The 134964-nt window shown below is 61.6% G+C and overlaps 5 protein-coding genes and 1 long non-coding RNA gene across 9 annotated transcripts; 4 read left to right on the top strand and 2 right to left on the bottom strand.

Moving 5' to 3' along the window:
* Positions 1-5129: 5129 nt before the first annotated feature.
* On the top strand, positions 5130-12763 carry SRMS (src-related kinase lacking C-terminal regulatory tyrosine and N-terminal myristylation sites). Its single transcript, XM_088026842.1, has 7 exons — positions 5130-5491; positions 9228-9349; positions 9781-9944; positions 10560-10743; positions 10852-11010; positions 11500-11928; positions 12156-12763. The coding sequence occupies exons 1-7, from the start codon at positions 5130-5132 to the stop codon at positions 12347-12349; spliced, it is 1614 nt and encodes a 537-aa protein (XP_087882968.1). The 3' UTR covers positions 12350-12763.
* A 2326-nt stretch (positions 12764-15089) lies between these two features.
* Positions 15090-23875, top strand: PTK6 (protein tyrosine kinase 6). Its single transcript, XM_028091156.2, is given in 13 exon segments — positions 15090-15495; positions 15498-15570; positions 17100-17217; positions 17520-17666; positions 18234-18381; positions 18932-18963; positions 18965-19049; positions 20110-20151; positions 20154-20261; positions 20264-20280; positions 21534-21614; positions 21616-21688; positions 21950-23875. Coding segments are annotated over 13 exon segments (1239 nt in total). The 5' UTR covers positions 15090-15344; the 3' UTR covers positions 22114-23875.
* On the bottom strand, positions 23666-25263 carry PPDPF (pancreatic progenitor cell differentiation and proliferation factor). The gene is made up of 5 exons (XM_028091154.2): positions 25095-25263; positions 24607-24687; positions 24361-24438; positions 24168-24264; positions 23666-24089 (listed from the first exon to the last, which is right to left on the bottom strand). Exons 2-5 carry the CDS (start codon positions 24659-24661, stop codon positions 23975-23977), a joined length of 345 nt encoding a protein of 114 aa, XP_027946955.1. The 5' UTR covers positions 24662-24687; positions 25095-25263; the 3' UTR covers positions 23666-23974.
* A 90-nt stretch (positions 25264-25353) lies between these two features.
* Positions 25354-38171, bottom strand: LOC114199314 (uncharacterized). Of its 2 annotated transcripts, XR_003607263.2 has the most exons (5): positions 38082-38171; positions 35363-35589; positions 32808-32997; positions 32461-32594; positions 25354-26761 (listed from the first exon to the last, which is right to left on the bottom strand). It is a non-coding gene; the product is annotated as an uncharacterized LOC114199314 (long non-coding RNA). The 2 variants fall into 2 exon arrangements; XR_003607264.2 differs by lacking the exons at positions 32808-32997; positions 35363-35589.
* A 6524-nt stretch (positions 38172-44695) lies between these two features.
* EEF1A2 (eukaryotic translation elongation factor 1 alpha 2) lies at positions 44696-53537 on the top strand. Its single transcript, XM_028091173.2, has 8 exons — positions 44696-44772; positions 46114-46334; positions 48043-48222; positions 48551-48847; positions 50211-50361; positions 51661-51917; positions 52566-52800; positions 53410-53537. The coding sequence occupies exons 2-8, from the start codon at positions 46191-46193 to the stop codon at positions 53535-53537; spliced, it is 1392 nt and encodes a 463-aa protein (XP_027946974.1). The 5' UTR covers positions 44696-44772; positions 46114-46190.
* Positions 53538-65722: 12185 nt separating this feature from the next.
* Positions 65723-120047, top strand: KCNQ2 (potassium voltage-gated channel subfamily Q member 2). 3 transcript variants are annotated; one of them, XM_028091192.1, is made up of 17 exons: positions 65723-66029; positions 81375-81465; positions 83536-83662; positions 84019-84194; positions 84914-85039; positions 88257-88367; positions 89087-89182; positions 92609-92703; positions 97132-97200; positions 99428-99457; positions 103199-103396; positions 106819-107042; positions 107644-107752; positions 108123-108254; positions 113697-113820; positions 114203-114946; positions 118160-120047. In XM_028091192.1, the coding sequence occupies exons 1-16, from the start codon at positions 65734-65736 to the stop codon at positions 114905-114907; spliced, it is 2709 nt and encodes a 902-aa protein (XP_027946993.1). In that variant the 5' UTR covers positions 65723-65733; the 3' UTR covers positions 114908-114946; positions 118160-120047. The 3 variants fall into 3 exon arrangements, with proteins under 3 accessions (XP_027946993.1, XP_027946995.1, XP_027946994.1); XM_028091194.1 differs by lacking the exons at positions 103199-103396; positions 118160-120047 and having other exon boundaries at positions 107647-107752; positions 114203-114995; XM_028091193.1 differs by lacking the exons at positions 103199-103396; positions 118160-120047 and having other exon boundaries at positions 114203-114995.
* The last annotated feature ends 14917 nt before the right edge of the window (positions 120048-134964 follow it).

Genomic DNA, 134964 nt, shown 5'->3' with positions numbered 1-134964 from the left:
GCCCGCGCCCAGCCTCCAGGAGCGCCCACTTGCCCTGCCTCCCGGAGCGGAGAGAGCCAACCGGCTGACTGTGCGCCCAGCGCGCGCCGCCGCGTCCAGCGGGTTGCCATGGGGACCGCGGGCCTCTGTGACGCCCCGCCCGGCCCGGGGCTGGGGGCAGGGTGGGGAGGTAGCCCAGGACCCCGGGGTGCGGGGAGACCCCGCCCGGTCGGGCCCCTTCCCTTGAAGAGCTCCGGGAAGACCGCGCGGGGCGGGGCGGGGCGCTGTCTGATCCCAAGACCCGGACTCGGACTTGGACTCGAGCCACTCGTCCGGCCCCCGGCCCCGCCCTCCACCCGGGTCTCGGGAGGACAGAGTGGTCCCGAGGCTTCGCTCCCTCCCTGGGGAACCTGGTTCCTCCCCTATTTGGGAACCACCACGAGGGGCTATTCCGAAAGCCACGCCCAAAGGAGGATTGCGCAGAGAGGAGTAAACCGAAGCCTGTGGCGCCTGTGCCAGGGCCCCCTGTCCCGGGCTCCTGTCGAGGCTTGGAGGGGTGCGTACAGGAAAGAGGGCTCTGCTCGCAGTCCCAGCCTGTGCCCCCCTCCCAGGAACCTGTGGGAAGACCTGCGGGGAGCAGCAGTGACCTCATGGGTGGACTGGCAGGTGGGTGACACTTGTCACCACCCCAGGGAACAGAGCATGGATTGGAGCAGCTGCTTCTGCCGTCACTACGCCTGCCTGCGCTGCTACTCTTGACCTGCGTCCGGACCAATGGGTCTCCACGGTTCCCCGGAGCCCGTCAGCCCCTCCCTTGAACCCCATCGTAGCCACCAGCTAGGCTCAGCACCTCTGGGATGTCTCAGCAAGCCTGGGGCCTCCCCCGGGCAGCGGTCATCCTTGGGGAGGATGGAGGAGGGGGAGGGAGGCCGGATGCCCTGCCTATGGGTGTCCCTGCCCCAGGGGGAGGGCAGTGGTGGGCCCCCTCCAGGGTAGGGCATCTGTCCCTCAACCCCCCTCCAGGGTAGGGCATCTGTCCCTCAGCCCCCCTCCAGGGTAGGCATCTGTCCCTCAGCCCCCCTCCAGGGTAGGGCATCTGTCCCTCAGCCCCCCTCCAGGGTAGGCATCTGTCCCTCAGCCCCCCTCCAGGGTAGGGCATCTGTCCCTCAGCCCCCTGCCAGTCTGTTCTATGTCCAGAGCCTCCCCTGCCCCACAAGTGCACCCCTCCCCTCTGGGTGACCCCATTCTTGGGAAGAGGCTTCCCTGGCTAGGGGCCCATCAGCTCATCCTCAGGCCCAGGCCTGGGTGGGCATGGAGGCCCCAGGTCAGACCTGGGGAGGGGGCGGTGGATGCCATTTCCGCCCTCCTCTTCCTGTTTTGGGCTCCCAGCAAATGCTAGCTGTTGTTATTTGGAAAGGGAGTTGTGGAGGGTTGAGGGGGAAGCTGACACTGGAAAGGGGGAGAGGAAGAAGACACCCCCACCCTACAGCCCACCCACAGAGAGGGACAGAGAGACCCCTCCCCACCCCGAACTTCTGGGCCAGGCATGTCTTGGACCTCTGCCATCTCCTTGGCCCCATCCCCTTTTTTCTATTTAACTTTTAAAAATTAAATTCTTAATTTTGAGAGAATTGTAGATTCACACACAGTTGTAAAAAATACCACAAAGATCCCATGATTCTTGCCCTGTTCCCCCAGTGGAATCATCATCTTTCAGAACATCTGGTCATGCAAGGTCACCCAGGATAGTGAGAGTGACACCACGAGACGTGGGACTGGTCTACCCCACAGGGACCCCACATTGCCCTGTGCAGCCACCCCAGCCCCTCCTTTCCCCCAGCAACCACTACTGTCCTCTCCATCCCTGAACCCGCTGTAGAAAGGAGCCACATAGCACGCAGCCTTTGGGGTCTCCTTTGCTGGGTGTATTTCCTTCCATCGCTGAGCGGCAGCCCCTGGAATGATGGACAGTACCAGGCTGCGCTGCCCCTGAGCCTTAGGAGCCATGAGAAGGGTACCCTGGTGGTGGCAGGATCACAAGGGGGAGGGTGCACCTCCACCACAGACCCCCATAGTGTGTCCTCCAGAAAATGAACCCATGGTGTGCTGCTCTGGGCTGTCAGCCTCGGCTAAATGCCCAGGAAGCCCCCTCCTCCTCCCAGCAGAGCTGGTCTGGACCCTCACTTGGCCCCTGCAGGCTCCATGCTCTTAGAGACAGGGAAATGGAGGCAGAGAGGTCTAGCACCTTACCCGAGGTCATACAGCTGGTGAGTCTGACAGCAGGATTAGAACCCTGTCCTCTGACCCCATCCCAAGTTGGGGGGTCCTCCCCCTTACGCACGCACCTCCCCACCCCCACCAACCCCGTGGTTGGGGCCAATGGAGGAGGTGAGGCTAACAGGAGAGTGGCGGAGTCAGGGCAGGGCCGTCCTGGGCCAGGAGGGTGAGGGGAGGAAGGGAACGGTGTGTCCCGGAACCTGGAGCTTGGGGACAGGCAGCTGGGCCAGCAGGAGCGAGGCAAGTCTGAGAACTGCCAGCGACAAGTTGGACAAAAGTGGCTCTTGCTGAGCAAGGGCAACAGGCTGCTTGGAGGGGCGAGGTGGGTGAAGACAGGTGGTCTGGGGGCTTGGGGGTGAGGGGATGGAGGAGGGCTCCAGCAGAGAGGTGGCCGTGCGTGGGGTGCTCCCCGCAGAGCCCACTGCCCAGAGCAGTCGAGGAGGAGCCTCTCTCCCTCTGGGGGACGGGGCCTTCTTCAGCCCCTCTGTCCCAGTCACCTGGAGATGGCTCCCACCACCACATGTTCCTGCTGGAAAATGTCCCCGTTCTGACCTCGAGGAGGGGTGAACAGAACCTTGTTTCCGCATCTGTAGGATGCCGTGGGGGTTGGAGCCCACTGCACTCTGTCCCCTGATTCGCTCTCTGGCCTTTGCTTGGGCCGACAGGAGGCCTGGGCACCAGACATGGAGGCCAGAGGACTGAGGAGGGTCCCTCCCCGCCTGCCCTGACCACCAGGTGGAATGTGCTGAGTCCTAGCGGCTGGAATGCTGTAGCTCGGAGGGACTGGGAGTGTCCAGGAGGAATCTGTGTCCAGTGCTCAGAGCACTTGACCCCAAGCACAGTCAGCACAAGCAGGACCCTCCCACAACCTGAGAGGGCCTCCTTGTGGTCGAGAGGACCAGAGGCTCGAAGCATGGTTTCCCAGGGGAGAAGCAGCATAAGTATAAAGGATTTAAGGAAATTGGTGTGCAAAACCCAGACTTGCACGAGCACGGGAGGAGTGCGTGATGGGGTGGGGTGGGCAGATTCCCCGCGAGGCTGGTGGAGCAGAAGCTTCAGGGCCCTTCCAGGCCCTTCCCTAAGTTTGTATTTGTGGGTAGCCTACATTCTTCTCAATTACCGCCTTCCCCCAGGATGAGAGTCAGCTCCACAGAGGCTACCCCTCAGGCCCCCTGCCCCCTCCAGGCTTTGTGAGCTCCGGAGAGCTGCTCAGACTCCAGGGAGGGGCAGCTCATGGCACCACATTACAGTTTGCACATTGAACGAGCTGTGCCCCAGGAAGCCCCCAGGGTGTGTTTCAGAGAGAAGTGGTCTGCTGCAGCTCTGGGGGCAGGTAGGGGGTGCCGGGCTTCTCCTTGGTCAAACAATCATCGCACCTGTTTGTTGGCCGTGTGCAAACCCAGAACACGCACATCCAGGCGTTGATCAGTGTGGAGTTTGGAAGGAGGGTCTCACAAAAAGGGTATGGGCTCAATCATGACCACCGGGTGCTAAAGGGGCTGAGCTGGGGGGAGGCCAGCAAGGGGAGGAGCATGCAGGCTGCCTGGGGCTGGGACCCCACCCACCACAGACCCTGCCTCAGGGCCCCCAGAGTTTGCTCTCTCCATCCTGCCCAGAAACAGAGGCTGACCTGGCAGTGGGCAGAGCATGCCTCAGTGCGCAGGGGTCCTGGCCCGGTCCAGGGAGCTGAGGAAGAGGGGTGGCGCAGGCCCTCTCAGGCTCACCTGCCACCCTTCTGTGCCACGGCACCCCCATTCCCATCCCTGAGGTGGGGGTCCGGTGTCAGAGCCTCCCCCACCCCCGTGGTGGCTGTGGGAGATCTCCTGGCCTGCAGTGGCCCAGAAGCATTGGCCTGTCACCAGGGCAGCACCTATAGAGCCCTTCCAGGGCTCACCGAGCACCCCAATGTCCCACGTTACCGTGTAACACCCAGAGTGGAGGGAGCTTACCTCACTTGTCCAGAGTCCCAGGCTGCCCCCAGTCCAGCTCCGAGCCTTTGCTGCAGAGCCTCGTGGTGGGCATGTAAGGCCCTGTCCTGCATAGGATTTTTATGTTGAGGGATTTGGCCAACATTTAAAGAACAGGCAGTTCTCTTTTAAGATTTTATTTATTTGACAGAGAGAGAGAGCACAAGCAAGGGGAGGGAGCGGCAGGCAGAGGGAGAGGGAGAAGCAGGCTCGCAGGGAGCCTGCCGCGGGGCTCCTTCCAAAGACTCCAGGATCAAGACCTGAGCGGAAGGCAGACGCTTCACCGACTGAGCCCCCCAGGCACCCCGAGAACAGGTTTCCTACACAAATCCAGCTCTCTTCTGTTCCATTAATGGAACCCCATTTCTCTGAGGGCAAAGCTCAGGTCAAGGGCGGGCGCGCGGTTCACCTGCGCTGATCGCTTGCCCCACCGCGTCCCACTTGCGGCCCCACAGCCCCGCCCCGAGGCCCCGCCCCCGAAGCCCGAGGCCCCGCCCCGGAGGCGCGTCCTGGGGCCGCACCTGGCCCAGCCCCCAAAGAGCGGCTCTGAGCCGTTGGGGCGACGCTCTAGAGGTCCCACACAGGAGCCACCGTCGTGTGGCGGGGGTGGGGGGTGGGGGGGTGGGACTGGAGGGCCACCTTGAGCCCCACCCTGGTCTGAACCCCAGCCCGGGAGGCGGGAGGGGGCGGGGGCAGTTGTGCGCGCCTTGCTGGAGGCTTCTCTGGAGCGACCTGAGCCCCACACTCTGCGCCACCAGGGACGCCAGCAGTAAGGCTCAGACCCTCGCCGTCCCACCGGCCCGTCCAGTTTCTGTTGGTCGGAGTCCTCAGTCCTGCCGCTGCGGCACCTCCGCCGCGGCCCCTCCCCTGCGGGACCCTGGGTCCGGCGCCCTGACGACCGGGAGCATGGAGCCCTTCCTCAGGAAGCGGCTGACCTTCCTGTCCTTCTTCTGGGACAAGATCTGGCCGGTGGCCGCGCCGGACGACGGCGTCCCGGGGTTCCCCGACCCTGCGGCCAGCGCTGAGCCAGAGCCCCCCGCCACAGAGCCCTGCAGCCCCCCTGTGCCCATGCAGCTCTTCCAGGCACTCTACGACTTCAGGGCGCGGTGCTCAGCCGAGCTGAGCGTCAGCCGCGGGGACAGGCTCTACGCCCTCAAGGAGGAGGGTGACTACATCTTTGCCCGCAGGCTCTCCGGCCCACCCAGTACTGGGCTGGTACCCATCACCCACCTGGCCAAGGCCACCCCGGAGACGCTCTCAGACCACCCGTGAGTACCACCTTGCCCCAGGCAGTCAGGAAAAAGGGCAGGATTGAGTCCCAGGATGGCATGTCCAGGAGCCATCTTGCTTTCCTTCCTTCCCTCCATTCCTCCCTCCCTTCTATGGCCAGGACCCTTCCCGGCCTGGCCCTTCCCTCCCTTCTATGGCCAGGACCCTTCCCTCCCTTCTATGGCCAGGACCCTTCCCGGCCTGACCCTTCCCTCCCTTCTATGGCCAGGACCCTTCCCTCCCTTCTATGGCCAGGACCCTTCCCGGCCTGTGAACAAGCACACAGGGGTGGGGGACAGACGCCAGTGACTGTGTCCCCGTGCGGCTAAGAACAATGACTCCAGCAGGAGTGGTCAGGGCCAGGGGTGAGGAAGCTGGACAGCATGTATGCATGCCCCTGGCCAGGTACCCAACATGGCAGCCACTTTGGGACATGGCCCAGCAAGCCAGGCCCTCCTGAATCCCTCTCACACAGGGATTCAACTCTGGCATTGAGCGCACTCTGGGGGTCTCTCATTCCACGTTGGCTGAATGGTCACTGCTTGGAGGGCAGGGGCGAGGGTCCTGGGTGCAGTTCCAACTGAGACAGACATGGCCCCTGTCCTCCTGGGGCTCCCGAGGAGGACATAAGTGAGCAGAGAGGCCATCCAGATGCTGTGAGGGATGAGGGGGTGACCAGAGGGTAGAGGGGCTGATATGCTGAGTCCGAGAAGTGCATTCACCTGCTCCCTCACCGGTCCACCTTCACCCAGAACTCTCCCTGCTGCACTGGCCAGGTATGGGACACAAATGGCCCTGGAATTGCTCCCAAAGAAGCTTGTTTTGAGAGGGGGCGCAGGTGGGGGAAGCTCACCCATTCTCCCCAGCATGCCCAAGGCCCCTAGGGCCGGGACAGTCCACCGGCAGGGACGGGCTGGCATGGACACCTGGCTGTTGGCTCGTCAGTCTGCAGTCACGGAGGGAGCAGAGAGCGGAGGCTCTCCCACAGGGCCTGGAGAGGAGCTGACCTCTCAGCCCAGGCTTAGGGTCTGTGGGACAGGGTGGCCTCCTAGCATAGCTATGTGCTGGCTCCACCTGGGCTCTGTCTATGGTGGTGGACATCATGCAGGGGCCTCAAGCATTGGATCCAAATTCTGGTTGTGCCCCCCCCCCCCCCGCCACCCCCGTCTTTCCCCTGGATGCATTGGATCAGTCTGGATGTGATGGCCTTTGCAATTCCTGGTGTCTAGACAGATGTGGTACAGCGATGTCAACCCCCGCCCCCTGCCCCAGCACGCATGAGGTGAAGTCTGGGTGAGAAAAGACCATAACGTGGTTGGTGAACAGCTCAGCTGCCCAGACCTCCCCCCGACAATGGCTTCTTGTCTTGTGCCCAGCTGGGTTGGGCCCGAGCCCCCGACGTGTCCTCTGCAGACCACCAGTGGGTCTCAACTCCACTAGGCCATCCCGTTTCCTGGGAGCCCCTCGGCACTCCCACAGCCTCCTGGCGGATTTGCACGTGGCTTGGGAAAGCCCGAGTCCCAGGAAGGCCCCTTCTGGGGGAACTCCAGCCCCCGCCCCAGGCCCAGCCCGCTGGGAGCCGTGGGAAGGACCAGGCAGCCATTCCGATAGGGAGGGGGCCCACAGTCACTCTGCGAGTGGAAGACAGATCCCATGAGCCACTCTTTGAGGCGGCAGCGGCAGGGCTGGGAGGGTCAGAGGCGGTGGTGCTGGGAGGAGGCTGTAATGACTGTTTGCCTGGGCCCAGGATGAAAGGCCTGGCCGCACGCACAGTGTCATTAGTCCCAGACACCTGGCCGTCTGTCCCCAGGGCCAAACTGGCTGGGCAGGGGGAGGACCCTCAACCTTGACAGTGAGGCTCCTCTCATCTTATCTCAGCCACTGCCCCACCCCAGGGCGAGGCTCCCCAGAACATCCTCGGCCCTCGGCCCTCGGCTCCGGCGGAGGGCTGGGAGGAGGACACTTGAGCTTCTCCGCTCACCCACAGCCCTGCTGTCCTGGGAGGGGGCTCTCCCAGCTGGTGGGCGTCAGAAGGCAGCGCCCGGCGGCAGGAGGCCCTCGGCAGATGGAGCCTGGCAGCCCCGTGGGGTTGTACCTCCTGCTCCTGAATCAGTGTGTCGAGAACTGAGTTCCTCAGCTTTCCCGAAGCCTGCTGCCCAGCCACGTCTGGTCTTGGGGACCCATGTCCCCGTGTCCTTGACCCTTCTCTGCCCTGCGTGCTGATCCTACCTCCTGGTGCTGCTGGGGCGTCTGTCTCTGTCTGCCGTCGCCCCAGGCTTCCTGTCTCCAGCCCTTTCCTCTTGGCCGCCCCTCAGCCCAGCCCCAGGGTTGGCTCTGGCCACGTTGGTGCTAGCTCCCTTCCTGTAGCTCTCCGTGGGGTGCGTGGGCCTCTGTGCCAGGCGCAGGCCTGTCTCTGTCTCCCTCCTGCCAGGCCCTGGCCTCACCCCAGGCTCCAGCAGCACCCACCTGCCCAGGCACCGCCCATCCACCCAGTGCCCCCTTTTCAGGGCACTCCCTCCTTGTGTCAACTCACTTTGAGTCATACTTTGGGTCCTCTAGGATAACTGCTGGTCCTGCACCCCCAGGTAGGGGTCAGAGCAAAACCCCCGGCCCCCAGGACCCCATGTTTCCCCTCATTAGAGTGGACGAGGGCCATGCTCACAGGGCTATCCCCCGAGTGACTGAGGCTCTCCCTTAGGCAGCAGGCCTCCTGCCCCTGGGTCCCCAGAATCTCCAGGAAGCAGGAGGCTCCAGGGTAGGAAGCTGACTCAGGTGTGGGGTTCCCCTCCCTGGGCCTTGGGAAGCAGACACAGGCGATGGGGTGGGACCAGGGGCTTTTCCGCTTTCCTTCCAAAAATGTGGAGCCAGGGAGGTGCATGTGGTGTGACTCAGGTGGACTGCAGCCCAGATGGGGTGTCAGGTGGGGGTCCTGCCCTGCTCCATGCTCAGGTGTGTGGGCTCCTGGAATCTGGGCATTCTACTCAGACTGAGGAGTGGGCACCTGGGAGCCCCTGCTGTCTGAATGCTCAGAGAGGGAGCATCTCTGTATGTGTAGAGGGCCAGGGGCTCAGGCTGGCCTGCACTAGGCAGGGCCCCCAGAGGCAGACATGTGATGCTTTGAGCCTGCTCCAGCCTTCCCAGACCCCCTACCTAGCCTGGCTCAGCTACATCCTCCAGGGCCTTCCTGGCCAAGCTTCTGTTGGCCTCACCTGTCCACTTCTCGGGGCAAGTGGGCCATGCCTGGCCAGGTGGAGCTGGTGGTCCTCCACGCACAGCTGCAGCCTGGGGGCTGCTCATCAGGGCCCCCTGGCTCCTTGTAGACCGCCCCCCCCAAGTAGGGGCTCAGCAGTCTTGAGTTTGGCAGGTTAACCCCTGGCCGGGGCTGGGTGGTTCTGTGAGCAGGGCTAATGGGGACTCTCTGGCTGGGGTGTGTGGACAGTCTCACCTGACTCAGGTCACTGCTAGTGGCAGTGTGCGCTCATGTCGGCCCAAATCGTCCTCCTGTCCCCTCCCTGATGATCCAGAGGCGGGGGCACTGAGGGCTCGGGGCAGGTGCAGACCCGGGGCCGGGACCCCTGCCCTGGGCTCTGGGGGCCCCTTGTCCCTGAGAGACGGTGGGAGTCTGGCTCGGGCCTGTTGCCTGAACGGCATGGGCGTCAGGGCCTCTGAGCAGCATGGGAGCAGGGGTCCCTCGGGCCTGGGCCTGGTGGTGACCGCCGCGCCCGCCCTTGGCAGCTGGTACTTCAGCGGCATCAGCCGCGCCGGGGCCCAGCAGCTGCTCCTGTCCCCAGCCAATGCACCGGGCGCCTTCCTCATTCGGCCCAGTGAGAGCAGCCACGGGGACTACTCGCTATCCGGTACCGGACGGCCGCTCGCGCCTCTGTCCCCGCACTGGCCTTGGGGTGGGGGCTCCCCAGGCTTTGCTGGCCCCACGTCAGGCCTGGTCACCTCACTCGTCTGCTCGCCTGCTGGTCCGTCCACCTGCAGGCTCACTACCCGCCCCCCACCGCTCGTTCCCTCGCCTGCCCATCACCCGCCACGGCTCGCCCCTCACTCACCCTCCCTTCCTTGGTCCACTCACTCTCGGACTCACCCACGTGCCAGGGGTCCACCGAGTGCCCGCCCTGGGCCCTCTCACTGCCCCTCTGGCTTGTAGCTGCCCACACCCCCTCCTTTCCCCTGAGACCCAGGGAAGGTTGTAGAGCTTCTCTGCTTCCCTGGCCCGGGTGCTGGGAGGGTCTGGGGCAGGCTGCAGCAAGACACGGCTCTCACCCGTGCCCACCCCCAGTCCGGGTGCAGGCCAGAGTTCGCCACTACCGCATCTCCACGGCAGCCGACGGTCTCTACCTGCAGAAGGGCCGGCTCTTCCCCAGCCTGGAGGAGCTCCTTGCCTACTACAAGGCCAACTGGAAGCTGATCCGGAACCCACTGCTGCAGCCCTGTGTGCCCCAGGTGGGCCAGTCCCCGGCCGTGCCTCCCGCCCAGCTGCCCAGCACATGTCCAGGGCTGTGAGCAAGGCAGCAGCCCAGGCCGGGCTCCCAGCATGGCTGGGGGGTCCGGAAAGGCCTGGGGGCCCTGGGGGCCCCGGCTACACCTCCACACTCTGGCCATGGCCCTGCCTGGGGTTGGGTTTGCTCTCACGGGCGGGGCATCTCTTTCTCTGGGGACTTCTGGGGCTGGGGGTGCGGTGAGACCTGTAAGGTCCCCCCAGTCCCAGACCCAGCTCTGCAGAGGGGCCATGAGGGCTGGGCGCAAGCTTGGGGAGGCGTCTGGGGAGGGGTCGCACCTGCTGCAGGCAGAAGCTGGAGGAGGGGACGCTCGCCTGGGCCGTGGGCACAAGCGGTCCTGCCAGAGGCAGCAATCCAGTTCCTCCGGTTGCTAATGACAGCCTGGCTGGAGCCGTGATGACTATTTGTGGGTGGGTGTCCACCTCCAGCAAAGGTGCCTCTTAGGCCCAGAAGCGAGTGGGGCCAGGCTTCTGGAGGTCTGCACCCAGCTCCCCTGGCCTCGGCCCTGCCGAGGGGCTGCAGGCCTGGTGCTCCCGGAGACACTGCCCCCCCCTTCCAGAAAGCAGCAAGCAGAGGTACGGAGTGCCCCCCGCCCCCTCAGAAGCTCCCCCAGCAGGACGAGTGGGAGCGGCCTCGCTCCGAGTTTGCCCTGCGGAGGAAACTGGGTGAAGGCTACTTCGGGGAGGTGTGGGAAGGCCTGTGGCTTGGCTCCACACCAGTGGCAGTCAAGATCATTAAGTCAGGTGGGTGAGGCCTGCTGGCCCCTGCCCGCCCTGCCCTCTGACCCCTGGAGCCCTGGGGCAGCGCCAGGGTGGTGTGGGCAGGTCCTGGAGCCGTGCCCTCTCCTGCAGCCTACATGAAGCTCGCAGACCTCAGCAAGGAGATCCAGACACTCAAGAGCCTGAAGCATGAGCGTCTCATCCGGCTGCACGCTGTGTGCTCCGAGGGCCAGCCCGTGTACATCGTCACAGAGCTCATGCGCAAGGGCAACCTGCAGGCCTTCCTGGGGAGTGAGTGGCTGCCCCCCCCACCAGCTGGTAGCTGTCCGGGTGACCCAGGCTTCCATGCACAGCCGTGACCTCCTGGCCCACTTCTCGGCACGGGCCTTTGATGTTGCACCAGGCTTGACCGTCTGAGGCCCAGAGGGTTGCTGTGGGCTCTGGCCAACAGTGGGTTCGGGCCCCGGGCCTGGACCAGTCCTGTGCCTTGTGGCGGGGGGCAGTCAGAGCCTCACGGTTCCAGGCTGAGCCGAGTGCAGTGGGGTTGGGCGCATCCGTGTCGCCAGCCCCTGTGCACCCAGCCCTGTGCACCTCCCCTGGCTCTGGTCTCTCCTGGGGGCTTAGGCCGGGTTGCCCAGGAGCAGCCTCCCTGAGTGGTCACTGCACAGCACGGTGCCCCCTGCAGCCTGGGCCACCCTGTCTTTGGGGCAGGGACACTGAGGCATGGAGGGAAGTGACGGTGTAGACCCCGCCCCCCTGAGTGTCCGCCTTGCCCCACAGGCCCCGAGGGGCGGGCCCTGGGCCTGCCTCTCCTGCTGAGCTTTGCCTGCCAGGTGGCTGAGGGCATGAGCTACCTGGAGGACCGGCGCATCGTGCACCGCGACCTCGCGGCCAGGAATGTGCTCGTGGGCGATGACCTGGCATGCAAGGTGGCTGACTTTGGCCTGGCCCGGCTGCTCAAGGTCAGTTCGGGGCTGGGACCCCTGACCCCGCCGTGGCTGGGAGGGGAGGATGCCACTTTGTCCACTCACCACTGGTCTCCCCTCACCCAGGATGACATCTACTCCCCAAGCAGTGGCTCCAAGATCCCTGTCAAGTGGACGGCGCCCGAGGCAGCCAACTACCGCATCTACTCTCAGAAGTCGGACGTCTGGTCCTTCGGAGTTCTGCTCTATGAGGTCTTCACCTATGGCCAGTGTCCCTATGAAGGTGGGCTGCAAGGGAGCCTGAGGGAGGAGGCAAGGCCTCCACCAGGCCTGTGTGGTCTGAGGGAGGAGGCACACCCTGCCTGGGGGTCCCCGACCCTAGAAGGGGTGCCACGCCTCCAGGACTCCTGCTGGGCAGGGTCTGGCCAGGAGCTGGGGGGAGGTGTCTACCGTGACCCCCACGCAGAAGCGAGGCAGCCCTGCCCAGCCCCTCTCATTGCCCCTCTGCAGGACTGAGCAACCACGAGACCCTGCAGCAGGTCACGCGAGGGTACCGGCTGCCATGCCCAGCCTCCTGCCCGGCGGAGGTCTACACGCTCATGTTGGAGTGCTGGAAGGGCAGCCCCGAGGAGCGGCCGGCCTTCGCGACGCTGCAGAAGAAGCTGAGTGCGGCCCATAGGCGCCTCACCCCTGCCCACACGTGACCTGGGGCGTTCGACACAGGGGCTGGGGCTACTCTTCCTTGCCTGGCGTGTCCCCCCAGGATGATGCTGGCTGTCGACCCATGGAGGGGCGCCGGTGGCCTGGAACAGCCTCTGGTTGTGGGCCTCGCACCCTGACACACGTGCTGACCAGCACACACGTGTGTGCGGAAGACAGACACACACAGACGCCCACTCAGGAGGTGCTGATGTCCCTGGCCAGGGAAGATCTCGGCATAGCAGTCAGGGTGGGACCTGTATGGGTTTTGGCCTCAGGGATTTGCTGGACAGAGAAGCCCTGAGCCTGGTCCACGGCCCCCTGCCCGCACCTGCGGCCCTGGGCAGCCCCGACTCCTCCCAGGTCCCAGAGGCAGAGACAGGGCTCCCTAGTTTTCTGCAAAGTCCCCCGTGGCCAATGCTGGGAAGGCAGACCCCGGGCACGGGGCCGATGCAGCATGGGCTGGGCACACCGGCTGCCTGTGTACAGACCCGTATGCTGAATAAATACGCGGTGACTGGTTCAGACACATGCACAGACATGCGTCGCACATGGGCCTTGGCCCCCAGACCCAGATCCGGAGCTGGAGCTGATGGAGTGGCCCATCAGCTGGCTCACTGAAGCAGAGCTGGCCCCTGTGGCCCGGACCCCCGCCCCAGGGGACCCTGTTCCTACAGGAAGCATGACCTCTGCAGGCTGCAGGGGTGAACAGCCCACTCCGTGTCCCTGGGGCAGCGACTGAAGTGAGGGACGGAAGGGCTGGGTGGGGCCATGGGCAGGTCAGGCTGCGTGGCCGTTCCTGGGGGTGGGAGACTCTCGGGGTCCTCCTCTGGGGCGGGGGCCATTGTCAGGGAGGCAGAGTCTGTCTCAGTGGTTCAGGGTCCTGGGTGCTGGCCCAGCTGTGCAGGGTCAGGCAGGGGTGGGGCTGGATGCCACGGTGTTCGGGCAACTGGATCACAACCAGCTCCCTGGGGAGAAGGAAGCAGCCTGCTCCCTCCAGGGCTGATTTCAAGCCGCTGTTGGCATCACTGAATGAGGAGCCGGGTGGGACAAGCTGGTTCTCCAGTCGCCACGAGATGGACCAGAGGGCCAAGGGACCAGGCGGGTGTGGTCTGTGTTCAGGGTCCTCATCCCCCACCCTCCAGAAGGCTTGTGGGATGGAAGGGCAGAGGCATGCAAAGCTGCCCTCTGTTCCTTGTCCCCTGGTGGCAACAGTCCACTATGCACAGTCTAGGGTCAGCTCCGCCCCTGCTGAGGCCCATTAGCTCCTCCCCATGGACCACAGGCCCTGCCCACGGGCTGGTGCAGGGGGTACCCGGGAGCCCACACTCGGCATAGAGGCTGTGCAGGGCTGGAGTGGTGGGGGGCTTCCTGGAGGAGAGGGTGCTGAGGTCACTGCAGGCGAGGGCAGCACAGAGGGAGGAGGTAGGCGTGAGCCACCCAGATCAGCCTGGGTGTGGGGCAGGGCTGAGCTGGGAGAGGGCAGGAGCCCCTGGGAGCCTTGGGTGCCAGGGTTGGGGGCTGGTGGGAGCGGGAGGGCTTGGCCTGCAGCCTGGATGCCTCTGTCCTGCCCTGGGAGGGCTGAGGGGCCTCCTGGTGAGAGACGGACCTGGACACTTTCTGACACAGCAGCAGGTGAGTGTGGTGCGGGGCTGGGCAGCCGGCGCTGAGGGGAGTGTGCTGGGCTTGGGACCAGAGACGGGTGCGCGTGGGGGTCACCGGTGCATTCCTAGCGTGTCTCATCAGCCACAAGCCGAACAGGTTTGCTGCTCCGGAGCCTCCAGGAGGGCGGGGGATTTTCCGTCTCAGTGCTGTTCTGCTTCCTGGTGTTGCCGGGCAGAACCCCGGATGTCTGCACGAGAGACACACCAAGGCCCCTGGGCGTGAGCTCATGGCTGGGCCCGAGGGCGGGGGCGCCAGGAGCATGCTGCCCCACAATGAGGGCTGGACACGCAGCAGGGGTGCCTTGGAGCCCCGGGCCCCCCGACCTAGCCCTGCCCTCGGCTCAGCTCCCTGGCCCCTTCCCCACCCTGGTCAGCACTGAACGGGGCTGCCAGAATGATTGTGAACTTACTGAGTAACACACGTGCCTCTTGATCTCAAAATGGGGTGAGTCGTACACGATCCCCCGCACCCCCACCGTCGTCGTCCTCCTGGAGCTCCCGTCACGGGGCAGAGTCCCCACACCCTCTCAGACGTGGTGGCTGAGGGCGGATGGCACTCACCCCGAGCCCTCGTCACGCCCTGGTCCTCCCCTCCCCTCAGGGCTCTTCTTTCTCTGCCTCCACCCCACGGCCTCCATGTGGGCTCCCTCTTCCTAGCACCTGCCCACCTCTTCCTGTCCCTTGGAGGCCAGCGTCTATGACGGCTGCAGCCACCGCGGCTCCCCTCAGCGGTTGGTGGTGGGGAGCGTGGCTGAGAGCCTCCAGGGTAGGGAGGGGAGGGCAGCGGCCGCCTGGGCCTCCAGCAGCAACTCTGTGAGAGCTCACTGTGCCCCTGGCCCGGCTCCGTCCCCGAGGCCCCGGCGGGGTGGGCAGGGGTGACCTACCCACAGGCCTCCGTTCCTCCCCTCCCCCTCCCACCCGGGTCCCACTCACACCTGAGCCCCCCCCGCTAAACTGGGCCCAGGAAGGCCCCATGTCTAACCAGCTACTCGGTCTTCCCCTTGTCCACGTGGTGGGCACACGTCCCGGAGCAGGCGGGCAAGAGCGGTACCCCGGCGGACCTGGCCTCAGTGGGTAAGAGGGCAGGTGGAGCTGCTGAGCCGTCAGGGTGGAGCCCCGGGTGTTTGGGCAGCTCAGGGAGAGGCCACCCTGGTGGGCGCATGTGTGGCTGGCCGGGCCGCCTCATCCCGGGGAAGCGGGCCGGCTCCTGGGGGGGGGGGGTGGAGATGGCCTGTCAGGGTTGGCCCCACCCACCCACTGCTCCCAGCCACGGGTGGTGCTGCAGCCTAGTGACAGGTGGTGAGGCCAGGAGGCCAGGCCTGCCGCTGCACTTGCCATGGTATCCCGGGGCCAGGCTCACCCGGGCCCCCAGTACGTGGGCATCCGGGACTTCGAGGCCTGGACGGTTGAGGAGCTGAGCTGCTGGGCAGGGGATCTGTTCCACGTGGCCGGGAAGGAGGAGGAGGGGTGGTGGGCCACGTTGCTGGATGTGGCAGGGCCCTGGTCGAGGGCTATGTGCCCCACAGCCACCTGGCCGAGAAGGAGACGGTAGAGTCTGAGCCGTGAGTGTCCCGATGGCCCTCATGGGTCACCCCAAGGTGCCCCCATTCCCTGCTCCCTGAGGCCCCTCAAGAGCTCAGGGCAGGGCAGTCCTCGGGACAGTTCTGTGGCTGGGCTCTGGGAAGGGGCGGGGTGCTGGGCCAGCCTCCTGGAGGCCAGTGAGGGTAGGGGCATGTCACTCCGCCTCTCGGTGCCCCCTAGTTGGGGCGGAACCCCACCATCCTGGTCCCGGGAGACCTGACTAGGCTTTCGCGGTGGGACATCTGTGGGTACGTGGATCCTCCCGTGGACTCCCCCATGGTCACTTTGTGGTGCCAGGACCCAGAGAGGACAGAAGGGTCCACAATGGGCTTCTGGGTGGCCAGCCAACAGGGACGGGGTCTGCGTAGGAGTCCAAGGCAGGGACTGGGCCTTTTGGGGAGCAAAGCTTCACTCACCTTCCAAACAGCCGAAACCAGATGCATGACCTAGTTAGAGGGAGCAGGAAGGTCATTGCGACATGCCTGTCTGGGCGTGGGCTGCAGGCTGCCCCGTCACTGGTAAGGAAGAACCTGGAGGTGGTGGTTGGTCCCAAGGGGCTGCCCAGGAAGCCTGGACCACAAGGGGCCGCCTGGCGTGGGCGTGTGCACAGCCACCTGAGCTCACTCCTCTGAGCTCTGGGCCGGGAGGGTCCCGCAGGGAGAGACTCCACTGCCCGCCTATGGTCCGGCGATCCTGAACGCTGGAGGAGTAGCACAGTGAACGCGTGCAGGGAGACACGCAGTACATTCATATGAGACAGCACAGTCCGAGGACAGGGAAGTGCAGAGCTGGGCACAGCGGGTGCAAAGGCCTTAAGGTCCTGAGAACCTAGTGCACTTGGAAAAGCAGGAAGGAGGCAGGGTGCTTGGAGTGGTGAGCAAATGAGATTCAAGATGTGCTAAATTGGTCAGGGTGGGGCCACCCTCATGGGGCTCTGTGTGGGGGGGGCTTCTGTTCCAGTGATGCCTGAAGGTATAGGGACTAAGGGCAGGGCAGCGGCAGCAGAAGTCACCTGGGGATTTGGCAGCCCCACCCTGCAGTCCGGGCTTGTCGGTGCCCTGGTCTGGTGTGCGTGAGCATGTGTGCGTGTGGGTCTGTGTGTGAGCGTGCACGTGCAGAGCCTGCCGAACCGCAGGTCCCATGGTCCCAGAGCAGAGCATCTGTGGCCCGGGTCGCAGAACAACGTGGCCCCACTCCTGGGACAGGTGGTGTGTCTCTGGGACAGGAGCGGCTCTGACTCTACAGACAGGGGACGCTCTGGGCAGGGTGGTGGCAGGTGCCTGTACCCCTTCTGGGTCACTAAGGCTTTTCCTGGTGTCCAGACTGGCTATTTGGGACATTTGGGGTCTCTGATGGGCAGCGAAGTGGTCTCCGGCCAGGGACAGTTTCGGAGAGCAGCTGTGGGTCAGGCGAGGGGGGCTGGGATTCAGGGTGGGCAGGTGGGAGGACGTGGGGTCAGAGGGCATGGGTTGAAGGTCGGCACAGGCTCAGGACCGCCCCCGCCTGTCAGGTGGTTCTTTGGGCGCACCTCGCGCTCGGAAGCTCTGCATCGGCTGCAGGCCGAGGGCGTCGAGCCAGGGGCCTTCCTGGTCAGGGTCAGTGAGAAGCCGGGCACTGCGTCCTCGCAGGTACGGCCTCCCACACCTTCTCCCCCGTCTGTGGCCCCACCTGCACTTGGCCTCAGGGCTCCTTGCCCCTGGCCTGTTCTCCTGGCCCGTCCCCCTCCGTCCATCTGCCACAACCCGGCCCAGCCTCCCCTCCAGTGGGTGGCTTGTCCCTGGGGTCCCGCCGGGTCTGGGTTTTCTTCGCCGGGAGACGGGCCACGGGGCGGGATGCCTGGCCCGCGAGGGCCCCTCTGAGGGGAGGGGCTGGGACTGCATGCCCACGTCCACTGGGCTCTCCCCCCACTCCTGAAGTGTGGGACGGGCAGGCCGTGAGGCATCACAGGATCTGGCGGCGCGATGGCCGGCTGCACCTCAGCGAGGCTGCATCCTTCCCCGGCCTGGCTGAGCTCCTGGAGCACCACAAAGCCCAGAGCCTGCCCCACGACCTGCGGCTGACCGTGCCCTGCTGGAAGGTAAGGCCGCCTGCACCCTGCTGCCCCTGCTCATCCTCCGCCCACCTGTGGCCCCCCTCTCCTCCACAGGGTGGGTGTGGGTGCTGACACGCTTGCTGGCTGGAGGGGGCTCGGGGACACCTGGCCCCAGGGACTCTCGCTGTCCCGGACGCCATGGTCCTACAGACCTGGGCATGGGAGCAGGCAGGTGGGGTGGGATGTGCCTTCCTTTGCCAGGTCGCTCTCGCCCCTGGGCCAGGGAGAGGTCAGCTATGCTCCTGCCATATCCTGCGTCCCTTGGGCCCAAAGTTTTGTCCGAGTGGCACTCAGCCAACATCACAGCATCCCAACGTCACTGAACCTCACGTAGCCAAAATCCTGCAGCAGGCAGTGAGGGTGTTTGCAGGATACTGCAGAGGACAGCCGTGGTGGGGGGCAGCTCCTGGGAAAGCCCGGCCGTGTGCTGGACCCTGGGACCTCACCAAGAAAAACATTGCTCTACATTTGAGGATAGAGTAGGGGCTCCCCGCCCTGGGGTCAGAGGGGACAGCACCCCTGCCCTGTGCCCCTGCCTGTCCCTCCCAACAGGAGCCCAAGCCCCTGCCCCACTGTGAAGACTGGGAGAGACCGCGGGAGTTCACGCTCTGCAGGAAGCTGGGGTCCGGGTACTTTGGGGAGGTCTTCGAAGGCCTCTGGAAAGACCGCGTCTGAGTGGCTATTAAGGTGATTGCTCAAGGTGAGTGGGCCCCAGGCCAGGGACCCAACAGGGACTCCTGGCCTCGCTTGCGGGGTGGGAGTCCCATTTGCTACATGCTGGCCCAGTATGCACCGCGTGCGGCGTCTGCAACAGCATCCAGAGGGCATTTTCCTTTCAATGTCTGTTTTCAGCTAAATGCATTTATTTAAAAAGGGAATTTTAAATTTTCAATGTAAATGGAAAGCCATTAAAATACATAGATCACTAGAAATTTTTAAAGATTCATCTAAAATTTCCTTTAAACCCACTAGGGGTTTGGACCCCCCACTCCAGGAATCGGGGGCTCACGGGAACACACTTGGGGAATGTTCTGCTTCGCTTGGGTGTGAGCAGGCGTTGGCAATCGTGGTGCTTGGTGTGCGGCAAGAGCAGGTGGTGGGCACAGTGTCCCCTTCCCGTGGCCCGTGGCCCTGGTACCGTGGCATCCCATGGGGGGGGGCGCCCACACAGCCTAAGCAGCTGCTGCGTGCAGGTGGGTGGGGGCAGCCAGGGCTGGGGCTGCACCCACCGAGGCCGCCTGCCCCCGCAGATGACCTCCTGCACCAGCACACGTTCCAGTCGGGAGATCCAGGCCATGAAGAAGCCGCACCTGGTGTACATCGTCACAGAACTTGTGCCCAGGGGGAGCCTGCGGGACCTGCTATGGGGTGAGCCGGCCACGGGCCGCACTCGGGGTTCCTTGCCCGGGGATCCAACTGACCCGTGCTTGCTGAGGGCGTGGGAAACTTGCACAAAGAAAAAGAAAACCCACGTCGCCCCCCTACCAGGCACAGGCCACCAGGGAGCTTTGACGTCTTTGTCGGCCGGGCCCTGCTTGAGAAAGGATTTAAAATATCTTGTGGTAAATGCACCATCTGCTCATTGTAGGAACTGGAGAAAACACAGAGAAGTACAAACAAGGCGAGAAAGGCTGTAATTCCTACATGCAGTTAACTGAGGCCATTTTATTCCAATGCCAGGCGAGGCCCGCCCACCCCCCAGCTTCCGGAACATGCAGGTCTGGCTCGACTCTTCTCTCTGGAAGGTGCTGGCTCTTCTTGCGGTATCTGGATGTGCATGAACACTTCCACCCGCGTGCACACCCCCTCAACACACACGATGGGTCTCACGGACTCACAGACCCCATCACCTGTCACAGCGCCTATTATTTCATTTAACACCCAAACCAAACACAATCGCTGCTAGCTAGCCGAGGTGCCACGGCGCACGGACACAGCCCCAAGTCACGGGGCTCAAGTGGCGCCGAGTGGGTGCTGCAGGAATGTGACATCCAGGGCGCATGTGCCCTGGCAGATTTTCATGTGGCGACGTTGATCACCGAACATAGCCTTTTTCACAAGTCTGATCACTGCGGCCAGGTCCCCTCATCAGAGGTTCTTCGGGATGGCACGCCAGAGCAGACCACGTCCACGAGCTGTGCCCATTCAGCCATTTACCTGGTGTTGAATCTCTCTGAGGTTTTCGACTGTGTAGACGTTCCTCTCGCTTTAGTGCAGATTCCCAGAAAGGATATTGGGGGCAAAGGGTGCAAGCGAGCTGTGCTTTGGCTCAAACCCATAACCGCCTCCCAGAAGGGCTGTGATGGTCCCCCTGGGCCAACGTGAGGCAGCTGCCCCATCCCGGCCCGGTCCCCGAGCCCGGCGGGACGCAGAGCCCCTCTGACTGCCGCTCTCGAGCCCCTCTGACTGACGCTCTCCAGCCCTGCAGACTCTGAGACATCCCTGCCCGTCTCGGAGCTGGTAGACTTTGCTCACAGGTGGCTGAGGGCATGTGCTACTTGCAGTCACAGAATTACATCCACTGGGACCTGGCTGCGAGGAACATCCTTGTGGGGGCCAACAACATCTGCGAAGTGGGGGACTAGCCAGGCTCATCAAGGTAGGGCCTGGGGCATGAGGGGGGTGCAGGGCATCCTCTGCGCCTGGAGCGGGGGTTCCCAGGGGGCTTGCGCACCCTCAGCCTTGCCCTCAGCCTTGGGGAGGCTGGTTGAGCAGGGACAGGAAGCTGGAAGGCAAGATGCAGGACTGTGGAGCCACACCCTGGTTGGGAATGGAGGCTTCCCAGAGGGCTCGGACGCTGGAGGGGGGGCGTCAGCACTTGCAATGGCTGCAGGAGGAAAGGGAGGCTGCGTGGGGGCTGGAGGGGGGAGGAGAGTGCACCTGTGCTCGCTCATTCATGGCGGCTTGCCTTGGGTGTGCAGTGAGGGCAGAGGCCGGGAGTGCTTTGTGAGCTCAGGGCAAACATCCCCCCCCCACAGGAGACAGAGTGGACGGAATGGTGTCCTGAGCCCCCTGCACCCATCGGCCCCTACCAGCCCCCCAGCCTCCTTCCACGCAGTTAGACCTGAGTCCCCACACGCCCACTTCAGGATCTCTACAAAGACCCCAAATAAAAACAGCCACAATCACACTTTTGATACTTAACGGGGACTCCTTACAATTATCACGTGCCCCCACGTACAGAGCTGTTTCCAAGTTCCTGAAAGCCACGACATCATTGGTCTGCTCCTGGAGCGGACCCCGGTCACAATGGCTTGACTGCTTCTTCCGGCTGTTCTCACCCTCTGGGGCTGGCGCCCTCCGCTCGGGCGCTGTGGGGCACTGAAGGCCGAGTCCAGGGCCCTTCGCCCCCGGGCGGCTGTCCTGATGCTGCAGTTCCTTCCTCACCATAAGCTGGATGCTTCTAGAGAGGCATTTTCCTCATCCACTCGGTGACCAGCTGCGGGGCAGGCCAGGCGGGAAGGCAGGCTAAGCATGACTCTTCCAGCCCTTCGGAGCGTGTCCAGGGGGAGCTGGGCAGCTGTGAGCCTGTGGTGTGAACACGCCTGCACAGGCTGCTCTGCGGCAGTCACACCGTGCACATGCTCACGCTGGCCCACTTGTGTGGTTTTGACACCGCCGGGCAACAGGCCTCGCTTACCCTGGCCCTGACCTGCCAGCTCAGCCCACCTGCGCCCCCCCCCCCCCCCCCCCCCCCCGGCCAATCGGAGGGAAAGCAGCACCTCCCTCTAGTGGCGGTCGTCAGTGCCCGGCTGCACTGGCCCATGAGAACCCCATCCCCCTGTCCGCGTGGCTGGGGTGGGAGGGGTGAGGGCAGCCGCTGAGGCCCAGCCCCCAAGTGTCCGCTTGCAGGAGGACATCTACCTTTCCCACGACCACAACATCCCCTACAAGTGGACCGCCTCCGAGGCCCTCTTCCGAGGGCTTTACTCCCATCAAACCTGACATCTGGTCCTTCGGGATTCTTCTCCATGAGATTTTCAGCAGGGGTCAGATGCTCTATCCAGGTACTGGGCCCCTGACAGCGTCCCCAGTGGCGGGCTGGGCAGGAGGGTGCCGTCACCTGGACTTGGCACTTGCACCAGCCAGCCTCCCAGGGGCAGCCCTCCAGGGGCGTCAGGAGTGTGTGTAGGGGTGAGCCAGGCAGGAGCTCGGCCCAGGGCTTCCTGGGAGAGTGGTAGATGGCAGTGTGGCTTCCCAAGGGCGAGGGGAGGCTAGGTGGGTGCCAGCCTTCAGCCCCTGCAGCTCCTCTGGCCGCCCCACCACAGGCATGTCTAACCACGAGGCCTTCCTGAGGGTGAACTCAGGCTACCGCATGCCCTACCCCCTGGAGTGCCCACCCGCCGCACACAGGCTCTGCTTCAAAGGCGTGCAGAAGCTCTCCAGTATCAGCAGGTACGAGAACCCCCCGAGTGCGACACCCTCTCTGTAGCGGCCATGGAGGCCACCAGGCCAGGTCCTGTGAAGATGGGTCTGGGTGCCGTCCTGGACCTCCCAACAGGACGGGCAGACTGAAGGTGCGGACGGCTCCCAGAACTGGGCCGGACAGCGCCTGTCCAGCCGTGGGCCAGCCCTGTCCTGGGGCAGGGGAGGCATGCCCTCTGCAGTCTGGGGGCGGGGGCTGCCCAACCTTCTGCCTGCTCCTTCTAAGACACCAGCTCCTGCAAAGTGTCAGGGCCCGCCACAGCCAACTCCAACTCTGGAACCCTCCAGGAGCCTGGCTACCCTCCCTTCTAAAGGGAGATCCCTGCTGCTGGTCCTGACCCAAAGCCCACCAGCTCAATCAGGACCAGGGCTCAGCTTCCCCAGGTGGTACACGGGAGGGACCCGGGCTTTGGCTGGGCTCACCCTATGCCACCTGGCCTGTGCCTGTCTCCTGACTTGGGGGGAACGTGGACTTCCCAGGACTCTGAAGACGGGGGTGGGGCACTGCCCTCTCCAGCCGGGGGCTAGGTACCATCCCGTCTTCCTGCCACGGCCGCCCGCAGCTGCCCACAGGAGCCCTGAGGGACTCATCTGGACAGTGGGTAGTGCACAGGCTGTCCTCTGGGGCACCTCCCCCCACTCTGGGTCCATCTGGAGGTGGGAAGGGCCTTCTGCCTGGACACAACCGAGGCGCACAGGATGGTGGCCGCAACCCTTGGGGGCCACAGGCTGGCGAGGCCTTGGATTGGACCTGTGCAGCTATTTACAGCACACCACAGGGGGAAGGGCAGGAGCCGAGACCGGGCTCCCCTAACCTCACACTGAGCCCCCATCCACCTCTCACTAAGCTGCCCTCCTGACCAGTGGACCTGACCCAACCCCTGCTGACCAGTAAGAGTGCGTGGGCACAACCAGCCCCCAGTCACGCCTGCCCCAGGAGGCCGGTAAAGGGTGGCAAAGCCACACCCTCCCCAGGTCCCTGGTTGGGTGTGTCCAAAGCCGGGTTACCTGGGGTGAGAAGGCCCCACTGGAATGCCCCCATACCCCTTACCTCTCAAGTATTAGTAATTAATTTTGGGTCCCCGTGCCCAGAATGTATCCTACAACGGGCTACAAGAGGAAACACCATTCTAGGAAGGCACCTGGAGGGAGCGTGGCCCAGAGAGCTGCTCCACACCAGCTGGGACAGCCTTCGCCTGTTCCCTCCTTGCCCTACCTGGTGTGGTCAAAACGGGTGGCCGGGGGCGGGGGGTGACTCCTGAACCCACAGGCAGAGGCCCAGCTTACCCCAGCGGCCAGGGGCCAAGTCTGAGGACTCGAACCTCAGTGGCTGCCCGGGAGACTTCTTGTCCAACTCCGGAACTGCCTGCTCTCCCAGGCTCCCCAAAACAGCAAGGCACCCCACCCCTTCTCAGGTGCCAAGGCCCCATACTCACTAAAGTTGTCACCCGTGTGAACCTGGGCCAGACCTGAGAGGTGGCTCCCCAGCGAGGGGCCCCAGGAAGGCCCAGGGGGCAAGGTCAACTCCCCGCCCCCGCCAAGAAATAGGTTGAGAAGGATTTGGTGACTTTGACCACAGGCCCGGGGGCACGCAGCTCACATACACCACCGGGGCCACTGGCTGCTTGGAGTTTATTTTCCACTTGGTGCAAGGCACACGGTTCCAGGGTGTGAGGAAGGCTTTCACGTGGCTTGGAGAGTAGAGAGTGGGATCCTCTCAACTTCCTTTTGGGTATTTTGCTGTTTTGATATAAAAGAACCCCATTGTTTCTGCTTGCGGCAGCCTGCCTAGTCTATGGGGAAGGGAGAGGACGGGAGGGGAGGGGCTCTGATGAGCCTAGCGCTTCCTGAAGCCTGGCGGTGGCCACTCAGGATGGCGGCCCTGTGTTGGCTTTGCCAGGCTGGCCACCAGGCTGCTTCCTCATGGCTTCCAGAGCCAAGTCGCAGGTGATCGTGCCGGGGGAGGCCTGGGGAGATTCCGAGCTGGGGGAGAGCTTGTGGTCAGAGGTGGCTTCCACCTGCCCCCATGTCCCATGCTGGCCCCCAGGAATGTGTCCTCACCGTTCTGGAGACTCCAACACTGTAGCCATGAACGGGAGAGCGGACTTCCCGAAGAAGAAGCTTGCCCACCAGTGACCCGGGTCGGCCTTGGGGAGACCTGAGAGGAACAAAGTGGGGTCGTGGTGCTGCTGCCCGCTCCTGGGGGGATGCCCCGATGGTGCCCCGCACCCAAGGGGAGTGGACCTGCACTCACCCGGGTGGTGAGGGATGGCTTCCCCAGCATACTCCGCACTTCCGCAGGAGCTGTTACTGGAAGTGGAGCCCAGGCGGCCTGGAGAAGAGAGGCCTGGTCAGCTCCGCAGGGCACCGCGCGCCCTGCCCTGTCCACCGGGCCAAATGCTGGCTGGGCTGGCAGCACACAGGCAGAGCCACGGGTCCTTGGCAGCCCTCCCCCCTCCCAGAGAAGACCTGTAGGGCAGAGGGCGAGGGGCTTACTCACGCCGGTAATAGTCGTGGGTGGCCACGAGCGAGCCGCTGGAGGGGATGGCTGCCATGCTGTCGCTCGCGGGCTGGTGGAAACCTGTGCACGCAGGGGTTGGGGTGCCCCTCCGGTCACCCGCCGCCGCTCGCGAAGGGCGTTCCCCACTCGGGCTGACCCGCCCCCATCCAGACGCCGGGGTCAGGGCCGCCGGGTAGATTTACCCGAGCGGGGGCGGAGTCCCGGCCGCCTGGGGCGGTCTCGCAGGTCGCGGGCGGCGCCAACCGGCCCGAACCGGCCGCGCGGGCGCAACAAAGGCGCTTTGTGCGCCGGGCCGCGGACCTGGGGCTCCGGGAACCCGCCGGTCCCGCCCGCCCCCACCCCGCGCCCCCGGCCGTCCGGCCTTCCGTCCGCCAGTCGGTCGGTCCCCCCAGCCGCGGCGCACGCGGCCGCGTCTCGCCGCCCCCTGGGGACCCTCGACTCGACTCCCGCGCCGCCCCGGTCCTCACCTCGGCGACGACCCCTCGTGGGCCTCGGCGCGCGATCACACGTGGCGGGGACGGGGACGCTAGGCCACGGAGCCCATTTGCAGAAGAGGCCGCCGAAGGCCGCTCCGCGACCGAAGCGCGCGCGGGGTGCGCACGCGCGGACGCGCCCGCTTGGATTCCACCCCCGGCCCGGCCCGGCCCCGTCCCCACGGCCCCAGCCCGGCCCCGCCCAGCTCGTGCAAGACCGGCCCCCCGCCTCCCGCCTCCGCGAGGCCCCGCCCCCGACTGGTTCTCGGAGGCCGGCCCTGGTGGAAGGCCAGCCCCACGGTGTCGTCCAATCTGGGGCGGCCTGGCCCTCCTACGTCCTGGAGCAGGGCCTGTTGGCCACCTCCCCTGCCCTAAAGGAAGCCTCTCTCCCGTCCCGGAGCAAGGCTTGTTCACCTTTCCGGGACCCTAGGTGGTCTGCCCTGTATCCACCTCTCCAGCCATTTGGAGGCGGTGAGAGCCCTGGACGGGGCTGGACGGCGGCCCGGCAGGTCCAGCCTCTGCAGTGTTTCTCTCCTCTGGCCTCTTCTACTGGGGATGGAGCCTGTCCCACTCTCATCCAGGACAGATTGGGGCCTCTGCTCTGCGGGCCCCCTGCAGCATCCCCTCCTGGCAGCTGTGGGCACGGGGTTGTAACCAGAAGCTGCTGTGTGCATGGAGCATGGAGCACCGCAGCCCTTCTGGACTTCAAAGAGGTGTCCCCCACGGTTCTGGTGGCTCTGGAACCCACACCCTAGCCTCCAGCTTCGGCCTCCCCGCAGCCAGCTGCCTGCTGGCCCAGGTTACAGGAGAGGGTGGGAGTGGAAGAGCAGCGGGGGCAGAGAGGAGGCTTATTGGAGCGGGGGGAGGTCAAGAGCTGTTATTTGGGGTGTCTCCAGAAGCTGGAAACAGATGCCCCCTGTTTGGGGCAACCCCAGAATGTTCCCCTGAAGAGTCTGGGGCCTTGCCACACCTTGGTTTGCCAATCAGGAGGACAACTTCCTTCCCTGTTGTGGAAATCAGCCCTCACCCCTTCTCACAGGCCCCAAGCCCCAGCCTCCCTCTTTGTTCTCTAGGCCCTGGCTGGGTGGTCTCTTCCCTGATGATCGGGAGGGTCTTGAGAAGTCTGGGGGGCTTTCAGGGAGAAGCCATGTGGAAGATCTCATAACCTTTTCTGCCAGGCCTTCCCCATCTTCAAACCCCCTCAAGCACCCCTCCAGGATTCCTGGACCTCAGCCCAACTTCTCACGTAGCAGACAGGAAGTCAAGGCTCAGGAGGGGAGGGCCTGGCAGCCCCTGGACAGGACCCTTTGTCTGGCTGGGTCGGGGTCAGGGCTGTCAGACTTTCTGACCATGACCTGGCTTGGGCAGCAGGGTGGCCTAGGGCACCCTCAGGGGAGCTGCAGGCGAGGTCATGCTCACTCCTCCACCTCCTTCATCCCTCCCCCAGGGCCAGTCCTCTGTTCCAGGGGCTCTCACGCAGGGTCAGCAGGATCGCACACATGAGGGGGACAACATGGCTGCGCAGGAGGGGCGCATGTACCTGGCAGCTCACTCACATTCTGCTGCATCCACAAAGCCTGCTTCACGGCTGGTGACCTTCCCCTCTCATTGACCCTCAGCGTCTCCAGGCTGGCTTCCTGTCCCCCTTCAGGGGGCTAGTTCTGGATCATAAGTTAGGCATGACTTTAGTGCAAATCAAATTTAATTCTTAAGGGACATTTGCCACCCCTCACCTCACCCTCGCACTCACCAAACCCAGAGTCTGGTAGTGGGTCAAATGCACCAAAGCCACACTGTTGGGTTACTGGCTCTCTGGGGCCCATGCTGGGGTGCTGCCTTCAGCTCTGCTCAGGCCGCGTGGAGCTGCCTGCTGTGTGGAAGCAGCCTCTCTCCTCTGGTCTCAGCTCTGGAGCCAGGCCCTGACCACATGCTAGCCTGGAGTCTGTGGCAGAGTGCCCCTGCCTCAGCAGGCCAGCACGCACCCACCTAACTTGCCGGGTGCCTGTGTCTCTGCCTGACTCACCCTCCCCTAAGAAACATGACTGTGTGCTGGCAGCCTCTGGGCCCCATCCTGAGCTAGGGGCAGCTCCTGGTGGGCTTAAAGCATGATTGGATTTGGCATTTTGGTTCCCAAAGCTGGCTGTGTGCTGGGTGCTGTGGGGGAAACTGAGGCCAACAGCACCTGCCTTCACTGCCCAGTAAGGACACAAGAGCCAGGCAGGGATGCTGGGGACGAGTGTCTGAGTGAGATGTGGGGAGGTGGCTCTTGGGCCCCCAAGAACACAGGGCTGGCCCTAAGTCAGACCTTGCACTGTTCTGGTGCTCAGTACGTGGATCTGTTGAGTATGTACTATGAGCAAATGGCTCAGCCAGACAGGCCAGAGCTCCTTGCAGTGGAAGGGCCAGTCCAGAGGGCAAGGGGACCCCACTTGGTGAGGCAGGACAGCAGGGGTCTGAGGAAGGTGGAGATGGGGGAGGGACCAGCAGGGAAGCTGGTAGAGCCTGGGATGGGGAGGGGCAGTGGTAGGACCTGGGACTGGGAAGGTAGCCAGGCCTGCTGGGGCCACTGACGGTCACTGGGAAGGCAGATTGCTCAGTACAGTCGGTACCAGGAGGGAGGGACGTTCTGATAAGACCCAGGCTTGTCCCTCTCTGAAGGACCCTCAGCCATAGGGCTCTGCCCCTTCCTTAGACTCCCTTGTCCCCGTGGTCCGTGGCTGAGTGTGTGGGTGCCTCGTAATGTGTCTCACTCATGCCTCCAACAGGACTGTGGTTTCAGGGCCCGAAGCTTGAGAGCCCAGCTGGAGGGGCCTGCCCAGGACCTTGGACAGCTCACAGGGCCAGGAAGTGGGTTTAGGGCTTGGGGCCAGGCCACAGTCTTGGAGGCAATGAGGTGCCTCTTCTGAACCCGGGCATGATGGTTACTCACAAGGGGCACAGCTTGGGGGGGCAGGGAGGGCTGATGTCATCCCTGGGGGCCTGAGAACTCCCTGGGGGTGGGGAGAGTAGCAGGGGGAGCAGGAGGTCAGCCAGGACCCCTGGGGCAGACCCATCCCATGGGGTCTGAGCAGAGAGAGCTGGGACTTGGGGGCTGCCCAGAAGATTGGGGCCAGTTTAGGGCTCCCAGGGATTCTGCGGGAAGAGGCTGGGGGCTGGAGGCTGGTCTGGCCTTGCTGTCGGGCCTCCTGGCTGAGACCCATCCATCTGTTCATCTGGAGCTTATCGGAAGCCCACTGTGTGCCAGGCAGTGCAAGGCCTGTGTGTGTAGAGTGGGTGAGTGGACGCTCCGCCTGCCCCAGGCTCAGTCCCCAGAGGTTGAGAAGCTGCTATGGCAGCACCCAGAGCCCTGGCCCCTGGAGCCCTGGCACGCTGGGCTCTAGGTGTGGGGGGTTGAAGCTCTGTCCGGTCTCCTGGGGGGGAGCAGTGGGCGAGATGTCCCAGTGGCTCCCCAGAGTGGGCACACCCTGCATGGTACTCCCTCCACGTGGCCTTGCAGCTTGGGCAGGCCTGCCCCGGGGGCCTCAAAGCTCCTCCTTGCCCTGGGCTCACAAATAGTGCTAGGCCCGCGGGAGAACTCTGCCGTAGCAGCAGACTCAGGCCCCAGGCCTCTTGGGGGCTCCTCGGCCCGGGTGTAGGCCTGGGCCCCTGGGGGCAGAGGGTTCTGAGAGAAGTGGAGAGGGGCCTGGCCCTCTTCCTCCAGAACCCCATCCCGGGCAGAGCCGCCCCCATCAGATGGGCAGAAGATTTGGATGCTCAGAGCAGAGATCTGGAGGAACTCTTAGGCCGGGCCTCTCTCTAGTTGGGAGCTGTGACTTCCTGAGATTTTCTCCCTGTTGCACGATTGAGAGCCTCTCCCACAACCGCGTGGTAACGATCCACTCAGTGCTCTGCAATTCAATTTAATGGGATTCAGTTCCACTCACAGTGGCGCTCCAGCCCTTCTGCACCTGTTCAGGCCACAGGACACCCCCCAGGTGGGTGCAGACACGTGCTGGCTGTGGACACTGGGCAGAGCTCCCGAGCCCATCCCCAGGGCTGAGGGCCAGGCCAGCCATGCTGAGGGTCACCCTGTGGTAGGCCATGTCCGGCAGCCTGGGCAGGCAGGGCACTTGGCCTCAACCTGGCCGTGGCCACCTCCCTTCTGGGGCCTCCCTCTTGTAGAAGTGTCACAGGCCAGGGTCTCGGGAGCAGACACTGGGAAGGAGACTGAGATGCAGGGTGCGTGTTCCGGGGGGAGCTGAGAGGGCAGGGGCAGCGGGGCCAGTGGGGAGCCTTGGATTGAGAAGGCACCATTAGGTGTGACCCACGTCAGGCTCAGTTGGCAGGGCCTCCTCCCCCCTCCCCCCACACCAAGCCAGAACTTCCCCCGGGGGAGGGAGTCCCAAGGCAAGGGGGCTCTGTGGCCAAGTCCAACCCTGAAGGAGCTGATAGTGAGGTGCTGACCACCCCCAGCCGGGCAGCGAGGCCTTCCCTGGAGGAGTGCATCTCCTGTCTCTGCAGCTGGCTGGGCCAGCCTGACACAATCCACCACATCCTCCCCCTCACCAGCATCTTCAAGAACAGAAAATCGGAAAGGAGGTGTTTTTTTCTGCACAGTGTAAACATAAAAGCTGCATTGACTAAACTAAGAGGGTCGGGCATGCCAGTCCCTCCCCTGAGTGTCAGGGACCCAGGAAGGGGGGTCCATCCCCAGCCTGTGCGTGGACTTCATGGAATGGCCCCACGTGGGCTGTGCACCTGTCTGGTGTCCTCCGAAGCACCGAGGGCAGAGTCAGGGTTGTCCTCTTGCTGGAGGCCCCCAGGTATGGCTCCAACGCAGGGGGGACCTGGGCTGTGAGCCCTGGGGGGGAGATTGGCCTCTCCCTGCTGTGAGGCCTGGGGGTGGATCGGCCTCCATGGGGGGGGGGATCGGCCTCCACCTGCTGTGAGGCCTGGGGGGGGATTGGCCTCCGCCTGCTGTGAGCCCTGGGGGGGGGGGAATAGGCCGCCGCCTGGGGGGGGATCGGCCTCCGCCTGGGTGGGATTGGCCTCGGCCTGCTGCTGGCTGCGGGACCTCACCAGCCAGCCACTGCCCTTTAGACTGGGCAGTAAGAACAGCCCTTCCCTTCCACTGTCTCTGAGGGGACGGTGGCCCCTGTGTGTGGAGGGTTGTCAGGGGCTCAGGGTGGGCAGGGCTGGGTTCTGTGTCGGGAAGCAGCCCCTGAGCCTCCAGCCACTGGGAAAATGGTGGCAGAAAGATCATCTGGTGGGCCAGACCCGTGCATGCTGCATCTGGGTGGGACGCCTCTGCTGGAGGCTGAGTGGCTGGACACAATGGCTGATGGTCACAGGCTCCCGCAGGGTGACCCTGGAGTCGCTGGGATTGGGGCTTTACTCCCAATAATGTAGCAGCCATGTGACATCCTGGAGCCTCCACTCCCTTCTGGGGAGAATGAGAGCGATCACGGCGCCTTCTTAACAGCCGTGCTGGGAGGGGCAGGGCTTACAGTGGTCACTGGTGACCGGGCACTGTTGCTGTTGGGGGGCCTGGATTGTTACTCTGGCTGCAGGTATTTGGGGTGAAGCAAGGCCAGGGCTGGGGCTCCCAGGGCTCAGCTTACTCCTGGAGAAGGAGGCTCCCCACTGGGACCACAGCAGCCCAGCCTTGCCCCCCACCTTCGGGTCAGAAGTCTCTTTCCCCAGGGCAGCTACTGCCAGATTCCTTAGCATGAGCACGAGCATGAGCCTCTGTGGGTGATGTCAATGTTTGCAGAAGAAAATAAAGCTCCTGACTAATATTTGGTGAATGCTTAGTACATGGGGGCACTTCGTGTGGCCAGAAGATGTCCTGGGAGCAGCAACTCAGCCGCCGTTCCTGTCGTCTTAACTGTGAAATGGAAAGAGCCTGATTCATGCGCTATTTTGAGGTTAAGATGCTTCGCGTAAATGCTTAGACAGTACCGAGCACGTAGCAGGTGCTCAGCGAAAGTTAGACATGATCGTTATTAATAGTGCTTTTCACTGCTGGAAATACCTAATTTGTTTGCTAGTTTGTTAAGCACAATCTATGGGAGTAGATTGTATGTCTTGTGTTCGCAGTGGCTAAGAAAGAATCCGTCATGCAGTAGACATTTAATAAATATATTTGATGAAAGCGTGAACTGAGTAATAAAAGATATTATGGATTTCCAGCATGAAGGGGTGAGGAGGTCAACAAACGTTCTCCTCAAAATGCAACTATAAAGCTGGAAAGAACTATCAGAAACAACCATTTTAGTGCTCTGAAATTCAACCCAAGGCACACAACAAACCGAAAAGAGTTCATTCATTAAAAATACTGAACTTCAGGATAAAATCCAAAACTACTTGGCATAAAAGCACCAGGAAAACGCAACACAGTGGAAACAACGTAGCAAACACAGCGCTGAGAAGCCCAGATGCTGGCTGATCTGACAAAGGCTTTAAAGCCGCTGTTGTAAAAATGCGCCCACAAGCGATTGTGAGTACTCGCATCAGATGACGGGGAAGGAGCTCTGGCAGAACCCAATATCCATTCATGGTAACGACTCAGCAAGTTGAGAAATAGAAAAGAAGGTCTTCAATCTAAGACAGAGCACTGATGGAGAAGTGACAGCAAGCACTTCCAGCATTGTGCACGATGGAGAAAGACCACGTCTTTCCTCTGGGACCGGGGACAAGGCGGGGATGTCTACTCTTGTTGAAATTATTCAACACCTGCTGGACGTCTTAGGACAATAGGGCAAGAAACAGAAACAAAAGGATTGACAATAAGAAATAAATCCATCCCTGTCCACAGACAGCACGATGGTCTGTCATCAAGGAGCCCACAAAAAAGCTGATTGAAGAATAAACGCAGTGAGAAAGATGCACGGTCAGTCAGTCGTCTGTCTATATGCTAGCAATTTACAGCTGGAAACAGACATTTCAAAAAATACCGTTTATAATAGATACCCTCTGTCCATGAAACACTTAGGTATAAGCCTAGCAAAATGTTTATGTATGTCAAAAATAAACTGCTAATGAAAGAGACCAAAGAAGATTAAGTAAACAGAGACTCAACACAGTAAAGACGTCCATTCCCTGCAAATCGATGTCTAGACCTAATGCGTGCAGATAACGACTCCAGCAAGATTTCTGAAGATCTAGATGAGCGGATCCCAAAATTAGTGTGTGAAGACAAATGAGCTATAATAACTGAAACATTTTTGGAAAATAAGAATATAGCGAAATTGCAGTACCCAAGTCCTTTCATTGAGGGTAAAATTCCCATGCCAATAATTTAGCACATTCACAGCGTTGCACCACCATCCCCCGCTCCTCTCCCTTCGCGGCCCCCGCCCCCCGCCCCGCGACCACTAACCTGCCTTCAGTCTCCGTGGAATCAGACAGTGTGTGGTCTCCTGTGTCTGGCCTCTTTCCCTCAGCCTGGTGCTGTCAAGGCTCATCCACACTGTACCATGGCTCAGTACTTTCTCTTTTTCATAAAAATTTATACTGTGGGAAAATACACATAACAAAATTTACCACCTCAACCATTTTTCATCGTGTGGTTCCATGGCATTAAATGCGCTCCCAACGTTGTGGGGCCCTCACCGCCACCTGCCTCCATGCGCGCTCATCCTGTGGAACTGAGACCCTGTCCCCGTTAACACTAACACACCCCCTGACCCCCGTTTCCCCTCATCCCCCTGACTTTGGCCTCAGTACCTCCTGCGGGTGGAGCCACGTGTGGAGCCACGTGGTAGTAGTCTTGCCGTGGCTGGCGCACTCACTGGGCAGGGCGCCCTCGCACTCCCTCCGTCTTTATCACCTTTCCTTCCTCGGGCTTAGGGTTCAGCTTGTGCTTGTCTTTCTAGTTCCTTAAGTCTGAATGTTACCGTGTTGACAGGAGACTTTTCTTTTTTATTTATTTATTCATTTATTGAGAGAGAGAGAATGATAGAGAGCATGAGAAGGGGGAGGGTCAGAGGGAGAAGCAGACTCCCCGCTGAGCGGGGAGCCCGATGCGGGACTCGATCCCGGCACTCCAGGATCATGACCTGAGCCCAAGGCAGTCGCTCAACCAACTGAGCCACTCAGGCGCCCGACAGGAGACTTTTCTCGTGCTTTCACCTCTGTTTATCGCCATAAATATCCTCCTCGGCACTACTTTTGCTGCATCTCGTAAGTTCCGATAGGTTCTGTTTTCCTTTTCTCTCATATCCAAGTGTCTTCTGAGATTCCTGTGGCTTCCCCTTTAAGAGTGTGTTGTCTAATTTCTACAAACTTGAAAATTTCCCAGTGTTACCTCTGCTACTGGTTTCTAACTTCATCCTATTGTGGCTCAAGAAGATCCTTCGTGGAAATATCTTTTAAAGTCCACTGCGACTTAATCTGTGGCCTGACATCTGGTCTCTGCTGGAGACCGTCCCAGGTGTCCTGCAGGTGCCGCTGGGTGGCGTGTTCCGTGTGCGTCTCCGACCTGCTTGGTTTGTGGTGTGAAGTCCTCTGTTTCTTTACTTACCTTCGTCTGCTTGTCCCACTCATCATGGCCGATGTCTCCAACTGTTGCTGTAGAAATGTTTGCTTCTCCCTTCAGTTCTGTCGGTTTTGCTTCCTACATTTTGATGATCCGTTATTAGGTACGTAGCGAGTAATTACACTGAACATCGTTTCATGCGCCTATCGACTGTTTGCAGATCTACTTTGGATAAATGTTTATTCGGATCCTTTGCCCATTTTTAAATTGAGTTGTGTGCCTGTTTGTTATTGAGTTGTGAGAGTTCCTTATATTTGCTGGATACTAGGCCCTTTTCCAATGTGATTTGTAAAAATTTTCTCCCATTCTGTATGTTGTGTTTTCACTTTCTTGTGTCCTTTTTTGCACAAAAGTTAAAATTTTGATGAAGTCCAGTTTGCTTATTTTTTCTTTTGCTGCCCATGTATTTGGTGCCACATCTAAGAAACCACTGCCAAATCCAAGGTCTTGGAGACATACACCCACGTTTTCTTCTAACAGTTTTATAGTTTCATTGGACCTTTGATCCATTTTGAATTAATTTTCATATTTGGCATGAAGTAGGGGTCTAGATTCACTCTCCCTCATGGGTTTCCTAGTCACCATCCGGTCCTTCCGCCATTGTTGGAGAGACCGTTCTTCCCACACACTGTCTGTGTTTAGCAATTGTTATAAAACTACAACAATAAGGTCAGAGTGGTCTTGGTAAAGAGATGGACACATAAATCAATGTGACAGAACCTTGTGCAGAAACAGCCCTCCCACGCACATGTCCAGCTGTGTTTTGAGAAGATGCAAAAGCAATTCAACAGAGAAAATATCATCTTTTCAATAAGTGGTGCTGGGAGAATTGGACATCCTTATGGAAGAATAATAAAACTTGACCTAAATCTCATATCTTACACAAAAATTAACTCAAAATGGGTAATGCATCTAAATGTGAAATGTAGGGACACCTGGGTGGCTCAACTGGTTAAGCATGTGCCTTTGGCTCAGGTTGTGATCTCAGGGTCTTGGCTCAGTGGGGACCCTGCTTCTCCCTCTCCCTCTGTCCCTCCCCTGACTTTCTCTCTCAAACAAATAAATAAAATAAATAAAATCTTCAAAAGAGTGAAATGTAGAACTATACAACTTTAGAGGAAAATATGGGAGGAAATTTTTGTGATCTGGGTTTAGCTGATGACAAAAGCATGAAAAGCATGATCCATATGAGAAAAATATGGATGCACTGGACTTCATCAAAATTGAAAATTTCTGTTCTGTGGAATGACACCATTAAGAGAAAAAAAGACAAGCACAGACAGGGAGAAAATATTTGCAAACTGAATATCTAACAAAGAGTTTTTATCCAGAATACATGAAGAACTCTCAAAACTCAACACTGAGAATATACAACCCAATTAAAAATTGGGCTAAGAATCTGAATAGACATTTCTCTGAAGAAGATACATATACGGCCAATAAATGCATGAAAGGGTGCCCAACATCATTGGTTTTAGGGAAATGCAAATCAAACCCACAATGAGATGCCATTTTATGCTCATAGAATAACTGTAATCAAAGAGACAGACAGGGGCGCCTGGGTGGCTCAGTCGGTTAAGCGACCGACTCTTTGTTTTGGCTCAGGTTCTGACCTCAGGGTCATGGGATTGAGCCCCGCATTGGGCTCCGTACTCAGTGGGGAGACTCCTTGAGATTCTCTCCCTCTGCCCCTCGCCTCAAATAAATAAGTAAATCTTAAAAAAAAAAAAAAAAAAAGACTGACAGTAACCAGTGCTGGTGAGGGTGAGGAGACACTGGAACCCTCTGGTGTTGCTTCAGGAAGCAAGATGGTGCAGCTGCTGTTGAAGACAGTCTGGCTGTTCCTTGAAAGGTTGGGAATGCTCGCCCGGCAGTTTTACTCTTAGACACCTATCCCAGATGAATGAAAACGTATGTCCACAAAGCAAACACGGACATGAGTGTTCACAGCAGCATCCAAATGTCCATCATCTGGTGAAAGATGAACACAGTGTGGTATAACTAACCAACGAGGTATCATCTGGCAATTAAAACAGGGAATGAGGGCGCCTGGGTGGCTCAGTTGGGTTGGGCGACTGCCTTCGGCTCAGGTCATGGTCCTGGAGTCCCGGGATCAAGTCCCGCATCGGGCTCCCTGCTCGGCGGGGAGTCTGCTTCTCCCTCGGACTCTCCCACCTCTCATGCTCTCTCTCTCTATCTCATTCTCTCTCTCAACTAAATAAATAAAATCTTAAAAAAAAAAAAAACAGGGAATGAGGTGCTGATACACGGCAGCATGGGAGGGCCTTGAACACGTGCAAGGGAGCTGGCCGTGAATGACCACACATCGTGTGACTCCATCTGTATGGAATGTCTAACACGGACAAATCCAAAGACCCAGAGTGGGGTTGGCTTAAGGTATAGGGGAGGGATGGGAGTGGTCACCACATGGTACAAGGTTTCTTGTGGGGTGATGAAAATGTCCTAAAAGTGGTTTATGGTGATGGTCGCACAACTCCAAATATACCAAAAGCCACCGAATTATACATTTTAAATGGATGCACTTTGTGGTATGTAGATGATATCTTGATAAGGCTGTTTTTTTTTAAGGGATAAAGACCTGAACAGAACTTCACGAAAGAGGACACGCCCATCAGCAGATGGGAAGCTCTTCGATGTCATCAGCCATCAGAGAAATGCAAGCTAAACCCTCAACAAGATGGCATGACACACCCACAAGAACGGCTGAAAGGACCATCCAACCAGCAGTTCCAAGGGCTACTGAGGGTACGGAGCACCTGGGGCTCATACACCCTGCTGTGGGCATGCAGGACGGGACCCTGGTCTGGAGGTGGGCTTGGCAGTTTCTGGGAAGGTTAAACATTCACCTGCCGCATGACCCAGCAGCCCCACTCCTGCCATTTGTCCCAGAGAAACCCAAACATGTTCATACAAAAACTTGTGTACAAAGGCCGATGGCAGCTTTATTCCTAGCTGCACAAACTGCAAACAACCCAGATGTCATTCAGGGGAGGAGTGGAGAAGTAAACTGAGGTCCATCCACACCTGGAATACTATTCACTGACAAAAAGGGATGAATGGTTGACACACAACCACCCAGATGAATCTCAGATGTTATGCTGAGGGCAGGAAGACCCGCCCAGAAGGCAGGTAGCATACGGTTCTGTCTCCATGCTGGTCTCACGACAGTGCTCACCTGGCGGAGGACAGATCAGCGCTGTGAGAGGTCGAGTATAGCCGGAGGGCAAGAGAGAGGGTTTTGGGGGATGGATCACTCTGGGTCTTGGTCGATGTAGCTATAGGAATCTGGATATGTGCTAACACTCATGTCACTGTATACTTCCCAAGGAGTCAGTTTTCTGGATAACAGTTTAGAAAGACCAAAAAAAAATTTTTTAAAGATTTTATTTATCTATTTGACAGCATGAGTGGGGAGGTTGGGGAGAGGGAGAAGAAGACTCCCCGCGGAGCAGAGAACCCGACACAGGGCTCCTTCTCAGGACCCTGGGATCATGACCTGAGCTGAAGGCAGACGTGTAACCGACTGAGCCACCCAGATGCCCCTAAAAAAATAATTTAAAAAGCAGAAACATCATAGTAGAAATTGATTCAGGTAAGAGTCATCAGTGAGTGCTAGGCTGAGAGAGGGATTTTGAAGAGGAACAGGATATTTATAGAACCCAAGGTACATCCCCATTAATTAGCTAATAATTACAAAGGGAAAATATAAGTTTACTATAGAAAAAGCTAGTGGCCACCCCCTTCCCTGGGTGACGCAGGATGACATCAGCACAAACAAGCAAACTGATGTCAGGCAGCTTCCCTTCGGATGCACTGGGAGGAATCCATGTTGCTCTGCTGGTATTCTGCGCAGAAAACAAAACTTGAATTTCTGGTGCAGAAACATCAGAAAAGCCAAGAGAGGGCCATCTTCAAAACACCTGGCCTGAGTTCTTAAAACATATCAGTGTCACAAAAGACACACATGGCAGAGGGGCTATTTCCAATGAAAGGGGACGGGACGTGCATGTGAAAGCAGCGTGTGGTCCTGGAGGGGGAAAACAGAGCTCCGGGCCACGCCACCGGCACAGGGGGCACCATCGGGACCGGGACTGGGAACTGAAGTGTGTAGGAAATACACACTCGGGGGGGCGCCTGGGTGGCTCAGTCGTTAAGCGTCTGCCTTCAGCTCGGGTCATGATCCCAGGTCCTGGGATCGAGCCCCGCATCGGGCTCCCTGCTCCGCGGGAAGCCTGCTTCTCCCTCTCCTGCTCCCCCTGCTTGTGATCCCTCTCTCGCTGTGTCTCTCTCTGTCAAATAAATAAATAAAATCTTAAAAAAAAAAAAAAGGAAATACATACTCGGGGGCTGAGGAACAAAGGCAGTGACTTAAGCAACCCAGGTGGTTCAGAAAAAAGAGTATGTGTAGACCCAGAGAGAGAGAGAGAGAGAGAGGGAATCACCATGCGGGTGCGTAGACATCGACGATCGGCGGGTGTAGACGAAGGCAACGGTTCGGACACCTACTCCGGCAGCTTTTCTCCAAGTCTGAAATTGTTTCAGCATAAAAAATGGACATGTGTTACTTCTGCTTCCGCTTCCGACCACAGAGCAGTGGCAGGTAGCCCCGCCTCCGTGAGCAGCTGTGGACCCAGATGGCAGGCCCACGGGTGGGTCACTGCTCCAGGCAGAGGGCGGAGGGAAGTGGGCTCAGAGGCAGGTGCGCGGGCCGCTGACATGTGGGGAGCTGCTTGGCGCATGGAAGTGCATGGGCTGTGGCTCGAGGCTGTGGCTTAGGCTGGGGGAGGCTGCTGGAGACTTCCCAGACGGCGGATTCTGTGGCCTCCACACTAGTATCTATTGCTGCATAACAAATTACCACAGATTCAAGGACTTTATAAAATATGTGTTTATTACACATACCCGGCTCTCGGGTCAGGAGTCCAGGCACGGCTTAACTGGGGCCTCTGCTCAGGGTTTCGAAAGGGAGCAGTCAGGCTATCGGGGTCCTTCTGAGGCTTGGGGTCCCCTTCTAAGGTCACATGGCGGTAGGACTCAGGTCCCCACTTCCTTTTGATGGACAGCTGGAGGCCATTCTCGGCTCTCAGGGGCTGCCCACAGTCTTCTGACGTGTGGCCCCTTACTGGCTTTCCCCCGTCCTGGCAGCTCACTTCTTCAAGGCTGGTAGGAGAGTCCCTTGCTCTGGTCTATCTGCCAAGACAGAGTCTTAAATAACGGAGGCCAATCAAGGGAGTCAAGGCTCACCACCTTTGTCATATTCTATCGGCTAGATGCAAGCCACAGCTTCCTTCTGCACTCACGGGGAAGAAATTTTTCCAGGGCATGGATCCTGGGGGGACAATTAGGTTATGTCTATCATGGGCTGAGATTGGAACCAAAATACCCAAAGACAACCATGCTGGGCAGCACTGGTGTTTGGACCCAACTAGGATGGAGAGACCTTTGGATTTATGTTTTTTTAATTTTTTTTGACAGAGAGAGACACAGCAAGAGCAGGAACACAAGCAGGGGGAGTGGGAGAGGGAGAAGGAGACTCCCTGCGGAGCAGGGAGCCCGATGCAGGGCTCGATCCCAGGACCCTGGGATCACAACCTGAGCCGAAGGCAGATGCTTAATGACTGAGCCACCCAGGAGTCCCTGGATTTATGTTTTTAAGAGAAAAGACTACAGGGGTGCCTGGCTGGCTCAGTCATGGAGCATGTGATTCTTGATTCCAGGGTCTTGAGTTCAAGCCCCACATTGGGTGCAGAGATTACTTAAATAAATAAAAACTTAAAAAAAGAGAGAGAGAAAAGACTACAACCTACAGTAATGTCTAGTCTAGGACCATCTAAGAAACGTTAAAGCGGAGCCCCACGAAGAGCTGGGGACCAAGACTGAAAGTTGAATCTTATCAATCTGAGGGGCTTGGAAGACCTGCGGGGCGTTCTGCAGACCAGCACGAAAGCATGAAAACAAGCCTCACAGGTCCAGTGATCGAATGGCTGCTAAAACAAGAACCAACAGTCCTCAGAGGAAGAGAACAGGATCCAGAGTCTTCAGACTTCAGCCAAAAATTACTGGATGTGCAAAGAAACAGGAAAATTTCCTTATAGTCAAAGAAAAAAAAGCCAGGTATCAATTTTCTCTCAGCTATAAGTTCATCCTTCATTGCCTGCCCTACAAAATGCATCTGCTCCCCATAAAGTAGAAATGCTCAACGTTATCCATCAGCACAGGGCAGGGATTGAGCCTAGAGGCAGTAAGCAAATGACTGGAGGAACACACACAGCCAGTGGCTCAGAGCTCCACCCCTGGGGTATACTTGCACAAGTGCATCCACCGGGGCGGACAGACGGCTTTGTGGCAGTTCGAACTTAGAAATGGAACGCTACCGAGCAGTGAAGACGAACACAGCACAGAGGACAGTCTCAAACCTGGGGGCCTGCGAGAGAAGCTGGACACAAGGATCCAAACTGCACAGACCATGCCTATGAAGTTTGCAAGCAGACGATGTGATCTGTGGTCTAGGAAGTCAGGACGGTGGTCACCTTGGAGGGCATGAGGGGGTGTTTATTTCTGGATCTGGGTGGTCAGGTACATTGGTCATTCATGCACTTGTCTCTAAGTATTCCCAAGGACAGTCCCCCTGGCCTCCTCCCCAGACAAGGGCCAGCCTCCTCGGTCTGGCCGGTGTGTGTTTCCTGGGGAAGGGGAGGCTCTGGGCTTCTGCCACTGATAGGGAGAATGATGCCACCCACAGGCTCCTGTGCAGTCACCCCTAGGACACCCAGGAGGCCTCCTGCTCTGTGGGCAGGTTATTCCCAATCGCCCAGTGCGGGGATGCTCTATCTACGAGATGAAAACATCGGGTCCAGAGTTGTTAAGGAGCTTCAGGCTCCCCAGGGCAGTCCCACCTGGAGACGCTCCTCCTTGAACTGAGCACTGTGGCCTCTCCCTCCACCACCTGAGGAGTGGGCAGTGGGCCTGCAGACCCTCCCCAGCTTCTCCCTCTGTCTCTCTGTCCCACCACAGAGAGGCTGGCCCCTCTCCTGGGCTCTCCAGGGGCCCCACAGCCTGCGGTGGACCTCATGGGAGGGCCTGGCCACTCCCTCCTCCTGCTGCTAGGCTGGAGCCCAGGACTCTCCCGGAGCTCAGAAGGCAAAGCCCACCAGACCCCTTCCCCTGAAGTAGGTGGGCGCTGGGCAGGGGTCGAGCTCTGGAGTTGGCAGGACGCTGTCCTCCCAAGCACAGGTGACAGTAACCCGCTCCAGCCAGCTGCGCTCCGTCACCATGGCAACAGGTCCTGCTGCGCTGGGCGGGTACCCGTGGGGCCAGAGACAGTTCTTGTGGCCCAAGTGCTGGCGGTGGAGAGGGCAGGACGGGCTGATCTTTCCCTTCTCTGAGGGGCTCCATCCGTCTTCCTGGGCTTCCCCGGCACACTGAGGTCGGCCTCATACCCTCCCAGACTCGCTGGGTTTCCTAGGGTGGCCTGGTGGGGGCCTGGATTGTCTAGGAAGTCACCAGCGCCCCGTGGTATTGACCCAGGGACCAAGCACTGTCCTGGCCGTTTGGTGGGGCCCTTGCCTAACCTTGGGGTCTAGCTGGGGTGCAAGCGGCGCGCCCGCCGCCCCCCTCTCCAGCCCTGGCCCCGCCTCCAGGCCACGCCGCCTGGGCTCAGCCCCGCCCCCCCGCCCCCGGAGGCGGAGGCGGGGGCGGGAGGGCGGTGCGGGGGGGGGGGGTGTGCGGGAGTGTGTGTGGGGGGAGGGGGTGCGGGGGGGACCTCTCTGGTTTGGGGCCGTGATCTTACTTTCCTGAGGGAAGCTCAACAGCCAAGAGTGCCTCCTCACCATGGAGAAGACTTGAGTTGCGTCCTCCTCACGGGCCGCTCAGTTCCCGGCTGGGAGCGGGAAGGGCGGGGGAGGAATTTGTCCCCAAGGCCGTCCTGGGTCGTGCTGCCCAGGTAGCTGGGAGATGAGATGAGACTGACTGACCCCACACGGGAGGGTGAGCACGGAAGTCCTGGGGTCAGAGGGAAGCCTGGCACCCCAGGCCAGGAGTTGAGGTCATTCTGAGACCCCTCTAAGGCTGGAGGGTGCTCTCAGCCCTGCCCCCCACCCTGCCCCCAAGCCACTGCCTGGGCCGCAGCTACCAGGGTGACCACTGGCCTTGGCCCCCACAGGAAGGCACAGCACAGGTGGTCAGTTATGCATTTGCAGGTTATTATTAACCAGGCAGTGACATCACCAGCAGCCAATAGGAGCAGGGTTTATTTCCAGGCTGACAGCTTGATAACGGTTAATTTTAGCTGGATCTTCTTTCCCCAGCCTCATGAAACCTCAGCCAGCCAAAGAGGGGGTTGCCTGTGTCTCCCCAGACAGCTCATGGCTGGGGGCACCTGGGGGCGTCGGGAGGGACTAAGGGGGCAGGCCTGTACCCCTTCCTCCTGCCCTACTCCTCAGAAGGTGGGCTGTGAGGCTGCACCAGGCTGATGGGCCTCTTCTTTGCTCAGCCCACCCCCCCAACACACACACCCATACCCCCGGTTGCTATGGGGGCCATTGTGACAGGTGGCTCAGATTTGGGAGGAGGGCAAGGGGGAGGGGGAGGGGGGGCACAGAGGTGGGACCCAGCTGGCTTCTGTCCAGAAGTGACACGGTCCTGGCTCAGGCCTTCTGAACTGACTGTAAGTTCTGCCCTCCTTGGCTGTGACCTTGGGCACGGTGGTTTGCCTGTCTGTGTCCGGTGGACTCTTGGTCAATGGGTGCTCGGCGGCCTGGTAGCCCACCCAGCGCTTGGTGAACTCCCAGTGCTTGGTGACTGGGGTTCTGTAGTATTTAGTATTCAGCACTAGTCAATGACCAGTAGTTACTAAGTACTATGCAGTAGGTGGTACTTGTTAGTTTTCAGGGCTATGCAGTGGTTAGGGCTTCTTTAGCACTGTTGGCATGTTATTATTCAGCATTATACCTTATTTACTCTCATGTCCAAGTGAACTCGAGTATCTCCGGGTGGTGGCGGCCGAGGGGCCAGGCCCCCAGGGCCCTGCAAGGCAGCCCAGCTGCCGGTGGATGGGGCACATCCTGGGGACACAGAGGCACTTTGGAGAAACCACCTGAGACCCCCGCCGGGGGCCGGCATGCTGGACCTTCAGGGAGGATGCTGCATTCCACCAGCAGTGGCCACCGCCCTGGGCAGCATGGCCTCCTGGCACAGCTTAGCCCCAGGGTGACTTAGTTCCCATGGGGCTGACAGCAGTGGGTGAGCCAGGAGCGGCTGGGTGCAGCTCAGACCTGCTGGGGGGCTGGTCTGCAGGCAGCCCAGGGTCCTGGGTGCTGGTGGCCTCTCTGGGGAAGTTGGGGTGGACGTCCCCAGGGACCTGGGCCTCCTGCAGTGGTTTGGCCCATCCCAGCTTCATCCGATCCCAGTGTCTCCCAAATCCCTGCTAACCTTCAGGCAGGAGGGATGCATCAAATATAGAGGGCAGCTGGGTGGGGGTGGGGTGGGTCTCCATTGCTTGCCAGGAGTTTATTTTTAATCCTGGCTCCTGTTTGATAGGATCAGCAGCACTTGGAAGTGCCCGGAGTCATCTGTGAGCCCCTCCCTGCCCAAAACGGTTAGGAGTGCCTCTGTCTGTAGGGGCAGACCACCCCCTGCCCCCCCCCCCCCCCCCCCGCCCATGACAGCCCCAGTGGGAGAGCCTGGGCTGGAGAGACTGGCTTGGCCCATGACCACTGCCCTGGGCCCCTTTACCAGCTGACCTGCTGGGGGTCACATCTCTGAGGGCTCTCTCAGGCATTGCCCCAGTGGAAGGTGCTGGACACTGGGCCTCTGCTCTCACCCACTCACCTTGCTTGACCTTCTCCCAGACCTTGTGATGACAAAGATGAAGCAGACAGGAGTGGTTGACTGATGGGAGATGTGGCCATGGGGAGAGATGCTAGTGGGTCAAGGGGCCTGCACACTTGGTTTCCACACAACACAGGACTGCCCATTCCTCTCCTTAAAACCCCGGTCTGCCCAGGACCCTCCGAGATCCCCCTGCCCCCACTTTCTGGAGGACCGGCCCGCTGGTGGCTCGGCACTCGGATCACACTGGGGCCGGGAGCGAGGGGAACTCTGCTTCGTGGGAACCCCTTCCCACTCATGCCCACCAGGGCAGCCTGGGAAGGTATCAGTGGGCTCTGGGGACAGACTTGGAATGTTCCCTGCATGGAGAGAGGCCCATTCTTTCCACGAACCTCAGAGGGCGGGTGGTTGAGGTGGATCTGCTAAAGAGCTTCAGGCCACTTGGCCAAGCTGAGGGGACCCTGGAGACACGGTTTTCAGGCCATATCATGGGGCCTGGTTGGGGGCATGCCAGGGTGAGCCCATGTGGCAGACACACGGGGACAGGGGGCCTGAAAGCAAGCCGACTCCAGGGTCCCAAAGGAGGAAGGACCTGCAGGTCCTGGCCATACTGGGGAGACAGAACAGGTTCATTTGTTCATTAGGAACCAACCACATGCAGGGCCGGGTCTGGCCCTTGGGAGAGGCGGGCCAGGGCCATGGCCCAGACCCTAGCCTCAGCCCCTGCCCCTCCTGGTTGAGGCCTGACCTGCCGTTTCCTGTCCCTGGGGCTGGCCCCATCCCCAAAGACCTCCTTTTATGTTTGGAGTGCCTTTCCACCTCTTCTCTCCAGGAGTGCCTGAGCCTGGCGACTTGGCCTCTGCTTCATCCGTCCTCCATCTCTTGCTGTTTCTCTCCCGTTGCCTCTCTCCATCTCTGCCCCTCCCTCCCTTCCGTCTCCCTCCCCGTGCCCCGCGCTCCCCGCGCCTCGGGCTGGCGGTGGTCTCTCCGCTTGCACTCCCTCCGGGTGCGGGTGCGTCTGGAGTCCGCGCCTTTGCAGCTCGCTCCCTCGCCGCATCTTCCTCTCGCGTCCCTGTCGCGCCCGCGCGCGTCCGCGGGTCCCCGTATCCCTGCATCCCTCGCGTCCCCGCCCCGGCCCCGCCCGCCCCGCCCCCTCCCCCCCCCCCCGCCCGCCGGTACCGCATTGCCGTACTGCAGGGGCGCAGTGCATTGCGCCCGCTCCGTCAATAGGTGGACCCCCTCCTGGAGAGATAAAACCGCGGGCGCCGGCGCCGCCAGTCCCTCTGGCTGAGACCTCGGCTCTGGGTAAGGACGCTCGGCCTCCGGGGCTCCGCCTCCGTCCCCAGCCTTCCGCAGAGGGTCCTCTCTCCGGGGGAACGGACCTGGGGCAGAGAGGGGCCAGGCTGGCGCCTGGCGAGGCTGCGCTGCTCGCTCCGGGCTTCGTTCGGCCAGCCACCCCACGCGCCCGGACCGGGCACCAGGAGTCGGTCCCCGCGGGCGACCAGGGGTGGGCTGGGTGGATAAGGGCACCGCGGTGGTTCTTGTTTATGCGGTGGTGGCGTCTGGGGACCGGTCTTCTGGGCGCGGCGATCGTGTTGCAGCCATGACCTTGGGACTGGCTGGGGCCCTGCGGGATTGGGGCAGGGTCGTCAGTGCTGGGGGCTGCTGAGGGTGCCCTGCGGAGAGGGAGGCAGGGAGACCTGGGGGGCATTCGCCACCCGGCCCCACCCGGGCGGGCCCAGGAGGTGTCCACCTGGTGTCTGCACCCTAGGGTGCGCCGTTGGTGCCTGTTTTCCCTTGCCCGGCCCTCTGTTCCCTCCTGGGCTGCCTAGGTTTCTCCACTGACCTCCAGGATGGGGCAGGGGCTGTGACCCTGGGTGCTGACCAGAGGGAAAGGGGGAGGGGTGTCCCCCTGCCCCCACCAGGCTGCAAGCATCTCTGTCTGGCACTTGCTGAGCTTGGCTGCTGGGGCCAGATTCTTCCCTGCTCTGAAGAGCAGGGCCCCCACCTCCCTGTCCCCCAGTCTGCCCCCTGCCCAGGTCCGGGAGAGCCCAAGCTATTCTAGGCCCCTGATCTGGGCACCACCGCCCTGTGGGAGCCCTGGCCCAGCCTGTCTCCCTTGGTGCCAGCCTGCCTGGCAGGGATGAGGGGAAGATGGCGCCCTCCCTGCTTGAGGAGGGGAGTGGGGAGCACTGACCATTTCTCCATCATGGCAGCGCTGCCGGTGGGGGTGGGGTGCAGTGTAGGGCCCAAGACTCCTGGTGGGGAGCAAGCATCAGGGGACAGAGCACTGAAGAGCAGGGCAGGGTGACTCATCACCGGGCTCCTGACTGGTCATGGGGTTTGCCCAGCCTGGTGTTTCTCCGTCTCTTCGGGGGGGGGGTTAACCTCCTCAATGGGGGTGCTCTGTGGGTATGACACCCAGATATTTAGAGCAGATTGGACCGTTGGGGCTTAGCACCTGACCCAAATGGGCCAGGCACAGGCTGGGGGGAGGGGTCTTCCTGCCCCACCAAATGTGGGAACTTAGCCCCGGTGTAAGGACCAGATCTGGGGGCAGGGATATGTTTGCAACCTGTGCAGGGCGGTGTCTGCTGGCTTCCGCCTGAGGCTCTCCATCACCTGTGCCTCCACCCCAACTCACAGAATCACTGCTCAGCAGCCCCCCACCCTGAGCCACAGCGCTCCAGGCCGTTCCAGCCCCTCCCCACACCCTGGGCAGAATGGGCAAGGAGAAGACCCACATCAACATAGTGGTCATTGGCCACGTGGACTCTGGCAAGTCCACCACAACAGGCCACCTCATCTACAAGTGCGGAGGCATCGACAAGAGGACCATTGAGAAGTTTGAGAAAGAGGCCGCTGAGGTGAGCCTGCCCCCCTCCCCCATCCACTGGAGGACAGGTTCCCACGTGGTGGCTGGGCTGGCGCTTCCCTGACTGGGGCACATGGCTCAGCTGATCTCCTCCAGGGCAAGAAGGCATGAGCCCTAAAGGAACCTGCATGGGGGACAGGTATCTGAGAGAGCTCAGCTGGAGTGGCACGGGGGTGGGGTGGGGTGGGATGGGGGCAGCCTCTCTCTGAGGATGTGCTTGGTGTGGGCAAGGGATGGCCAGCTGGATCTGCCCCCTGGGGTGGGGGAGGGGACCTGGAGGCTGCATTTCTGCCCCACAGGGGTCCACATCAGGTTCTGGAACTCTCTGCCACGTTGGACTTGAGAACCCTGCACCCAGGGTGGGGTTCCTGTGTCCCCAGGGCTGAGGTCTGGGGCTGGAGGTGGTGCTGCCCTTACTTGTCCCAGGGCTGGGCCAGGACTCAGGGTGGCTATTAATAGCTGATTGATGGGCAGCCAGCCCATCAGCTCCATTTTCTCATGCTGGGCTGGGGAGGGCTGCTTGTCCACGGTGGTGCTCTTTGGGGAGGGGAGGTCCTGGTTGCCTGGTGAGGATGAGAAGGGCCCTGTTGACTGACCTCCTTTCTCTTAAGTGGCTGAGACCCATGGGTGGGAAGTGGCCACGGAGTGGGGTGGGGGACTCTGCTCTTTGCAACCTCTACCCCCACCCTGGGCTCCAGGAGAAGCCCCTGTCTGGGTGACTGTGAGGGTTCCGTCCTGGATGACAGAGGGGTCGGGGCCAGGGCCCAGGAAGAGTCAGTTGCTGGCCTGCGTTGACCCTGCTCAGAGTGTGTGTGTGTGTGTGGGGGGGTGTTGCGGGTTGCACTGGGCTGTCTCCCTCCGCGCCTGAGCCCAAAAGCTGCGTCACTCCCTCCTTCCCTGCGGGGTTGGCGCTGGGGGGAGGCTGTGGGTGTTTGCAGGATGTCTGGCTCAGGTCTAGCTGGGTCCCATCTGGGGCCTGTCTGGGTGGCCCTCCCTGCTGGGCAGCCTCCCTGGAGGGCAGAGCGCTGTCCATGCACAGCCCTGCAGGGGGATCTGCCCGCCTGGGCAGCAACCTCGGCCGCCGCTCTAAGGGCAGCTCTGGCCCAGGGCACCGGGTCTCGCTGGGTGGGGCACAGGTATTTGCAGGTGGAGCACAGACGGGGGGAGGAGCCTCGGAGCTATTTGGAAGCCTTGGCTGTCTGTAGAAAGGGATGGAAAGCCAGGCCCTTCCGTGCAACCTCATCTAATTTCCTTTATTTTCCTTAAAAAAAAAAATCAGAGGGTTATTTTTCTGGTTGGACACCTTGACAGTGGTGTTGTAGGCCTCTGGCTGACGCAGGGTGTGTGGGTGTTGGGGTGGCCAGCTTCAGATAAAGGGGCGCCCTCAGTCAGGGGAGGGGTTTCAATCGGTTGGTGGCTTCTCTGGGCGCCTGACTCCCAGGCCCTTGCGCCACCTACTGGCGGACGTTCAAATGGCAACCATCTAGGTGGCAGGAGGCGGGTCCTGGGGACACAGGGTGGCGGGGCCTGGGCAGGGCAGGGTGAGGTCTGGGTGTCCCTCAGAGGTGCTCGCATCTGGCTCCCTCATCCCAGAGATGGGCTCAGGGTCCTAGGGTCCCACGGGGGCCTCTCTGCTGTGACCTGCTCCCATGGCCCTGGGGGACCTGCCGGCCAGCTGGCTGAGTCCCGGGTCCCTCCAGATGGGGAAGGGCTCCTTCAAGTACGCCTGGGTGCTGGACAAACTGAAGGCCGAGCGGGAGCGCGGCATCACCATCGACATCTCCCTCTGGAAGTTTGAGACCACCAAGTACTACATCACCATCATTGACGCCCCCGGCCACCGCGACTTCATCAAGAACATGATCACTGGCACCTCCCAGGTGGGCAGAGCTGCGGGCGGCCGCAGGGGGGTCCCCAGGGTCCTTGAGGGGCAGTTGGGTTCCCTCCACTTCCTGGCCAGGGCACGATGCCCCTCACGTTTGTTGCCCCTCGCCCCACCTGGTACGGAGTCCCCCAGAGAACTGATTGGGTGCCCCAACATCTCAGCCAGGCAGGGGTGCCCATAAGGGCCACCGTTGCAGACAGACAGACAGACCCAGACAGTCAGACATCACCCGGCCGTTGACGCAGATGGATGAGCCCATGCCCGGGCGGCTGCCTGGGGGAGGGGTGGTGCCTGGGGCTCGCTGTGACTGACCTGCCGGACAGGCGGACTGCGCAGTGCTGATCGTGGCAGCCGGAGTGGGCGAGTTTGAGGCGGGCATCTCCAAGAACGGGCAGACCCGTGAGCACGCGCTGCTGGCCTACACGCTGGGCGTGAAGCAGCTCATCGTGGGGGTCAACAAGATGGACTCCACAGAGCCCGCCTACAGCGAGAAGCGTTACGACGAGATCGTCAAGGAGGTCAGCGCCTACATCAAGAAGATCGGCTACAACCCAGCCACTGTGCCCTTTGTGCCCATCTCAGGCTGGCACGGGGACAACATGCTGGAGCCTTCGCCCAACGTGAGTGCCCAGGACAGTGGGGGGGAGCTGCTGGGACCCCTCCCTGAGAACCCAGGGCACTGGGGTGTGCACGGGTCAGGCTAGGCCAGGGCAGAGCACAGGGTCAGAGGGCCTACGTCCCCTTCAGCTGTAGGAGCAGGGACACCTGGCCCTGTGGGCATCAGCCTGGTGAGGAGCCCAACGGTGTGAATTGTGCCCCCCAGCTCAGCCTCCCCATGAGGCCCGCAGAGGCCCCTTCTCTGGCCAGGGACACTCCCTCAGGTGGACAATGCAGGAGGAGCGACCTCCAGGTCCTAGGCCCAAGGGCTCTGTCTCTGGAGGGTTACTTTTCATCCCCCCAGGAGCCTCCCTGGGGGCTCGGAGCAGGTTCGGCTCTGGGAAGGGCCGGGGGCTGGCTCTCCATGGGTCGGTGGGGACGCTGTGGCTCAGGCAGCCTGTGTCTCAGGGACTCAGCAGGACGAGATAAGCCCGAGCCTGAGGTGGAGTTTTCAGAACCTGAGACCAAGCGCCTAGACGCAGTGAAGCCAGGGGCCACCCCGGCCCAGGAGGGTGGTCATCTGCTGTGGCCGGTGCTGCCGCCACCACACTGAGGGGGGACTGCCCTGCAACCCTGTGGTCAGGGGACGAGGCTGGGGACCCTGCCCCCCATCTTGCTGGGCTGCATGTTTGCATGTTGTAGGTCCCACACGGGATGTCATGTAGCAATGGGTGAGCTGACTGCACTGTCCACCCTCCTGGGGAGGCCGACAGAGCGCCGTCCCCCTGAAGTCCCGTTCCTGACCTGCTGCTCAGGGCGCTCTCAGCTGATCTGGGCTGTCTAGAGGACACAGTCTCTGGGAGTGGACTGGGCTGTGCTGCCGGCCCCCTCCCCTTCTCCCGGCCTGTGGCCAGCAGGCCAGGGGGGCCCCGTGCCAGGAGGGCGCTGGGTCTGCTGTCAGGAGAAGCCCTAGGCAGGGAAGGGCCAGCCGTGCCTGGAGATAGCTGGCTGTTGGGGGCCGAGGCTAGACTCTTTGCCTCTAGCCTGGCCACTGGCCAGACTCTGGGCCCTCCCTGTCTGGTGCCAGCCCTGCCCAGGGATCTGAGGAGGCAGGAAAGGGGGGGCTGAGCTGTGCTGGGCTCTGCTTGTTTTCCCAGATCTCCTTTCCCAAGGCTTCTGTGATGTTGGGAGTGTGAGCTGGGTGGTGGGGAGGGTGAGGGGTCAGCTGTGCGGCCCCTTGATGGACATGAACTGGCTTAGGGTAAACAGTCAGATACCTCCACCAGGGATCCTGGAGAGTCCTGGGGAGGCCGTGGGGCTGGAGTGTAGGGCAGGTGGGTGTAAGTGGTCTCGACCTCCAATGGATGCCCTCTTCTTCCTGTCCAGATGCCGTGGTTCAAGGGCTGGAAAGTGGAGCGTAAGGAGGGGAACGCCAGTGGAGTGTCCCTGCTGGAGGCTCTGGACACAATCCTGCCCCCAACACGCCCCACAGATAAGCCCCTGCGCCTGCCACTGCAGGACGTGTACAAGATTGGTGGTGAGTGAGGGTTCAGTGTCCCACACTTGCTGTGGGCACCTGGCCCAGCCCACCCTGGCGAGTTCTGCCCCTCACACCCCACTCCTCAGACCAGGGCCCTTGACAAGGGGCTCTTGAGGCCAAATTATCTGTCCCTCCCCCAGTGCTGTACACTTTCTGGGGGACCATCCATCCATCTGTCCATCCCCCATCCATGCTCCATCCACCCATCCATCCATCCATTCAGACAACTGTTTACCCCCACACATTCATCTGTCCATTCACCCATCCATTCATCTCCCTATCCATCCATCCAAACAGCCATCCATCTGTCCATTCACACAACTGTCTACCTCACACATCCATCTGTTCATCCACCATCCATCCGCCCACCCATTCACCCACCTGTCTGTCTGTCCATCCACACATCCGTCCACCCCTACCCATCCAACTGTCCATTCATCTGCCCAACCAACCATCCATCCATCCATCTCTCCACCCACCTACCCACTCCTACCGATTCATCCATCTGTCCAGGGTCTTCTCCCTTCAGATAAGCACTCAGCCCTGTGCCAGGAGCTGGTGGTACAAGGGTAAATCCCATGTCTCCTTCCCTCCATGACAGTTTCAGTCTTATGGGAGACACGCTCTACTCCAGGCATGAGAAATGCTCTTCATAAGATGACAGGAAACCATAACCAAGCACAAGGCCCACGAGGGGCACACTCCCACTCCGGGGGCTACGTGCAGGGCAGGGGTGTCACACTCACCCAGTGCAGAGAACAGCCACCAGCCGCCGGCTCTGTCATGCCACAGCCGGGGGCATGGGGGTGGAGCCCCCCTACACGCTAGGGGAGGCGAGACACCCACCGAGCAGACACCACCTCTCATGAGCAGGTCCGTGAGAAGTCTGGGGCACCTGTGCCCCTTTGGGGGTAGCCCCTGACACCAGCAACATCGAAGCTGGGCCAGGTGATCCAGGTGGGCTGGTCCTCAACCACCCTGAGGCTGCTGCCGCACCAGGAGGGGCCTCAGACAAGGGAGGGGTCCCTACAGTGCTCCCCCCGCTGGGGGACGGCGGCCACCTGGGGCGGGGACAGGCCTCCAGGTCCAGATGGGCTTCTCTTTGCCATGTTCCCCTGACTTCGCTCCTGCCCAGGCATTCCTGGGAAATCTCTCTCGTTCAGTCCCTTCTTTGCCTGACAGGGTCAGGGGAGCCTCTGCTTCTGTCGGAACCTCAGTGTCTGCCTTGTCTGGGGTCTCCCCGTGCCCCTCATTCCATCCCACCTGCTCCTCACAGCCCCCTTCCTCTCTACCCAGGCATTGGCACCGTGCCCGTGGGCCGAGTGGAGACGGGCATCCTTCGGCCAGGCATGGTGGTGACCTTCGCACCTGTGAACATCACCACGGAGGTGAAGTCAGTGGAGATGCACCACGAGGCTCTGAGTGAGGCCCTGCCCGGCGACAATGTTGGCTTCAATGTGAAGAACGTGTCGGTCAAGGACATCCGTCGAGGCAACGTGTGTGGGGACAGCAAGTCCGACCCACCCCAGGAGGCTGCCCAGTTCACCTCCCAGGTGGGCGGCTGGTCCCCCAAGGGCAGGAACAGGGCGGTCCTTGGCATTAGCAGAGTACTTGATCCCCTCTGAGGCTTGCTCTTGGGAGAACCAGACCCTTGCTTTACAAAGGAGGCCATCAAGGCCTGGAGGGCTTGGGTCAGGGCTGGGGGCACTCGCAGGAAGAGCAGATGCTGGGGTGGGCCCAGGCCTTGTTGCTCCGAGCCTCAGTGAGGTCCCGTCTGGGTCCTGAAAATGTTTTTATTTCTTGCTGGAGACGTCTGTGTAATATTTTATTCCCTTCATTTTCACTGCACCCTCTTTGATCACCTCTTCACGTGACGACAGTTTTAAAAATTGGCTCCCATGAGATGTAACTGTAGTACTTGAGGTCCAGTTTCTCATCCTGCCTCAGCTCTGGCCAGTGCAGACAGCATAAGTCCTGTCCACTGGCCCTTCCCACAGCGCACCTGTCAGTTGTTTATCTCTTGTGGTTTGCCAAATGCTTCATGAGGACCCTGGTGTCCACGTCAAGGGTGTGGGTCCCCTGTAGCCTGACCTTCCTTCATGGCCAGCACCCAGGACCAGGGGATTCAAGCCTCCCTCGGCTCTGATGCCCTCCTTGCCCACCTGGGCATGTCTGACAGCCTTGTGCACATCTTCGCCCAGGTCATCATCTTGAACCACCCAGGGCAGATCAGCGCCGGGTACTCACCTGTCATTGACTGCCACACGGCGCACATCGCCTGCAAGTTTGCTGAGCTGAAGGAGAAGATTGACCGGCGCTCAGGCAAGAAGCTGGAGGACAACCCCAAAGCCCTGAAGTCTGGTGATGCAGCCATTGTGGAGATGGTCCCTGGGAAGCCCATGTGTGTGGAGAGCTTCTCTCAGTACCCACCTCTTGGTGAGCTGGGCAGGTGGTGGAGGGAGGTGCAGCCTGGATGGGGCTGGTCCCAGCTTCGGCAGAGGACCACGGTGGGGTGGGGTGGGTGGGGAGGTGTCCTTCAGTTTGCTGTGACCTCCAGCCTCCATCTCTCCATGTCATGGAGCATAGGTGCCCTGCTGGTCAGCTTGGGGAGGAAGGCTCCAGGGCCACAGCTAGTCTGGGAGCAGAACTAGGACTGACTGCTGGACGTCAGCGGGACACAGATATCCCTAGGATGACCCACAGGCCTATATAAGAGAGCTGCCTTGTGCAGGTTGCGGGCCCTCGCAGTATCAACTGAAAGGGTCTACCCCTGGCCAGGCGTGTCATTGGACCCCCACAACGCCTGGGGGGGGGCGGTCGTTCCTGCCGCCAGAGGAGGAGACCAGAGCCTTAGAGACATTCTCGCTCTAGCATCTCACAGTCCTCGGGCTGCGGACCCCACCACCCGCCCCCAGAAACGGGCCCGGGAGGGAGGATGCTGTGAGATGGAGTGCGCCTGCGCTCGGCATCCCGGCCGGGGCGGGCGGGTGGGGGGGCTGGGGCAGGGGCGGGGCCCTGCTCGCCCCTCACTCCCGCTCCCCGCAGGCCGCTTCGCGGTTCGCGACATGCGGCAGACGGTGGCTGTGGGCGTCATCAAGAACGTGGAGAAGAAGAGCGGTGGCGCCGGCAAGGTCACCAAGTCGGCGCAGAAGGCGCAGAAGGCGGGCAAGTGAAGCGCGGGCGCCCGCGGCGCGACCCTCCCCGGCGGCGCCGCGCCCCGCCCCCGGCCCCGCCCCCGGCCCCGCCCCGGCGCCCCGCCCCCCCGCCAGGCGCATGTCTGCACCTCCGCTTGTAAGAGGCTCTCGGTCAGCGACTGGATGCTCGCCATCAAGGTCCAGTGGAAGTTCTTTAAGAGGAAAAGCGCCCCCGCCGCCCCCGCTTCCGCGCCCAGCCTTCGCCGCGCTCAGTGCCCGTTTTACCAATAAACTGAGCGACCCCAGATCCGTGTGCGCCTGCTTCTGGGTGGGGTGGGGTGGGGTGGGGTGGGGTGGGGGCCGTCCGCCCCGCGCTCTCCCCCGGCCCCTTCTCCTCCGTGTTCCACGTACTCCATCACCGCTGCCGGTGGCCTGGCCGGTGTCCTCCCGCGCTGCCCAGGGTGGATGGTGGGGCGGGGGCCACCACACCCTGTGGCCCCGCACTGGAGGCCTGATCCGAACTCCAGCTGGTCTGGTTTGCAGTGGGGGTGGGGGGCTTTGGAAATGCCCTCCTGGGGGCGTCCAGCACAAAGAATCCACAGAAGGGGGCTGAGTGTTTTGTAGGTCTCTCTGAGCACCAGAGGAGAGCTGAGGGCTCCGCCCCCGTGATTGTCACACACGGGTCTTCACTGGGTTCCTGGCTTCTGTGGTCTCGGTCCCCTACTAGCCAGTCACATGTGGCTGGAGAGGAGCACCCCATGCATCCTGCTCTTCAGCTGGGCCCTGGGCACACCCAGGAGCTCCAGTCCCCAAAACCCTAGAGAGAGCCCTGACTTTGGTCAGCAAGGACAGGAGTTGGGGATGGCAAGACTGCTCTCCGCCCACAGCCATCCTGCTCCAGAATAGCAGCGCCCTGCTGTGTCAGGGGTTGTGCTGCAGAAGGAGCCTATCCCGGTGTGGGGCAAGGCGGTGGGCAGATTCCCCAACCGTGCTCACAGTAGGGGACTGGGCTGGGGGCTCCCCTCCAGGGTGAGCAGCAGGCCAACCACGTAAGTGTCTAGGGTTGCTGCAATGCAAGACCTCAAACTGGCTTAAAACGACAGAACCCTCCTCTCCCCCGCCGAAGTCACCATGATTGGGACAAAATTCAGGCATTGGTAGGGCTGTGCTCCCCCCAGAGGCTCTAAGGAGGGTCCATTCCTTGCCTCTGGCAGCTTCTGGTGGCTGCCAAAGTTCCTCGGCTTGCGGCTGCCCCACTCCAGACCCCGCCCCACGGTCACAAGGCTTCTCCTCTGTGTGTCCAGTCTCCATCGGCTTCCCTTTATAAGGATGCATGTGACCAGCCCACGTGATAACCCAGCGTAGTCCCATCTTGAGACCCACAAAGGAGTTGCTTCTGCAAGCCCTTCCTGCCACACAGGCCACATCACAGTTTTGGGGGCTGGGGCCTGAAATCCGCGGGGGCATATCCAGGCCACTACACAGGGGGAGGCTGCCGGCTGGAGAGATGGGCGCACATGGTTCAGAGGTGTCTCCCCACCTGTCCCAAAGTGGGCCTGGGTCTCAGGAAGTTGCATGCACAGTGGGACAAGAAGGAAGAGCCAAATTGCTCTTTGACGCACAGAGGCCTCCACGGAGGGGGGCCCGAGTAGGAAAATACAGACACGGGGAGCCCAGGCAAATTTGTTTCAGATAAACAGTGAATAATTTTTTAAAATTTATTTTTATTTATTTATTTTTAAAGATTTTATTTATTCATTTGAGAGAGACAGAGACAGAGCACAAGCAGGGGAGATGCAGAGGGAGAGGGAGAAGCAGACTCCCCGCTGAGCAGGGAGCCCAACATGCGGGACTCGATCCCAGGACCCTGGGATCATGACCTGCGCCGAAGGCAGACACTTAACCATCTGAGCCCCCCAGGCGCCTTGTGAATAATTTCTTAATATAAATATGTCACATACAGTATTCACACAGAAAAAGTATTTATTCTTTATTGGGATTCGAACCTGACTGTGTATTTTGTCTGCAACTCTACCTTAGGAAACCAGGTGTTTCCTGATGCTCTCCTGGCCCCCCACATGGACTACTGTTGCTGGGGGGAGACCTGGTGACCTGCAATGCCTGCCCCAGGAAGCTGTCCTTATAGGCTTGGCCCAGTTAGGATTGGGGTCAAATCAAAGAAAACTGTCAGCCTGGGACAGGGTAGGAGTGAACAGCAGCCCCATTGGGGTGGAAGGACTGTGTGGTCCATCATGGGCCCCTCACGCTCCCACCCAGCTGCTGTTGGCCACTCCGGCTCGCTCTGGGAACCCTGGTCACTCAGATACCACAGGTGGGGAGATACCAGGGCATCCTGCCCACCAGAGGTCTGCGCTTGGGGCCCCTGTGCTGGCCCCCCAGGTGGGTGCGTTTCTGGGATGGGGTCACGAATGCTTCCAGGTTCACAGACTCCTGGGAGGGTGTGGAGACGGAGGTAGGAGCACTCCCTCATTCCCACCAGAGTCTGAGGCAGAGGAGGGTCCTGGCCGGGGTCCGGCACAGGGTTTCCGGGGAGGGTCTCAGCACTTTGGGGCCCGTTCTGGGGTGAGGTGATGAAGGCAGGGCTGGGAAGTTCTACGCACCTGGATCTGAAGTTTGGCAGGGTTCTGGGTCTCGCTGCGCCCCTGGCGCCAGGCTCACAGTGGGGCCCATGGGCGGCCAGGGAACCTGGGGCCTCAGCCTGGTGGGGTGCAGAATCTCTGGGCACCCACCGGGGGGCAGCACACCTCCCCAGGCATTTCCCTCCTGCCGTCCAGCCCTGGGGGGCTCCCCTGTCCAGCACTTTCCAGCTGGGGGGGTAGGCCCCAGGTTTCCCTGCATCTGCCCACACTCAGAGGGCAGGGCTGCTGGGGGCCAGTGGGCCTGGCCACACCTCGGGCTTGGACGCCGGGTGGGGGGGTGCCGCCTCTCACAAGGGGAGGGCCGGGGAGGGCACCAGCACAACCTCCTGTGCGACGCCCGGGGCCATCGGTTCTCGTAGATGCACACAGCGTCATCCCACATCTCGGGGCCCCTGGAGAGCCCCGTGTATAAGAGAGAGCCGTCATGACAGAGAAAAGGCCTTGGTATTGCCGAGCACACCATTTTGATCTCTAAGGCCTTCTAGAAGGTTCTTTGGTGCCTGGGCTGAACTTTGAGAGCTGCTGACATCAGCAGCAGTGCTGCTCACTGTGTGTGGCTCACCGAGCCACAGCAAACCCCCACTCACAGGTGCAGCCCGCTGCCTCCCCTGCCATCTCTGGCTGTCAGCCCCGCTTGCTCCCTGGAGCTTGGGTATGGCTGCAGGGGTGAGGCGGAGGGCAAGCTTGGGGCACAGAGGGAGCTGGGGGCCCTCCTTTGGTCCAGTGGTGGGTGGGCCCTTTCCCACGGCAGGCGGGGGGGCAGCTGAGCTGGGTAGGGGGCAGAGTGTCAGCTTGGGGAGCCCCGAGGGCAGCTGGATGGGGCCGTGGGTGTGGGGGGGCTCGACAACCTCAGGGCTGGGGGCCCCAGCTGGGACACGGGTCAGCACTCACGGAGGGTTTGTGTGCCTGGGCTGCGGAGGAGGATGTGGAGGCCCAGGGAGGTACCCCGCCTGCCAGCCACCCTGCTGGCTCGGGCCCAGGCTCTGTGAGGCAGCACCTGAAGCCAGGGCCTTGGGGCCAGGGGCTACCACTCTGCTGGGCTCTGAATAATTTTTTTTAAAAGATTTTATTTATTTCTTTGTCAGAGAGAGAGGGAACACAAGCAGGGGAGGGGCAGAGGCTGAGCAGGAAGAAGCAGGCTTCCCGCCAAGCAGGGAGCCCAATGCGGGACTCGATCCCGGGACCCTGGGATCATGACCTGAGCCAAAGGCAGACGCTCAAGGACTGAGCCCCCCAGGTGCCCCTGGGCTGTGAATAATTTAAAGCAGGAGCCACCAGGACCCAGTTGGCAGCTTCACTGTTCACTTTGGGTGCCTCTGAAAAATTCATGAGTCCTCGAGCCTGTGGGGTCCTGCTGAGCTGGCCAAATCGGATCTGTCTCCTGCCCTTGTCTGCTCAGGGCTCCTGGTGCCCTCCCCTCGAAGCAGAAAACATCTTCTCGTCCCCCCCCACCTCAGGGTCCAGGGTGGTCCTGGCAGGGACAGTTCTGTGTCTGAACAGTAGTTTTAGGCCCCAGCAATGGGGTTTTGGGGTTTCTCACAAGGGAGTGAGCAGCAGTGGGTGCATCTCCGAGTGGGACATGGGTATGCCAGATCACATCTGTGCATCTCAGGTGTGTACCCAGTGTAGACTCTGTGCACCTGTGTGAGCGTGATCTGGTTGTGGAACTCTGCACATCTCTGTGGGGCGTGGGGAGAACTTGGTGGGGAATCCTGGCACTCTTGGGAGCTGGTGCAGTGAATGAATGCATGCATATGTGTACAAGTGGTTGTAGGCGTGTGTGCATGTGCACGTATGTATGCACGTGTGTGCGTGTCCACTTGGATACGTGTTTGTGCATGCTCAAGAGAGGGCACACGCACATGCATATATGTGCATGAGTGTGTGCATGCATGCACACTTGATCGCACGTCGCAGCCCTCCCTGCCCTGCCGGCTGGCTGTCAGCACCAGAGCTGAGCCCTGAGAAGCATCTGAGATCGGCTGGATCCAGGCTGTGCTGGGCACTTTCTCTGTCCTGTGGCCTCGCAGGCAGAAGCTGGCTGGGGCAGTTGGACCGTCAGGGGTATGATCTCTGCCGGGGTGAGTCAGTGGGGGATGGAGAATGGTGTCAGTAAGAGATGCAGCTGTCTCCTTCCTGGCTTTACTTGCTGCCCCAGTGTCTCACTGTGGGGTCATCTGGGGAGGACGTGCAAGCAGGGGCAGCCTTGAGTCAAGAACAGCTCAGACACGGTCTTGGGGCCTGGGGCCCGGCCGCTGTGACTGCCAACATGGAGGCCCAATCAGCCTCATCACACCACGGTCTGGGCCTGGACGGTGGGCTGAGTGGGGGCCCCAGGCAGGGGTGGGGCAGGTGAGAGAGCGTCCAGGTTCTGCTTCTCCTGTGTCCACCTTGGGCAGAGTGGATGGACCTGGAGAGGTCAGTGGAGCAAGGGCCAAATCACTCCCTGGGCTGTCTCTCTGAAGACACTTGGTGAAGTGGGTGCTGCCAGCTCTGGGTAGGAAGGGAGCTTTGCACCCGCAGGCTCCATGGAAGGGGCATGGGGGGCTGTGGGCTGGGCTTGTGCCAGCCCCGCGTGCCTGATGGGCCCGGTGGGATGCCTGGGGTCTGGTGACTGCCAGCCGCCCTTTGAAGCCTCGCCGGTCAAGCAGGCTGGGGCCCCTGGGTTCCAGGGCTCAGCCACCTGGAAAGTGGAGGGCATCGCTGAACCAAAGCGGGGGCTGGAGGACGCACAGAGCCATGGGAGAGGTGGAGAAGAGGAGCTGTGCCCCTGAATCCCATGGTGGGCAGTGGTAACATTTCCCCTTTCACCTCCTGGTCTGTGAGCAAAGCTGATGCCCCCCAGAGTGGGCGGGGCCTGGACGGCAGCTCTGCACACCTGCAGGGCTGAGGCTCTCTTGGAGGGCTGCTCCTGGGACGTCGGCTGCCTTTGACGCTCTCTTCTCCCTGTGTTTACTCTGAGCGTCTCCCAACACCCAGGCTCTTCATCTTGGTTGAGGAAAGCAGTGCATGTTGGAAATGCGACGCACTCAGAGCCAGCCCTGGAATGGATTCATTTATTTTTACTTTAATGCTTATATAATGCTTGTTCATGCTAGGCATTGTCTAACTGCTTCACAAACTTTAACTCATTGCACTGTTGTAAGAACCCTGTGATGTATGTATTATTATTTTCCCCCCATTTACAGGCTAAGAAGTCGTGGTACAGAGAGGTTCAGCAACCTGCCTAAAGCCACATGTGTGAATTAAGGCTATAAACTGTGAAATATAGCAAAGACTCCATTGTTCTGTCATGGGATAAAAGTAGTGTTTTGTCGGCAAGCTAGAACATGACGACCTGGAAGGTGCAGGGCTACTGTGTTGAACTCTGATGATGAGCTGGTGATGAGCCTGACTTGCTGCGTCTTGGTGACGCTGTGTGACCTTCACACAGATACTTGCTGGCCCAAAGCCCTTTGGGGTGGGGGTTTGCCCTCCTTCCCAATGTTCCAGATTCCTGCCTCCTTTCCCATGAAAATTCTCATCCCTTGGCTTGGGTATTGTTAGGAGCTTTAGGGAGAAAAACCCATGTATTTGCACTAGTTCACACTAAGGTGTGGATGGCTAACTTACAGAACAATTTGCATTTTAAGAGAAGACCTTGTCAACCTAGATCATGGTGTCCTCAGCACCACTGACATGCGGGGGTAGAGAATTCTCTGCCGTGGGGGTGGGCGGGCTTTCCTGTGCACTACAGCAGGCCTCCACCCACTAAGTGCCAGAAGCACCTGCCCTAGTCACGACAACCAAAGATAGCTCTAGACATTACCTGACAGAGCTGCCCCTAGGTGAGAGCGCCTGGCCTACATGGATCCCCTTTCTGTGGGTGGGACGCCAGGAAGGGAGAGGCTCAGCATGTCTGAGCTGGGGGGATGGACAGATTCTTCTCTTCAACTGCAACCTGTGTGTGGGGGTCTGTAGAACGTGAAGGAAGAGGGTTAAGTGGCAGGCTGGGATTGCTGGGGCACCTTCCTGACCTCCCCTGGACACCACTCCGAGCTGGATGCTGCTTGGGACGTTTTGCAGCTCTACTCTGTTCAGTGCCCCGGCAGCCCGAAGGTGGGAGCTTTTTCTCTCCACTTGGCCAGTGAGGAGCCCGGAGCTCTGCTCAAGGTCTCAGAGCTCAGACGAGCTCGCAGGTCATCTCAGGGCTGTGCTCTGCAGCAGCAACACCCTGCCTTCAGTGAGGCTGTGGGATGGAGCCTGGCAGGGTGGTTCATCAGGGGCCAGCCGGAGAGCCCTCTGTGTTGGCTGAGGACTCCAGCTCTGTCTGGGCTGATGTGTCCCTGGTCTGCTGGCCAGAGAGTCCAGGCTTTCTGTCCCATCCCCTTAGCTTAGCATGTGGTGACCTTGTCCTGGGTGAGGGGGTGGCTGGGGGACTCTGACAGCCCATGGGCCCTGCCCCAGGTTGGACAGCTCTGTCCAAACCCTACTGGACATCTGGCCAAGCAAGCAAGGCACTTAAATGAGCCTGGGCCAGCAGTGGGCGGGCAGCCAGGACCCAGATGCTGACAGCCTGTGTGTGGGCAGGCAGCTGACCGCTCTGCTGGCAGTCTCCGTGGCACTGAGTTCCAGCTGCCCATGCCCTCCCATGGACTGCCCCTGCAACCCCTGAGCCCCACAAGCCCCAGACCGGTCATCGAGGGCACATCCTGGTGGAGGCTCCAAGCGATACCTAGTCCTAGAACAAAGTGACTGTCATTCAAGGAATGTTGAAGAGCAGCTCTGTGGGCTGGGCTGGGGCTGTGAGTGTGCAAGGGTGTGAGTGTGTGCATGAGGGTGTGAGTGTGTGCATGGGGCTGTAAGTGTGTGCACAGGGCTGAGGGTGTGTGCACGAGGGTGTGAGTGTGTGCATAGGGCTGTGAGTGTGTGCACGGGGCTGAGAATGTGTGCACGGGGCTGAGAGTGTGTGCATGGGGCTCTGAGTGTGTGCACGGAGCTGAGTGTCTGCACCGCCTGTCCAGTGGAGGGATGAACAGGAGGCAAGCAAACACACAACAGTTTCAGAACTCACTGTGGAACCAGGACTGAGAAGGGGGGCAGGCATCCACTTCAGGGAAGACCCGTAAGCCTGGCGTCTCTGAGAAGACGCACAGAGACCGTGTGCTAGTGGAGGGAACAGAATTCCTGGCACAGGAAACAGTACACACAGAGAATCCTTCGCTGGCTTGAGGGTCCCTGAGGCTGTCATGTGCCTGGGGTGGGGGGATGGGAGGTGAGGGGTGGGGGGCGTTGGGGCGGAGCAGTGGGGGTGCACAGGTGGGGTGGTCTGAGAGCTGCAGGGCTGGATTACAGAGGTGAAGAAAGCATCGGGATATTGTCAAAGTGCGACAGGGGCGTTGACGGGTACAGACCCTCAGAGGGGCCTGGGTCACACCTGCCATTACAGTGCATGAGCGTGGACCTGTCTGTCCCTTGCATTTTATCTGCCACAGAACAGGGGCGGTTGTCATAGGTTTTTCTTTTGCCCAGAGGTGTGGAGAGGGGAGTCGGGGGTGCCTTCTAAATGCACAACCTCCCAAACACCGCCCTTGCGTGTTCCTAGAGGCTGGACAGTGGGGTGCAGGGGATGTGGGCGGCAGTGGCAGAGGCCGAGCAGGGGGTTCCCTCCAAGGCCCAGAATCTACACGTTGGCTTCCACCCTCCTGGATGCATCCAGGACCACGGGTTCTCTGCAGCCCATCTCCACCTCATGGGCAGCCATGGACTCCTAGTGCCAAGGTATTATCTGTAGCTGATAAATACCCATCAGCTCCTTTATGTGATTGGTTGGTTTGCCGGGGGCTGGGGAAGCTTGTTCAGAGCTCTAATCCTTGAAAAAAAACTATAAATTAAATTTTTATTGACTTTAGTATAAGATGTTTAAAAAAAAATCAATGCTTTCATATTAGATCTTTTCCTTACAGCCTTGCTCCCCCATGAACTGGATAAATTCAGCCCTTCCTCCTCCTAATAACGGAAAATTCCCTGGAGGGGAGGGTTAGGACTTTCTGTCTGGGTAGGCACTTCCTGTTGTCCAAATTACAGAATTAAGACAACAACAGCCCTGACCCAGGTTAGGGGATTGAGAGTTTGTCTCTTCTCATTTCCCCAAATGAAGTCTTATTTCTCAGGCTGGCGGAATGTCCCCTCTGGCCTCCGCCAGGGTCATCTGTTTTCCTGAGGCCATCATGATTGGGGAAAGAGCTTGCTCATTTTCTGCAGGGAGGAGGTGGGTGCTGGTGAAACAGGAAGGTTTGGTTTTCAGTGTCGCCCCCCAGTGTCCCCATGGTCACTGGCCCAGGGAACTCGAGTGTGGCTGAACACCTGGACGTCAATAACTTCTATGTGACAGCAGGATGTCCACACAATGTCTGGCCAGGGCTGCACGAGGCAGGCTCCGTAAGCAGGTGTCAGAGCTACCCCCACCCCTGCCTGGGAATGGCCAAGGCAGTGTCACTGCTGGCGTCCCTCAGCCAGGGCAAGCAGCCAGCGGAAACCCGTTTCTTCTGGGCGCACTTGCCATGCATCCTGGTATCTTCCCTGTGGGACCCACCATTCTATGTTGTCTGTGAGACTAGGGTCATGACCCCCCAGGGCTGCATCCCAGGAAAGGCCCAGCCCACTCTCGGCCCTGTACCTCTGTGGCAAGAGGGAAAAATCCAAATGTGCTGCAATTTGCAATCCACCACCAGCAGCTGTGGTATCTTCTGACCACACACTGTGGATCGTGTGCCAGGCTCCAGGGGACACGACAGTGGGCAGGGGAGCCAGGCGGGGCAGTGGGTCCTAGCCCTGTGTGGTGAGTGCCCTGATGGGAAGGAAAGATGCAGGAGCACTCTGGGGGCTCTGTGAGAGCTCTGAGTTGGCCTTGTGTGAGACAGCAACAGTGGCCAGGCTAGTTTCTCAGCTCAGTAGTCCGATCTCGGCTGCTTAGTGCAGCCACTGACGCGGGGTTGGAAGGAGGAACCAAGAGGAGAGGCCAGGAGCAGCGTGCTGGGCCTGGGGGCTCTGGGGAGAGTGGCCAGTGCTGGCGGTGCTGAAAGGACAGCACCCAGCCTGGCTGCTCAGCCCTGTGTCCAGGGGAAAGGGTCTCCCCAGACTGGAGAGGGGTGCTGTGTGCATCTGGATTTTTCCACTCCTCTTTTCTGGATCCCGTCAGTTCAGTCTTGGCAAAGATGGCTTGAGCCTGAAAGCTTTCCCATCTATTTTTAAATAAATGAAATTCCTGTCTCTTGCATGGAATTCACCCCAACTGAGCATTTTCAATGAACTGCTTCCCTGGGTTGCAGGGGTGGAGGGCACTGTTGACCAGGTTGCTGACAATAGGGCAATGGTGTGCGCGGCACAAAACTGAAATCATACACGTTCAGTGAGCCAGTGCACTGAAAGGACATACATTCTAAACAGAGGAAACCAAGATTTTCAAGCCTTGGTATGGGAGTCATCTGCCAGAACCTCTGGGAGATGTGTCAGACCTTTCTGGGGTCTGCTGTTTGAGACAAGAGAACAGAGGGCTTGGGGATGCAAAGCTGTACCTGCATCCCTAGCAGGCTCCCCTCCTACCTGGCCGGCGGTGTTCCCACTGGAGGGGTCTCCCCCAGGAGACTGAAGGCAACCAGTCTCTCCTTAATGTCTCGGAATGCCAGAGAGCCTGGACGTTGCTCCCATCTCAGGGCTCATATGTGTGCAAAAATGATACCTGGGAATTGCTCCTTCTCCCTCTGTAAACCAACCCTACCCACAGGCCCACTCCACTCTCACATCAAGCCCTGAGAAGGGGCTCCCCCAGGAGGGGCCATGCCCAGCTTTGGTGGCACCCCATAGTCTGGGGCTCCCTCTTAACAGGACGAGGGATCACGAGGGCTGCTCAGAGGCCAATGAGTGGAGAGAGCCAGCATGGGTAGCCTCTCTCTTTTTGTGATGTAGGTGGTCATGCCCCTCCCCTTGAACTGACCAGGTGGGCTGCCCCTTCCTCAGCTTGGCTCAGCGGTGGTGCACACACTCGAGAAAACTGCAGCCCTTTGGGGGCACATTGGCTGAATGCTGGGTAGCTAAGGACCAGGCACTGAGGCAGGGCAGTGGGAGTCACAAGCGTGGCCCCTGCGCCGTAGCTGTGTGCACAGGTGTACATGGGCCATACCTGGCACTCCATCCCCAACATTCTAGATGACTTTCAAATTAGACCATTCTGTTTTCTGTTGGATGTGGAAGAAAAGGCCATATGGCCTCCAGCTTGGGAACTGAAAGGGCAAACCACACAGCTGATCTGGTGCCACGGAGAGTGCTGTTTTATGAACCAAGTTACTGGTGAGGACAGTGCCAGCTACTAAACAGGGCCTACCTTCGTGGACCCCACAGTGCTGGGCAAGGGCGGGAAGAGGCTGGATGTGGTCAGGAGAGGCACCTGCAGCCCGCACCATCCAAGGTGTGCAGAGGGAGGCTTCGGCAAGTAGGGGCATGGTGGATGGTCAGTGTGGAGTGCACAGGGGCCTCTCGGTGGCTGGGGAATGGGTCCTTTGGCTTCCCAGAAGAAGGTTCCAGAAGGACACCCCCCCCAACCATGGCTCCCTGGCTAGGGGAGGCAACCTCTGCCTACTCCCCGTCAAGAGGACAGCCTGCCATCTCTGTCCAGAACCTGCCTCCTCCCTCCCTCCTCGGTCCTGGACTATGGCACCAGTGTCCCCCCTGGCCTCAGGCCTCTGTCTTGCCCTGGGGCCCACACTCCCAGGTCCTTTCGGGGTTCTGCAAAAGAAAGTCCAGGCCCCTTGGGGTGAGTCTTTCCGGTCTCACCTCTGGCCACCTCTGCCCCTTTCCCTGCTGCAGAGGCCTCTGCAAACCCTCCCTTTCTCCTGCTCCTCCCTTGCAGGACTCCTCCCAGGTCCAGTTCAGGCCACCTCTTAGGAAGTCTCCCCAGATGCCTCCCTCTACAGTCAGGGGACCAGGGTCTAGGAGGTGCTCATACCTGGCCCACTTAGAGGCCAACGCATTAAGGTCCTAGTGGGCTGAGCCTTAGCGGAGGGTCTAGCAAAGGGCCGGTGCCCATCCCTCCGTTCTGCTTCTAGGCGTCCAGTCCAGGGGTCCAGCTGGTAGGAATCCAGCTGGGGCCAGGCGCTGGCAGGGCTTTGGGATCCAAGGGAGAGCTGGGGACCGCTCGGGCAGTGCTCTTACCTGACCAGGGGATGACCAAGCGGCCGGATTCCCTGGTTAGGGCACATGGGGCCGCGGGGAGCGGGGCCCGCCCGGCCCAGGTGGCCAGACGCCCGGAATAGCCAGTCGGGTCCTCATCTGCTGTCTCCCGGGTCCCCTCCCCTCCCCTCCCCTCCCGCGGCCCGCGCGGCGTCGTCGCAGGGGTTAACGGGGGCGGGGCGAGGCGGCGGGCGGAGCCAGGTGGCCGCAGCGTCCCCGCGCGCGGCCCGGGCCGCAGGAGCGCGGAGCCGCCGCCGCTGCCGCCTTGGCCATGCGGCTCCCGGGCCGGGGGCCTGGGCTCGGGCCCGCGCCGCCCCCTGCGCGCCTCGCCCGCTGAGCCCGCGCCCGCCGGGGCGCCGCCCGGCACCATGGTGCAGAAGTCGCGCAACGGCGGCGTGTACCCCGGCCCGAGCGGGGAGAAGAAGCTCAAGGTGGGCTTCGTGGGGTTGGACCCCGGAGCGCCCGACTCCACCCGGGACGGCGCCCTGCTCATCGCCGGCTCCGAGGCCCCCAAGCGCGGCAGCATCCTGAGCAAACCGCGCGCGGGAGGCGCGGGCTCCGGGAAGCCCCCCAAGCGCAACGCCTTCTACCGCAAGCTGCAGAATTTCCTGTACAATGTGCTAGAGCGGCCGCGCGGCTGGGCGTTCATCTACCACGCCTACGTGTGAGTGCCCACCGCCGGCGGCCGCGCGGGGGGCGCAGGGGCTGCGGGGCACGGCCGGGGCAGTCGGCGCTGGCGGCCCCCGGCGCGCGGCTGCGGGCGGCGAGGGTCCCTGTGCGCCCGAGAGCCCGCGTCGGTTAGGCTGGCGCCCGGGTCTGAGCCTGGCGGACGGTGTTCCTGGCTAAAGCAAAGGGCTGAGATGCGCGTGCGGATCGGAAGGAGTTCTGGGGTCCGGGCGTCCAGGCCGTGGTGGGGGCGCCATTCCCCTACCAGCAGCGGCCTGGTCGGGTTGCATCAGCCCCTCCCCCGCAGGATGGGGGGATGTGCGGCGCCCCAGCCTCCCCTCCTCGGCCTGAGGCCCCTCCCCATGGACGCTGCGCTGAACAAAGGGCCAGCCGGGAGGGAGGGTGGCGCTGCCAGTCCTGCTACTGCATCTGGACCCCTCGAGGCCCCCTTCTGGGCTGGGCTCCCCCCAGGAAGGGGGCAAGGGGTGGGGGCGGGGCTGGCTTACCCGGCCTCAACCCTCAAGCCGCTCGCTCTCCACCTAGGGCGAGCTTCTGGGTTGCTGAAATGGGGGTGGGGGCTGTTCTACTAGGTATTACTTCCCTCCCCCAGCCCAGGGCTCGGGCTTGTTGCCTGTCTTGCCCACCTGCCTGCGCTCCTCCCCGCCCCAGCCTGCATCCCCCAGTCTCCCCTCCACCCAGCCCAGCCCAGCCCTGACCCCTCTGTGCTGTGCGAGCTGGAGCAGCAGGGATATGCCTCAGGCACTGTGCACATCCTGGGCTCTGGAACCCCTCCCTGGTGGATGGATGCCCAGAGGGTCCTGAGCTGGCCAGCCCTGGCCCTGTGCAGGGAGCTCCTGGCCCCCTGGGCAGCTGCAGTGGCCTCAGGCCGGCATTGTGTGCACCTGAATGTTGGTGGGGGCCGTGTTGGGGCAGGAGTTGCTGCTCGTGCGGCCTGTACATGGCAGGCACTCTCCCTCCCATCCCAGCTAGATTGGGCCCGGACTCGGCCATTTTGTATGAAAGAGGCATTTTGGGATGGGAGTGAGGAACGGATTCTGGGAAACCATCTCCAACCCTGTGCCCCCCTGGGATGAGGGGGTGTGTGCCCGTGGACCTGTGAGTGTGTGCTCTGGACAGACCCTCCATGGGATGGGGGAGAAGACCCCAGGGGGGAAATGCCCAGCTGCTGGAGGGGAGGGTGTCCTGGGGGGAGACCACAGCCCTGGCAGGTGACTTGGACACTGTCTCCAGCCCCAAAACTGAGCCACCGTGGGAGGCAGGGGCTTCCCTAGCACCATGAGCATCCCCCCTGCCCCAGCCCCAGTGGGGCGACTCACCCCCTTCCCACGTAGGTGGGCTCAGGCGTGATGTTCATCCTTGGAAGAGCCCTGTGTCTCCTCACCAATTGCCCTCCTGTCACCACCTCTCTCCCCTCCTGCTGGGACCAGCTCTGGTCATCCAGGTCCCGCCCCGACCTCTGGTATGTGGTCAGAGCCCACCCCACACCCCACAGCAGCCAGGTGCCCCTCTCTGGCCTGGGTATGGCTGCCAGAAGGTCTGCTGTGCTTTGGCCCCACATGTCCCTGGCTGGCAGGACATCCTAGGGTCCCCGTCATGTGGCCCCGTCTCCAGCCCCGAGTGGCTTCTCCTGCCTGGGCCTGAAGTGGCCAGCCCCTCTGTGCCTCTCGCCTCCTTGGAGCTGCAGCATCCGGAAAGGGACACAGCTCGGGAGGGAAGGCTGGGTCAGGTTGCTGCTCCCATGTGTGTGTGTGCGTGTGTCCGTGTGTCCGTATGTCTGTGAGCCAGGACAGGCAGGCTTGTAGCAGGTGGGGGCCCTCCCGCCTGCTCAGCCCCTTCCCGGCTTCCACACTGAGGGCACGGGCTGCCTTGAGCTCCCTTGCCCCAGCTCACTGGCAGGGGGACCCTTCCTGGGGAGCGGGGGAGGCAGGAGGGCAGCTGTTGGGTTAGGCAGTGAAGTCTAGTCTCAGAATCTGCAGGCCCCAGTCTTCGTTCAGGAGAGTGGGCACAGCTGCTCCTTGCCCCCAGGCCTTGGGGAGTTGGGCCGTGTGGGGTAGCCGCTCTCGCAGGGCCGGCCCACTGGACTCCCACCGAACAGTTACACATCTGCTGCCAGTGTTGCTCATCGCCCATCCCCCAGGGCATGGAATTCTCCACTGTCCCGATGCCCCACCCCAAATCAGGACACCTTCACTGCCCTGCTGCTTGTCCTCCGCCTGAGAATGTGGCAACCCTAGGATCCCCTTGCCCAGTGTGGACTGGCTCGTGTCTGTGCATCGTCTAGTTTGCTGGATTCATTAACTAAACCAAGTTCAAGGCCCTCTTCCCTGTCTGGCGCTGGGCCTCCCTGGGCCTGAGGAAGCCTGTGGAGGGCAGGGACCAGGCCTTCTCCATCTGTCTTGGCTGGAAGGGGGTCCTCAGGGCTAGGGCAGCACTGAGCCCTCCTAGGCCACCGTTCTGCTGCTTTTGCCACCAAAGTCTGGCTTCTGGGAGATGGATGTGTGCCAGCCCCTCTGGGTGCCCCAGTGGATCCTGGGGGGCAGTGGCTCTCAGGCAGGGAGGGAGGCGGCTGCCTTGTGGTTCCCCGTCCACCCTCTGGAAGGGGCTTTCTCCGAACTCCTACCATGGCTGTCACTCCTTCCTGGTGTGAGCATCTGGAGACAGGAGCCTCCCCTGAGTCAGGAGGGATCCCACGCTTGCCAAAGTGTGGGGCTGCCTGGGCAGAAACAGCTTGGACCCGCCCCTCCCAGCGTTGAGGCCCCTGGAGGGTCCCTTGCTTTGCCTGGGTGGGTAGACCCTGTCCTAGGTAATGGTTCACCCCAATTTGGGTGGGGAGCCCAGGCTGCACATGGATCCAGGGGGCGGTCGCTGGGGCCCTGGGTGGGAGGGCACACACCCATGTTGTCAGCACTGGGTGGGGCCCTGCATTGAGGAGCTGGGCCGTGTGGGGTGGGGAGGGGTCCAAGTCAGCTCTAGGCAGCCCTGCAGACCCTCCTCTCCACTGCCTGCCCCCCACACCTCGGGCCAGAGTCTCAGGCTTGAGGGTCTGTGCACCCGGAGAGTGGGGGTGTCTGTGTGTAGGAGGGTCTTCTGTGTATAAGATCTAGAGTTTTCATGACTTTCTCGGAGGGGATGTGAGCCTAGGCCGCCCTGGCAGGGGTGTGGTCCGGGCAGGTGGGGCTTGCAGGCCTGCTCTGGGCAGGTCCACGGAGGATCCTTTGGGAGCCTGGATCGGGTGTGACCCCCACGCTTGAGGGGAGCCGGGCAGTTACTCCTTCAAGAGGATCCCTCCGCGTGGTTTCTCTGTGGCTGAAGGTGGGAATGTGCCTGTTGTGTGCTGGTCTCAGATGTATCTCCAGGAGCCTGAGAGAGGCCTGTTTTCATTGGTGGGGAAACTGAAGCCAGGCAAGGTTGAATCAGCTCCAGAGCTGTCCCACTCAAGCTGAAAGGAATCTCCGCCTTGGAGATGAGAGTTTTGGGGTGCAGATTGCTTGACCTTTCCAACATCTGAAAGCCACTTTGAGTTGTCAGGATGAAACTGGGTTTTAAAATGGGCCGGGTGGCAAATGCTGAGGATGGCTGAGCTTGTGGAGGCTGGGCTCAACGTGTGGCTCACTTTTTGTGCGTTGTTTTCTCTTGGGCTGGGCCACCAAGCCCTCTCTGTCCTCAGACGGCACCTGCTTTGGGGTCTGTGCTAGGGGCTGCTGCGCCTGGCGTGGTCTCCTGCTACGCCGCAGCAGGCTGGGGTCCAGGGCCTCGGGGCCTGCTGCGGTCCCTTGCGGGGGGACCTTGGCTAACCCAAGTGGGGTCACACTCTTGGCTTGCACAGGCCACCTGCTGTCCCCTCTTGCTTGTCTGCTGCCGGTGGGCCTCCCGGGGGGCAGGTGGAGCCTCTGCCCTCGGCCTTGGCCCTGAGTGTTGGCCACTCTTTTCCTTGGTCTGACCGCATTTGAGGGTCGAGTGTGGCCCAGGGAGGCAGCTGGGGTCCTTCTGCTGACAGAGCGTTCTGTTTCCAGAAGGAGGCTGGAGTCTGCGTGGCTGTGTTTTCAACTGCTTTCAAGTCGCAGACCTCTCTCCATCCTTGGGGAGAGAGTATCCCCGAGAGTCGGAGAACCTTATGGAAATTTCCCCAAAGGTGGGAACGCCAGGAGAGTTGTGGTTTCCAGGGAAACCGGGGCTGACCAGACATCCTCGTTGGCCTGGAGACCTCAGGCCTCCTTGCAGGATTTCTTACCCTCACCAAGTAGTTTAAAGCGAGATCAGACCCTGACGATACAGTCCCGTCTAGCGTCCACTGTGTCCACTGTGTCCACTGTCGCTCTGTGGAGTCCCCCACGCACCTGTCTCTGCAGGCCGGTAGGGTCGGCGGGAAGCTCAGTACTCAACAGCTTCCCAGGTCGGAGCGGAAGGAATCTCGGTTTTATCAGACGTCTGTACAAGTCAAATATTCCAATTCCAAAGACTCGGAAGGAGTTGGCCAGCGATGTGGGCACGGCTGTGCGTCGGGGACCCTTGGACCCCAGATGCCACCATGATGTGGTGGGAGGCCCAGCCCCGTGTCTGACAAGACTTAAGGCCCAGCATGTCTTCGAGGGAGCGGCTTACGTCCAGTCGTGGATGGAGTGCGTCTTGAGGGTATTTCACAGCTTGTTTAGTTTATATGTTAACCCACAGGCCTTGGTTAATCTCTCTGTTCCTGCCTGTCCAGGACGCAGGCCCCGTGCCTCTGTGCGTGGCCATCACTCAGCAGATACCCTGGGTCCCTGCCGGGGAGAGCCATGGGACTAGCCTTGAGGAGTGGGCTCTCTAGCTGTCCCGTGGAAGGAACAGGGTCCAGAGGACTGAGCTCCTTGGGGGCATTTCATGGAAGAAACCAGCAGCAGGGTCTTGGGTTTGGGGAGGGCAGGCCCCTCAGGGTAGAACCTCTGTACAGGACGGTGGGAGGGCATGCAGCACGTGTCCTGTGGCCTCTGAGAATCCACAGGAGGTTGGACAGGCAGGTGGGGCCAGGGGCCAGGCCTGGGGTTCAGGCCCTGTCCTGTTCAAAGGCTCAGGACCGTGGGTGGGCCCTGGGCTGGACGCCTTGGAGAGGCGAAGCTTAGGAGGGACGTTGGTTCCTGACTTCTGGTTATTGGAGACTGTGCCCGGATACCCCGAATGTGCCTCCTGTTAAATATTCTTGGGTACAAATGTAGGATCGTTCCTGGATGGACATTGCTGGGTACATGTGTTAAGAACAGACATCCCCATGTTAACCCCACAGGGGTCACCCTGTCTCAATTTCCACTGCTTGTTAGGCGTGTCACTTAAGTGGCTCACTATTTGTGGCTTGATGTTATCTGGAGATGGTTTGGAGGGCGTGTTTGGGTGAAGGACAGATAGTGGGGGGGACCCCTGGCTCTGGGTTAGCCTGACTGGGCTCCTGCCTCCACCGACGCCCCCAGACCTTGGACCCCAAGTTTCCTTGTTTGTAACGTGGGCTAATAATGCTGTGTTTACTTTCTGCGAGTCATTGACTGGATGCTCGGTGTGTGACGCTCCCAAAGCTCGTGGCCGTTGCTCTTAGGTCTCCATGGCTTGGTTTAGCAGAACGAAAAGCCTTACCTAGCATAGACACTGGACAGCCAGGCGGATGGAGGTTGGCCCGTCTGGACAGCTCCCGCCCCTCAGCCCAGCCGTGGCAAGCCCACAGTCCCAGTGGCCAGTGGCTGGGCCTGGATCAAGAGGTTTGTGGCTGCTGGTAATGAGGCCGCACACTTAGATGTGGGGCCCCATCTGAGGCTTCAGACGTTTGCTTGTGTGTTTGTCCCGGGGGACTGGCCATTTTCCTGAAGGAATTTGCTTGCTCTGCAGCTGCCTGGGTATCGGGACACGCCTTCTGTTCACGGCTGAAAGGCGCACATTGCCAGCATCCTGAGCCTCCAAACACCGAGGCAGGAGCGTTTTTGGCTTGACAAGCAGCTCTGCAGGCAGGTTGTACTGATGGGGTCCCCGAGGACCGCTGGCCTCTGCCTGGGTGTCCTGACCAGCCCCCACTGTCCTTGGCTGAGTCGTGTGGGGACCTCAATCCACGCAGGCCTCAAGGCGGAGCCCACCCCCGGCTGCCCTGTCCGCAGAGCGTGGGAGCCGCCTCCAGGCTGCTTTCTCCTGCAAAAGGGCTGGAGCTCAGCTGTGCTTTCTGACAGCGATGTGCTGGCAGCTCCAGCGCCTCTTACCACGGCTCCGGGTTTGTGGCGATGCCCCGGCCACCGTGGGCGGAGGAAGCGTGTCTTCCTGCTGGGGCTGCGTGGCACCGGTCCACCTGCCCAGCAAAGCCGGAGCCGCTCAGTTGACCCCGAGGTGGAAAGAAAAGGGTCGTGCAGACCTGAGGTCGTCCCCAGAGAACAGCGTCTTCCGTGTTGGGGGAGGGTTTTGAACAAAGCACTTGTTCTGGAAATGACTCAGTTTTGTGCCTTGCCCCTGGGCCCCACACTCTGCAGGGGTCATGCATCCCACTGACCCCCGCTGCGGTGGTACAGCAGTGGACCCCGAAATGAGCTTGCTGTCCCTGATTAGTTCCTGCGGAGGTGGGTGCGTGTAGGAGAGGGTCAGTGGCGGACGTGACTTTGCCTAAAGCCTGTCTCTTCCTTATGTGAATTTAAAAAGCTGTGGCGAGGGGTGCCTGGGTGGCTCAGTTGGTCAACGTCTGGCTCTTGGTCTCAGCTCAGGTCTCGATCTCGGTCATGAGTTCAAGTTGCACGTTGGGCTCCACGCTGGGTGTGAAGTCTACTTAGCAAAGCTCATGGCCAGAGTCGGAGGGGAGGTGGTCCTGGGGTTGTTCAGCAAGTGGACTGGTCTGGAGTTGGGCAGAGGGAGGGCTAGAGTTTCTGTTGTTTGAAGCCAGTCTAGATCATGCCTTTAATTCATCCAGAAGGACAGGGCTGAAGAGCTTGGGACGACAGTGCCCCTGGATTGGGAGCACTCTGGCTGAGCTGGGACCTGCATTCCAAAGGCTCTGCCAGATCCAGGGCCTCCCAGGGGCACCTGGAAGGTCAACATTTCCAGAAGAATAAGGTGCTTCTAAAATGATTTGCTCTAAGTATGTTTGCATGGCTTTCTCTGCAGGAGTCTGGCTGAGCGTGCCAGGATGGGTCCTTGTTGGGAGCCCATGGGGATGAGGCTGGGGACTCATTGTAGGGACGGAGGGCCCGGCATGGTCACCGACAGGCACCCTCTGCAGGTCTGAGTGCTGATTAGGGAACCACTTGTCAGCCCTGCTGTGCACCCAGCCTCACCCATTCCTGGTGGAGGGCGGGGAAGTTGGTCCCCGTAGGGCAGGGATGCAGGTCTCTGTGTGGGGCTGAAGCTAATGTTTCCTCCTCCTTCCTGGGCCCTGGTTAGTGAGGGTCTCGGTCATGGGGGTGGTCAGGTCTTGGAAAGGGGGTCTTCTAGCCTTTCTTTGAGTCTCGGACGATAGGAACAGGATTGTTCGCAGGTGCTCCACACACCTGCTGTCAGTCAGCCCCCAGATGCTGAGGTCAGGGTCCATCATGGACCCAAGGCCACTTGAAGACACGTGGGGCAGCTGGGATTCAGGCCTAGCAGGTACTTCTCCAGCAGCCCCCATATATGGCATGGAGACTTCTGCTTTTGGGGGGGTGACCTGCCCGTGGAGGGGTCTGGCTCCTCCCCAGCCACCAGCTGCCCACAACCTTGGTCCCACTGCTTAGCATCTGAGGTTGGCTGAGGAGAGGAGATCCTGGGGAGGGCAGGCCCTGCCCTCCGGCGGCTCTGTGCAGAAGCCGTGAGGGTTGGGGCCACCGCTGCTTCTCTCGGGGGAACTGGGGATGGGTGTGTTACAGGCCAGCCCAGAGTCTGACCTCGTCTGCAGGATGTGCTCCAGAGCTGAGAGTTACTAGGCTCTACCCGTTACCCGACTTGAATAAAATTAGGTTTCTAATTCTTTTGGATTACTTGGAATAATTTTGTAACTGTACAGAAAGTCCTAATGGGAGTCATTAGGAACAGCGTCCCCAGATATCCCTCCATCATCTGTGATGGCGGCAGGTTGGCAGCTCGCAGTGAACCTGGCCGCAGAGCATCCTCCTAGATTGCTCCTGGCCATGTGCGGAGTGCCGCCATCCCCCGCCCAGCCGGCTCCCTCCCCTAGGTCTCATCTGGTTTGCTTTTTCATTCCACGGAACTTGACAGTTTAGAACGCCTGAGTTTGCTTTTTTATTCAGGCTTGAAAAATATATTTGAAGGGTTCATAGGAGGAAAAGGCCAGTTTCTCCTGGGACCCCAGGCTGGTGGGGTGGGGGGGAGGTGGGGAAAAGCTTTGGGAAGCCCAGAGAGAAGCCGGTTCAGCAGAAGTAGGTATGGAAGTGGGAGGAGCTGTCTCTGGCTAGTAGGCCTGGCTGGGTCCATGGGAGTTTAGAAGTGTGTTGAGCCACAGAGACAGAGCCTCATTGAGCCTCCCACAGGAGGGCAGAGCCTGACCCAGCTGTTTTTCATGGGGCAGAGCAGGGAAGTGGGAGCATTTTGGAGCTTAGGACCCAGGTGGGCCTGGGAGGCCCCAGGCAGGTGAGGCAGGAGAGGGTGCTGGCCATGGTTCTGAATGTGAGTCCGCGGGCCTGGCTCCTCAGGGACACTGGACGAGGCCCCCGGAGCTGGCTGGCGCTGGGAAGGGGCTGGGTGGCCAGCATAGGTACCGCAGCCCCTGCCCTGGACTGCTCGCTTCCGTCTCCAGATTTAGCCGCTGGTGCTTCCGGGGTTCTTTCCTCCCAGTTGGCATTCTTGCCGGCGTATCCAAGAGGGTCCTCTCTGATGTGCGTGGTTTAATTAGCTGAAAGCCGAATTAATATGGCATGTCCCGAAATCAGGTGCTTCATCGCGGGCAGCCCTATGTGAGCCCAGACAGCGCTGCCCGATCTGAGCGAGGGGCATCAGCAGCTTCTGAAAGAAACACTTGGGGATGGTGTTTTATTTTCTCTGATGACAAAAATAATACACACCCATTGTAGGAAGTTGGGGAGATGCTGACAAACACAGGAAGAACATTTGTCTCCCTGATTTATTTTCAAGCATCTGTGCCCATCTAGGCATTTTTTAAACAAGATAGGATGCAGACTTCTATCATCCTTTTCCATGTTAGAGACGTATTGTGGAATTTCCCCATGGAATTAGATGTGTGTGTTTGGCGAGTTGTTGGGCTTTGTCTCTGAGAAGAGCTCCTCAGAGGGGAGGTGACAAGGGTCCCGTCCTGACTCCCCTCACCTTATGCCCTTGGTGGCTTGTAGCTTGGGAGGAGACAGTGCTGTGGGCTCTGGCCTGGAGAGTGGACACCAAGCCCATGCCTGGTGGCCATCCAGGGGGAGGACTGGCCCAGGAGGAGCTGTGTTAAAAAGAGGTCCACCTGGGGGTGAGCTCTCTGTCGCTGGCCGGGGGCGTGTGAGTGGAGTCCAGGAAAACGCTCACTGGGATATTTTTAGGGGACCATGTGCCGGAGCTGTGGGCCCTGGGAGCATGCGGACGGGTCCAGCCCAGGAGCCAGCTGGAGGGTCTTCAGGAAGAGTCTGGGGGAGACTGACACTGGGGGCATCGGGCCTGGCTGTCCCATCAACCTCAGAGGGCAGCAGGGTGGGGAGGCCAGGGTGCGAGGGGCCCTTGATCAGGGGCATCACGTTGGGGTGGCCTGAGCACCTGAATGGGTTCCTGGGCACGTGAAGGGAACGTGGGATGCTGTTCTGTGGGGTGTGGTCCTCCTGACCGCCCTGTTGAGCACTTTGCCCCCAAGAGCTAATGTCTCCTCTGCAGATGGCAGGTTCTGCTAATTGTGTCCGGACCCCGGAGCTCACAGCACACTGTGCCGCCTCAGGGGGCCCCTCCTCACCCTGCTCCTGCACCAGGCTCCCCTGTGATTGTGCAGACGCACTGTCCTTCCCCAGTCCTCTGCCGTTCTTTGTGGGGCATGGCCTTGTGTTTCGTGAGCTGCGTCAGCCCCAGTGTGGGTTCACGTGTGGCCAGGTTCCCCAGAGAGGGCCACGCCCCTCCTGGTCTCAGGACCCCCATGCTCTGCCTTTAGAAGCCCTCTGGGTCCCTCTGAGACACGGGCCTCCTGTCCACGGGCCCCTTCTTGACCCCTTGCTCCTGTCCTTTTCAGTGGTGTCTGGAGACAGCGTGGCATGCACCATTGAGCCTTGTCTGAGTGGGGCTGTGGGCCGCTCTCCAGCCGGATCGACCTCAGGGGGGCTGTCTTGGTCGTCATGTGTCAGGATGCCTGCCCCACCCCTGTGTGTGGGTTCTGTGTAGTTGGGGGCCAGCTGAGCAGGGGAGGAGCTGAATGGACGCCTGCTTGGAGGGTACCAGCATAGCAGGGCTGGGCAGCCTGTCAGAAACCTGGGGACAAGGAAGAGGCAGCCCTATGAGGGATGTGCAAGCAGAAAAGAGCTTCAGGCAGTAAGAACAGTGTGTGCAAAGGCCCTGGGGCAGGAAGCTGGCTTGGGGAAGCTGAGAAATAGACAAGAGGGGAGCAAAGTGCACTTCCTATGGTCTTGGTGGGGGCCTGGGGGCCTTGAGAACTTGGGCTTCTGATGGGTGAATGGCTAGGGAGACATGCAGAACTCCTGACCTGCATAGCTCCCTGTCCTGAGAGAGCCCATGGCCAAAGTCTCAGAGGGACACTGGCCATCCTGGGGTCACTGGCCAGTGGGGGGCATCAAGGAGTCCCTGAGAGCACCTTCCTGCCGTGGGTGTTAGGAGAGGGAGGGGCATTAGTGTGAAAGGCCTGGCTGAGGAGTGGCCCTGGGGGCCAGTTGTGGGAGGGGCTGGAGTGGGGTGGGGGTGGGGTACAGGCAGGCCAAGGTGGGGGCCTTGGTGCCGAGCCAGAGGCTGGATCTTCTGAGGGGCTGGGGCTTTCTGGGTTGTGGCTTGCCAGGCACGAGGCATGTATTGAGCACTTGCTGTATGTGAGGCACGGTCCCAAGTGTTCACTTGGCACCTCCCCACGGCCTTCGGCTGAGGTGGGTGCTCCCGAGAAGCTTCCATCCTCGGATTCACAGGCTCAGGTGGGAGGCCGGGCTAGCCTAGGGGGTCTGGGGGGAGTGCCCCCGCGGGTGAGCCTTGGCTCCAGAAGAGGATCTCGGGAGGGTGGCCTCCTCCTCTGTCCAACCCTGGCGGGATCTCACAGTGAGATCCTTCACGTCTGGTTTAGGCCTGGAGCGGCCGTCAGCAGTCCAGCTCTCCGTCACTCCTGGGGATTGGAAGTGGCAGTGGGTCCGGGAGGCAGAGCAGTTTATTAGGGGCGAAATTAGATTCCAGGTCCTAATGGGTGAGGCGGGCAGGAGGCTCCCGGGGGCCGGGCGGCGAGTCTGGACTGGAGGGCCTGCTGTGGCCTCACGCTGGCTGATGCTCACTCAGCCTGAGCCCCGCTGGGCTTCTGGGCCACACAGCCCCCAGGGAGGCACAGACGTACTGTGGTTTCTGCAGGGGAGAGGGTGCTCAGGCTCTGTGCAGTGAGCTGCTCCTGGGCCTCTACTCTCCCATCTTACAGATGGGAGAGAGCATGTTCTGTCTTTAGTCATGTGCCTGGCACATAGTAGCCTTGCTGTGAATGCTAGCCGGGGTGGGGGGCGGCGCTTGATGTCAGAGATCCTTCCCCATCTTCCAGAGAGCAGCCGGTCAGGGCTGGGGGCAGTGGTGTGCTGACGGCCTTCTCCCATCCCTGCTGTGAACTCTTAAATGTTTATTTCATTACATATGGAAATGAGATTAATAGCCCCGGCCATCCCCTGCCTTAGTCTTTGGGGGCAGCAAAGGTGTCCAAGGTGTGGGCCCGGCCGCAGGGGCTTTTGTCCTGCCTCTGCTGAGGCACCCTCCCTGTGACCTCAGGAATGAGGTGGCAGAGGCTCTGCCCTATTTTTCCAGAAAGTAAATATTCTGTGCTGTCAGATGGGGCGAGGGTGTGGGAGGGGCAGACGGAAGCAGAGGAGTGTCTCCCTGGAGGTGGGGGCCGCCCCCCGCTCAAGTGCAGGGGCAGGCAGAACACACATGTGCACACACCTGCTCGGTGCTCCCCACGGCCGGCTGACCTGCGCGTCTCCACCGCCCTCTGTCCCTCGTCCCTCCCGTCAGCTCCTGTCTGCTCTGGGCCCCGCCCTGTGCTGGCGCCCCATGCCTCAGAATCCCAGCACTCAGACTCCTGCCCGGCCTCTCTGCTCGGAGCTCAGGCTGTGGCTCAGGTCCCTCCTGACGTCTGGCTGAGGTCTCTCCTGCTGCTGGGTGAACACAGTCTGCTTGCCGTGGGCCCCGGGCAGCGCTGGCAGGCACCCAGGCTGGGTGTGCGTCAGACGAGGGCCTTGTGCCAGGCGGCGCTCCCTCTCCAGGTGGCCCCTTTCCTCACTGTTGAGGTGAGCACCGTCTGAGGTCCTTCTCACCTCCCCCCCCCACCTGTGCCTCCCATCCTGGCCCCCAGAACCTGAGGCTGGCGGCTGGCTGCTGGAGACACTTGTCTCCTTGGCAACCGCTGCTGGGGGTATTCACGGTGATAAGCCTTCTTGGGCTGCAGGTGAACCACCCCATCCTGGCCCTGGGGATGCCTCTGTTCTTTCCCCACATCCCGCACAGTCCCCAGGCTGAGAAGGCCCTGCAGAGAGCAGGCTCGGGGGAGCCTTGCAGCTAAGGGAGGGGGCTCCCAGCCTTGGGGCAGATAGAGCTGCTCACCTGTCCCTGTCGGGTGGAAGCTGACCAGCATCCTGGGCCCGCAGAGCAAAGATTTCTATCTGAGTTTCTCCTCACCAGCGCATGGGTCCTCCGTGGCCTGGAGGGGTCAGCACTCTGAGCACATGGCGTGCTTCGAGGGGACCCACGGGGGTGCTGGTGGTGGTCCCTGCGCACACCTCTCCCCACAGCTCCCCCAGGGGCCAGGAGTGGGAAGAAACGTCCCTTCCTGCCATAGTCGTCAGGAGCAGAGACTGAGGGAAAGGTCTGCGGGAGAGAAGGCAGAAAACATGGCCACTTTCAGATCCCTGAGCATCGGTGGCAGGAAGCTGCAGGTCTGCCCAGGGCCCCACACCTGCAGCCAGGTGACCCCCACGGGCTTCAGTGATTCTCCCCTGTTGCCCTGCAAGAGGGTGGCACCTGTGTCCAAGCTAGTCCCTCCCCCAGGGTCCCCAAAGCTGGACCCACTCAGGTGTCTGCATCACCGAGGACACTGTGCTCGGGCCCCCTACTGGCTTCCCGAGCCTCAGTTTCCCCATGTCTAAGATGGGCATGAGTGTGGATGTCACCGGGGGGCTGGCGGGGGGCCCCGGTCCCCAAGGCACCTGTAGACAGGAAGGTGCCTGGAAATAAACATTCTCCGTTGTTCAGCTCCGTGCAGCTGGGGGTGGGAGACGTCATCGCCGTTTGGAGGCCTTCCTCTCTGGATCTGGGGGGACCTAGTTCTGGGCCTGGAGGCGCGGCTCAGTGGGCCGGAACCCTCTCTCCCTGGGGATCTGCTCATCTTCGCTGTGGCCTCACGCTCTGCCTGCCTCCTCCCCCCGCCTCTTCCGTAGCGTGCACCCCCAGCCTGCCTGCTGTCTGTGGCCGTCTGTTCTAAAACCTCAGAAGCAGGGCAGCTTGGGGTCGGCTCCGCTCACCTGGCCAAGCGGGAGTGTTCCCAGTGTCCGGCTTTGGGCTTTTCTTCTCCGGAGTTGTTCCGTGGCTCTGGACCTCCCAGCCATGGCCTGCTGGGCCGGGCAGCCCATCCACAGAGCACAGCCAGGCCATTCCGGAATGTTCCAAGATGCCAGTCAGAGCTGCCCATGGGAAGCAGGGCTGACAGGGCCTTGGGACTTGGGCTTTCTCTTTTTCACTTCAGGGGAACGTTTTCTTACAGCGTGAGTCTGAGCGTGGAGTCTGACCTCCCCCGCACGGGTGACAGTGGCATCAGCCTTCCCCTGCCCCATTCTCTCTTCTGGTCAGACTTGCCCTCTGCCGAGTCCCGGAACACGCGTCTTTCCTGTCTCTCGGCCACCCCATGTGCTCTTCCCTTCTCCCCTCTCGGCCCCACCCACTCCTCTTCACCTTCATGGACACCTCCTCAGGGAAGCCTGCCAGATTGTACGTCTGCCCTGGGGTCCCTGCATCTCTGCACTGAGCCAGGCTGGGTTGGGTGCCCTTCCTGCTGTGGGTGGTACGTTCAGCCCCTGCCATTACCCAGGACTCCAGGGTCCTGACCCAGAACCTGGAAGCTCTGTGTCCTCTGTGCCGGGCAGATCCACCCTGCATGGGTGCAACTTCCCCACCGACTGAGTTGGGAGAAAATACCACCAGGCAGAGAATTACAAATATATACATAAAGCACATGGGATATCTGGGCGTTTCTTTCCAGGGCTCACTTAATTGAATAAATTGATGAAAGGAAATTAATTGTGGTTTTGAAATGTGACTGCTTCCTTGCTCGCGTCCGTCTGTGCGGCGGGCTCTGGCTTCTCCTTCGTTATCTGTCAGCGCCTCTCTGCCGGAGCTGAGTGTGCGCCGGGACCCCCTTCCCAGCCGTGCTCGCAGGGAGGGTCTTCGGGGCGCACGGGGCAGGGCTGCCCGAGGTGCGCCAGGACCCGGCTGAGGCTCAGAGCTGCTGGTGCAGCCTGGCTAGTGCCCCAGCAGGACCCCAGCGGACCGGGTGGGGCCAGGCCCACGTTAGCACCTGAGCAGCCGGGCTTTGGCCGGACCATGCAGCTGCTGCCGCCTGCCACCTGGGAGCCTGGTGGTCTCGACTCCTGGGTGGTGGTAACACCCAGGAGGAGAGTGGTGTGTGGGCCCCTGTCTAGCTCCCCACACCACGTGCTTTGTGCCCCTCAGGAGCCCTGGACCCGGCCCTCGGCCTCAGGCACTCTGCTCCGCGAGACCCCAGCCTCACACTGCCCCCCTCGGCCAGACGCCCTGGCTGCTGTGTCGGACTGGGCCTTGGCGTCTGTGTTGGCTGCACGGTGCCTTCCAGCTTCCCTTTTCGGGGACTGACGGGCCTTCTGTGCACCCACCCTGGCAGGACCCAGATCTGGCGGCCAGGGCCCTGGGTGGGTGTTCGTGCAGTACCATGCTAATTGGAAGACAGGCGTGTTCTGTTCCTGAGCCCACAAAGGGACGACTGTATGCAAAGGGAAGAAGACACAGACTTAACGAGGGACGTCCTCGGGGCAGCCGGCGTCCCCTCTTTGAGTTCTGGGGACCTTCCCGAGGCTGTTGAGGCGGGGTGTGGTGGGCGTGATGGCGTGCAGGCTTGGGGAGCGCTGCAGGCGTGGGTGCGGGGCTCGGCCCCCTTGTGTCCCTTTGTGCCGCCGCTGACCGCCCTCTGCCTCGGCCCCAGGTTCCTGCTGGTCTTCTCCTGCCTCGTGCTGTCGGTCTTCTCCACCATCAAGGAGTACGAGAAGAGCTCGGAGGGAGCGCTCTACATCTTGGTGAGCCCCTGGCGGGATGCGCAGCCACGAAGACAGTGGCCGGCGGTCTGTCCCCCAGCCCCTTGCTGTGGAGCCTCTGACCCCCAGACCTACTCCTGCATGAGCCTGGCCTCCCCTGCAGAGGCCCCCGTCCCCTCCCACCGGTGGCGCCTGCTCTCCGGGCTCCAGCCTGGTGGAGCCAGGCCTGTCCAGCCTCCCCTGCTGACGTTAGCGAACGAGCTTGAAGTGTCCGCTGGCCCGACGGTCACAGTGCCTCCACCTTCTTCTCCCCTAACACCCAGTCCGCCCTGCTGCCCCTCCCTGTGTCCCTGCAGCGTCTGACAGCCCACCCCAGCCCCACCCCATTCCCACCTGCTCACTAGAGCCTGAAGGCCCAGGTGGCCCCCTCCCCAGGAGGTGTGGGGAGGTGTGGGGTATTCCCTGAGGATGTGGGCGTGGGGCGGGGGCTGAGAAGCTGTCAGCAAGTGACAGGCAGGGGCGGGCGCCATGGCAACCACAGTGTAATGTCTTTGTTGCTGTTGGTGACGGAGGGGCTGTAGGAGGAGGCTGATCTTGTCTAGAGTGAGCCTCAGAGCAGCCCGCCCTCCCCTGCCTGCCCTGTGCTCTGGCTCGGGGTGTACAGGCCTCAGGGAGGCCACACCCCCTTGCAGTTACCGGGAACCCTTCCTCAGCTTTGACCTCTGTGCCCTGTCCCCGGCTCACAGTGGACGGACCCCCCCCCCACTAACACCTGCTCACACTGGACGGACCCCCCCCACTAACACCTGCTCACACTGGATGGACTCCCCCCACTAACACCTGCTCACCGTGGACAGACCCCCCCCACACTAACACCTGTTCACACTGGATGGACCCCCCCACTAACACCTGCTCACACTGGATGGACTCCCCCCACACTAACACCTGCTCACACTGGACGGACCCCCCACACTAACACCTGCTCACACTGGATGGACTCCCCCCACTAACACCTGCTCACACTGGATGGACCCCCCCACTAACACCTGCTCACACTGGATGGACTCCCCCCACTAACACCTGCTCACCGTGGACAGACCCCCCCCACACTAACACCTGTTCACACTGGATGGACCCCCCCACTAACACCTGCTCACACTGGATGGACTCCCCCCACACTAACACCTGCTCACACTGGACGGACCCCCCACACTAACACCTGCTCACACTGGATGGACTCCCCCCACTAACACCTGCTCACACTGGATGGACTCCCCCCACACTAACACCTGCTCACACTGGACGGACCCCCCACACTAACACCTGCTCACACTGGATGGACTCCCCCCACTAACACCTGCTCACCGTGGACAGACCCCCCCACACTAACACCTGTTCACACTGGACGGACCCCCCACACTAACACCTGCTCACACTGGACGGACCCCCCACACTAACACCTGCTCACACTGGATGGACTCCCCCCACTAACACCTGCTCACTGTGGACAGACCCCCCCACACTAACACCTGTTCACACTGGACGGACCCCCCCCACTAACACCCGCTCACACTGGATGGACCCCCCCCACTAACACCTGCTCACACTGGATGGACCCCCCCCACTAACACCTGCTCACACTGGATGGACTCCCCCCACTAACACCTGCTCACCGTGGACAGACCCCCCCCACACTAACACCTGTTCACACTGGACGGACCCCCCCCACTAACACCCGCTCACCGTGGACAGACCCCCCCCACTAACACCCGCTCACCGTGGACAGACCCCCCCACACTAACACCTGCTCACCATGGACGGACCCCCCCACACACTAACACCCGCTCACACTGGATGGACCCCCCCACTAACACCCGCTCACACTGGACAGACCCCCCCCACTAACACCTGCTCACACTGGATGGACCCCCCCCCCGACTAACACCTGCTCACACTGGATGGACCCCCCCCCGACTAACACCTGCTTACACTGGATGGACCCCCCCCACTAACACTACCCCCCCCCCCCGAGGGCCCCCTGCCTCCACCTGCAGCGGCTCGGTCCATGCCCTGTCCCAGCCGGGACGTGGCTCAGTGCGGCCTCTCCTGCAGGAAATCGTGACCATTGTGGTGTTCGGTGTGGAGTACTTTGTGCGGATCTGGGCGGCAGGCTGCTGCTGTCGGTACCGTGGCTGGCGGGGGCGGCTCAAGTTTGCCCGGAAGCCCTTCTGTGTGATAGGTGAGGCCGGAGTGGGTGCAGGCCGGCTGCCAGCTCGTGAGAGAGCCGAGTGTGCATGCTGGCCCGGAGGCAGGCGGAGACTGCGGACTGGCTGCTTCCGGAAGTTTCTTCCACCTGCCCTCTTGGCGTCCGCGCCTGTGGTGAACACGGCCTGAGTGGCGGCAGGAGGGGAGAGGGGGCGGGACAGCTGCTGCCCAGGGCAGCGCTGGCAGGGTGGACAGTAGTGCTGTTCCCTTGCTGGCCCTTTGCATGTGCCTCCCGTCCGTCTGTCCATCATCCTGGGGGCCCCTTCGCCTGCAGCCAGAAATGGAGGTGCAGGGGGCCAGCCCTGCCTTGAGCCCCGCCGTCTCCCACAGACATCATGGTGCTCATTGCCTCCATCGCCGTGCTGGCCGCTGGCTCCCAGGGCAACGTCTTCGCCACGTCGGCGCTCCGGAGCCTGCGGTTCCTACAGATCCTGCGCATGATCCGCATGGACCGGCGTGGTGGCACCTGGAAGCTGCTGGGCTCCGTGGTCTATGCCCACAGCAAGGTGAGCAATGCCGCGTGGGTCCCAGGCCCTGCTGGATGGGGTCCAGGTCAGGGCACACAGGAACCAGCCCGCCTCTGCTTTCCTGGCGTCTTCCGGTAAGCTGCGCGTCCCGCTCGGCTCTGTCCAGAGCAGCTGCTCTGCGGTCGGTGGGTGCGTGGGGTTGGTACCTCCAGACACCTGCCCCTGGAGGCTGGGCTCCAGGTGGCCGTGTGAGGGGCCTGCAGCCCTGCGCCCCAACAGGAGCCTGGCGATCCTCCGTGTCTGAGCCCTGAGCTGGGGGCTTGGTTGGTGGACAGGGCGGGTGTCGGTCCCCAAAGTGCTGAGATGCTGGCCCCCAACCCCCTCCAGGAGCCTCCTCCACGCTCAGGGAGGTTGTCCCGTCTGCAGCCTGGATGCTTGTTGATTGCTGGGGGAGTGCTCCAAGCCTGGGGGACAGGGTGTGCTGGGCTTCTGCGTGGGGGGTGCCCAGGTCCAGGGACCACCCAGTGCTGGGACTAGAAAACCAGGCGCCCGCCCCCTCCCCACCCCGTGCCCAGGGCCACGCAGCCCAGCAGGTGCTGGCCTGGGCGGCTGGGGGGCCCTGTGGGGACCCAGCCCTTCAGACGCCGAGCCTACGGCACGCCTGCCCAGGGTGGTGGGCCCTCCGTGCTGCCAGGGATGGGTCGAGCAGGACGCTGCCTGCTGGGGCCGGGCGGCTGTGACGTGAGCCTTTCTTTTAGGAGCTGGTGACTGCCTGGTACATCGGTTTCCTGTGCCTCATTCTGGCCTCCTTCCTGGTGTACTTGGCTGAGAAGGGGGAGAATGACCACTTCGACACCTATGCTGATGCCCTCTGGTGGGGCCTGGTGAGTCCTGGCCGATGGGGTCACCGTCCGGCCCTCCTCCTGCCCACTGTCTGCACCACGCCCCAGGATGTGCCCTCTGCCCCTGGGCATGGACCGCAGGCAGGAGGGCTCTCTCCGGCTGGAGGTGTCTCTCTGGGGCCACCTCCTGGCCGGTTGTAAGCAGGACGCCCAGGCTGGGCGGCGGTGGGAGAGCACGGCTGGCGCACAGGTGGACAGAGGCCCAGCCCGCAGGGAGCCTGTGCCTGGCCCTGGCTGGCCATCACCTTCCTTCCTTGTCGGCCGCCTGTGTGTGAGACCCCTCTGCTGGAGGGGAGGAGGAGGCAGGAAGGACAGTTTGAAAAACGGGCACCGGAGCCCCTGGCTCTCCTGGGCTCCACCTTCCAGGCTGCCCCACCCAGGGAGGTCCGGAGCCTTTGGACCCACAGCGCCTGCTCACGGCCGCCCAACTCCCAGGCTCCTGGACGGCCCCTCTCCTGTCACCTGCCTCTTCCTGGGCCACCCTGAGTGGGGACAGCCCCGTGTCTTTGGAGTGTGCCTTGTGGGGACCAGGCTGAGCCCTGCGGGCTTCACCCCTATTAGCTGGACGGAGCTTGGCCCAGCTTCTCCTGGCCCGTGTCCTCAGGTGCCCCCAGGCAGGGCGCTGGGGGCCCCTCCTTTGTGGGGCTCTTCCTGAGGGAGCTGAGCACTTGGCCCGCGGGTGCATGCAGGGTCGTATGGGTCCACTGTCTCCTGGGACTCTAGACCCCCTCCCACAGATGCTGGCTGTGTGGCCTTCGGCAGATACTTCACATCTAACGGGGAGAAGGAGTGTGTAGCTTTTCCCTGCATTTAAGTGAGAATGCAGTTTATTTGTAATTATTGTATTGATTGCCGGGAGGCCTGGAATCTGTCCCCTGATCCAGCCGTGCGGGAAGCAGCCGAGGCAGGCCCTGGGCCCGTGGCTGGTGACGCGGCCTGCCCCGCCCCCGGCCTCCTGCAGGGACCAGTCCTCCTATCTTTGGGAATTGGATCGAAACTCTTCTTTGAGTGTTTGACCGAAGTAGTGCTTGCACAGACGTAAACATGATGAATAAACAGTGGTATCAGTGAACGTGCAGCCCCTTCCTGCCTGTGGGGAGGCTTTTCTTGGGGGTTTACTTCCGTATTCCCAAGTAACATGCTTATGCTGCTGTTTCCCGATTGAAGCGTTAGACCTTAATTACCCACTTGGTGCTGTGATAGAGTGAGGTTCGGCCCCTCTGCTGTCCTTGTCATTCTAGGAAGACATCCTGCCTGAGCCCCCTGCACAGCCATGGGGGGCCCTGGCCGGTGTTGGGGGGGTCCCCGCACCTGCGTGCCTCCCAAGCCCGCCCCAGTCTGCTCTCACTTTGGAGGAGCAGGCCGATGGCTCTGAGACCTGTGTGTCTGTGGAAGTCCCACTTCCCTGCACCCTGGCTGCTGGGGGCCACTGAGGGTGCGTGGCCGTTCCCTGCGGGCACTTCAGGGACCCACTGCCATGCGCTTCTGGAACGGGGCCCTCAGGGAGGGGTCCTCCTGTGCACGTGCTTTTGCCACCTGGACCCCCGAGCCAGTCCGTCCCCCTCCCTCCGGGCCTGACGACACCAGCACGGACCTCAGGACCTTGGGACGTGTGCTCTGGTTCCTCTCAATTTCCTCGTGTGTTTGTCTAGCTCCTAGGAGACCTCCCCAACCTTACGTCTCAGCCAGTTTGATTTTCATTTCATTTTCAAAATTCCTTTGTTTTATGGATAAGATTTCTTCTCTGTGTGGGAGGGTCTCGGTGTCTTTGAGAAGATCCACTCCCTGGAGGGCTTTCTGCAGAGCTTGGGTCCGCCCGCACTGTTGCCCTTCTCATGCGGTCTGCCCCCTGGCGGGTCCCACCCCTACCGGGATGTCCCCCATCTGCCCGTCGCCCTGGCCGGTCCGTCCCCCTCCGGTCTGTCCCTCACCCCTGCCCTGCAGTGGAGGAGGGGCTCTCCGGGGCTGGGGTCTGGTAGTGCCTCCCTTCGGCTGGGGTCTCTCGCCCAGACTGCTGTCCTGTGAACTCTGGGTTTCTTCCCGCCTCCCGGCCCTGAGCCCCGTCCTCCAGGTCCTGCCCCTGCCCTTGGGGCTCCTTTCCATAACCTCAGCTGTGACCCAGCAGAGTTTTTGCAGGGAGTGGTGATTTGAAGTGTCTTTTGTCTTTAAAATACACTTAGTTTATACTGAAAACCTTCGTAATCACACTTGGTGAAGTTCTGAGCAGGGGGGTTTTGTGGTGAGGAGTGGATCCCCTTCTGGCCCACGCCCACTCCCGGCGGCCCTTCCTCATTACTGGTGCTTTTCCAGAGCTTTCTGCGCAGGCCCGAATGGGGACAGTGCCCCGTTTCTCACTATGTGCACACAGGCCCAGAAGTCCTTGCTGTGATTTATCCAGTGTTGTTTCCCAGACTCCATGGTGGGGGTTAGGTGGGCTCCGTGCACTGGAGTGCGAGGGGCGGCCCCCAGGGGTGCTGACAGATTCCTGCCCCCCTCGGCAGGTCTGGTGGGAGCCACCTGGGGCTCGCCCCGTGGGCAGCGGGCCCTCCTGTGTGCCCGAGGCCCCTGTGCGTGAGCACCGGCCTCCCCGCTGTGCGCCAGGGAGGCCCGTCCTGCCCCCCGGATTGCGCTGGGGCAGCTGACACTCCAGCCGCACCCGGGGCGGGGGGGCCCTTCCCGCACTTCTGGCCTCAGCTTCTAAGTCGCCCTCCGAAGGCCCCCATCCTGTCTCTGTCGTCTGTCCCCCGGCCCGGGGTTCCTGCTCAGCCCCATCCCTGCCCAGCTGCTGGTTCTTTCTGGGCTTCCTGGCTGCTCCCCGGCCTTGAGCCCAGAGCGGCCGCCTGCTCTCTCCGTGGAAAGCCGCTCAGCCTCCTTGCACCGTGGCTCTTCTGGCTCTGACGGGTGTGGAGTGGGAAGAGAGGCTCCTGGTGACCCCACACCCTGCCCTGGAATGTGGGGCAAGAGGAGGGATCCGGAGAGTTTGGGGATGGTTGTTGCAGGGATGAAAGATGGGGGTGCGGACCCTGGGCCTCGTGTGGGTGGCGTGGGAAGGGTGGCCTCTGTGCCTGTCCAGCCTGTCCTGAGGGCAGCTCTTTGTGGAAGACTCCTGGGGGCTAGGACGAGCATCCGGGTCGGGGTCATGGCCTCCGTGGTGGTCGCTGCCAGGCCTGGCTCAGTGACTGGCCTTGCTGTCCCACAGATCACCCTGACGACCATTGGTTACGGGGACAAGTATCCCCAGACCTGGAACGGGAGGCTCCTGGCCGCAACGTTCACCCTCATTGGCGTCTCCTTCTTTGCTCTTCCCGCGGTAAGTCCTGCTGCCCCTTCCTGCCTTTGGTGGGGGCCGCGTGCAGCCCCAGGCACCTGTCCACTTGGGGTCCATGGGACTGGAGCACTGCTCCCAGCAGGGTCCCCAGCACCCCAGGAGCTCGAGGTGGCAGGTCTGGTGCAAAGAGGCGCCCTTTCAGGGCTGCCTGGCTGGGGGCTGGGGGCTTCCATGACGTGCCATGGGAGCACTCTGACCGTCCTCAAGCTGTGGCATCTGTCGGTCACTCTCGGGCCTCCCAGCCCTATGGGACTGGCCAGTAGGGTCCTTGTGGCCAAGAGCAGTGTTTTGCGGTGACATGGATCCCTTGTCAGGTCTCTAGGGGACCCTCACAGAGGGGCGAGGGCTCTGTTAACCGTCACCCATAGCTGGGCAGGGCAGAGGGGTGGCTGGTGGGGGGACACTGCTCTCCCACATGGCTGCTCACCAAGAGCCTGGGCCTGCGCCTGCTTCAGTGCGAACGGTCAGGAAGGAGGATGCTCTCTGGGTCTGGGCATGTTCTGGGTGGGCACCGCCATGCTCCTGCAAGCCAGAGGTTTCCTTTACCCTAAATCCAAGTGTTCTCCCCAGCTAGATCCCCACGTGGTTCGGGACTGTGGGGGTGGGGAGGCAGAGCCCATGAGGCCCCCAGGGTGTACAAGTCAGGGTGGGGGTGGGGGGCTGTGGCCCTTGGCACATGGTCTGACTCCGATGACTCGCAGGGCATTTTGGGGTCTGGCTTTGCTCTGAAAGTTCAAGAGCAACATCGGCAGAAGCACTTTGAGAAGAGACGGAACCCCGCGGCGGGCCTGATCCAGGTGAGTCCAGGCGGGCCCCCCGGGACCAGGGGAGTTCCTGGCAGGCTCCTGCCCAATTTGGGAGCAGAGCCCTGGTGTCTCCCCTGTGTGGACGGGCCACAGCCCTTTGCGGGAGCACGGTGGGCAGGGACGTCAGGGCAGTGTGTTGGGAACAAGCGCAGACGCCTGAGGCCTGCAGTTGTGACAGCGCGGGCGGTGGTTGTCGTCCCGTGTGGGCCGGTGTGCTGGCTCAGCCACGCTGCGCACAGACCCCACTCAGGGAGCCACGCAGCCCATCCCACTGCCCGGGGCTCGGAGGCCCCTCGGGGTCCAGCTGTACTTCCTGAACCGGGGCGCCCAAGCAGCAGGCTGCCCGAGGGCCCCTCTCCAGAGCTGGGGAGCCGATGGATACGGCCCCGCCCACCCACGTCTTTCCTTTTTAAAGATGGGGTCGTCCCCGGGGGCACCCTACTTTTCAGTTCTCAGGACCTGAATCAAAATCTTACATCAGCCAGGGGCATGCACCTGAAAGCAGCCGCCCAGCCGGGAGCATGTGGGTCTAAACGCTCCCCCCCCCCCGCCCCCCCAGCCCTGCCCCCCGCCCTGGGGCACTCCTGGTGGGGCTGCTGGTGTCCAGGGAGGCAGAAGTGTGCCTGGTTCTGGAAGTGTGGTGGTTTGCTTTGACCTCTGACAGCCCCCAGAGGGTCAGCTCAGGGCTTTACCTGGAAACTGTCTCAGGGCTGGAGCGGCCCCCCGGGCACGCAGACGTTGGTAAAAGGTCACCGGTGGACAAATATCAAAGGAGTAGCAGCATGTTTTTGAAAAACTCATCTCTTGTTTCTTTATGTGATTTAAAAGACGAATGCACGAGGCAGCATCCACAGAGCCCCACTTCTGGCTCCCGGCGAATCGGCCGTGATTGCTAGCGGTCACAGCGCGGGGTGGGGGGCGGGCGGGGGTGGGGAGCAGAGCTTGTGAGCTGTTGCAGAGAGGCGGGTGCACATTCAGACTAGACTCCTGTGGGCGTGAGATGCCAGTCGTCATCTACAGGTGACATTCGGAAAACAGCTTTTAAAACATCAGGAAAGGGCAAGAGAAAACCTGACCCCCCCCCCAGGGAGGCAGTGGGGGGAGGGCTCAGAAGCACACACAGCAGGAGGCCTGTCAGTAACCATGCTACATGGACGTGTTTTGAACTCTCCCAATTGAAAAACAGAGGGGGAAGAACATTGAAAATCTCCCCGGCCGTATGCTGTCTGTGGGAGACTCACCCCAGGCCCCAGGACAGTGACAGGCTGAAAGTACAAGAAAGGAGGGAGATGTTGCCCAGGAACCGTGGCCTCCGGAGGGCCACGGTCTAGACTGAGTCCGACCCTGTGGCGGGAGACAAAGAAGGTCAGGACACATTGACAGAAGAGTGGACCACAAGTAACAGTGACAACCACGTGCACACTAACACAGAACCCCAAAGTATATGCAGCAAAACCTGACAGAATTATGGGGTGAAACAGACATTGGTACGATAAGAGCTGGAGACGTTGGACGCCCCACTTGCATCCTGGATGGAAGAGCCCAGGAAGCGGAGGACCCGGTCCAGGAGCCAGCCACTCCTGCAGACATCCCCAGGACAGCCCAGCGCGCCTTGCCCAGAGCACAGGGAACATTCCCCAGGAGGGACTGTATTTGGGGCCACAAAACAAGTCTCAAACCACGGTGTTGCAAACTTCCAACGGGAAAGAATAGTCTCTTCCACAAATGGTGTTGGGATGACCAAATATCCAATTTTAAAAAAATAACGTTACACTCTTACACAGAATTAACTCAAAATGGGTCAAAAACCTAAATATAAGAGCCAGACTGTAAAGTTCTTAGAAGAAAACAGGTGTACATTTCCACGGCGTTGGTTTCTCAGACAGGAAACCTAAAGCACAAGCAAAAGAGAAAAAATAAATACATGGGACTTTATCAAAAATAAGTTTTTTGGGCACCTGGGTGGCTCAGACGGTTAAGCGTCTGCCTTCAGCTCAAGGTCATGATCCCAGGGTCCTGGGATCCAGCCCCACATTTCTCCCTCTCCCTCTGCCTGCCGCTCCCCCTGCTTGTATTCTCTCTCTAATAAAAAATAAAAAATCTTTAAAAAATAAAATTCAAAACCTTTGTGCTTCAAGGGACACTGTGAAGAAAGTGAAAAGCTAACCCACAGAATGGGAGAAAATATTTGCACATCATATTTCTGATAAGAGTCTAGTATCCAGAACACATAAGGACCTCCCACAACTCAGGAGCAAAAAAGACAAACCAATTTAGAAATGAATTTGAGCAGACATTTCTCCAAAGGAAACCTACGGATAGCTAATAAGCACGGGAGAAATGCTCCCCATCATTTGTCATCAGGGAAATGCAAATCAGAACCATAACGAGCTGTCCTCACACCCCCTGGGGCGACTGAAATGAGAAATGTAGGAAAGAACTGGAGGGGATGCGGAGAAATTGGAACCCCGGTGCCTGGTCGCGGGGTGCAAGTGGCACAGAGAACGGTGGGGTGGTCCCTCGGGGGTCTGCATTACCTGAGGACCTGGCAACACCCCCCCTCCACGTACAGACCCCAAAGAACTGAAAACCGATGTTCAACCAAAACTTTTTCCACGATGTTTGCAGCGGCGCTATTTCCAGTGGGGGAAGGCGGAAAGTAGCCGCGCGTCCTGTGCATGAACAAAATACGGTGTTCCGTACAGTTGAACATTCTTCGATCATGAAAAAGAGCCAACGGGTCTTGCAAAAATCTTGATACCGGTCACCACAGGCCGGGTGTTGTGTGGTCGTGTGGAGGGGGCACGTCCAGCGCAGAGGGCCGGACGCAGGTGGGCGCTGTGGACGCCCCGGCTGGTGGGGGAGGGCTGGCGGGGGCGGGGCTCCCGGAGACCAGCTGTGAGGGCAGCTGCGCAGCAGGGCGGAAGCGCACCTGTGCCCCGAGTCGCACACTTTGAAATGGCGCGCGCGCGCGTGTGTTTCACCACGAAGAGAAGAACCAGCCAGAGCGGAAGCTCAGGCCAGGCTGAGGGCAGTCTGGGAGCCCAGCACAGGCTCCCTCCCTCACTGAGCACCCGCCACTGCCCGGGGCGGGGGTGGGGGGGGTGGGGGGGCGGGGGGGAGCGAGGCGCGTGTCCCTGGCTCTGCCCCCCGGCCTCGGTTCCTGGGGTCGCCCGTGTATATATCCAGTGTGGCGTCCTCCTGAGGGTTGGGGGAGCGGGAGTGACTGCCAGGACAGATCACAACCACCAGTGGCAGGTAAGGCAGGTCACGAAAGGCTCCATGCAGGCTGGCTGCAGTGGCGTGTGTCCGGCCTACAGAGGGTAAACTGAGGCTGGTGGGGGCTGGGCCTGGGGGGCATGTGCAGGGGCGGGGTGCTCAAGGAGGCGTCTGACCCTCACTGCTTCGCCTCTGCAGTCGGCCTGGAGGTTCTATGCCACCAATCTGTCCCGCACGGACCTGCACTCCACGTGGCAGTATTATGAGCGCACCGTGACCGTGCCCATGTACAGGTACCTGCAGCGGCCGGGCCCGCGTGCGCTGCATCGCCTGGGTTTCATTTTCTGTTTGTTCTGAAACCCCATTTTTTGTTGTTCATGGTTTTCATTGATTTTTCTTTTTTTTTTTTTAAACAATGTATGTACTTTTCAAGGAGTTTTGTGTGTGATTTATTTCGCAGTATTAATTTTGTTCTTTGTTTTATAGCTCGTGGCTCTTATTTCTCACCTCCATCCACCCCTTTGCTTAGCTTCCTTGCTGTCGGTCGCATTGTGTTGTGAGCATTGCGAAGACAGGCCCTTCCCAGAGCTCCTGGAGGTAAATGCCGGCTGCTTCCTGCGGTAGCCTGCAGTGTGGAGCTGAGCCCCCGCAGGGCTGGCCCCAGAGTCTTGGAAGTGGAAGGGTAACCTTGACCCTGTCCTTCAGCGAGGACTAGTATGGGGGAAGGGCCACATCGAGGCTCCAGGGCCAGGAGGCCCCTGTCCGGGGCTGTAGCCCCCGCCTCCCAGCACAGAGCGCGCAGACAACCCGCAGGTGCCCTGCGGCGGGAGGACAGGGCCAGGAAGCCCTCGATGGGGGCCACTGGTGGAGGCAGAGCCAGTGGCCCCGGAGGCCACGGGATCGCCAGCAGGCGGCTTCCCACCTTTGCTCGAGGGCGGGTGGCAGCCCAGAGCGAACGTGTGGCCACCCCCAGGGTATGTCTGTGCCAGGCTCTGGTCTAGAACAAGGTGTGAGGTGAGAGGGGCTGGGGACCCTCAGGGTGAACGCCGCCCTGCTGGCCTGCCCTCGCCTGGGGGGGAAGCTGAGCCCTGGGGCTTCCCAGCCCAAGGGAGTCCCTCACCTGCCCTAGAGGGTTCCACCCTAGGCTGGGCGGCCGCGCGGGGCGAGGCTCCAGGCTGGGCCAGCGTCCCCCTGAGGATCCCCAAGTCAGCGGTGGCCAGGCAGGGGATGCGGCCCCCCCCAGCACCATCCCACCGGGCACTTTCTGGAGCCCCCCGCTGAGGGGCGCACACCTTCCCGGGGTGCTGAAGGCCCCCGCCTTCCCAGCCTGTGCCCCGCGCCTGAGCAGGGCCGACCCTCGCGCTAATTTTCTTTGTTCTACTGTTTCCCCCACTTTCCTTGACCATTTGGTTCATTTTCTTTTTCTTATCCCGTTCTTTTAAAATTTCCGTTCTTTTCCCTTTGTGTGTGTGTGAAAACACTTGAAAGCTCGCAAACTCAAACCTACGGGGCCTCCAGGTAGGAGATGCATGGGACCGACCGCGTGTGTGGTGTGATTGTTCTCCGTCTGGGGCTGGGACAGGGCCGCCCCGGAGCCCCCCCGGCCCCCCTAGTCTGCAGAGCAGGACTGCCGGCCAGCACCCCTGCACCCGTGCCCCGCCTGCGTTCTCCACGCCGGCACAGGCACTGCCCTGCTCTCCCCATGGCCCCTGCCTGGAGCCCGGCTCCCTCTCTGACCGCCCCCGCCCCCGTCAGCTGCTTCCTCGGGCTGGATCCGTCTGTCCTACCTTGTCTTCGTTCCTTGTCCTGCTTCTTGCCTTGTCTCAGTCGCCGTGTCCCTCCCCTGCACCTCTGCCCCTGCCCGCAGGGCACAGAGCTGGTGGAGATGGGGCTTCCTCCGTCCCAGCCGGGGGAGGGCACCTGTTCCCAGCAGGCAGCTCGCCTCTGGTGCTGCTTGGGTTTTCTCTCTCTGGACCTGGGTGGACCGAGGGCCTGTGGTCCTTGTGTGCTGTCTGGGATCACGGTGTCTGCATAGGGCGGGGGAGGGGGGCGTGGAGCTCTCTCTCCTGCTGCAGGGAGGAAAGGGGGTCACTTGCCCAGAGTGGGGGTGCTGAGCTGCAACAGGAAATCCTACTCCATGCACAGAGCAGCTCCTCTGTAGGCCCTTCCCCGAGGGATGGGTGCGGACCGTGCTGGGTGAGTGCATCCACACACAGGCCTGCAGAGCGAGGGTCCACCCTCTCCCTTGTACACAGAGCCGGGGGTCCCTGGGCAGAAGCTCTTGGCCTGTGGCGTCCTGCGTGGGAAGTGTTAGACCGCTAACCCTCTGTTCTCAGAAAGGAGGAGGGTGCTGAGCCCCACGGGCATCTCCACCCCAGCACCTGCCTTTTACTGGCGGCATACCCCAGAGGCCTTGCTCAGAGGAGTAGGCGGGTGGGGGGCAGCGTCCTCCCCTGTGTGCTGGCCCTGGGCTCCTGGGGCTCCAGGCTGCCTGGGCGGTCGGGGGTACCCTGCTTGAGGCTCCTCCTACCCTCCCTTGGTCCATCTTCTTCAGCCAGTCCCAGACCCTCCCCACCTCGGCCTGGGTGACTGGACGGACCGGCTGACTCCTGACCAGCCACTGCTCTGTCCTGTGGGATGCCCCCCGACATGTCCCTTACTCCCGTCGGCACGCTGCACTCTCGTCCTCCACAACCGCCCCCGAAGGGATGGGGACGGTGTGTGTGGCCCTCACATGTGGTGCGTGCACGCCCCTGCCGTGGCCCTGCCCGTCCATGTTCCGTGCCCTGCTGCTGTGTGTCCAAGGCATGACATCCTATCTGCGTGTCCCTAATCTTGGACCTGTGTGTGTGTGGGGGGGCTGTCCGGGGTCTCTGCTGCAGGCCCATGGGTGGGTGGTTGAGGGGGAGTGGGGAGGCCAGTATTGTCCCCGTGTCTAGCCCTGGGGCCTCTGCTGTGCCCGTGGTGTGAGCCAACCTGACTGCCCACACCTCCTGCGTAGTCTTGGCCCCTAGGACTGGGTGGGCCCTGGAGGAGGAGGAGGGGCAGGGGGAGGGAAGAGCGAGCAGGAGGGAGAGGAGAGAGAGCTCACGGGACGCCCCTCCAGAGCCTGGTTCTGCTCCAGAGGGAGCTGAGCTGGACCAGACCGCAGGACCCATGGTGGGGGGGGGCGGTGGAGCAAAGCCAGAGACTAGGAGGCTGTCTGTCAGTGCCGTGGCTTCCCGTGGGGCAGCGATCCTTCAACCCTGGGCTTCCGGGGAGCCGCTGAGTGACCCGCGAAGGCAGGGTGGGCTCCAGCCTGGTCTGCCGGCAGAGGGAGAGCAGGAGGCGGAGACCGGCTAGCAGGGGAGGCTGGGCCCGTGCAGGGAAGTAGTGCTGCCCCCTCACGCACCAAGTAGAGGCTCAGACACTGATGCTTGACCGGGGCCCGCGGGCCTGGGCGTGTCAGGGGTCCCCAGGGTCAAGAAGGCTAGAGGACAGGGTTGGGGGCTTAGGCTGGGTGGGGGTCTTTGAGTGTGGTTTTAAAGGAGTGCGTGGGATCCCAAAGCTGAGGGTTTGAGTGGGGGGTCACAGAGAGGAAGTTGTGGTTACAGAATAGATGAGAGTGTCACAGCGAGGTGAAGGTGTCACAGCAGGGTGAGAGCGTCACCGAGTGGGGTGGGGGATCACAGTGGGGTCGGGATGACAGGGTGAGGGTGTCAGAGCGTGATGGGGGTGTCGTCCGGGTGGGGGCTGTGTCGGGGAGGAGCGACCAGGGCCTGGGGTCAAGTAGGAAAAGGGGGGTTTGCTCAACATGAGGTGAGAAGTGTCTGAGGGCAGAAAGTAGTGAGATCCTGAGTCAGGCAGAGGCTGGGTGAGGGCTGGAGCTTGCCCCAGACGTTGGGACGGACTGGAGTCCCCCTGTGAGGCCCTGGTCCTGTGGCTGGAGGTGGGGGCTGCTGGGGGTCTCCCAGGAACCTCCCAGGGTTTATAGGTCCCCTGCCTTGGTGTCAAGGTGAGGACTTAATTACCCTCTCGGTTTCCATGGGAGTTCTGGCTGGAGCTGCCCAGGGGCCACCGTGGGAGGATGCCTGGCCTGCAGGCAGGGGGCTGGACGTGAGCTTGTCCTGGGTGGGTGTGACCCGGTCTGGGAGGAGGGGGCATGGAGCAGAGCTGGGCCAGCTTGCCAAAGATCCAGGGGCTTTTCCTCCAGCTGCCCAGGCAGCTCATCTACATACCCAGAGTGGGCTTCTCTCTGCCCAGCAAAGCCCTTTTCTAGGACCCTGGCCCCTGCCCTGACTTTGGCAGAGGGCATGGCTTTGCAGAGAGGGGTGCTATTTGCAACTGTACTGCCCCTTGGGGGTGTTTGGGGTGTTCAGGGATTGGAGAGGGAGAGGGGAGGGTAGAAGGCCCCACCCACCTGTCTTTCGGTACCTTCTGGACCCACTCCACGCCCTCCATGGACAGCCTGGGGGCATTCCTACCCCTCTGCCTGCATGCTGGTCATGCCCACTGCCAGGGCCACGGCTCCTATGAAAGGCGCAGCCCAGATGGTGCAGATGGCCCCCAGGGCCACGGTTGCCAGGGAGCTCTCCCCTCCCTCTGCCTGGGACAGGCCACACCCATGCCCCCAGCATTACCACTGCAGGCACCCATGTGTGAAGTGGACGCTGGTGAGAGCCGGGGTGCAGGTCCCCCAGGCTCCGGCGGGCAGAAGCTCACTGTGTCTCTTCTCGCCACAGACTGATCCCACCCCTGAACCAGCTGGAGCTGCTGCGGAACCTCAAGAGTAAATCTGGGCTCACCTTCAGGTCAGCAGAGGGGCTCCTGGGCTGTGCTCGGTCCTCCTGGGGGGTCCTCGGGGAGGGGCAGGCAGCTGCAGGATGCCCTGGGGTCTGGTGGTCTTGGTGGTTTTCCACTTCTGCTGACTCGGTGGAGGCTCGCATCCCCAGAGGGTGGCTGGTTTGGGGGGTGGATACGGGGGTGGAGTGCCAGCCCCCCATCTCCCCAGAGCATTGGGTGGACGTACCCACTATGGCGCTTGCTGGTTCTCCTGTAATCCCAAAATCTGTGACTCTGGAGCGTGGGGGGGCACAGAGCCAGGTGTGCGGGGGAGGAGCGCTCGCCCGGCAGGAGGGTGGACAGAGGGACAGCCGCCTGGGTCCCCATGTCCAGGGCAGCCCCCAGCGGTTTGCCGCCTCTGAAGAGCTGTCCGTGGGGTGGAGCCGCCGTGGGGGGTGAGTGGTGGCTCTCGCCTCTCCCCCTGAGATTTGTCCATGCCCTGGAACCTGCGAACGAAACCTTATTTGGAAAGTCTGTGCAGATGTTACTAAGTAAAGGATCTCCACACAAGATCATTCTGGATTAGCATGGGCCCTGAATCCAGTGATAAGTGTCCCTCTAAGAGACAGCAAAGAGGGCCACACGAAGGGAGGCAGAGATGGGGCCATGTGGCCCCAAGCATGCTGAGGCCGGGGCCTGGGTCCCAGGGCCCCTGGGGGTGACTGGGGCGTTTGTTACCAAGTGGGGTTTCCCCTGGGCCTGACTTTGGGTACTGGGGACCTTTATTCCTACCACCTTCTCCCTGTTCAGATGGTGTGTCTGTCCTGTTGTGTTTTGGGGGCAGATCACTGGTTTTCTAGAGGCAACAGGTCCCCAGCTGGGGAGGACTTTTACCCCAGGAAGGATCACCCCCAGAGTCTCGCTCACACCCGGTTCAGATGACCGGGATGCTGGGATTCTGGACTCTGAGCCGCTGAGCTTTTGTTGAGGTTTGGACACAGGGCTGATGCTGTCATGGGTTGAGACTTTGGGGTGTTGGGTGTAAGGGGGCATGGAATGTAGTGAATTGAATGGTGGCCCCCAAAAGATATGTCCATGCACTGGAACCGTGAATGGGACCTAATCTGGGGAAAGGGAAGGTTTGCAGATGTAGTTAAGGATCTTGAATTGTGGTCATCCTGGATTAGGGCGGCCCTATACCCAGTGACACCGTCCTGAAAAAGGAGAGGCCGTGTGACAAGGAAGCAGAGACCAGAGGGACTTGGCCACAAGCTCAGGGGTGCCTGAGACCCCAGGGGCTGGGAGAGGCAGGGGGACACAACCCTCCAGCCCTGGGGGCCGGGAGGGGGTTGCTGCCGATCGACACCTGGATTTCTGACTTCTGGCCTCTGGACTGAGAGGGAAATTCCGGTTGTTTGGAGCCACCGGATCTGTGGTCCCAGGAGACACAGGGATGTGTGGCAAGCAGCCGTCGGCGGCTGAGCTCAGGGCGGCTGTGGGATGGGGCAGCACAGGCCTGGGGTTCCCACGGAGGCCTTTGTACACCGTGTCCCTGGACCGCATGGAAAGGGGAGCCCAGGAGGTTAGGGCCCGTCCTCAGGGACCCCAGCCCCAAGCAGGACGTCTGGGCACGCCCTCCTGCTGCCTCGGTTACACGGGGTTCTGCCAGTGGCATCAATACACCAGGTGCTCTGCAAAGGTTTCAGGCGTGCCCCGAAGAGCCCGCTTGGGGTACCCTGCAGTCGTCCCGGGGACCCACCGAGGGCAGTCGCAGCCTCCACCCTGTTCCTGTTCGTGATGAACGTTGCCAGTAGGTGTCATCAAGCCACGGGCAGGGGGCGCTGAGCGCGGGCCCGGGGCTGTGGCCATTCGCTCTCAGCGGGAGAACCACGCGGAAGAGAGTGATCCCGTGCAGCCCCCAGTGGGAAGAACCAGAGCAGCTGTCCGTCCTGAACGCGGATTGTGGAAGCTGAACTCTGCTAGCGTTTCCGTCTGCACTCATTTCCTCCGTGAAACTTAGTTAATGCTGGTGATTCTCATTAAAGCCTGGGGCCGTAACCACTTCCAGAATTCCCGCTCTCCTGCAGGCCTGCCTCCTCGGGCCCTCCAGGGGCTCTTGGGGTGCGTGGGCCTCAGGTGGGCTCCGGGTGGGGCCGTGGACCGTGGTGGGTGCCATGGGAGGTCCACTGGACCCTTTGGGGCATGGGGTCCGCCCGGCAGGCCTGCTGCTAACTGCTTTGTCGCTTCTGTTTAAAGGAAGGAGCCTCAGCCGGAGCCCTCTCCAAGGTCAGTGCCTGCTTGCCCCCTGCTGCCCAGGCACGTTGCCATGAGCCGTGCTGGTCCCTCCATGTCTGTGCGTGCCCACGTGTGGAACTGTGTGTCTGGACCCTGCCGGCCGCGCTGTGGGCCCTTAAATCACTTTGCCTGTGCTCAGCACCTTTGTCCCACTGCTCCAGGGTGGGGCAGCCGAGGGGCAGCTCCCCCCCGCCCGCCTGGCCTGGGGCCCTAAGGCAGCAGATCTGTGAACACCCCCACTCCGGGTCAGGGCCAGACTCTCAAGCCCTGTGTCCCACCTCTTTGGTGGAGATGGACCACCCCAGTTCTGTGTCTGCTGGCCCAGCCTTTGCATGTGCATTAGCTGTCAGGCTAATTAGAGACAGGGGCCGTGTCGGCAGGCAGAGAAGGGCGGACAGCCATCTGCTGCTTCCCGGTATTCAAGGGAAAATCCCGGCTATTTCATGACTGTCAAGTCTGATGGACCCCAGCCTGTGTGTGTGTCACTGTGCTGAGTCCTCCGAGCCCGGGGTCCCCTTAGCACCCAGTCCCCCGACCCTGGGCCAGAGTCTGCCTGCCCTCCGTGAATGCCCTTCTGGACCGTAGGCGACTCAGCTGTCCACTCAGTTTGTGGAGCTGGAGTTAGGCTGAGCCCTACCCTCCTCCGTCCCCCGAGTGCCCCAAAGAGGACTGACAGCCTATGTCTGGAATCAAAAAGAGTGGCCCCGCTTTTGCCCCGAACCGGCCAGAGGAGCAATGGGGACGAACCCTTCGCAGTGGTTCAAAAACCTGCCAGGGGGCCAAGCTGCTTTCCTGGCTTAGAGAGCTCTGTGCTCATCATCAGGGAGGAGTGGGAAACATGTGCCAGGCTCCGCCTGGAGTGTGGGGGGCCAGGGGGCTGCCCCCACTTCCTCAGGCCCCCGGGCGCTTCTGTGTGCCCGCACCCTGAGCCCGGGGAGGCGGGCCGGCGGCTCTGCCCCGTCCACCGAGGCCCCCCGGCCTGATGCGGCTTCTCGTTGCCCCCCCACGGCCCTTGTTTCAGCCTCTCTCTCTCTCTCTCTCTCCTGCCCTCCCCCCAATTTGGACACTCTTGCCTGCCCCCCCAAGTGCCTTTAATCTTGTCACTGCCCTTCTTGGGCCCCTTTCACGTCCGTCTGTCTTTGGGGAGGAGGTGGCTGACCCTGAAAGCAGGACTCAAGGTGAGGACACACGGGAGCCCTCCCCCGGGCTCTCCGGTACGTTCCGTGGCTCCCCTCTCCCTGCTTTCCGCACACCACTCCTCTGTCTCCTCCCCGTGTGTCCGTGTGTCCCTGCCTGCCCGTGACCCAGTGGCTTCCCCGACGACCAGACTGGCCTGGCCCTCCTCCTGGCGGACCCTGGGCTGAGGCCCTGGGATGCACACTTGTCAGCCGGGTGCGGGAGGGTGGCATTTCTTTCCCATTCCCCGGGGCAGCCGCAGACCCTCTCTCCGGCAGCCGGTGCATAGTAGGGATGCAGGGACTTGTTCTGCCACTGGGGCCCATGAGGGGGTGGGTCTGTCCCAGGGCTGCTGGGCAAGGGGACCCTGCTCTGGGAAGTGCTCATGGGGGTGTGCTCCCCCCGGCCCCCCTGCCCCCCGCCCCGTGGTGGGCGGGCGGTAGTGGCCAGGCCGCTGCCTGCCACCTGTACCCCAGGGTCCTGCTTGCGCTGACCGGTCTGGGCAGGTGGATGGGGTGGGCACAGGGACCCTCACTCAGCTGCCGAGAGACCCGCCTCCCGGTCTGGGCTCATGATGGGCACGCGCCCCGGCTGTGTGGGGGTCCTTTGGCTGGGCAGGACCCACTGTGGCTCTGCTGGCGTCAGGCCAAGGCCGTCTGGGTCAGGGTCAGGGTGTGGGGGGGCAGGCCTCGGGGTCTCGGGCTGTGCTGCTCTGGGTGTGTCTCCGGCCTGCCCTCTGCCCCACCCCGTTTCTCACTGCCCCTCCCCCTGTGCCTGGAGGAGACCCCTGTCCTCCAGCTGCTTTGCCCCTGTGTCCGTGTGGGTCCCTCCGTCGAAGGCAGCAATGTGCTGTGTCCGAGTGCCTGTCTGTTCAGTCTGGTCTTGGGGAGTGTCTGTGGGCACCCTTCCACCCACGTGGTCCCCAGGCCCCCTGGGCTGGCCTGCCTGCCCCTCTCAGGGCTCTGCTGTCGGCTTCTGTGGGCAGGAAAACCCCCTGAGGTGGGGGTCCTTGCCCCCTCGAGCCCGTGGGGCCGTGCTCAGGGAGGCCGTGGGCACCGGCAGCCCAGCTCCCTCCAGCTCTGGTCAGGCTCTCTCGGTACGCTGTCCCGTCCAGGGGCCACTGGCCACGTGGGACGGTGTCAGTTTTCACTAAGCACAGTTAGCCATGCCTCAGGCTCTGAGACTCGGGGGGCGGGAATATTTCCCCGGGTGATTGGGCCTTGGGGGGCCCTGGGTTGTGCTTCTAGGCCCGTGTCTGCGCTGGGAGAGACAGCAAAACTGGTTGGGGGGTTGGTCAAAGCTGGAGCCCTTCTAAGGTGTTGGAAGCAGAGACCATCCCCCCATCGTCCTCTTTCCCTGGACAGAGCCTCCACGTGGTGGGGGTGGGGGGCCGTGTGCAGGCCTGCGGAGCCCTGGGGGGGAGAGCACGAGGGTCCCCGTCTTCAGCTGTGGTGGGACTGTGGCTGACGTGAGGATGTGCCTTGGGGGAGAGCATTTGCCCCAAATTTGAGGGGCTTCTGTGAGCAGCCAGAGCTGCTGGGTGGTGGGGGGTTGGATGCTGGGGTTACTGAGTGACAGGGACGCTCACCCCCACGTGAGAGTGCTTGCTGATACAGCTGGACCCCAGGTCCCTCACCGGAAGGACCCTGCAGGAAGGAAGTCCTCCTTGGAGGGGATGGTGGCTTGTCGGGGGGAGCGTGGCCCTCACAGCCCCCGGGGCCACACAGAGCTCTCTTAGAGGAGCCTACCTGCTCACCCTGTGAAACTACCAGAGCGTGTCCTTTCTAGTGGCTGGTGAGGTCCTGCTGGGGTGCCGGCAGGTGCCACCAGCATTTACCTGTGCGGACGCTGGGCACGGAGGCCCAGAGCTGGTTTCCGCGGCCGGGGGGGGGGGGGGAGGGTGTTGGCGCGTCTGGTTCCTCGGACCCACGGTGTGAGGGCAGCTATCTTGGCAACAGCTGTGGAGGTGGAGGGCGGGAGGGAGGCTCCACGAAAACGAAAGGCTCTTGTGTGTTTAGTTTTGCTTAGAAAAGTGCTCGCGCTGGTGCAGAGACAGATCGCGGGCCTCCAGGGCAGGTTCTCGGGGAGTGTGGGCCCCTGGTGGGGCTCTTCCCGAGGAGCTGCCGGCAGGTGCGGCCTGGCCGGCCCAGGGCTTTGGCACCGAGCCCCAAGGGAACCGATGTCCTCAGTCCGCTTAGATCCACGCACCCCAAGGCCGCTTTCCTGAGCTTCCCTCCAGGGTAAACTGAGGCCACTTCCGATGGGCAGCTGGTGGGGCCTGGCGGAGCCTTGGTGACTGGTTTGTGACACCAGACTGCACGTTTTTCCTCCCTAAAATGTGTGCTTTCCGGAATCCTGCCCATCTACAACCAGCCTCTTGCAAAGTCTTGCCCATGTATTATTTTTTTGTTGGCATGAATATAGCAAAAAATAATACATCTTTAAAAAGACATGGCCCAAAACTCTGACTCTGGAAGGAAAAGGTATTTTTGGAGGAAAAAAAAAACGGGATTTTTTTTTTTTTCTCCAAAAATAGGGCACTGTTTTCTTTTCCAGGCCGGCGGGAGACTTTATGTGCAGCCCCCTCAGTGTCGTTGCTCAGATCCAAGTGCTGCTGGTGGACCCTGAGCCCAGAGCCGCCCTGCGGGTGGGCCCGTGCGTCCTGTCCGCCAGGACTAACTGTGCTCTCCTCATTTCCAGTAAAGGCAGACCGTGCAGAGAGTCCCTGTGTGGATGCTGCCCTGGACACTCTAGGTACCGCGGGCGTGTCGCACGCGCCGACCATTGCTGCACGGCTCCCCACCTCCCCCCTGCGCCAAACACTCTGCTTACTAGAGGTTCTAGATGAGCGAGGGCGAGGCTGGTGCCCCCCTCCCCCGGCCCCCCAGGCCCCAATTCTGATTGGCAGCTCGACCTCCGCGGCCCCTTGCCGCAGAGCGCCAGGCCCCCCGTGATTCCAAACGGCCTCCGGCTGACCGTGGCGGCAGCACCAACATGCTTTTCTCCCCAAGCCAAACAATGCCCTGCTCCAAGCAGGAGGGGGGCCGGCCAGGGGCTCGGAAGCCCAGAATGGGCGCTGGTGGCTTCTGGGGTCCTCGTCGCTCTCTGGTGAGACCTTTCTCTGGGGCTCGCCAGTCTAGCACCTCTACTACGCACCCGAGGACGGCCACTCTGGCCCGGCCGCCTCACCCGCGGGAGGCAGCTCCGTCCTGTGTGTGCTGGGCTCCCCACGGTCCTGACACACCGGACACGCCACAAAGCCAGAGGCCCTCGGCTCCCCCTTCCCACTACAGGCCTGGTTTAGGGCGGACTGGAAACGGGACGGTAGAAAAGCCACCCCCACCCCCAGCCCTCTGCACCGTGGGCTCCTTGTCCGCACCTCCACTCTCTCTGTCCACGTCTGCTGTCGGGTGTGTGGAAGCGTCTGCCCTCTTGCTTGCTCTGGGCCCCCCCCGCCCCCATCTCCCTCCTGCCTGCCTCCCTCCCTGACCAGTGCAGTGTGCAGCCCTGCCGCGTGTGGGCAGCTGTGTCCGCCTGTCCTGTGCATGTGGTTGGCGCCGGCCCCCGGAAGCAATGGTGTTGAGCGGCGGGCGCGGGGAGGGGCTGTGCGGCAGGACCAGGGCCCCCGGGCGGCAGCATGCTTGTCCGTCTGCATCTGTGCATGCTCTGCGTCCTCTCCTGGAGCGGGGCTTGGAGGCCTGCCTCCCCCAACCTCTCCACGTTGCCTGTGTGTTCCCGGGGGTCGGCGCTTGGGGGAGACTTGCAGCCACAGGAGCGGAGACTTGGGGCCCCGGCAAAAGCTGTCCTGCTTGTACAGAGCTTGTGGGGCCACAGGCTGGTTCCTTGGTTCAGGGGCTGTGGTCAGGCTGCTTGGGGACCAGAAGGGCCCGAGGTGTCCACGGCCAGTCCAGGAGCCCGGGCCAAGCTCAGCCTTGCTGTGTGCAAGTCCCACGAATGTCACTCCATCCTTTGCACTTTCCCTGGGCATCCGTGGTCCAGTGTGGGCAGGGCCGTTCTCCCTGTGGATGCTGGGTCCCTCGCCGCTGAGCCGGGTCCCGGCTGTGCAGACCCAGGTGTGGCCGATGGCAGGCGGGGCCTCCCACTTGCCCCGTACCTGTACAGCCGGCCCCGGGGTGTTTAGAGTTTCGCTGCAGGGTGGCAGGCGGGGGAGGAAAGGCCGGGGCTTGGCTTTCTCCCCAGACCCTCTCGAACTTGCTCCCCCGTCCTGTGTGAACGCCAAAGTGCAGATGGCAGGAAAGTGCCCCTTTCACACACATGGTGGTCTCGTCGAGGGCTCTTTCCCCTGCTGCAGGTGGCTAGAGCCCCATCCTTCGTGTTTGTTTGCTTCTGTCCTTGGCCTGTGAGGTTAGGGCAGCCTTTCCTGGACACCTGCGGGAGCAGGAGCTGCTTGGGCACCTGGCCGTGGGGCCAGTCTGGGTGGCTGGGGGCCAGGCGTCTGCAGGCTGAGCTGTGCTAGTTCAGGCATCCACACGGTGGCCTCCTCCGGCACAGCGCCCCTCCCCAGTCTGGGCCTTCCAGGGGCTGGGACAGCAAGGCCTTCCTGTGGCTCCGTCCTCGAGGCAGCTGCGTGGGGTCCAGCGCCTGGGGGCTTGGGGGGGCCATGGCTTCTGTGGTCTCCCTGGAGCAGGTGTTGGTCTCCATTGGGAAGGAGAAGGTCATCTGTGCTGAGGGCCCCGCGGCACACCTGGATTTGGGCCTCCCTCAGCTCCCATCTGCCCATTCTTGGCCTTGTGCTGTTACGGGCTTGGGGCCAGTGTCCTGAGCAAGCAGATGCCTGCCCCACTCCCGAGTGGGATCTGCACTTGAGGCCGACTCCTGGCTCTTGGGGGCTCCTTTCTTCCCTTTTTCCCTGTCCCACGAGACCTTCGATCTAGCAGAGGGACGGTCTCTGCTGCCTGGGGGAAGGGACGGGGCACTGGCTGGGACTATAGTGTCCGGGCAGAGGATAGACCAGGCCACTGGCCACTTCTCCGTGGCCAGTCATGTCTGCGCCGTCTGAGGGGTCTGTCTCGGCTGTGGGTCCTGGTTGGGGTCAGTGGAGGCGGGGACCCAGGGGAGCCACACTGGGGTCTGGCGACGTTTGAGGGGTCAGCAGGTGAGGGCGGCCTCCCAGTGACAGCAGAGACCCCGCTGGGCCTCCAGGCAGGCTTGCTGCATGCCCCGGGGCAGCACAAGTCCTGGCTCAGAGGCTGTTCCAGGAAGTTCTGTGGCTCCTGCCTGTGGCTGGGTGTAAGCAGGTGTGCAGGTCGCAAGAGCCTTGCTCTTAGACAGTGGACACTGTCCAGGGGGAGGAAGCGAGTGGCTGCCGGGTCCCTGGGCCAGACCTGCGCCTGGACCATCACAACCCACTTGTGCCTCCTGGTTGCTGCCCAGAGGGTACCAGACCCATCTTCATAGTTTCCAAGAGACGTGGGGCCGGGGGCGGGGGCCCAAGGACCCCTGCAGGGCTGTGGCCAGCAGAGCTGCCCCCTCCCGGTGGTCTCGGGCCAGCAAGGCCTATTCCAGCGAGGCGGTCGGCAGGGGAGGCGTGTCCACTCCATCCCTCTGGCAGCGTGGGCCTTCAGTCCCACACCCAGTCACATCCTGTGTGTGGGTGTGGAGGCTGTGCTGGCCCTGGGTGCAGGGGGCCGGACAACGCTGTGGAGCCCACAGGAGGCCCTCACCCCCTCCGTGACGCCCACGCTCCTGCTCCCGACCCAAACCCTTCCTCCAGGGGGCTTCTGGGGCTTGGCAGAGGCCAGTGGTCAGCTGCAGACCTCACCCCTCCAGCCCCTGGAGCAGGTGGCAGGGGGAGGGGGCTGCCGCAGGGGCAGGTGTGGGGTGTGGTGGGGTGGGCAGGGGGACCTGCAGGGCGTTTGGGGCCCTCACGTCACCTTGGAGAGGGAGACCTGACACGACCGTGTTGGGGGACTCTGACCCCTTTCCGTAGCACCGAAAGTGATTGAAGTGTCCACTGACCACCTCCCCAGCCGGGCCGAGCCCCTGAGTGGCCCTCGGAGCGCCCACCCACCCGTGCTCCTTGTCTCCCTGCCCCCACCCCCATGTGTAGGCGTCAGCTGTGAGTGGACGGTGGGTCGTGAGCGTTCTTTCCAGAGTGATTTCTCTTGCTGTCTTTCTGTGTGTGTCCGCCCTCCTGTCGGTCCTCGTGGGAGCAGTCAGAAGGTCAGTTTGAAAGACCGTGTCTTCTCCAGCCCCCGAGGCGTGGCTGCCAAGGGGAAGGGGTCCCCGCAGGCCCAGACCGTCCGGCGGTCACCCAGTGCCGACCAGAGTCTGGAGGACAGTCCGAGCAAGGTGCCCAAGAGCTGGAGCTTCGGGGACCGCAGCCGGGCACGGCAGGCCTTCCGGATTAAGGGTGCCGCGTCCCGACAGAACTCAGAAGGTGGGTCAGGCCACTGCCCTCCCGCGGTCCAGCTGCCCCTCGGGCACCACCGGGAGCCCTGTAGCCCCCTTGAGCAGCAGCTCCCCCTTTCCCCTTTCTTCTTTTTGAGGTGAAGTCATGTAACATAAAACCAGCCACTTTCTAGCGAACAACTCAGTGCACTGAGCACATTCAGTGTTGAGCAGAGACCACCTCTCTCGTTCCAGAGCATTCCATGCCCCAAAGGAGACCCGTGCCTGTTAGCAATCCCTCCCAGCCCCCGGCCACTACCAGTCTGTGCTGGATATTTCACACACGTGGAATCACACACCGTGTGCGCCTGTTTCCAGATGCTTTCACACTGGGCCACCAATCAGGCTTCACGCCTGTTTATGGCAGGCTGATGTTCTGTTTTTCCTATGGCCGTAGCACACTGGGTCTGCCCTTCGTCCACTTTTCAGCCATCACGGGGGCCTCTCCCTGCGGCCTCAGCGGGACAGAGGGCAGGTTTCCAGAGCACTGGAAGGCTTCCCTGACGCTGTCCCCAACAAGCGTGTGCTGTGGCCCACTCGGTCCCCGGACATGGCTCAGCCCCTCACGAGCCGTGTCTCCTTCCACCTAGAAGCAAGTCTCCCTGGTGAGGACATCGCAGAAGACAACAAAAGTTGCAACTGCGAGTTTGTGACCGAAGATCTGACCCCGGGCCTCAAAGTCAGCATCCGGGCTGTGTGGTGAGGCACTCAGTGTCCAGGGCAAGGGGCCTCCCACAAAGTCCAGGAGGGGTGCTGTCTGCTGTCCCTGGGGTATGGGTCCTTTGGGGGCTGGTGATGGCTCCCGTGGCCCCTCCTGTCATGGCTATATCCCCTGCCCATCCCGGGTGTGGAGCACCGAGGCTCTGAGGGGGTGGCCAGGAGCTGCCCCCACAGGGGTCCCGGGTGGCCGAGGGTCTGTCTGCACCCCAGGCCCAGGAGTGGCCTGTGTATGTGGCAGGTGGGTGGCTTGGCCAGATCACTGTAACGTGTCCTCTGGTGGATGTTCTGGGAGATGCTGGGGGTGCCCAGGGCAGGGGCTAGCCCAGGGCTCACAGTTGTGCTCCCCCAGTGTGATGCGGTTCCTGGTGTCCAAGCGCAAGTTCAAAGAGAGCCTGCGGCCATACGACGTGATGGATGTGATTGAGCAGTACTCGGCTGGTCACTTGGACATGCTGTCCCGCATAAAAAACCTGCAGTCCAGGCAAGAGCCTCCCCCGCAGCCTGCCCAGCCCCGGGGCATGGAGGCGGGGTCCTTCTGGGCCAAAGCCAGTGTGGCCCCAGTGTGGTGGTGTCCCTCAGGGGCAGCACAGGGGTGGGGTTCAGCATGGGGAGCCACACGCTGCCCCCCCGAGAAGGGGGACGGTGGACAGGGCTGTGGGGACACGGTGGTCGGCCCTACCTGCTGCCGCCTCCGGGCTGTTCCTCTCTGGCCCCACACCGGCCCTACGTGGGCGTCCTGCTGTGTCCTCATGTGGCCTGTTTGTTGGAATATTTTTGTTGTCTCTCCCTTCTTGCCCCCTGCCCCTGCTACAGTGGGCAAGTGTGTGTGTGTGTGCGCATTCACAGGCATGCACGTGCACACATGTGTCCTGTGGATGCACACGTGTGCACACGTGTATTGTGCGAGTGCACACACGTGTTTGGGTATCTGGTTACACGCATGTGCATACACGTTATGCATGTGTGTGGTGTGTGCATGTGCCTTTGTGTGTGCTGTGCCATGTGTGCATGTATGTGTGAGCCGGCACACTTGTGTGCGTGTGTGTTGGGGTTGGGATAGTTCTCAGGAGATGAGGTTGCAGGTTCGTGACCCCCATCAGGAAGCAGTGACACTACATGGGGACACAGAGGCTTGTCCACGTCCCTGCCTCACGGGGGGCTCCCCACTCCCCCAGCAGGAAGTGGGGCTGGGACACACGTCTGAGGCCCGATGATGGCTGGGCGCACACTGCTTTGCTTGTGTGCAGCCGTGTGTGTGTGAGGACAGGCTTGTTCACTCCAGGACTTAGCTGCACACCATGTACAGGCGTGTACACGTGTGCACACAGGACGTGTCCACTCCCGTGTGCATGCACATGCTGGCACATGCATGGGCACACACGCGCACAGTACATGCACGGACACACAGACGCATGGAACGCACACGGATGCACATGCGTGGACACACACATGCACATGCGTGGACACACACGGACACACGTACACACACAGCTACACTCAGCTTCATGCCACATACAAGCATTCTCTACCTCCGTAACACACACGTACCGCAAATACACACGTGCTCAGAGGTGCGTACACTCTGCCACATCCAAAACAGTATGTGCATGCATGTGTGCTTGTGGGGCCTGTGAGGAGGCCACGGGGCTGTTGTTATGGGTCTCTCCTGAAGTGGGTCCCATGGTTCTGCCCGCCAACGCTCCCTCCCCTGCCCAGGGTCCCTCAAACTGGGCTGCTGCAGGCTGTCTGCCCCAGAAGCCTGGGCCCTGGCTGGGAGAAGGTCTGGACGGTCAGGGGACAATCCTATAGGGGTCAGCCCAGTGCCTGAGTACTGTAGTCCTCATTCTGGGGAAGTCAGTGTGCGCCTGCCTTGGGGTGCTTCCCCAGTCCTGCAGTGGAACACCCAGGAAGGGTCCCTCTGGGCCCAAAGCTGCTCCTGTGGGGTGGGGAGCCGGGGGCGGTGACCCCTTCCTCCACACAGGCTAAGGCTAGGAAGCCAATTGCTCACTGTCCTCCCCAGAGCATCGGCTAGACCTACGCTGTGCGTCTGAACAGATCTGTGTGAGTATGTGAACGAATATGTGCACACACAAGCAATTGTGTGCAAGGGTGCAAGCCCGTGTGTGTGCACGTGTGTGTGTGTGCTCACTCACAGATGTGCGTGTGAGAGAGCAGGTGCAGTGTCTTGGCTGCTGGGCCTGCTCCCACATCTCTCTCACGGAGGCTGATTTTGTTCACCAGGCTCTTCTGTCCTAAACTTTCCTTCTCCCTCCCTTTCTGTCTGGAAAAGCAACCCAAATGGGCCACCCCAAGGAGCCGGGGTGCTCTGCCCCTCGCCAGCAGAGCCGCATGGTTGTCCTTTGTGGCGGCTCCCGTGCACACACCTGCTCGCCCGGGCAGGCCTGGGCCCAGCCGTGAGGCGGCAGCTCCCCGGTCCCGCGCTCGCCTGCACACGGGACAGATCGGGCGCCGCCCCAGCCAGGCGGGCATGGCGGCCACTGCACTCCATGTGCAGCATCCCTCAGCCAACTCCCCTTCCGTGCTCTTCACGATGCATTTGCTGGTGTCTCTTTTCTTGTTCACTCGCCAGGATAGATATGATTGTGGGCCCCCCACCCCCTTCAACTCCCCGGCACAAGAAGTACCCCACCAAAGGACCCACGGCCCCTCCGAGAGAGTCACCCCAGTATTCACCTAGGTCAGGATGCCAACCCTCTCCCGCCTTGTCTCTGTGGAATGGCCAGCCCCCTTCGCCCCAGGCCACATGACGGCAACACCTGCCCTGCATCTCCCCACAGAGCAGCAATGGGGGGAAGGCTGCGCCCCGTGGGCCCCGGGTGGGCGGTGTCAGGGTGGCCTTGAGCTGCTCCTCTTGGCAGGGTCTGGGGAAGCTTGCCATGGGGGGCTCCTTTCCGTAGACATCCCGAGTGACGTCTGCCCGGGGGGTGCTTCTTGGGCAGAAGCAGAGGGGTGCCACCTTGAGGATCAGATGTGTTCAGAGCCGCAGGGCTCCATGGCTGGCAGGGTCCTTCCCGCCCCAGCCCCTCCAGGGCTCTCCCCTGACGCCCTCACCTCAGTGGGGCTGACCTGGGCGGCTCCATGGATCTGAGCAGGTCCTGTTGCTTCTCTTGCCTTTGAACTGTCGTGAAGAATAAATAGGAATGTCCCTGCCAGGCGCCCGGCAACGGGCGAGGCTCCCAGGGAATGCCCGAGAATTTTGGAGCTTTATTTCCGGCCATCAGAATTAGCACCACCGAAGCCAGTCCCGGTTGACCGACAGTTAGGTGGTGAGTTAGCAGAAGTAGCTTCTGTAGTGATGAATTCAAGCTTCAGGGCCTTTCTGCCTTCCTGGGGAGATTCAGATGACTTTTGTGACCTGTGCCCCTTGGCCAGGTCTGGTCAGCTGGGGGAGAGCAGAGCCCCTGGGGCAGGGAGGAGGGCGAGGGCAGAGGGGCCCAAGAGCATCCCAGAAGCCAGCAGGGATGCTGGCAACTGGGTCCAAGCTGGCTGGTGGAGGGACTGGTGTGTTTGACCCATCCTCCCCGTGTGCCGGGATTTCTGCACATGAGGCTGAGGGTCAACACACTGGACATCTCAACCCGGTGGCTCTTCCATGAGAAAGGAGTCCCTGGGGGAGAAGGCCTGACCCAGGGCAGCCTCAGTGTTTGCTGGTTCGTGTTCTCCAGCCTTGAGATTCAAGCCCACCCTTCTGGGCGCTGCTGCAGGGGCGGCAGTTGGGTCCTCAGAGTCATGAGCCGGGACGGTCCTGCAGCCCTCAGGGCCCCCAGGCATCTGGACCACCGTAGCCAGAGGACACACAGTCACACAGAAGGGGCCGGAAGGACAGTGTGGGCACATGGGGGGTTAAACCTGACTCCTCCGCCTGAGGCCTAGGGGAGGGATGGCCCAGGCCCCTTGGAGGGCCCTTTCCCAAGTCCCCGCCCGCGGCAGCTCCAGGCTCCCAGGGGGACCAGCCAGGCAGGTGGCCCGTCATGTGGCAGGGGTGAAGGCGCTGAGCACCTGTGCCTGGACTGTGTGGACACTTGGAAACACCAGAGAACCCTTCCCCCTCTCCATTCTCCACTGGCGTCTGCTTGGAGCCCAAGGGTCCCCCGCTGTCCCCTATCGCTCCTTGTCCTTGGTGCATGAGGCAAGCATGCAGCTCCATAGAGCATGAGGCTGCACCATGGCTGACGCAAGTCCCAACCCCTCTTCTGCTTCATGCAACAGAAAGAAAAAGCCACCCCGGAGCCCCACTCCCCACCAGAGGCAAACAGGGCGGCCTGTGGGTGAGGAAGGACGCCGAGACCTGGCCCCGGCCAGCTCACAGGGCGCCTGCCAGGATGTGGGAGCCGTGCCCTCCTGCACTCTGAAACTTGAGGAGGGCCTTGTGCTTGAGGCTCCTGGCCAGAGACAGGCGGGGGCTACCTGGCCTCAGCTGGGGGGGGGGAGAGTGGCTGACCCAGCGGCTTGTGGACAGCCAGGGTCTTTGTTTCTGAGCTCCCACGAAATGTGCGGGTCTCTGGAGCGGCGCGTTAGGAGGCCACACCGCCGCGGTGGCCCTTCCTGCTGTGCAGGACTGAGCTGCGGTCCCCCTCCCACATAGAAACCTCCTTTGCCTCTTATCCACGGCCTCTTTGAGACGAGCTCAGCAGCGTTCCGCACCCCGCACCTGCGTTCACACAGCACACGTGTGCACACGTGCTTACACGCACACGCACAGCAAACACATAGCTCACACGCACAGCAGGCACACACAGCTCACGCGCACACGCACAGCAGGCACACAGCTCACACGCACACGTGCAGCAGGCACACACAGCTCACGTGCTCACATGCAGCAGGCACACAGCTCACGTGCACACGCGCAGCAGGCACACACAGCTCACACGTGCCCACGCGCAGCAGGCACACACGGCTCACACGTGCACACGCGCAGCAGGCACACACAGCTCACACGTGCACACGCGCAGCAGGCACACACAGCTCACGTGCTCACGTGCAGCAGGCACACAGCTCACGTGCACACGCGCAGCAGGCACACACGGCTCACACGTGCACACGCGCAGCAGGCACACACGGCTCACACGTGCACACGCGCAGCAGGCACACACGGCTCACACGTGCACACGCGCAGCAGGCACACACAGCTCACGTGCTCACATGCAGCAGGCACACACGGCTCACGTGCACACGCACAGCAGGCACACACGGCTCACACGTGCCCACGCGCAGCAGGCACACACGGCTCACACGTGCACACGCGCAGCAGGCACACACAGCTCACGTGCTCACGTGCAGCAGGCACACAGCTCACGTGCACACGCGCAGCAGGCACACACAGCTCACACGTGCCCACGCACAGCAGGCACACACAGCTCACGTGCACACGTGCAGCAAGCACACACAGACTCCCCCTGGTTGGCAGTGGCTCTGTCTGCCCCCTCCGTGGTGCGTTGGCGGTTTCCTGTGTTGGTCCGTGCCCCTCCCCCGTCTGGTGTGCATGGAGGTGTGGCTCTGGTCATCTGCTTCTGTTCCTGCCACACACGTGGCACTCTGCCCTCCCCAGACCCCCGTTGGGCTGAGGACCACGTGGCACATTGTGTAGGAGTAAAGCTCAGAGGTGGGGGCAGGGCATGGGGGAGGGGAGCTGAGGGGCGCGTGGTCCCCATCCCTCCACTTTACTCCTTGCTAATGTGCCAGCCTGCTGGAACGGAACGGGAGCCCCTCAGGTTCAGAGAGCAGGGCGAGACCAGGTGCCCCACGTCCACCTGTCCTGGCACCCTGCTGCCCCCCCAGTCGGCTCTGGGCTCAGCCTGGAGCCTGGATCTGGGGGGCCGTGGCCTGGCCCAGGAGGAGAGGGCCACGGGCCCCGCCGCGCCCACCCGAGCTCATTCTGGGGGGTGGGGTCTCTTCCCGGCAGAGTGGACCAGATCGTGGGGCGGGGCCCAGCGATCACCGACAAGGACCGCACCAAGGGCCCGGCTGAGGCAGAGCTGCCCGAGGACCCCAGCATGATGGGCCGGCTGGGGAAGGTGGAGAAGCAGGTAGGAGGGGCCGAGACGGACCCTGCAGGCGGGTCCTGGAGCTCCAGGGTGGGCCACGGCCCTCTCCTGGGAGCCGGTCCTCAGGGGCCATGCACAAGTCCCTGCACTCGGGGTCTGCTTCTGGGAGGCAAGGAAAGGAGCCGTGGGGTTTACCCGAAGGGGCCACACACTCTGATGGGTGGGGTCAGAGGCTGAGCTCCTGCTGCGTTTGCTTCCCACTGCTTCCATACCTCTGTGGGGAGCAACCTGGAGTCCTTGCTCCTCTGGGGAACAGCCCAGGGTCCCCCCACCTACCGGGAGCAGCCCGGCCCCCCCCCGACGAGCAGCCCGGGGTCCCCGCCTCTGGAGAGCGCCAGGCCTGGTCCAGCAGCTCCCCTTGCAGGTCTTGTCCATGGAGAAGAAGCTGGATTTCCTGGTGAGCATCTATATGCAGCGCATGGGCATCCCCCCGACGGAGACGGAGGCCTACTTTGGGGCCAAGGAGCCAGAACCAGCGCCGCCATACCACAGCCCCGAGGACAGCCGGGAGCACGGAGACAGGAACGGCTGCATCATCAAGCTCATCCGCTCTGCCAGTTCCGGGGGCCAGAAGAACTTCTCGGCGCCTCCGGCCGGGCCCCCAGCCCAGTGCCCACCCTCCACCTCATGGCAACAGCAATGCCACGCACGCCAGGGCCACGGCACCTCCCCCGTGGGGGACCACGGCTCGCTGGTGAGGATCCCGCCCCCGCCCGCCCACGAGCGGTCGCTGTCGGCCTACAGCGGGGGCAATAGGGCCAGCACGGAGTTCCCGAGGCACGAGGGCGCCCTGCGGGACAGTGACACGTCCATCTCCATCCCGTCTGTGGACCATGAGGAGCTGGAGCGTTCCTTCAGCGGCTTCAGCATCTCCCAGTCCAAGGAGAACCTGGACGCGCTCAACAGCTGCTACGCGGCCGTGGCACCCTGCGCCACAGTCAGACCCTACATCGCGGAGGGCGAGTCAGACACGGACTCTGACCTCTGCACCCCGTGCGGGCCCCCGCCGCGCTCTGCCACTGGGGAGGGCCCTTTTGGCGACGTGGGCTGGGCCGGGCCCCGGAAATGAGGCTGCCCGCCGGCCTCTCCCTGACTCTTGGCCTTCCAGGTTTGCAGATGGGACTCTCCGGGACCCTGTCCTTAGAGCGACACAGGTGGGGGGGCTTGTGCGAGGCGACGGGCGGGCGGGGGGCTCCTTGGTCTCACGCGCTGCAGGCTGACAAGAGATCTCTTTTAACAAGGGGCAGCCAGGCCGGCTGTGCCCACTGAGACCGTTGGCCCGGGTGTGAGCGGGGGTGACGGCTGAGGACAGACCCCTGCCGGTAGGGGGGAGGCGTGGGGTCAAGGAGCAGGGCCCGGTGAGGGTGGCACCTAGGAGCACAGGATGGGTGGCCTTGAGGCCTGGTGGGGAGGGAGTCTGGGCCTGTGGCTACGGCGGCAGGAGGTGCGCTGGCCCCTGGGGCGTGGCTTGCCCAGGGCGTGTCCCTCCGTCCCTGCCCCTGCTAGTCCACGCAGGGCAGGCAGGCATGACGGGCGACCTTCCAGAGAGCTGCTGGTCAGCGCCATCTTCCCCCAACCCCGGGTTCCGAGCCAGTCCCAAGTCCAGGATGCTGGCCTGGAGAGAAGACGGTGGGGCCTCAGGACCTACCAGCATTGGCTCCTGGGGGGAGGGGCTGCTTCACAGTCTTCTGGAGGAGGGTCCTTGGAGGCTCCCCCAGCCACAGGAGATCTGGGGATGGGCACCCCCGTGTTCGAGCTGTTCTGCTCAGGCTTGGCACCAGCCACCAGGCCACGGCCAGCACTGAAATGGAGACCCGTGTGCAGGGAGCGTGCTGGGTGGCTGGGGGCATCCCCTGGGCTGGGATCCCGTTTCCGGGTCCCAGAGCCAGGTGGGTTGTGGTGACCAGGTTCGCATGTTGTCTTTCACTGGGGGCCCTGCCTACTGGTCCCTCATTGGTGCCTCGGCAGGACCCAGGGCTAGATGATGATGCTCTAACTCCTGGGAAAAGCCTTCAAAGCCCCTCAAGGGTTGGTGAGTTTCCCTCCCTCTGCGGAGCTGACACAGCTCTATCCTGTAGGAAGGAAACCTCTGTGTCCCCACTAGGGCTGACCGTCTGCCGCCCTGCTCTCCACTGACCAGTCCCTTGGCTGTGACTTCTTAGGAGTCAAGGATGCCCATCTCCACCCTGGGCCTCAGGGAGCAGGGCCCCCATCTCTCCTGTGGTATAGGCACCTCAACCCCAGGGACAGCAGCTTTGGGATCTGTCTTCTGGGCCCTCAGCAGTCAGTGTGTGGGGGCATCTGGCATTGGGAACCGTAAGTCTGGGTGCCTGATGCTCTCTCTGAGGCAGTGACCTCTGGTGCACTAGAGCTGGGTGCAGTGAGGCCCGCTACGGAATGACTTCCCCAGAAAACTAGCTCCTGGGACAGCCCTGTTGTGACTTGGACCAGAAGTGGTCAGTGGGAGAGTCGGTCCTGTCCTCTGGGAAGGGCGTGGAGGGCTGTATCTGAGGGTCCTGGGCTCCGGGCTTGGGGTCCTGGTGCTTAGAGGGCCTTGGGGAGTGATGCCTGCCCCCTCCCCTTGCCAGGACACCCCGGGTCCTGCCGTGGGCACCTCCTTGCATGATGGGCAGCCAGAGGCTGGGCCGGCCTGTGCTTGCCCAGAGTGGGAGGCCGCAGGCTCAGAGTTGGGAACCGCTGCTCATGTCAGGGCCCCAGCACGAGGATGTCCCCCTTCCTAGCCTCCAGGAAGGGCAGGTGTGGAAGTAAGTGGCCCCGTGGCCTGGAAGGGAGGGCACACTGGCTTTTCCTCACACTGATGAACCTCGTTCCTAAGGGCAGTGTTTCTCTGGCCTTGGGCCTCACAGTGATGAGAAAAGTCCCTGCCTGTGCAGATAACGTGGGTCCCTGGTGTGGCTTGTGTGTTGTGGTCCTCCTATCCCTGCCTCCCTCTGGGCTCAGCCCCCTTCACCCTCCCACCATGGGGGACTCTGGCTGCAGGCCCCCGGGCAGGGCATGAGTCACGGGGTAGCATGGCCACATCCGTCCCCAGCTCTGGCCAGCCTTGCTCGAGGCCCTGGAAGAGTTAGAGCCGTGGTGCCAGCAACAGGGACCCCTCCCCTGTCGGGGGCTTCAGGCCCTGGGAAGAGGGGCCCTTTGTCCCCACAGAAAGACTGCTGTCCCACACACTCCCTGTGCCGTGCGCCCCTGGAGGCTGAGGAGCTGGCCTCGGATGGGCAGGAGGGGTCTCCCAGGCTGCAGCTGGGGGGACAGGCTAGCCCGCCGGCAGGTCCTGCATCCATGAGAGGGTGTGAGGTCTCCTGCGTGGAGTCTCTGACCCCTTGGAAGGGAGGCTGGTCTAGGGCCACAGTTTGGGGGGATGGAGTTGTAGAGACACCTTCTTGGGATGCGCAGACCCAGGCCTGAGCAGTGTGCGTCCCTGCCCTGGGGCCCCGCTTTCGGAGAAGAACAGCAGGAGGACGCTTCCACGGAACGTGTGTGGGGCGTGTGTGTGATGCGAGTGTGGGTCAGGGCAGTTGTCACCCCTTGGCAGGTGCAGCAAAGATTTCCTAAGACCAGGGTTGGGCTGGGGTCTGCCCCCCCACAAGCCCACACTCCTGTGCTCACATTCAGCTCACACATGTGCACACACGTGTGCGCGCACACACACTTGCCGTCATGTGTGCACACACACTGCGTTCCTGATGTCGGTGGCCCTTCGTCTGATCTCTGTCTGGGTCTGCCCACTTTAAGTCCCAAGGAATGAGCAACTTTGAGTGACAGGTGGCCCTTGGCTGGGGTTCTGCTGGCCCAGCAGCTGTCCAGAGCCTCTGGTCAGCTGGATGCCATGACATGGCTTGGACCGGGGAGGTCCGGGTGTCTAGTTGTGACCCTGGGGCCCTGGCCAGCTCCCTCTGCCCTTCTTGGCCATGTGGGTGTTGCCCCCTCCCTCCCTGGCATGTTGTGGCCCCACATCTCCCCCTTGTCCACGTAAACTCATGAGCCGTGGCCGCACTAGGTTCCCTGGAGGACGGAGGGGCCCTGGCCACGTGGCAGAAGCTCCCCCTGGCCTGCCCACCCTGCCCCTCCCTATGGGAGGCCAGGTGTTCCCCTCCTCTGTGAGCACTGGCCTCAAGCCCCTGTTTGGAGGCTCTGGGACCCCACGCTGCAGGGGCTGCTCTGTAGAAGCCTAGCAGGAGGCGTCGGGACGCGCCTCGTGGCCAGCCCTAGTTCCCCAGCCCAGAGCGCACGTGTCAGCCAGGCAGGGTCGGTGTCTTTAACATGGTGGTTTAGTTTAACCGACCTTTTCCCCTCGTACTAGGCTGGAGTCCCCTGGTGGTCACGGATTCAACACATTAACACAGGAGAGAAGGGGGCGGCATCCTCTCTTCCGCCGGCCCCCACATTTGGGGGGTACTCCGTACAGCAGGTGCCCCCCGCCTATGCTGTTTGTGGATGGAATCGGCCCTGAGACGTTTCTAGATGCTTCTTGAAGCCCAGAGGTGTGGACGGCCCCTGGGAGGCCTCTGTAGAAATGCTGATGTTTGTATCTATTTCATATTCCCTGAATTGTAAATAATGTACAGAGCGGAGGGTGCTCGTCCCTGATGTCACGCTGCAAGACCAGAGTGACAACACAGCGTCCCACCCTCTGATGTCACGAGCCCTTGAAATAAACATGGTGTGCAGAGGGACGGTCTGACAGCCCATGGAGGGTTTGGGGGCAACCCAGCAGGGTGGCTGAGTCCCGAGCAGCCAGTGGGGCTCCGTGCCCCTGGTGCCCCCCAGTGCTCACTGGCTCAGAATCAGACGTGCCCTTCCCTGACCGATGCCGTCCTGAGTGGTCCTCAGCTGCCTTCCGTGACCCCGGAGTGGATCTTCAGGCCACCTGCTTGGATGGACCGATCCTGGGTGAGGGGCAGGAGGGCCGGGTGGGGCCCAGAAGTAATGGGCTGCCTACTTCTAGCACCCAGGGGAGGCTGTGTGCCGTCCCAGGCTCCGCTGGGCCCCTGCCAAGCACTAAGTAGGAGGGACAACCAGGGAGAGCTTCTTGAAGGAGGCGGTGTGGTTGGGACTGGGGGCTTGCTCCTCTCTTCTATCCAAGAGACCCGGGAAAGCCAGCTGCCCAGGCCAGGACACTGGGTAGCCCCTGGAGCGTGCGCGAGTGGGGGCCACGGTTCTCTGGATATGCCATCTTGTGGGGGGTCGGGGCTGACAGCAGACCCCAGGAGGAGATGTTGGAGGGAGAGCGGCTTTAGCAAACAGGGTAGAGAGAGCGAGGAAGACACGCTCCCTGGCAGGTGAGACCCTCCGTCAACTGCTCAGAGGTATCCGGGGTGTTGGAGGAGCTGGGTGGGCTTTTGGACAGATGTGTGCGTGTCCCTGGCTGGCAGAGGACGCCAGGGAGACCCTGGGGATCACCCAGGTCGGGTGCAGGGGGAGGGGGCCCTGAGGGGGGTGGCCTCAACCCCGGGCCCCCCACACCACACGCCCAACTCTGGCCGGGTTTCATAATGTCTTGCCTTAATGCACGTTGACGGAAATTCACCGAGGTCGCCCCAGGCCCCCGGCGTCTCCCGGCCCTGCACCGGACCCTGCCTCCTCCTGGTCCGCGGGACCAGCGCCATGGACGGATGCAGAGCAGGCAGCGGACCTGGAACTGGCCTTGCGCCCGCCGGGGCTCTAGGCGCGGCTCCAGGCGGTGCGTCCGCCGGGACCCTTCTCACCCCGTCCTGCGCCCACCCTTGCCGTTCGCCGCCCCGCGGACCCCGTCTGCGCTGTTGCCTTGGTCGTCTGCACTTTGTTCATGCTCCAAAGAATTCTTCATGATGCCTTCCGTACTGACGTACACTTCCAACCACGTGTATGCGTCCTGCACCATAGCCGCCGGGCCTTTCTGTTTTCGTGAATGTGTTACCACCGCACACTTGACCCTCGACTCGCGCATTGTCCGTTTTCTAGGGATAGACGCCCAGGGAATGAACTCTAGTTTTGTACGGACCAGCCGAGATGATAACTTGTTCAACTCACTGTCCGGTTCACACTTGTCCCCAAGAACAGGGCCCAGCCCGGGTTTGCCCAGCGACTTCAGGGGTGGAATCTGGCAGCAGGGACGCATGTGAAAAGTTCCGGAAATTTCTACTGCCACGGGGACCTGTTTGGAAGCCCAGTGGACCTGTGCACTTAGTAAAACACAGCGATTCAACCTGCACGATGTGTGGCCTCTTTCGTCTTGCACGCCGTCCCTGGGGCCTGGGGCCCTGTCTCGGGGAGTGCGCGCCCGGGGCAGGGACGTGTACTGTCCAGGGTCAAGGCCTGGGGCCCTGTCAGTGTCCTTTGCTGCCAGAATGAAGGACCACACACCGGTGGCTCCAACAGTAGAAACTCATGCTCGCTCACCCCGGGCTCTGGCCTGAGTCTGCTGGGGCTCCTGCCGGGGGGCTTCCCTCTGCCCTCAGGAGTACCCGGCATCCGGGGAAGAGAGCCACTGGCCAGGCTGGCGAGCCCTCTGGTCCGGTGCTCGGGCCCAGTTCCTGGGCGTCAGCTCCGTGCACGTGGGTCCTGTGCAGACGCAGACCGTGCTGCTGGCGCTCGGCTTGGGGCCCTGCTGTCCTTGGCGCTGTCCGTCCACCACGCCTCATCCCCCCACCCCAGCCGCTGCACAGGCCCAGCCGGCTGAGGTGCTGGAGGTTGGGGTGGACACGGCCGTCCTATCTCCCGCCCTGTAGTGGCCTGGGTGAGGGCCCAGCTGCTGTCAGGTCAGAGATGCTGTGAATGTTTCCAGCCATGCTGCCCCCTGCCTTCTGGAATTTTCTACCCTGCTGGACCATCCCTGGGGGTCAGCTGAGCAGCAAGAGCAGTAAGCAGGGGCCTGAGACGCAGCACCCTGTCCTGGGTGGGTGCCCAGACTTGCTGACCTCGGTGGGGCTCAAGGCTCGCGGTCCCCTTGGCCCTCTGGCAGGCCTGGCCACCAACTAGAGGCTTTCGTGCTGCAACACTTCCAGAAAGTTCTGGGCTGGGCTGCCTGGGTTTTGGGGAGAACTGCCCCAGGCTCGAGGTACAGCCGGGCTCCTATCTGCAGGCCTGGGGTTGGCTGCTGAGGTCATCTCTGTGCCCCTCAGCACTGACCCAGCTCCTGCCGTGTCCCTTGCCCGGCTGTGCTGGTGCCAAGAGGCCATGGGCCCCGGAGCCGTCCCAGGAAGCCCGAAGCCTGCACTGCATGGCCCTGGGGCGCCTGGACCAGCACAATCCACCCTGCCCAGATTTCTCTGCAGCTCTGGGGGTGCTGGTGAGTGACCCCGGCCCAGGGGTGCTCAAGGGGGGCCTGGCACTGCCCCTCTGCACTATGTGGACGAGGCTGTACAGGGAGGCAGTAACCCGCCTCTATCCCCCTCCATGGCCACAAGAGAAGGTCATCATCTGCTTGCATTCCGTGGTCCTGGAGTGGTTGCCTTATTTCTCCGTGCCGAGAAATTTGTCTCCGGTTCTCTAGAATTGTCACCTAGGATTAGGTTTAGTCTTGGCTGTGATTAACAGAGAAGCCCTAAATAACCATAACCATGGGTTCAACAGAATAGACTCATATTTGTCTCTGATGGCCTACACGTCCAGAGGGAAGCTATCTGGACTAGTGTGGCAGATGGACCTATGGGGTTAGGGACCCAGGACCCTCCTGATTTGTTTCTCTGTTCTACATGACTTTCTCCTCAGGGTCATCTCATGGACGAAAGTGGCTGCTAGAGTCCAGCCATTACATCTTCATTCCAGCTAGCAAAATGGGGTGGGGGGTGTGGGAAGGGCACCCTGTCCCTTTAGAGACCAGTCTCTGAAGTCACACACACACATACACACACACATACGCGCGCGTGCGCGCACACGCGAGGCTTCTTTCTCCTTCCATCGGCTAAAACCCAGTCATGATCTGTATGGAAGATGAGAAAATGTAGTCTTCACGACACGTGCCCAGCTACACCAGGGTTCTGTGAGGCGCCGTCCAGCAGCCTGTGCCCAGCAACTTCCCCAGGCCCAGCTGGACACGGCTGCCGAACTACAGGATGAGCAGCATGGGGAAGCGCGGGGCAGAGTGTGACCCCATGCTCCCCACCGCTTCCTTCCCACATGGCCACACACCCTGTGTATTAGGCCACACACACACCCCCATGAGGTGGCATTACCATCACCACGTGGCTCAGGGGAGGAAACCACAGTGGGAGAGCTTGGAGCGCCCTGGCTAGAGGTAAGTAGGGGACAGTATGTGGCCCCAGAGCCCACCTGGGAAAGTGGCCAGAGTGCAGTGGAACCCGCCCCTGGCTGAGCTGCCCTCTGGGGTCCCTGCAGTGGGTGCCCTGGTTTCTGAGGAGGTCTGCGTGCTCCTTGCCACTGTCCAGGTAGGCAAGGTGCAGAGCTGCATCCTGCTGTCTCCTGGGCCCATGGGCCACCATGGCCTGGCCTGGGGACTACCCCCACCCCGTGGGGGAGGGGGGGAAAGGCTGCAGGTGGATGGGCCGGATCTGGGCAGCCTGGGAGGCGAGGGGAAGGGATGAGGGCTGTGGGCTTCCCGACTGGCCTCCGGGGCTGTGGGGTGCACACAGAGAGGGGGATGCTTGTGGGACAGAGGGCGGGGGCAGGGGTGGAGGGCCGCTGCAGACTCCTGGGGGGCAGAGCAGTCCCTCCTGGGGTGCCGACTGAGGGGTGCCAGTGGTCAGCTGCTCACACGCAGCTGGCCCCGTTCTGCCCCCGTGCTCTCCCTGACTCCTGCCCTGGACAAGATCATGGGGATGGAACACGCTTTTGGGGTGACACCAGCATTCCCAAGTGGCTGGTGAGGTTTCGAGGATGTTTTTGCCCCACAAACGCGCTGTCCCTGCTTCTGTTGACCTCACTCTCCACTGGGGTTCTCACCACGTGGGGGCACATTGCAGGCATCTCTGAGTGTCCGAAGGTGTCGTGGGGGCACCTGAGGGTGTGTACGATGCCTGGAACACGGTCAGCAGGGCTGTGGTCTGCAGAGGGACAGGGCACTGTGCAGATGGACACAGTGGGTAGGCGTGGGCGCGAGGGAAGCTCGACTCCCCTGTGTGCCAGGCCACTGCCCCCTGCCCGTGGCCCCCTGCCCACAGCCCCCTGGACAGAGCCCCCTGGATACAGCCCCCTGGACACGGCCCCCAGACTCAGCCCCCTGCTCACAACTTCCAGGATGTGGCCCCCTGGACACAGCCCTCTGGACATGGCCCCCAGCCCCCTGGACACAGCCCTCTGGACATGGCCCCCTGCCCGCAGCCCCCTGGACAGAGCCCCCTGGATACAGCCCCCTGGACACGGCCCCCAGACTCAGGCCCCTGCTCACAACTTCCAGGATGTGGCCCCCTGGACACAGCCCCCTGCCCGCAGCCCCCTGGACAGAGCCTCCTGGACACGGCCCCCTGGACGCAACCCTCTGGACACTGCCCCCTGACTTGGCCCCCTGCCCACAGCCCCCAGGATGCGGGCCCCTGGACACAGCCCTCTGGACGCAACCCTCTGGACACGGCCCCCTGCCTCGGCCCCCTGCCTCGACCCCCTGCCCACACCACAGCCCCCAGGATGCAGTCCCCTGGACACGGCCCCCTGGATGCCACCTCTTGCCCTTCCGGGGCCCGGAGCCGCTGCGTCCAGAACGCCACTAGGTGGCAGCGCTCACTGGACAGAAGGCCTACCGCGGAGCCAGACCCAGGCTGAGGTGGCTCACGCGGCCCCTCCAGCTTCCTGCCTGGGATTCTTCACCCTGGGTGGGTGAGGTTAGAGGTCAGACACAATCCCCAAATAAGGTCTGCTCTGAGCTCCTGCCAGGAGAGCTCCCCGTCCAGAGAGTCTGCAGGCCCCGTCCTCCTGGCCGAGGGGTTATTGCCACTTCTCCTGCCCCTGTGCACCTGCATGTGCACGTGTTGCACGTGTGTGCTCATGTATGTGCATGCGTGTGCGAGTGCTTGCGTATGTGCGTGGGCTCGTGTGTGCGTGACAGGAAGCAGGGCCCGGGAACATCCATGAAGCAGCCAACAGGAGGAGGGGCCTTGGGGAGCCCGGGCAGCGGGCGGGGTGGTCACAGGCTGGCCCGACCGGCCTGTGGGGCCAGCCCAACCCTGAGTCAGTGGTTTTGGGGGGCTTGTGGTGAGCCTGGACCCTCCCTGCCCAGTGCCGGGAGCCCCTCGGGGACCTGAGACCCAGGGAGGGAGCGATGGGCAGGAGGCTGGCCCGGTTCGGGGCCACTGTGTCCGTCTTCACCCGGACGCAGAGCCTGAGGCACAAGAGGGGTCACCCACCAAGGCCTGTCTCCCGACCTCTGAGGCCGACCTGCCCAGAGCAAACCTGTGGTTACAGTGTTTCTGGAAGCTCACAGAACAAATCTCCTTGACCTTCTAGCGCGCCGCAGCTCCATCCGGAGCCAGGTCGACGAGGCAGGCAGGAGCGCCGAGCTTGTTTGCCGACCTTTATTACACTCGCCAGGCCCGCCTGCCCTTCAGGCTCATCTCCGCTCTGTCAGGTCCCCGGGGGAGGAAGGAGGGCAGCGCCCCAAGCTCCCACCCCCTCTCCTGTGAAAGCCCAGTTATGGGGAGTACAGCTGGAGTCTGGTGGGGGTCCTCAGGGAGGACCAAGGGGGCTGCGGGAGGGGGGCTGCACCCTCTACCTTCCCTCCCGCTCTGCCTGGATTGGCCCTGTGCCTGCTCACGCCATCCAGCCCCTGTGTCCTGGACAGAATGTCCCTAGATGTGTCCTGTGTTATAGAAACGAGCCCCCCCACCTGCCCTGTGTGGGCATGAGTATTGGGAGCAGAAGGCCTTGGGTTTGGGGGCTCCCCCAGTGCACAGGGCCGCACAGTCTCAGAATGGTCTGGTGGCCCCTCCTCAGTGACCTCATCCAGTGCCCTGGCCCTGTATACCATCCGGAGCCCGCCCTCTCCCCACTGTGCAGATTCTCCGGCGGCCCCTGTGCACCGTGCCCACTCCAGGCTCCCCATCACCCCTGTCTGCAGCCAGATTCCCCCTCTCCCCTGTGACCCACCGGGAAATCCACCCCTCTGAACGTGCCCACCTCCTCCTGGGCTTTCTCCCTCCAGCACCAGTGCAGGAATGAGACTGGGGCTGGACCTCAGGATGGGCTGCAGGAAGGGCACAAAGCACCCAGCTTCTCTGCGACTTGGAAACTGAGGCCGGAGGCTGGAGGGACTGGCCAGGCAAGTGACCAGGCAGGGGCGGAACCCTGCCCCTGGCTGTTCAACCAGGCAAGTCGGCGCCCCTCTCTGCAGTTTGGAGCTTTCACAGGGAGGAGAGAGGGTTTACTACGGAGGGACCCCAGCGTGAGCCCCGGGAAAAGCACATTTGTGCTTCTAGCACCAGGGAGGCTAGAAGTTTCTTCCATGTATGTGCAACTGTGCACTTTCCTCACCGAGTCCTGTGAAGCTTTCCGTGAACCCCTCTACCTGGCTGGCCCTCTCCAACTCTCTTCCCGTCCCGTCTCCTCCTTCAAGGCTTCTGCCCCTTTGGCCAGGGCACTCCCTGCTTTGAAGCCTTCCATGGCTCCCTAGTGCCTGGAGGGAAAAGTCCCAACTTTCTTGTCACATCTGGAGCTTCTGGGGGTCGTGGGAGGGGGTCTGCTGGCTCTCTGTCCAGCACACCAGATTCACTCCTCTCTCTGTGCTGCCCCCTCCCCACCTTCCCTGCCTTCTGCCCTCTTCCAAATCCTCCTGGGCCTGCCTGGCCTACCTCCACTCCTGCTTCCTCCTCGAGTCCCCCATGCTGCCCTGCACCGGGGTCCCTCCCTCATCTGGACCTGCATCCTGTGGGTGACATGTGGCCCCTCCATTCTTCTCAGAGGGGCTCCCCCTGAGTCCCCTCCCTCCAGCCAGGCCCTGCTCCCTTTGCTTGTCCCTGGCCTGGGCACCTGAGTCCTTGGGCACGTGCTGGGTCTTCAGGGTTCCCCACCTGCTTGCAGCCATCATCTGGTTTTATAAGATGCAAAAAAGTAATTTCTTTTTCAATTTAAAAATGAAACGGTTTAGCTCAAGCCTTTTACTTCTGCATCTGCAGAGGGAGGTCTGATGCTGGTGCATGGCCCGTTCTCAACACTTCCACGTGCAGACAGCCTGAGTCAGCCCAGGGACCCGTGCAGGTCTGCAAACAGCCAGTGGATGGAGAGGGCAGCAGCCGCACGCACATTGTGCCCAGCACCGTGGGAGGCTCAAGAGCTGGCTGACCTTGCAGTTGGGGGAGCTCGAGGCAGCTCTTCGTCACCTTGACCCTCTCTGACTCCGTGCACGGTCAGCCCAGCAGCCCCGTGACCGCTGGTCACTCGGCCTCCATTGCCCTGGACTGCCCACCACCCTCAGGCCGTTTTCACGCCCACCATGGCTGCATCATGGCAATTCGGTCACCCAGACACTCCTCAGCATGGAGTCCACGGCCACAACCAGGCCCCCACGGCTCCCTCCCTGGCAAAGGCCAATGGCCCTATCCCCTCCTGCATTCCAGACAGGAGATCTCTTGTGATGCAGCCAAACTGTGTCCTGAGCAGCTTGTGGTCCACTAATACCTTCAGTCTTTTTCTCATGACCCAACTTCAGCCTAGGACAGTGAATTCAGGTCTCAGTTTGGCAACTCTGGATCAGATAGCACTTTGTACCTGATAGCTTTTGTCTTCTGTGTGGACTCAGCAGACCCTGACACTGTCATCTGCAGCCCCAGTCTCGGAGGGAGGGCTCTTGGAAGCACTGCTCCTGGCGGCCAGATTTCCCTGGATGGGGCCCTTCCTCCCCACCAGAGGCAACGCGTCCCGAGATTACTTCCCTTGGGACTTCACAGAAGGGTGGGAGGCCGGTCTGTGCCTGGCAGGGGCCCTCAGCCCAGGAGCTAGAGGGACACCCCAGCCACGTCCACTCCACCAGCCAGAGGCACATAGCTGGGGCTGGGACTCTCCTTCGACATTCAGAGCTGCTAATGTTTCATTGCATGGTTGGTTTGATATTTGCGTTGGAGTTGGTTTGTGTTAACTTCCTGCAGCTTCCACAGAGCCTAGATCCTCTTAGTTGCTCTGGCATTGAGAATTTGAGGGGACCGCCCCGCCCATGGCCTGCCCTGCGTAGGGGAGGCTCTGGGACCCTGACCACCCAGGCGCAGACCCAGAGCTGGGGGACCACCTCCACCGAGACCTTGCACATGGCTGCCCATCCTGCCCAGGCAACCAGGCACCTACCTTGGGGGCAGAGACCACGGTCCCCGCTGTGTCCTGTCCAGAGTCCTGATCTACAGACACTGTGAGAGATCACCCACGGTGGCCGCCACGAGGTTTTGGGGTCCCTTGTGCAGCAACAGATACACAAATGTGAAATCTCGGGATTTACAGGAAAGGAGTCCCTGGCGCGTTATGAGGGTGCAGCCCCGTGGGCACAGACCGGGAGGAGCATGCCGGCATGCGGTGGGAAGGCAGGTGGAGAGCCAGGCTGCTCCTAGTTCGCTGAAAGCTCTTATCATCAGTGGACGTTTGCCAAACGCTTTGTCAGCATCCACGGCGCTGGTCAGTCATACGGCTTTCCTTCTTTACTCTGTTAGTATGCTGGATGACAGCGAATACTTTCTGAATGTCGACCCAGCCTTGTGCCCGGGGATGAGCCTGAAGGCGTCGTGACGTGCAGTTCTTTCGTGTTTGCGGGATCCTGTGCGCTCATTCGTGTTCTGGTCTGCGCGCATCAGGGTAGTGAGTTGGGAAACATGTCCTCTCTGAAAGGGAGTGTGTAAATCACACTATTCCTGCCTCGTCTGCGTGTCAGGATTTCCCAGCAAAACCACACGGGCCTGAGTTCTTTGTCAGAAGCATTGTGACTACACACTCAATTTCTGTTACGGTACAGGACTGCCCTGCGTCTGCTTCTGGCCGGGGTTTCAGCGGTTCGTGCCTGTGGGGGTTGCCGGGGACACGGTCTGTCTGGTCGAAGACACTGAGTGTCTGCGGCTTCCCTAGTTCTCCCGCGGCTGGGCCGGGCCGGGCCGTTCAGAGCGAGGCCCTCCTTCCCTCCTGCGGTCAGTCTGTCCAATAGTTTTTATTGCTGGTTTCAAGGCCTCAGTGTTAGGTTGTTCTACCTTCCGCCTCTCTGACCTTGGTTTGTCCCTTTTCCTTCTGATTTCTTTAGGTCCGCCTGCCTTTTGCAGGTTCGTAGGTGGGAGCTCAGGTCCCTTCATGGAAACCTCTCTTCTCTAACAGAAGCATCGGACTGTAACTTCCCCCGAGCACGGCTCTACTTGCCTCCCACAAAGTTTGAGAGGTTTTTTTTCATTTTCATTTTGGTTCAAAATAGTTCCAAATTTCCCTCGAGACTTCCTCTTTCCTGGATTATTTTGGAGTGTGGGAATATTTGGGGGAGGGTTTCAACATATCATTCTGTCCCTGACTTCTCCTTCGATGCCCTCATGTTCTCAGACGGCACTTTGTATGGTTCGTATGATTGCTCTGCTTTTCAGTTTGCTGGGGTTTGTGTTATGACCCAGATACAATGAGTCTTCGCGGACGCCCAGAATACAGTGTGTCTCGTGTCCGCATGCTGCTGCTGGTCCAGAAGCGTCATCGGATCAGGTCAGTTGATGGTGCTGTGCAGGCCATCCGGGCAATCTCGCGGTCACCGTGGGCGGGCCGTGGGGCGGACAGAGGATGCTCAACAAGCTGCTGAATGGTGGGCAGCCTCCTCACTGTCTCCAACAGCACCGAACACCCGTCAGGTGCTCAAACACTTACCACGAACCCTGGGCCTGGCTTCCAGTAAAGATGGCAGCAGCAGGAGGTCGACACACACAGGCCAGCCTGGGGCCCCTGTGTCCCCTGGTCCAGCACCTCTGGGGACGGGCCTCCCCTCACGGTTCCTCCTGCAACTTGGCATCTGTGAGTTCTGGGGTGTACTTGGTGTTCCCAGCGCTGGGGTGGAGACGGGCTTCCAGACAGTTAAGGGCAGTCCAGGTGCTGGGGGAGGGGCCCCCAGACTTGGATCTCCTTGACCCCGAAGTCAGACAAGAACGCGCGCCTCAGAGCCTGGTCCCAAGAACGGGCTCAGAGCCGCAGGGAAGATTCAAGGTCACCACTGCTACCTCTGGCAAGTTCCCCACCTCTCAGGGGAGGAGAAGTGTCCAGGTATGAGGCCCAGGCTGCAGCTTGTCCCCTCTGTGCCTCTCGGCTGCAGTCCCTGCCTGGGGCGTCTCACGAGATCATGGTCCCCTGCATGTGTGTGGGGAGCTGGGCTGTCCTAGGGAGACGGGCTTCCCCAGCCCTAGGCTGCAAGGAGGCTGATGAGGGCTGGCCTGGGGGCAGGCAAGGGCTACACTGTGCCCAGGGCTTTCCCAGGGCTGCACCAGCAGAAGCAAGGAGGCTGAGTGGGGACACCGCTCGCCCAGGCAAGCAGCAGGGGCCGGGGGCCCCATGCTCCCTGCACTTGGCACCCCTAGCTCTGCGCTCCCAGCCGCAGGAGACCGGGGGTGGAGGCAGGCTCGCCCGCCAGGAGCAGATGGTGAGACGTGGCCGGCAGGAGCAGTTGGAGAGAATTTCCAACCCCACTGCTCTGTGGAAATGGTCACAGGCACGAAATGCTGGTTTTGTAATTTAAAAACACCAAACAAATCTTCAGTCATTTCACCACCGAGGAAGCAGAATGGAAGAACAAGGCAGTGAAGGCTGGGGCCCCTGGCCAGGCAAGCGTCTGGGGGGCAGGGTGGCCAGAAGGGCCCCCCGCAGGCCTCAGTCCTCACTGGCTGGCTGGCCGTCACCTCCCCAAGCGGGAGGGACTGCAGCCGCTGAGGATGTGACTCCGTTATATTCTTCAGGCAGCAAGAAATGGTCTCGTCAATATTTTACGTCCCTTTTAAGAAAATTGGGCTGAGAGAGGCCTCCGTCTGTCCCACAGGCTACAGGCAGCGGCAAGGCCAGCAATGTAGACGTCTCCAGGGGGAGGGCACCTGGCCATCCTGGGTGGCTTGGGCCGGGGAGGGGGTGCCGTTGGCTGCAGGAGCCTTCATGTGAAAGGAGGGGGTTAGGTCAAGGGCGGACAGGACTGCCCCTTTGGGAGAGGCCCAGCCCAGGTGACAGGTCCACACAGTGATCGTGGGCAGGGGTCCAGCTGCAGAACGCACAGGCAGACGGGGGATTCTTGGTTCTGCCCAGCCCATCTGCCTCCAATGCCACCAGGGCCAGCAGGGCCGTGCTGCCCTCCCCCGTGGGCAGGGCCTGAGCTAGGTGAGCACCCCAGTCCCAGGACGGCAGCCCTTCTCCGTGGGCAGGGCCTGAGCTAGGTGAGCACCCCAGTCCCAGGACGGCAGCCCTTCTGTCTTGGTAAGGCCAAGGGGGTCCCCACGCTCCAGCTTATCCATTTTTCCTCCCAACAGTCCTACTGCCTCTGTCCAACACACGCTCTTCAGCACAAGGGCACAGCCCTTGACAGTGGTGAGCAGTCAGGATCCATAAACAGCCAGCAGCGAGTCCAGGGTCCTGTGGTGACCCGGGCCCCGGACTGCTGCCTGGCTCCAAGCTCCCCCTCCCAGGGGTGCTGCGGGGGCATGGGCCCTCTGAGCCACGTGGGGGCCTGGAGCCAGCGGTGGGGGGTGTGCGGTGGGGGGCTGGCTTCTGCTGAGTCAGGAGCTCCCACCAGCAGCCTGGGGTGGGACCTCGGTGCTTCTCCAGAGTGAACCGTCTGCATCTGCCTTGTCCAGCAAGGAGGCCAAGTATTAAGGGCCTAGAGGGATAGCCCATCTCCCTCCTATACTTGAAACTGGCTTCTACTTAAAAATGTCCAATTTGGGCCAAATCAGCAACTGAGGAAGCAGACGACAAGGGCCTCCCTTTGGAAGGAGATTTCCAGGTCAGCCTGCTCCTCCTGAAGCCCCCTCCACACTCTGCTCCATCTAAGAAGAGCCCCATCCCAACCTGGCCTCACAGAGGAAACAAGGGTCCCTTCCTTCCCGGCTCCCTAGATGCAAGAACAAAAAGACAGGGGTAGAGGCTGTAATAGGACGGAAGCTGGTGCTTGAGCAGATGCCCCTGGAGTCGAGCAGGAAGCAAAGCTGGGGGCTGGGAGGATGTGGAGGTGGGCAGTGGAGCCCACAGCTTGCTCACTGTTTCTCTGAGTTGAATGTTAAGTGGGGGCCAGGTAAGGCCAGACGCTCCGACTCCTGGGTTCACAAATATACGTCTAGTTTTTCCTTCTTTCTCTGATAAATGTCGAAGACCACTGGGGAAATGAGGCTGACCCCAAGATTCAGATGAGCTTGAACTTTAGCTCAGGGTGACCCAAGAATATGGTACTTCACACCCGACCACCGGTCCATCTGTTCCCATGTGCTCGTGTTTCAACCTCCCTTCAGGTGGACTGCAGACCCCTCACGACAGATCCCTACTGCCACCCTCCCCAGGGGTACCCCTGTGCATATCCCAGCTGCCCCCGTACGACTGTGGGGCTGAGTAAACTGGTCTGGAGTGAGTAGGCTGGCCTGGAGGTCCGTGGACTGGTCGGGAGCTGAGCGGGCTGGGGAAAGGCGGACATTGTCTGTGTGTGGTTATCGGCCTCTCAGAGTGCCACAGGGAGCACAGGTGGCCTGGCCCCCCTAGGAGGCTTCCCCTATGGGGCTGACCCCTGGTGCTTTCCCGCTCCCGCCACCTGGCCTTCACTGTCAGGCACCCTGTCCTGGTTACAGGTCAGCCCCACGTTCCCGTCTCCCTCCCTGGGGGAGCAGACGGGGTCAGCACCGAGGACAGCGCCACCACACTGCGGGCCGGGAGCTCCAGGCCTTCAGGCCCCTGCCCTCCCTCGCAGCCTCAAGTTCCTTCTCCAAGCCGGGAGATCCAAGTCAGAGCCCCGTGCCCCACAGCCCAAGATGTCTTCGGAGCACCAAGATGCCCCACGCACTTTGCCCCATACCAGCTGGAAGGTGGATGGGGGCAGGAGCGAGGGCGTGGCGACAGAGGGAAGAATGGGGGGGGGGCTGGAACGGCCCTGGGGTCATGGAAGGACAGATGGCTCCCGTTTTTGTTCAGCCAAATTCCAGCAGTGTCTGAGGGCTGAGAAATTTGCCTCAGAAATAATGATTTTACAATCAGAAACGGAAACGTAGGCCCGTGTGTGTCTGAAATACTAGTTATGCCTCGCCCCGGGGAAAGAACATCCAGGAACCGACAGAAGCCTTTTCCGCTTGCTCAGCGTGGGGAAGCCCACGGGCTGGAGCAGGGCTGTGCCCGTCACCCCCGGGGCTGGGCCTTGCGGCCATCTGATCCCCGGCATGGAGTCAGCCCCTCCCCACAATGCCCCAGATAGTTCCAAGGTAGACGCGGGGATGCCAGAGAGCCTTGCTTTGAGAGGGACGCCCAGCACGCAGGAAAGCAGCTGCTGCAGAAATGTCGCTGCCCTAGGAGGGCTGATGCTGCCGCCCAGCCCGAGCAGAGAAGCCAGCTCCACCGAGGGTGCTCTGGGTGCGGAGGCAAGGGAAGAGCAGGGCCCGCCCCACACCCCCACTCAGAGGGCCTGTCGCTGGTCCATTTTCCTAGGAGGGGGTGTGGATGTTGCTGGGCAGAACCATCTCCTCGTATGGCTGCTGCATGGGAAGTCCCTCCTCCGTGCCTCAGTTTCCCTGTTTTCAGGCTGTCCTCCGGAATGAATGAGGTCATGGGCATGCGGCTCAGAGCCCAAGCTCCCTGGACCCCCATCCCCCATGTGATCCAGGTGGGTCCCCGCCTTCAAAGAGCTCACGCTGGGAGGCATGTGCAGGTTGCCACGGAAACACGCAGAGCCTGTGGGCTGGAGGGTGGGTCCCAGAGGGTCTCGGGTGAGGTCTGGAAAGATGGAGTTTCTGAGGAGAGCAGGTCGCGGAGGAGGAGGGGTGGGGACACATGACCTTCTGGGACACCAGAGGCAACCTCACACACGCCGTTAACGAACCTGGGTCCACACGAGGCTCCCGGTGACTGCTCACTTAAACCTGTCGAGCAGAACCGGCCGCGGGGCTCCAGCCAGTGTCCTCACATGTAACCTCTATCCGCCAGGCCTGGTCACTTAGGTCAGGGGTAGCTCTGGCCTGGAGAGGCAGGGGCGCCCTGTGGTCAGCCAGGCCAAGCCCCAAATCCTGAGTGCTTCTTGCCCCTCCCCCCCCCACCAGGGACTGCTTGGTACTCAGCTTCCCTGGGCCCCCGAGGTCACCGTGCCAGGGCCTGTTGGGTGGGCCTGTGCACTGGGCACATGAGGTCCCTGCTCTGCGTCTGCTCTCACGGTGCTGACTTCCTGCTATGTGGCTCTGGCCAGCTCATCCCGGATTGCAGTGGGATGGGGTCCTTCCCAGGCACAGCTCGGTGGTGTGTCCGAGCGTGGCCCCTGGCAGATGCGTGGGGAGCAGATGGCCATTCTGCTGGGGCTGTGGCCCAGGGGGAATTCTGCAAGGTGAGGGGTCTCACCTCGGGCCCGACATCAGGGTCCCTCCAGGGGCTGCTGTCTGTCACTGCTCCCTGGGTGAGGTTTGCTCAAAGGTCGTTGATCAAGACCGAGGAGTGTTCTCTTGTCCCCACGAAAGCCCTGACTCTGACCTTCGCAATTTCCTTTCCCTCTGCCCTGACACATCATCTTTTAAGTCATCGGATTTCTCAGGAGGCCTGAGTGGGCAAGGTCGCCCAGGGCACCTCCTCCGGGCAGGACGCGAGCAGCTGGGGCCTCACCGTCTGTGGCTGGCTTGGTAGCTCTTGCCCGAGGTCCTGGGTGTCAGGAGGGTTGGGGTGCTCTGCAAGGGGAGCAGGGGACGCCGGGCTGAGATGGGCCAGCTCAGCTCCCAGGCCCTCACCACCTCTTCTGCTAGCTCCTCCCTGTTGCCTAACCCTTGCAGAGCACACAGGGAAGCTGGAAGGGCAGAGCGGGGTGGCCGAGGGCACAATGTGGGGGCTGACGGGAGCTGAGCTGGCACCACGGACCCTGACCGCACCTTGGGCCTCTGGCCTCCAGGTCCCCCTGGAGCCGACAATGCATCTCCTGGGCCCCAGAGCAGAGCCAGACCCCCCTGTCCATCACAACCCTGGGGTCCGGCCTTTCCCAGAAGGCACCCCGAGAGGCCTCCAGACGGCTCCGCATTCATATCAACACGGTCAGTGATGTCCCCCGGACCACCCCCACCTCCAAGGAGCCACAGGAGTATTAGTCCCGTGCGGGCTTTGAGAAGTCGGGCGGCAAAAAGGGGCTGAGTAATCAGTTTCCTTTAACCGGGGTCCACAAACGTATTTGATCAGAAGTCACTTGTCCCGAGTGGTCCCTCTAAGTGCCACGTGTGCATGGCTCATGTGGTGGGAAGAGCACCAGGGCCAGCTCAGATGCAGGACTGCTGCCGAGACCCCATACAGGACGGCACGGGGAGGGGCCCCATCACCTTTAGTCTCATGGTGACCCGAGACAAGCATGCCTTTCAGGGGCCAATGAGGACACAGAGCCTGAGGCTGGGTCACCGTCCGCCCCGGGACAGTCCGGCCCTGGTACCACAGGACCACTCTGGGCATTATCTTTACATCTAGATCTCCGGGGCTCCCCCTCTGGCCCATGAGTGGTCTGTGGGATGAGGCTCAGGAGCGGGCCTTTCCTTCCCGTCTGTCTGAGCTGGGCTGGGCAGCGGGTGGCCCCAGAGGGCAGGCGGGTGGGGACTGTGTCTAGTCAAGCTATTCCTGAGAAGCCAGGAAGGGTGAGGCTACGGCTGGGGGTGACCTGGAGTGGATGCCAGGTGTGTCTGGGCCCTGGTGAGGGGTATGCTCTGCCCAGACTCTGGGTGTGTCCTGAGGCCAGGGGCAGCCTGACCCTGTGCCCTTGCCTGGGCACTAGCTCTGGGCCAGCAGGGAGGTGGGGGCAGCAAGGCCGGGGGGCACAACGCTGCCTGGGGACCTGTCCCTCCTCCTGGGAGGCCTCATCCAGCAAGGACAGCTGTGGGCATAGAAATCCCATTAAAATCTCTGCTCCGTGGGTTGGTAATCTCTCGCACAGAACACCACACCTGCCCAGCTGGTGAGTGGAGTGTCCGCTGGATCCTGAGCTGGGAGATAAGGATCCACAGGCCCTGGCTGCTTGAGCTCAGCCTTGGGCGTCTCTGGATAGGGCGGGAGAGAGCT

The sequence above is a fragment of the Eumetopias jubatus genome, unplaced genomic scaffold (genome assembly GCF_037043125.1).
Source record: "Eumetopias jubatus isolate StellerSeaLion01/CBP00866 unplaced genomic scaffold, mEumJub1_p1.0 scaffold_9, whole genome shotgun sequence".
Classification (NCBI taxonomy): Eukaryota; Metazoa; Chordata; class Mammalia; order Carnivora; family Otariidae; genus Eumetopias; species Eumetopias jubatus.
The sequence above is the reverse complement of the archived record's forward strand: the minus strand, read 5'-3'. Positions and strand labels throughout refer to the sequence as shown.

Excerpts from the sequence above, each read along its gene's own strand:
- SRMS (XM_088026842.1), top strand. The coding sequence starts at position 5,130 with ATGGAGCCCTTCCTCAGGAAGCGGCTGACCTTCCTGTCCTTCTTCTGG. Across the intron at positions 9,350-9,780 it reads CGGGGACTACTCGCTATCCG|TCCGGGTGCAGGCCAGAGTT; the intron begins GTACCGGACGGC and ends GCCCACCCCCAG. Across the intron at positions 9,945-10,559 it reads TGCAGCCCTGTGTGCCCCAG|AAAGCAGCAAGCAGAGGTAC; the intron begins GTGGGCCAGTCC and ends CCCCCCTTCCAG.
- PPDPF (XM_028091154.2), bottom strand. The coding sequence starts at position 24,661 with ATGGCAGCCATCCCCTCCAGCGGCTCGCTCGTGGCCACCCACGACTAT. Across the intron at positions 24,439-24,606 it reads CACCCACGACTATTACCGGC|GCCGCCTGGGCTCCACTTCC; the intron begins GTGAGTAAGCCC and ends TCTCTTCTCCAG. Across the intron at positions 24,090-24,167 it reads GTGTTGGAGTCTCCAGAACG|CTCGGAATCTCCCCAGGCCT; the intron begins GTGAGGACACAT and ends GCTCTCCCCCAG.
- EEF1A2 (XM_028091173.2), top strand. The coding sequence starts at position 46,191 with ATGGGCAAGGAGAAGACCCACATCAACATAGTGGTCATTGGCCACGTG. Across the intron at positions 48,223-48,550 it reads TGATCACTGGCACCTCCCAG|GCGGACTGCGCAGTGCTGAT; the intron begins GTGGGCAGAGCT and ends CCTGCCGGACAG. Across the intron at positions 48,848-50,210 it reads TGCTGGAGCCTTCGCCCAAC|ATGCCGTGGTTCAAGGGCTG; the intron begins GTGAGTGCCCAG and ends CTTCCTGTCCAG.
- KCNQ2 (XM_028091192.1), top strand. The coding sequence starts at position 65,734 with ATGGTGCAGAAGTCGCGCAACGGCGGCGTGTACCCCGGCCCGAGCGGG. Across the intron at positions 84,195-84,913 it reads TGGTCTATGCCCACAGCAAG|GAGCTGGTGACTGCCTGGTA; the intron begins GTGAGCAATGCC and ends CCTTTCTTTTAG. Across the intron at positions 107,753-108,122 it reads GTCAGCATCCGGGCTGTGTG|TGTGATGCGGTTCCTGGTGT; the intron begins GTGAGGCACTCA and ends GTGCTCCCCCAG.